At 33.6% G+C, this 144,179-nt stretch overlaps 9 protein-coding genes and 4 long non-coding RNA genes across 22 annotated transcripts in view; 7 read left to right on the forward strand and 6 right to left on the reverse strand.

Moving 5' to 3' along the window:
• LOC148612326 (uncharacterized) overlaps nucleotides 1–4,005 on the reverse strand; it is a 14,822-nt gene extending 10,817 nt beyond the window's left edge. Inside the window, exon 1 of one of the 4 annotated variants that reach the window (XM_088593654.1) lies at nucleotides 3,863–4,005. In XM_088593654.1, the coding sequence (XP_088449780.1) occupies nucleotides 3,863–3,889 (27 nt within the window). In that variant the 5' untranslated portion in view covers nucleotides 3,890–4,005. Of the gene's footprint in view, nucleotides 1–641; nucleotides 783–1,615; nucleotides 1,773–3,862 lie in introns of those variants that run through there. The other 3 variants (XM_088593656.1, XM_088593655.1, XM_088593653.1) reach the window with 3 other exon arrangements.
• Nucleotides 4,006–4,193: 188 nt separating this feature from the next.
• LOC148612327 (uncharacterized) lies at nucleotides 4,194–6,606 on the forward strand. The gene is made up of 2 exons (XR_015924361.1): nucleotides 4,194–5,456; nucleotides 6,104–6,606. It is a non-coding gene; the product is annotated as an uncharacterized LOC148612327 (long non-coding RNA).
• Nucleotides 6,607–8,509: 1,903 nt separating this feature from the next.
• Nucleotides 8,510–10,817, forward strand: LOC148612328 (uncharacterized). The gene has a single exon (XM_088593657.1). It carries the CDS (start codon nucleotides 9,835–9,837, stop codon nucleotides 10,297–10,299), a length of 465 nt encoding a protein of 154 aa, XP_088449783.1. The 5' UTR covers nucleotides 8,510–9,834; the 3' UTR covers nucleotides 10,300–10,817.
• Nucleotides 10,818–14,237: 3,420 nt separating this feature from the next.
• LOC148612329 (melatonin receptor type 1B-A-like) lies at nucleotides 14,238–26,155 on the reverse strand. Its single transcript, XM_088593659.1, has 4 exons — nucleotides 25,870–26,155; nucleotides 19,809–19,926; nucleotides 16,191–16,311; nucleotides 14,238–15,029 (listed from the first exon to the last, which is right to left on the reverse strand). Exons 1-4 carry the CDS (start codon nucleotides 26,044–26,046, stop codon nucleotides 14,369–14,371), a joined length of 1,077 nt encoding a protein of 358 aa, XP_088449785.1. The 5' UTR covers nucleotides 26,047–26,155; the 3' UTR covers nucleotides 14,238–14,368.
• Nucleotides 26,156–28,518: 2,363 nt separating this feature from the next.
• Nucleotides 28,519–38,237, forward strand: LOC148612330 (phosphatidylcholine transfer protein-like). Its single transcript, XM_088593660.1, has 6 exons — nucleotides 28,519–28,813; nucleotides 33,513–33,630; nucleotides 34,791–34,870; nucleotides 36,552–36,723; nucleotides 37,102–37,169; nucleotides 37,943–38,237. Exons 1-6 carry the CDS (start codon nucleotides 28,697–28,699, stop codon nucleotides 38,024–38,026), a joined length of 639 nt encoding a protein of 212 aa, XP_088449786.1. The 5' UTR covers nucleotides 28,519–28,696; the 3' UTR covers nucleotides 38,027–38,237.
• A 3,826-nt stretch (nucleotides 38,238–42,063) lies between these two features.
• Nucleotides 42,064–61,242, forward strand: LOC148612331 (uncharacterized). The gene is made up of 8 exons (XM_088593661.1): nucleotides 42,064–42,348; nucleotides 53,384–53,566; nucleotides 54,102–54,220; nucleotides 55,430–55,559; nucleotides 55,867–55,980; nucleotides 56,634–57,797; nucleotides 58,628–58,709; nucleotides 60,986–61,242. The coding sequence occupies exons 1-8, from the start codon at nucleotides 42,285–42,287 to the stop codon at nucleotides 61,176–61,178; spliced, it is 2,049 nt and encodes a 682-aa protein (XP_088449787.1). The 5' UTR covers nucleotides 42,064–42,284; the 3' UTR covers nucleotides 61,179–61,242.
• A 4,984-nt stretch (nucleotides 61,243–66,226) lies between these two features.
• LOC148612332 (uncharacterized) lies at nucleotides 66,227–84,979 on the reverse strand. 3 transcript variants are annotated; one of them, XM_088593664.1, is made up of 8 exons: nucleotides 84,916–84,979; nucleotides 78,204–78,383; nucleotides 72,899–73,020; nucleotides 71,388–71,523; nucleotides 69,563–69,673; nucleotides 68,690–68,884; nucleotides 68,046–68,163; nucleotides 66,227–67,015 (listed from the first exon to the last, which is right to left on the reverse strand). In XM_088593664.1, exons 2-8 carry the CDS (start codon nucleotides 78,280–78,282, stop codon nucleotides 66,751–66,753), a joined length of 1,026 nt encoding a protein of 341 aa, XP_088449790.1. In that variant the 5' UTR covers nucleotides 78,283–78,383; nucleotides 84,916–84,979; the 3' UTR covers nucleotides 66,227–66,750. The 3 variants fall into 3 exon arrangements, with proteins under 3 accessions (XP_088449790.1, XP_088449789.1, XP_088449788.1); XM_088593663.1 differs by lacking the exon at nucleotides 84,916–84,979 and adding an exon at nucleotides 79,411–79,639; XM_088593662.1 differs by lacking the exon at nucleotides 84,916–84,979 and adding an exon at nucleotides 79,302–79,639.
• Nucleotides 74,180–76,310, forward strand: LOC148612333 (uncharacterized). Its single transcript, XM_088593665.1, has 2 exons — nucleotides 74,180–74,761; nucleotides 75,113–76,310. The coding sequence occupies exons 1-2, from the start codon at nucleotides 74,416–74,418 to the stop codon at nucleotides 75,658–75,660; spliced, it is 894 nt and encodes a 297-aa protein (XP_088449791.1). The 5' UTR covers nucleotides 74,180–74,415; the 3' UTR covers nucleotides 75,661–76,310.
• A 2,561-nt stretch (nucleotides 84,980–87,540) lies between the features above and the next one.
• LOC148612334 (uncharacterized) lies at nucleotides 87,541–98,529 on the reverse strand. 4 transcript variants are annotated; one of them, XM_088593668.1, is made up of 7 exons: nucleotides 98,365–98,528; nucleotides 97,127–97,309; nucleotides 92,586–92,660; nucleotides 91,175–91,282; nucleotides 90,491–90,646; nucleotides 89,302–89,887; nucleotides 87,541–88,370 (listed from the first exon to the last, which is right to left on the reverse strand). In XM_088593668.1, exons 1-7 carry the CDS (start codon nucleotides 98,402–98,404, stop codon nucleotides 88,313–88,315), a joined length of 1,206 nt encoding a protein of 401 aa, XP_088449794.1. In that variant the 5' UTR covers nucleotides 98,405–98,528; the 3' UTR covers nucleotides 87,541–88,312. The 4 variants fall into 4 exon arrangements, with proteins under 4 accessions (XP_088449794.1, XP_088449793.1, XP_088449795.1 ...); XM_088593667.1 differs by having other exon boundaries at nucleotides 91,154–91,282; nucleotides 98,365–98,526; XM_088593669.1 differs by having other exon boundaries at nucleotides 87,541–88,374; nucleotides 91,154–91,282; nucleotides 98,365–98,524.
• Nucleotides 98,530–105,643: 7,114 nt separating this feature from the next.
• On the forward strand, nucleotides 105,644–112,614 carry LOC148612335 (cytochrome P450 2B4-like). Of its 2 annotated transcripts, XM_088593672.1 has the most exons (5): nucleotides 105,644–105,758; nucleotides 105,873–106,151; nucleotides 108,540–109,055; nucleotides 109,670–110,110; nucleotides 111,894–112,614. In XM_088593672.1, exons 2-5 carry the CDS (start codon nucleotides 105,974–105,976, stop codon nucleotides 112,070–112,072), a joined length of 1,314 nt encoding a protein of 437 aa, XP_088449798.1. In that variant the 5' UTR covers nucleotides 105,644–105,758; nucleotides 105,873–105,973; the 3' UTR covers nucleotides 112,073–112,614. The 2 variants fall into 2 exon arrangements, with proteins under 2 accessions (XP_088449798.1, XP_088449797.1); XM_088593671.1 differs by having other exon boundaries at nucleotides 105,673–106,151.
• A 2,789-nt stretch (nucleotides 112,615–115,403) lies between these two features.
• On the reverse strand, nucleotides 115,404–122,270 carry LOC148612336 (uncharacterized). The gene is made up of 3 exons (XR_015924362.1): nucleotides 122,143–122,270; nucleotides 117,365–117,417; nucleotides 115,404–115,760 (listed from the first exon to the last, which is right to left on the reverse strand). It is a non-coding gene; the product is annotated as an uncharacterized LOC148612336 (long non-coding RNA).
• Nucleotides 122,271–128,949: 6,679 nt separating this feature from the next.
• LOC148612337 (uncharacterized) lies at nucleotides 128,950–131,873 on the reverse strand. Its single transcript, XR_015924364.1, has 3 exons — nucleotides 131,746–131,873; nucleotides 130,173–130,233; nucleotides 128,950–129,364 (listed from the first exon to the last, which is right to left on the reverse strand). It is a non-coding gene; the product is annotated as an uncharacterized LOC148612337 (long non-coding RNA).
• LOC148612338 (uncharacterized) lies at nucleotides 131,787–135,336 on the forward strand. Its single transcript, XR_015924363.1, has 3 exons — nucleotides 131,787–132,169; nucleotides 134,073–134,246; nucleotides 135,197–135,336. It is a non-coding gene; the product is annotated as an uncharacterized LOC148612338 (long non-coding RNA).
• The last annotated feature ends 8,843 nt before the right edge of the window (nucleotides 135,337–144,179 follow it).

Here is a 144,179-nt window from a genome sequence, read left to right on the forward strand (position 1 = left end):
TGATTGTTCAAGGAAATTCATGACTTTTGTATTATGTCAGAGCAGGATATGATGACCAAGAAGAAGAAAAATCCCGTTGAAAGTGGGGGGGGGGGGATTGTTAAATCTGAGAAAGGCATGTTGGTATGCAAGAGCGGGTAATGATGACTTAGAACGAAACAAATATCTGTAAACGGGGTTTGTTAGATGCGAGAAAATCATGTTTTATGTCAGAGCAGGCACTGATTACTGAGAAAGAGGAAAATCCCATTAAAAGGGCGGGGCTATCAAACCCGAGAAAGTAATGTTGGTATGTCATAGCAGGCAATAACGACTAACAAGTAGGAAAAGAATTAATAATGACAAAGAAATTAAAATGTCATACAAAGAGGAAGGAAAACATATAACAACCTGCGCTGAAGAAAAAACTTTCTGCATTTCTTTTTTTTTCAAAAGACAATTAATGATAAGCGATAAAACAATAAAACAATAAAACAAAATCTGTCTATGAAAGTTAAGTATAGTATGCGTCCATTTTTAACCAAATATTTGTTCTAATCCTTTAATACGTTTTCATCCTTTTTTTCCTTACATTTGGTCGTTCGCGACAAGATACCGTCGAAAAAAGTCGAAAATATCAGAAAATAAATTTGACGTCTTACCCGTACATATTGCCTATGTCTCTTCTGTCTTTGCATGTTTACAAAGAATGATAAATCATATGGAGAAGAAAATAAATGTGACACCAACTTGCAACACAGGGAGGAAGATTCCCATTGTGTTGAAGTGTGTGCGAGATCAGACAGTGAATTAAGAGGGATTATATTGTCTTAATCTTGTCTTTTAAATTTAAAACCCTCAAATATAGTATTTTCAAGGATAAACCATTCAAATCTTCTTTAGAAACGTAAAAATTGGCCTCTTTGCTCCATATCGTATTGAAATTAAACTTTAAACAATGTTCCCCAGCTTAATTCATTTGACAAGTTCGAACCGCTGTCCTGATTTAATTGAAATATGTATTAAAGTATATTTTAAATATCTTTGATCAGATATAGTACATCATTTTTGGTCTGTCTGTTGCTTATGCAACATTTGTTTTTTCTGTGTCTTTTATTTTTAAAACATTGTGAGTGATTGACGTGTACTCGTGTACGTACCGCTATGATTATATTGTATATTGGAAATCTCCCAATAGACGACTTTACTACATACATCCCAATTAAAACAAATTTCTCATTAATAATAATTAATTTGTAATACTGTGATCTCTCTCCTACCCATTTAATTAGTAATGATACCGACGTTAACGAGGTTATATTATATTTAGCAGAAACAAAAAAAAAAAAAAAAAAAAAAAAAAGAATATGAATTGAGAATTTTGATGAAAATTAGTTTTTATGTTTTTATTAGTATAAAAAGGGTGTTATTGAGTCTCCATTTTCGTGTACTTGAACCAAATGCTGTTCACTCTTCCGTGTCAATAAAGCAAAAATAGGCCTGTTTTATTAAATCAGAAAATGTACCGATTTTGAAAGTTTCTTTCTAATTCAACACGCCAATGGACATGTACATATGTTACTACAGCCATTCGGAAGTAATTCAGAATATGTCGTAATAAAAAAGATACACTTACCTTCATGAATGAATATTATGAATTCCAAAATTTTAAGTTATGTTTGGCAGTGTATTACTTTGTAAACCTTCTTCACGGCACAAACATCATAACTTTATCTCTCCTTACATAGAAAATTTATATATTGGAAGATTGTCACCAAGGAGGGGATAATTGAATATGTATGTATAAACGTTAATTGAGGTTTTGTTTTGTTTTGTTTTTTTTCTAGATCGCTGTCGACGAAAACAAACGTGTGATACACAGACTGAGTATTGATGTCTTTATAATTTTTTTTCAGTTTGTTTTAATTCAAAAAGTAATTGTCAAATTATAACTTTGACAACATGTGACAAATAAATTAATTTCGGTAATTCTTACGTAACTGGGAAACTCAGGTGTGGAAAATATTGAACAGGTGAGAATTCACAATCTTTAGAACTTCGACAAAAGTCATTTGACATTAGATATGAATGGTCAGATACCTTTTTGTGATTATAGAGCATTTGATCTATAGTTCATATAAAATCGTCTATCAAAATTATCGCACCCTATCTGTCATTACCTTGAGGTGTTGTTGATAAATCTCTTTATACATGTATAAATGTACGATATAAGTACATTTACATATAAACTCCAGTGGCGGATACAGGGGAGGGGTCCGGGGATAATATAAACCCTCTTTTTAGAAAATTTGGTTTTAATTTCGTGCAAAAGTTGAGAAAAATGAGTAAATACATGTAATTTTAATAGCATGGAACCTTAGATGTTTTTTCTAGACCCCCTTTACAAAACCGTACTTGAAAACTTCTCTCCTATCCCTGGAATGGATTTTGTTTTCATTTCTGTTAGAACTTTGATTCCATTGTTTATTCTTTCTATTTAGGAAGAGAAAATGTTGAGGACAAAGAAATGGAGGACAATCAGCATTACGTCCTTTATCACCTTATTATGACAAAACCCGGTTCTATACTCGATATCATTATTGTTATATTTTCAACTTTGACCTTTAGTGTGTCATTGAAGGCTTGAAAGAATTAAAAATCGATCAAATACAAAAATATAAGATCGTGTAAGAAAAAATGCATTCTTACAAGTGTTTAAATAACGAGTAAAAGTAGAAAATAAATATCTCGGAATGACAGTTACGATCATTATTACGTGTTTAAATATGAGTTGGATTAATGTTGAAGAACGGCTTTGAAAATTGAAATTTAAAAGTAAATAAAAATTGTAAAATCACATAGCGATTTCTGCAATGCTGCACGATCAAGTTTCAAATTTCTTGATTTATTATATTTAAGTAGCGAAGAAGAATATTCTACTATACTTAAGGAGGTAGACCTAAGGTAAGGGACACAACTCTTAAAAATCACTGCCCAGAACGTTTGTATTCAGGCTCTTTATATCAATCTCATACAAGCATCAAAGTAACATGGATTGATTACATTCTGTTTCAAATGAAAGCTTGAAAGGCTTAGGTGGAATGGAATATGATATAAACATATCACTGATTTCAAGAGTTATTTCCTTACCCTAGGTCTATCTCCTTAGTTTCAAAAACTTTTTTTCTTTAAAATAGATGCGCATAATTGGAATTGTATGACTTTTGTTTTACATTTCTAGACATTAAAAAAATCCGCGGTGGATAAGAGATTGCAAGCAGACCAATATCAAACTGTTGTTTCAAAATTTTTGTCTTATCATTTTTTTATGAACTTCTTTCCTTTTTGGTGTTTTGTGTATCATAACATCAGAAAAGTAAGAATGGAAAACAGCCGAGAGCACTAGGAGTTTAGGTTAGGGCGTAATTAGAATTAATGGCCAAGCGATGTGAGGCTGGACTTTTTTTTTGATGGGGCATATAAATTATACATGAATAATCCCCCAAATTTAGGGGAGGGAGTACACAGAGTGCCACATTGAATTAAGCACTTTTAGAGAAAATGTCACAAAAAATTTGTGGAAGGACGGACGGACACTTTGATGTCAATAATTTTCCAACATGAAAGTCACAGATTTCTTCGTCACTTAATAAGGTCGGAAAACACTTTCTTTCTTAGCTACCACTACAAATCGTTCAAAAGGTATACTGCATGTATTCTCCTCTCGATAGGCGTACATGGATGCCTGGTAATGGTTTTATTATTTTATCTGAAAAACTTTGACAATTTTTGTCCTCAGAAATAATTTATTTGTTGAAGTTAGTACATGTTAATTTCTATAAAGCACAAGTTTTTTTCTGCATTAATATGGTAGCGTACTTACATTATGTAAATGCGACATCGGTTTCATGTTCCAAAAACTGGTACCTTAGTCTAGCTTTTGATGATTTTTTTCCAGTTTTGTAGGCTTATTTGTATTCCTTACAACTATAAACATGTGTATTCTACAAAATGAAAACAGACGAAGACATATTTTTATTATGTATTATGACAATTACTCTCTTTAACATGATTTTTAATGGAAAACTAATAATACACAAAAATATTGAATAAAATCACTCGTTACAGGATTAAATCAAAGTTGTCAACTACCATTCAGTGACAAATCCTTTCAAATAAAAACAGTTAAATGATTAAGAAACTTATTAAAAGTTAAATTTAGACATAATATTTGTATTTCTTCTTTTTCGTGTTAGGTCACTAGGATTTTCTTCATATCGAACAACGGTTTTGCAATGTAAAATGGTATTTCTAGAATTTACCTTACTATTGCTATTTGTACCAATGTTTATTGATGGATCGACAGACATTGTCAGCCAGATCCATCCTTTTTTGCAGGTCTGCGATCGTTTCGACTCAACCCCGAACTTTTGCACAGTGGCAGTTCTTGGGATTGGACTTTGACCCTTTTTTTTAGAAGATTTTGTTATGGAAAGAAATTCATTGAGAAAATGAAAGTCCTTTTATAATTGTTATAGATTGAATTCCCGTTTTATAAAGTTCTGGACTTCACCTGTTGTCATATTTCACTGGTTACAGCTAGGCTCTTTTCTTAATTTGATTACCTCACCATGACCAACACAATGTGCAAGTAAAATATGTGCTGTGACTGGTTATTGTCTTTGTCTTCGCTACTGTTGGTAAGCAACCGCATCATGAAAATTGATTTGTCTTTTTTTCAATGGCACCAAAAAAAAAACAACAAAAAAAAAAAAACACACACACACACTTAAAAGTAAAAATATACCGTCGATAGAGGAAAGGGTACATATTTACAACCCCAACCAGGACCAACACGAGATGTAATATATGTGCTGTAACTGGTTATGATCTACGCTGCTTTAGATATAAAACCCTTTGACTTTTCATGAAAACTAATTTGTCTAATTGACTTTTTTCAATGGCACAAAAAAATACTTGAAAGTGAAAGTGTACGGTCTGGGGAGGAAAAGGTGCACATGTACTGTATGTACTACTGGTTGATTCTTTTAGAAAAATGTCGGTTGGAAATCATTCGTTAAATTATGTACTGAACAGGGTTTTGTCTATCTGTGTTATTCTTATGGCTACAAATTAGTTTCTGCTTCCGACGAAGACTTTTGCAAAAAAAAAAATAGCAATATAGCAACATTATATATGAGGATATCAACATGCATGTTTCTGAAGATGGACCAAAAAACGCTACATAGTGACCCAACCAATTTCTTTAGTCTATTCATTGATTGAATTAATCGAGTAAAATTTCAAATGGATAGACTTGAGATAAGTGACATTCGACACTGGACTGCGAACCAACTTTGTAGTGTACAAGATAAGAATGCCCTACTTTACATTCACAGAGAATGTACATGTAAATATAGATATGAGAAAATGAACTAAGCTAAGTGTATGCATAGAGAGCACCTTATGTCTAGACGGTAAGAAAAATGCATAAGTCAAGGAACAAAGGGCTTTAATGTCAAGAAAGGAAACTATTTCAGAAACAAGAGAAGCTAGAAGAGTTTGCAAGAATGCATTTCGAAATATTTTATTCTAAACCGTTGATATATGTTAATTCAAGACGAGATAATTGTGCATTTGACGTATGTATTCTCCTAAATTTTGAACAAAAACTTGGGTGTACTTTTTTGAAATCAAAGATCTGTAATTCAAATCACTTTCATTGCAATAATTCGGAATAAAGGTCAGTAGCTCCAATCTTTACATATAGAGAACCTTATAACAGTTGGTACGAAAGCCATGAAGTTCCGAAGGCGTACTAATATCACTCCGTCTCAATTCCAAGCTGAGTAATGAAGCTTTTTACTTCGGCAGTGGTTTCTTGATTGATTAGCTTAGTCTGGTCCAAACAAAACACTGCAGCTTTATCGTGAGCGGTGGTTCACAATATGCCGTCATAGATGGGCGGGGATATCGAATACTAGTACATGAGTAAAAATACACTTACTGTAGAATCAAATTTATTTCATTCGACAAATAAAAAACAAACAAACAAACAAAAAACAAAAACAAAATAAAAATACCAAACAGTATCATATGTTTATATCAAATTTGTATGTTTTAGACTATGATTGCAATTCCAGTCGGTCTATGTATTTTCTTTGCGCTGTTACCATTCAGCAGTTGCCAATTTCAGCCGCATGATCCATTCGGCAAACCCGTAGACTACGAAAAGGAACAACGAATCGGAGAATGCCGTACAAAATGTGGCGACGTATATTTCAATTGCAAAATAGAGGTGTGTGAAATAATTGACAATTTGGAAAAATATGATATCTGTCACAATACTTGTACCCTTAACTTTCATAAATGCTTCAAGGAATGCGCAGAAGAAGACGAATCAGACCACACAGGAGGAGGAACAATATCACCCGCTGAACGCCGTGTTTATCATCATACTGTAAACATTAACTCGCTTATTAAATCCTCTGGGCAACAAATCATTATCAAAGCACCACCTCCTCGGACGTTTATTGGCACAAATTAAAAAAAAAGACGTGCCATTCTCCGACCTCTATTTTTTCCATTTTGTTCAGTAAATAACATTAAACAATCACAACTTTTAAAGTCAGTGTTTCATTTGACAAGCCTGTTCTTTATCCGTGGCCATCACTGAAATGGTCAAGACGTCTGTACATAATCAAACAGTTTTACAGATGCTCAAAACACTTAATTAAGGTACACAAATGTTGGATATTAAAGACGTTACATGGTTTATTCACGTTTCTCCAACATTTAATTATTGGACTAAAACAACATCAATTAAGGTTAGGGATTAAGGGGTCCACAAAAGGGTTTGATAGTTTAAATTTACCTGTATTTCAACTTTTTTAATTAAGTAAAATACTTTCTCGATTTTTTGCTTGTTTGATCACAGTAAATGTTGTTATTTTTTTCATTTTTTTTTTTGTTTTGTTCTGACTTTCTATTTTTTTATATTGAAAGAAGACAAATATATTTTATAATTATTGTATTACAAATTACAAATATATCGCAGTTATTGCATATACACATTTAACATAATTATGATAAAAACAATGCAAGATTAACAAAACACGAAGCACATTCAGAGATACATTGAAAGCATAGCACAAAGTCAATTTAAAATAATTAATCACTACCGAAGTTCCATACGTATACAAAAGGATGCCTGGTCTGCATAATCCTGAGCTGTCATCTGTTGGTTGAGGAATCCGTCTTTAAGGACGGCAAGTCTGTTGTCGATGTTTCGGTATTCTATCAATTTGTAAATGTTCAGATGGACGAGTCTAATGAGTTTCTTCAGCTTGCTGTGCCATCCTTCTAAGTGGTTATTGGTGCGTGGTCCTTCGGTTAAGAATTGGTTCTATTGCTTCCTATTTTGTCCTTATATCCAGTATTCGGTTAGATAGTCGGCGAAAGCTGTTGTGTCGTAGTCTATGCCTTCTGCGTTGAACCGGATAAGTGGAAGTACGGCTGTTCGTCGCACCAGAAGTCGTAGATCGTCGTTTTCTTTGTAGGCTGTTGCGAGTCAAAGTGTCTGTGTTCGCCGCCAAATACATTGAGTATAATGGAAGAAACAGTTCTTGAGTGAGGGAAAAGCCCTCTGTGCGGAGTTGCGGGTAGCAGTCTCGAAGTCGGTGCAGGAAGTTGTAGTCCTTGTTGCTGGCCTGCGGTCTTGAGTAGGTTGGAAAGCCGGTCGTATGTTTGTTTGCTCTTTCCAGGAAGAGGGAAGAATACTAGTGGGTACATCATGTCGTCAATATCTTCTGTCCTCTCTAGTTGTATTAACCATAGCCATTAAACTAAAGTCTGACTCTGCCGAACTTATTTGGTACAAAGTTCGCTGCAAGCATTGCATTTGCCATCGCTGTCACTTTTTAATGGACCTAAACTGATGCATTGTCTTACTACAAGGCATCAATGAGTTCTGCTCAATCTTTCATGTGAGCTATGAACAATGCTTTGACTACAGTGTTTGAAAATTGAAAGTTCTTGAAAGTTGACTAATAATTTGTAATTAATGATAATCAGGTATTTATATATTTGATGACTATTGTAATTAATTTTAATAAAATTTTATTACCTAAACAAATTTTAGATTATTTTAATTTCAAGAAGAATTCAAATAATTACCTTAAAAAAGATAGAAATATATTTTTTAAATGTCTTAATATGCAAGAAAACAGAAACAAATTTATGATGAATTATAATATTATTGTGTCTCTAGTCAATGAAGTCATCTAAAAATATCACCCAACATTTTTTATTGGAAAAGGTAAAATACAGGTAAATTTAAACTATCAAACCCTTTTGTGGACCCCATAATCCCTAACCTTAATTGATGTCGTTTTAGTCTAATATTTAACGTGAACACACCCGTTACATGTACTTACTCCTCCGATCGATAGAATGTCGGGATTATATCTCTTTTAGAATTGGCTATATTGGACAATTACCTTTATATGGCGTAACTTGTCAGTGATTTCACTTTTGTGTTGCCCCGTGCAGGTCCGGGTGTTAAAAGAATAGGCCTGCAGCAGCGCTAAGCTTGTCGTAAAAGGCGACTAAATAGTGCTCAGAACCCTAGCCGGGGGCTAGGGCGCTCTGCCCACAGAGCAACTGGGATGTATGCCCCAGGTGGTGGAATGGGGTACCCCTGGCGTGTTACATGCTGGGGTTGTCAGGCTATAATACGGAAAACCTGACCGCAAACCATAGCGGTGCCCCGTGTTGGGAAAGATGCCACGTTCCTCGCACGTTAAAGAACACTACTGTGGTATTCTCCCGGAGTAGGAACCATAGGGCTCCGCCACAGGAGGCTAAATTGCCCGACCCTACCCACCTCTCCCTATTTCCAGTGGCAATCAAAATTTGTCGACCCCATTGTCCTTGTGTCCCATCCCTCTTTCATTTCATCATCATTTCATGTTCATTTATCAATTTCATGTTCATCGTCTGAATATAGCTGAAATATTGCTGCTCGGACGTTAAACCCCAACAAACAAACAAACAAACACTTTTGTGTTAAGGTTAATAATAAGTTTCCCGCATATATATGTGGCAGAACTGCTTGATTTATGTCCCTTGATTAACTTATTTCAGTATAATTAATTTAGTTGTGTTTTGAGATTTAAGTCATTGATAATTTATTTAGATAATCTAAAGATACTGAAAATGAAAATAAACTTTATCCAGATTGATATATTTTATAACAGATTTTCTCAGACATTGAAGTATTATGATTTATTATTCACCTTATCAATGAATATTTATAGATTTGAATATGATAACTTTGCCAACTTTTCATAATTGTCTGAGGACTAATTTCTAGTCCAACATTGCGAATAGCCTAGCTGTTCTAACAAGGTTAGTGCAACTGCCACATACCTGCCCCACTTGAAATGAGATTGCTCGATTTTAATGACTTTTGTATGCAATAAAGTATTTTGTACTTGGGAAATAAAATGTATTGCTAATTGTATTTATTCCTTTACATTCGACCCACACTGCGCTAGAAAGCTTTGCATTCGTCGTCCCTCTTATAGTCAATCTACAGCTGGTATGAATTGTAATTTGAGTCTGCCGAATCTTAAGCAGTAATTGCACCTGCTACATTTTGGCCCCGCGAGGCGGATCAAAAGTTATACATAATTCCTGCTGGTTTAGATTTAAAAATTGGGGAATAGTTTAAGAAATGGGGCAATCTTTTGAGTCAGTATTGGGAGCCACCGGCTATACTAGACCTAATAGAAGTGATGGTAATGATTCTTGTGACTCAGGTAAAAGTAGAGAAGGTCAGCGACTTAGTCAAATATGGCTGACGAATTTATGATTGATGAGGAGCGGGATATGCAGGAGATAGAGGTATTCAATAATACTATGTTGAGGCCAGTGTGGAATCCTTACGGAGACAGGTGGTGTAATGTGCCGCACTGCAATACAAAGTTGAAAACATTTGACCATTATATAAAACACTGGAGTGACGTCCATAAAGAGACAACCAATGTATACTCATGTAAACGTTGTACGATGAGATTTCAGCGTAGAGATCGTGCTTTGAGCCATGCTTTCCGTGCTCACAAGCTTACGGGTCCAGAAAATGTTAAAAGATTGGAAGTTCGCAACTACCGCTTCCGTGATACATATGGTACGCTACCATACAGGAAGGGGTCGGTTGAAGAAAGGGAGAGGATGACGAAGGAAGCGAGGGAGAAGGCGCAAGAAGAAAAGAGGCGACTGAAGTTAATGATTGAAAAAGAACGTGGTTTTTTGGATTGACATTTCGACGAACTGTTAAATTTCAGGAAGTTATTTGGATAATTTATTTACATATTTTGATAAACTTTTAAGCGCGTTAATTGTTGCTTTGTGTTCATTGTTGATATTATATATATTACGGGTGCTAATTGTTTTTTTTATACGTCGTTTATCTAATGGGGGAGGAGTGTGGCAGAACTGCTTGATTTATGTCCCTTGATTAACTTATTTCAGTATAATTAATTTAGTTGTGTTTTGAGATTTAAGTCATTGATAATTTATTTAGATAATCTAAAGATACTGAAAATGAAAATAAACTTTATCCAGATTGATATATTTTATAACAGATTTTCTCAGACATTGAAGTATTATGATTTATTATTCACCTTATCAATGAATATTTATAGATTTGAATATGATAACTTTGCCAACTTTTCATAATTGTCTGAGGACTAATTTCTAGTCCAACATTGCGAATAGCCTAGCTGTTCTAACAAGGTTAGTGCAACTGCCACATACCTACCCCACTTGAAATGAGATTGCTCCATTTTAATGACTTTTGTATGCAATAAAGTATTTTGTACTTGGGAAATAAAATGTATTGCTAATTGTATTTATTCCTTTACATTCGACCCACACTGCGCTACAAAGCTTTGCATTCGTCGCCCCTCTTATAGTCAATCTAAAGCTGGTATGAATTGTAATCTGAGTCTGCCGAATCTTAAGCAGTAATTGCACCTGCTACATATATATAATTATATATGGTTGTAGTAGGGTTGGGGCACTAGGCCAAACAAAAAATCAACTGCTCACTACATGTATAACTACATTTATTGGTTCGAGCACTTTCCGTCAATTTCGGACATACAGGAAAGAAAAACAACCTGTAATATAATAATGACAATAAGCTACATATATGGAAAGTGTACACCATAATAAATAATAACACCATAAAGTACTCACACCTTAAAGCGCATAGCAGAGTTCGCTTAGAACAACCGGGCACTGCATTTAAAAAGAAAATAACTATTTGCGTCTTGTAAGTAGTGCATGTATCTACATTGCAAAATGAATATAGTACGTTTTGCTAACTTTACACTGATTCTCAAAAATACAGATAAACTACTAAATCAATTATGCACTGTTCCAGAATTCATATCATATGAATTGCTTATATAACTATGCAGTTCAAAATATAGAAAATATAAAACACAATTATTCTGTTAAAATAACTTAGCAACTGAAGTATACCTTGTAAGTTTGTACAAAGGCTTTTTGTACGTCTGGAATAAACAAGTATCAAACAGTCATACCTACAGTACAACATACGAATCATAAATACCTTTATCAGAAATAGTGCTGCAGTAAAACAACGCATCATATTTATAAATGAATACAGTTTAGATATTTAGCACTTTACCAATGAAAAATGTACATTCGCACATATTTTAGTGAATCATGATTTAGATATTTTAACTTTTAAACCGCAATTGGTTTTCTTTAAAATAAATTGCGTTAAAAATCTTTTTATCAACTAGCGCTCGTCAGTTACTCACTACAATCGCACATCTGCTCAAAGCCACTCATTCCTATACTTACGAAAAATCGTGAATTTTAGAGCTAGACCACTAGAATAATTAGTAAAGAGAATGAAAAACTAACCTGGGAATAAATGCTGAGTGAGTATGCAAAATTCTACAATTTTCCCTGTAACATTAGCACATCTGATCAGCTCGACTATTGAATTCCCTCTGACAAGATTCCCACCGAATAATTTCAATTTGAACTCAAACCAGTAAAATTCAATACCTAAAACACCTGACCAATTTCACACCTGAGCGAACCTGAAATACCTGAACTACCTGAATCTACTCCCAGTGCAAATATACCTTGAATATGACACTACAATACAAATATAATCTGTACTGAAATGTAAAATAATTAACACAATGAAAATGCACAAGTAAACCTATAAATATACATACATACCAAAAATACTACCTTACCAAATGGTCATCCTGAAAAAGAATATTTATTTTGAAGAATAGATTTCTTTTTATGCAAGTGAGTTTGTTAAGCTGACCATGATAACGCCTTATATTAGAATCCTGGATTCTGATTGGTTGGTAGCCAGTTTATTTAAAACATATTTTTTTTACCGTGTCGGTGAGGGAGTTATAGACGATCTTATACAAGATGTCATCAAATGCATAGAAGTCAACGAAATGTGCCGAAAAAAACGCTATACGATTATTGAAGGATATCAAAAAAAATATCAAAATGTTGAACAGTTTATACATCGGCACGGGCGGATCCAGACACTGTGAAAAGGATGGTGCTAGGACATTATTTGCCATTTTTTGGGTTAATTTTACAAATGAACATGACAATTTTTTTGATAAAAAGGGAGAGGGCAAACCCCTACGGATTGGCCACTGTATCGGGTTTTCAATCGTTTGTTTTATGCTGTTTGTGTGTGTGTGTTGGGGGGGAGGGGATGTTTTCTATGCATCAACTTATTCCTTAGAAGAATAGAGCGATGTCGTTGGTTGTAGTTTATTCGATGTCGTTGCTTTGATTCTGAGCTGGAGTTACCTCTCTTAGTATTACATATACCAGCAACATGAAAATATTGATTATACTGTAATGTTCACATGTAATGAATGCATAATTATGTTTGGAGGTGACAATTCAGTTCTTGTGATTTTTATACCAATAAAATTCTGATTCTGATCACTAAATCCTACGATGAAATTTTCACATGTGATAATGAGATGGTCCTATTTTCTGACATAAAGAAGCTATTCTTATAAATATATTGGATGCACAGACAATGTATATTATATTCTGAAACCCCGTTTTGTCCTAGTGTTATGTACTGCAATATTGTGGCACATATACATAAACAATATTGAGAATATTTTTGGATGCTTCTGTCGAAGTTCTAATCCAGTTCTAATCTCCCTACTATGTTCTATCAGCACTGGTGATTCTAGAATTGTCAGAAATCTTCTCAAATGTGTAAGTTAGGTCTTTCGATAATAATTGGATAATTTTCAAACCAAAGATAGTTCCACTATCAGACAACATTGAGTAAAGTCATGACCTCAATCACCCGATATGGCAAGATTTTCGTTTTTTTTCCTAATATTGTCGACTGCAGCTGAGACCATGTTCAGTATCTTAATCGCACTCTAGGACATGCGGACGTAACCACATGTCTCCGCGATTATCATGCACAATATACGAGTAAATTATCGCTTATAAATTGAATCAAAACTAAGAATTTTTATTTGTATTCAGTGATATTTGTCAGTAACAGAAATATTTTTACATGATATATTTTATTTATTACAAGGTAAAAAAGATATCATCTCCGAACTTTTTCTCATGTACGCTTGTTAATGACTGCTAGCGGCCTTCGGCATATGTCTAAAAATGCCGAACAGATGTACCCGTTTCTGATAACCCGATATATAATACACGTAGTTTATGGAACGAAAATCCTATTCGGACATTTAGGTCACATGTAGTGTGAGTTTTTGGAGGCAAGGCGCTGTAGGGAAGTTGCCATTTCCTATTAAAATGCACAATTTTTCATTTTTTTGTGCAGCTTTTTTCAGTGAATATTCTTTTCGTGCAGTTTGATTTGAATGAATATTTAGCGAAAAAAAATAGAAATCACTGGCGCGATCCTTTAGTCTTGTTGGTGGGTCACTCCTTTTAGATTTTCTGGATTCACCAATGAAGCTGATTGAAAAATGCCCTATAATATTTTAGTTTCGAGATCAAATGACACATTTTATATCATACCAATTCACTGATAACTACTGTAAGCGACCATTCATAATGGTTCAAGAGATGATAGAGTTATCTTTCTTTGTACATGAGATATAATGTTACTTTTGTTTTATTGGGAATGTACTGCAATACAAGTCGATTGAATTGAGATCCACGTATACCATTTATATTTATTCAACATCTCAAGTAAAACGGCGTTTCACATGCATGCATAACCATTTATTCTTTGAACTGATATTGGACAGAGCATGTTTACAGAGTGCACGTGGAAAAAAAAAACACTAAAACATTACAATTTTTCATCATCACTTGAAAGACTTGTCTCTGATGTAATTTGTGATGTTTTCTCGTAAGAAACGACCTTTCTGAAGTAAGGAATGCATGTTCCAAGAAATTCTTTGTAGCCCTCGCGGAAATGTCTATTTGTAAACCCATAAACAATACTGTTCAACGAACTGTTAAAATGTCCGACCTGCATAAACAGAACATATAACCAGCCGGGCCAATAATCTCCCCTGTCAAAGAAAAGAGTTAAGTCATACGGAGTCCAACAAATTAAAAACGACATAAACACAATGAAGAATGTTCTTGCAAGTCGTATTTCGTCATTTCTGCCCTTTTTGTTCCTGTCTTTACTTTTTCCCGTCATTGATTTTGTGATCTGTCGTCTGCTTCGGCGAACGTACAGGTAGATTTTTACGTAGCAAAACAAAATTAAGGTCAGAGGAATGTAAAGTGCCGTAACACTCAAGAATACGGTGTATCCTAATGAGTACAGTCTGTCAAATGAGCACCCCAGGGTTTTGAGGTCAAAAGTGTGACCACCCCATCCAGTCAGGTTCGGTAATTCGATCAGAAATGCAATGAACCACAATCCGCAGCATATCAGTAACGTCTTTCTCTTGGTAAATATCCTTTTGTAGAGTTGAAATTTATTGATCATGATGTATCTGAAAACATACGAAGATGCTTTGATTTAACTTTTTTTATCAATGATATTAATTTTTAACCGTAATAACATTAATCGATTTAAAAAAAAAAAACTCGTTGTCTAGGAAAACTAATATCTGAACTTAACAAATAGAGTATCGGTAAAAGTCTGAGACCTAGCTCAAACCAAAAAACGACCACAGTGGTTCTGTGATAATTTGTTTACTTGAACGTCTGATGCACCGGTTTAAACTACGCCTCCACAAGTCTTCCACGACTCAGCACTTTCGCACTTTGACTTTAAGGTTACTTACTTTTGAATGACGTCAGATTATTATCCTGCCATAGAAACCAGGGTTCATTTTCTGCTGAGTTAATTCACGGTGAATTTTGATTGTGTTATTTTTTCTGCGAGCTCCTTCCAATGTTTACACCTGCTTTAAAGACGGTGTCGTTTTTTCGTTTTTTTTTCATTTTTAAAGTTTTTTTATAAAGAACTTTTTCGGTAGTTTAGTCACTTAACCGCTACCTATCAGCGCCCAATTTAATCGATATACTTTGAAAGAACACTTAACGATGGGAGCAAATTGATGGAAAAATCTCACGATAGCATGGTCTCAACAGTTTTGAATTTTGAAAAAAAAAGTGATACCCAGCTTGCATGTATAGTCTTTATGTCATCTTTTGATAGTCAATACATTCAACTATTCATTTATAATGTTGATCTACTCTTGCCAACATAAACATACCCACATGTTGAAATGTAGCTAAGAAAAAGCAGTTTTGAAATCGAAATATATGTAAATGATTTATCGGAAGCGTTTGATTCGCTTTTAAATTATTACTTTGTTCAGTGCTAAGTCGATTTGCATCTGTGCGTTTCTTCCCAAAGTTTCATAACTGAATTACACACACTACAACATTGGAATTCCGTTACTCCATACTCCAACCTCTTACTTCTCAGCGCCATATTGCATACCGCTCGTTCCGACGTTCTTTGAAACTGGCAGAATTATAGTAAAATATTTACCTTTTAAAACATTGTATACAGTTTCTTTGGGAATGGGAGTTGTGATGTCGATATGGGAGTTGAAATCCGCGATTTTGTTGTCGTAATTTAAAAAAATCGATTCGATGGTTCACGAAAAAGTCCCTTAAAAGGATTGATTTTCGATCCTTACCTATTTACAGCAATTGCAGCTAAGTTCATCATGGAACACACGCATGCCATAACACATATAAAGGCGACAATGTGACATAGCCATACGTTCTCTATATAAACACCTGCGCCTCGAATTATTCCTGTAAAACATAGAAACAGCTGGTCAATCCTTTGGGTTTTGTGATTCAAACTATATTTTCAGACTTAGCATGGACATGACATCAATCATCATTGTCCCTGTTTCTAATACAGAAGACATCCGAATTGCATTAATATTGATCAAGATGGAGATTTTATTAGACTGAACATGCATGCTCTTGCACAGTTTTGCATTTCAGTCATTAAAAAAAATGATCTGAAGAGGGTACTACGAAATAATACTAAACCAAGCCAACTTTACCCTACCGGTGCATCCTGTCCATGCTCCCAGTTTTTAATGGGGTCCGAGTTGCTCATTTGCTTTTCTTACTTTGTATGTATTATTTTGGTTATTGTGTGTGTGTGTTTTCTATGTTTGGTCTTTGTCCCTGGATTACATTCTTTTTATTTCCGCTAGAACCTTGTTTTATTTCCGCTTGAACCTTGGTTTCCTTAATTACTCTAGGAAAAAAAATGACTAAAAATCTAAAATTTCTTCTCCCTCGATTGATTAGTTATTAAAATTCTTCGTCATTAACGGGATGTTCGTTTGAATCTTTGGAGAGGGCTGCCAAATTTTGTTTGGTAAGAGTATCTTTTTTAGAAGTTTTGCGGTAAGAAAATTAATTTTACTTCCGACTAAATCTAATTTAATTTTAATTCTAGGACTTTAAGCTCTAAAGGGCAGTCCAGAATATCTAATTAAATTATTTCTAAAAGGCAAAGGTCTGAATATTTTTTTAAATAGTTCTTATGATGATAGAATGCCATGACAAAGAAACGGCAGTTCCATGAAACCGGAAACCGGTATAAAAATGCTGTTGTTGAACATTATCAGAACAAATTATTTAACCAGTAAAACAATAATGCAATCAATGAACAGGTAGCCCAGTGGAGGATCAAGAAATTCTGGAAGAGGGTAAATGACTTACGAAAGTCCTTCTTACTATACTAACTGTTGCAGACAGGACTTTCGAAACTCTCGGACATTATTCAAATCAATCGGATAACGTCGCATAAAATATTTCAGTTTTTCCTGACTTTTCAAGATTCTTGAAATTTCTTAGACGGTTGACTGCAGCAAACACGCTGTTTCGGCACCGGTTTCGGAGCTCGGGTCCGCTACAGTGTTCAGTAATTTGTTTACATAAACAACAACAGGACGTTTCCCGCAAACATAGTGCCCCTTTTTGATACACCAAAAGTATGCACACGCATTAATAGAATAGTGGACAGAGGATCGTTAACTATTCTATGAATTTTATTTCAAGTCAACCTTATTCATAGCGGTGTCCACGAGATATACGTTATTACTAATGTAATCTTCTGCATGATTGTTTGGGAGGGGTGTGTGATGATAAGAAATGTAGAATCTGCTTGTTTTATTTAAAACAGCAATATGCCTATCCTGACGACCTTTTAAGGAGCATTTTTCGCCCACAAAATGTTTCTACGAGATAAGCTGGTGGAACATCCCTAGTCTCCGTCAATGTCGCTCCTTTTTTATTTTTGTGTATTTCCGTTCTAACTATTTTGCTTTTTTAAAAAATTATAATGCTACTTAAGGCCCTCTTTCTTGTCCACACTGACTTAACATTTCGGGCCCAAATTACTTTAAAAATAATCTCCTTCCCATCATTCAATTTTTATACAAGGATCATCGATCATCTTGTATTTCGTTATGAAACACGTGTAAATATTCGATATTGGCATTTGAAGTTCTTATGTGACACGATGTAATTTCGCATTTCCGTCGGAAGTACAAATAAACTATACTTGTTTACGGATATATAAGTAGGTCAAATGACGTCCTGATTGAGTATTTGTCATCCAAGTTCCAAAAAATTTACTATAGAAACAATTAAAATTTTTATGTTCTGCTTCCCGTTTACAAGTATCGATACCAGTATGTTGAAAAAGGATGCGTTGTCTGGATTACTTAGAGACTGACAACTCTTTATGCAATTTTTATAAAAACATATATTATTTATATGTATAATGTGTAAATATATTATATATAATATGCCTCTATTTGGGGTAATATTATAACGTATATTTTTTGGTTTATCAAAGTTAAAAAAAACTATTAGTAAGCCATTCTTTTAATGAATGAGACCATTTTTTTCCTCCTGTGTTTTGGTCATGACGTGATGCTTGGTTTAATTAATATAGTAATCTAGTCAACTACCTACGCAGTCCTTACCCATCTCAGTGTTCTTTCATACGCCGTTAAATTATTTTACACCCTACCCTTTCAATGTTCTTACCTCGTACGTAATAGAATGATGCGACGCCTTACACATCAAAGGTCTTACCCACGTAGTTGAATGGTTCCATGCCTTACCCATTCGAGTTCTCACTCACGTAGTTGAATGGTTATACGCCTTACTAATCTGAGTTCTTACCTACGAAGTTAAATGGTTCTAAATCTTACCCATCAGAGTTATTACATGTACCTACGTAGTTAAATGGTTCTATAGCATAGTTCTTACCTACATAGTTCTACGCCTTATATATCCATCATTGTTCTTACCTACGTAGTTGAATGGTTCTATACCTTGTAAACTTACCTACCAAACTGAATGGTTCTACGCCTTACCCACCGGAGATCTTACATACGTAGTTGAATGGTTCTTCACTTAACCCACCAGAGTTCTTACCTACATGGTTGGATGGTTCTACACCTACTCAACTCATCTACCAAATTGGGCGGTGCTACTCCTTACCCTTCAGAGTTCTCACCTACGTAGTTGAATTGTTCTATACCTTACCCATCAGAGTTCTTTCATATGTATTTTAATGGTTCTGTGCCTTACCCATCAGAGTTGTTACCTACGTAGTTAAATGGTTCTACGCCTTATCCACCAGAGTTCTTAATAAGGTTCATAAATTGTTCTATCCTTACCCATCAGTTCCTTCATACGTAGTTTAATGGTTCTATGCCTTAACCATCAGCGTTTTTACCTACGTAGTTGAATGGTTCTATATCTTACCCATTAGAGTTCTTAGTAAGGTTGTTGATTGGTTCTTGGTTCTAAGCCAAATCCATCAGCGTTAATACTTTCGTAGTTGAATGGTTCTATACCTTACCCACTAGAGTTCTCAATAAGTTTGTTGAATGGTTCTAATTATTACCATGCAACAGAATTCATACTTACTCATCGTTGAATAGTTCTATACCTTACCCACCAGAGTTTGAATGATTCTACGCCTTATCTATCAGAGTTCTTACTAAGGTTGTTGAATGGTTATTTGTCTTATTCATTTGAGTTCTTACTTACGCAGTTGAATGGTTCTACGCTTTACCCACCAAAGTTCTTACTTGGGTAGTTGTTTTGGTTCTACGCTTTACCCACCAAAGTTCTTACTTAAGTAGTTGCTTTGGTTCTACGCTTTACCCACCAAAGTTCTTACCTAGGCAGTTGAATAGTTCTATACCCACCAAAGGTCTTACTTAGGTAGTTGAATAGTTTTATACCTTACCCAACACAGTTCTTACCTACGTAGTTGAATGGTTCTACAATTAATATGACGATGAAGTCAGCAATGGCCAAGTTTACAATGAACATGTTCCCCGTTGTTTTTAATTTCTTTGAGACTATAACAGCTCCGATCACCTGAAAATGTATTGAGATTTTATGTGTAAAATACTTAGATTGAACTACTGTAAATCAACTGATTTTCGCTAATTTCGCTTGGAAGAAAAAAAATAACAAAATAAATCGCTGCCAATTGACCACTTTACATATGACAGAATACATATTGAAAAGATCATATAAAGATGAAAAATCAACAAATAGGCGCAAAAAAGGCATCCGCGAAAATAAAAGGCTCGACACCGTTATCAGTATCACAAGGAAATCGGAAGTTTTAAATATGATACGTGGGATGAACTGAAAATGTAGTGAGATTTGATCGTATTTGAAATTAAAGATGAACTGCTTTTACTTTGAGGAAACAGATATTATCACCAACAAAGCTCCTGATGTGCTAAGAGGATTGTTTCCTTTCCCTTTTAAAGTAATCATTAAATTTGTCGTAAACAATTTGATCAAAGACACTCGAAGGAAGGCCTTCTTTTTATTTAGCAATTTTTAAACTTGAAACGCCCAAGAAATTGTCAATTTCATTTATCAGTCATTTCAACAATGTTTCCTTGTATGATACATAATATATAAACTAAATATACCGTTTTCTTTCTTCATATAGTGTAAATTACTGGTAACTTTTTTTTGCTGTTTACTTTTATTCAGCACTCTAAATTCAATAAGCTTTTAGTTTCGTTATTCATACTTTAGGGGTCGTATTGTTTTTAACGAAATTTTAGCATTTTATTACTGAAATTTGTTTATTTATAATATGCCAAAAAGAAATTGAAAAACTATTATATTCAATAAATTTCCTTCAGAAACGTAATTTTATCTTTTCATGTGAGAGTAGACTTGCTGCATCTAGAACGGTAGTATTTTCTATTCTTTTGGGCAAATTTGACAGTTCTAACATCGTTGGGAATTTTTCAGACCTTTATATTTATGTGTGCGTTATATAATCATCATAATAACTCTGCCCCTTGTGGAACCTTGTTTGATGGAAATAAATTATTTGTATCTATCTTAAATCTTTTATTAATTCCAGACTTCTACTTGTTAAAAGTTGCATATGTTTTTTTTTAAAACCATTTTGTATAAGTCTTATGATTTTTTTTTAAGTTTGTGTGCCATTAGAAGGAAATCTCCCTGATAACGCCACTGCTAAATTTTATGAGTTAAGTAGAATGATACATCGCTTTTTTTCCATACTTGACTTTTTAATTCTAAAGAGAGGTCACACGTCTATCGTGACCCGCGTTCAGGTTTAGTCTGGTTAATTAGTAATTATATGAGGTATACTTTTCAGTATAAGAGTAACTAGTATTTAGAAATGCAATATTATTTTTTCGGAATTAATAATTGTATTAAACGATATTAGGCGCTGACCCAAAGGGGTTTCGGGCTATTAATGTTTGCCCCCATCAGACGTAAAACTAAAAATTAAAATTTTTAAAATGGACATCTTTTGAAAATAATTTCGATACTGAAATAACTTTCAATTAATGTTGGCTCTCCAGCAGAAGCATGTAAAGGGACTTTTGATTTATAATCCGAAAACGGGTGGCCAACTTTACTATAGTCTGTTTAAAGATAAGAAAAGATGACAGTCATATTTTTGTCAAGGAAGTCTATTTATAGACTGAACTTGATTTAGAGATCGTCGGCAACCAAATTACGTATCCAGGGTAGAAATTTCTACATATAACTACCAAAATAAAACTACGCGGGTTATTCTCCTTGCAAAGTTCATGTAAAAATATCGCTCCGCCTCCGATCATACTCCATGTAAAATATACGATGTTTACTTAACGTGCGATATGGGCGTATAACAATATAAAGGATATTTAATATGGCTGTGTTGAACTACAATATTTATAAATGATTATATGATATTAACTATTTAAATTTTGACGCAGAGAGCTGGACTATTTTGTCAAATTGACCCGAACATTCGCGAGAGGAAAGCTCAATCGATGTTTGCCAATTTATTTCTCTCGTCCTGACCCTGTTAATGAGGATGTCGAGAGCTTCTAGTGACGGATTTTCGGAGATGCAATATACACTTTTTGTGTTGTAAGTATATATTACAGTGGCGCACCCATGGGATGGAGAATGGGGTTGGTACCCCTCCTTTTAACTGGAAATTTCATGTGTGTTTAATTTTATCCCAGGAATTTACCTTCTGTACATAAAATGCACTGTGTACATGTATGTTAATTACTACATGTACATGTCCATAAATAAAATGAAATAGTAAACATACATGTAAACATATATACATGTAGCATGTACACCGCTGAGTATCAAGAAATCATACTAAATAACTAATTTGCTTGATTACTATTGTATCATACTTCTTTTTGAGTGTTTTTCATGATTTAACATGCACAATGTTTCAACAATTTTTAAAAATTGCAATTTTCTAAGCGGGGGCCCGCCCCCTTTTGGATCCGCTACTGATTAACCAGTATTATCCATTGGGAATATTGACCAGGTGGTTTAAAAACCAGTAAAAACCTGGGACTGTTATAACCACCCAACCTTTATTTTTGCAGGCTTTGCACAAAATTATATGTACATGTTACAATATTTCCTAACAAGAAGAGGTTTCTAAATATCATATGGTTAAAATACATGTATATTTTCATGAATTTACATTGTAACATTTTGCGTATATCAGACATTATTGTGATTTTTTCCCTTGATTTCTTTTCACTGGTTATCACTTAAAAGTTTCTCTAGGTGAAGTGAGAAAAAATAATCATCTCTTAATAGAAAAAACTATACAAACATGAAACCTGGTTTCTTAGCACTTATATATTTGGAGTTACTTAGAAGTTACTGGTATTGCAATCTTATACATATTTGTGAAACAATCATGCAGAAAAAAATGAAAGAAATGCACATACATTATTGAAGGTAGACAGGTATTAAACACTCAGCTTTAGCACAACTGTGATTCATCATGAAAAAAGTGGTACTCATAGGGTATGGGTTCACTAGTAACTTTTTTTGTTTTGGAGAGAAAAAAAAGATGGATTTATACTCAAAGTGCATATGTGATTAAGACATCATATTCCCTGTATTCACCACATCTCTATAACATTGACTTTCCAACTTAATTGGAATCTTAAATTGCTCATATCTATGAGCTGCAAAGTCGTTTTTAGTTTAAAGATTTTTAAATTGCATATCAATTTTTAGAGCAAGAGTTTGTGTCCTTGTTTGAATTGAAAAATTCCTAAAGAAAGATAATCATTTTTTGTAAATATGTGCACAGTTTCGATGAGTTAAACACAGGACCTAATCTATATAGCAATGGCAAGAACAATTTTTTAGTTTTAATTTATTACCAAAAAAAAAAAAAAAAAAAATCCACATAAAAGTGAGCACAAATAAGGAGAAGTTTTTTGCTCATTTCTCCCTTAAGATTAGGTCCTTTTTCAATTTCCTCCAGTCTGCGGGATTCATTTCTACTTCATGCATCTCCAAACCTACGGTAAAGTGTGGTTCCATTCGTGCTTTGAAAATTCATCGAATATTAATAATCACTGACTCTCAGTGGAATTCATGTTTTGAAAGAAATGCTAATTTAAGTGTAAAGTGTTAAGAAGAAATTTGAAGACATAAATGTACGTGTATAGCCAGGAATACCAAAAGCAATAGTACAATAGAAGATCCAAACGTACATTGATAAATGGACTGTATAAATATGCACTGCATTAAAACAAATTGTTATTCTTTAAAAGGACTAAGTTTTGATCCGTTTATTTAGCTTACAATTTGGTTACATGAATGTTTTTGATTACTTTGAGGTCTTCCTTGACTCAGTGCATCATCACTTTGATTTATTTTCATTTCACTAGAAATTCCAAAAAAAAACTTCATTTTTTTTTCATACATGTATCAATTAAATATTGTTATAAATGAATAGATGTATATGCTTCAAATTTGGCAGTACTTCGTTAACCTATTTAGATGGCTGAAATGTAAATAAATATTAGTTTTGTATATTAATTTTAATATGTTATTTCAGGTTGCACGCTAACATTCATATCATAGATTTCAATAGCTCATTAATGTTATTTTAAAAAACCTGAAAAATCTTAATTACAATCTGAAAAACTGGTTCCCTGTCGAATAAACTCCATTGCTCCTTACAGAGAAAGATTCCAGCTGAAATATTTTGGGTGAATTCTTATATAACTTGGGTTTCAATAATCACAAAGTTTCATTCTGATTTGAAGACTCCCCCCTTTTGTAGCATATAATGCATGATTCTATTGTAGATTGGGTGTTAACTAGATAAATGTACTTTATATATATCTATTCACTTATGAACCAACTGACAGAAAAATGAGAAATAGAAATTAGTAATTGGTACTTAGCCGTAACTGTTCAACAAACAAAACTCGTTCTCATCAGTGGCCACATTTAAACGTTTCATTAGAGAGTCTGGGATCTCCAGTTACAATTGTACCACTCTTTAGAATTTGACTTTTTTCTATTTTTTCCATTCGTTCGTAATTCGTTCGCTCATTCGTGATATACAGTATACTTACTGGTGGGCATTATAATTAATTGCACTTTTATCAGAAGTTGGCTTTGTGAACGATTAATACTTTACAGTTGTTATTTTTTACCTAAATCTGCCGTCTTACTGATTAAATTTGAGAACAAAAAATATTCTTGACAAAATAAATAGAAAGGAATTACATTGTGTACATGAAGGTAAAGCGTGTCGAATAATATGAAGGTGTGTTGTTATTTGTCTTAGGTGTGTAATACAGGTCAGAACAGATTAACAAAGAAGTACTTATGCGAAGTGGGTATTGTCAAGAATTAAATTGTAAAAGCTAAATTAGAAATTTTATTATCTACTAAAAACAGTTTCAAAATTAATTCTTCCTGGAGAAAAATTGAATACCAAGGCAACATTGAAACTAGCCTGGCAATACAAAGCAAGGAACACCCAATATTTTGCTATGGGTCGAAACAGAATAAATATGAATACTTTTTCTGGTAAATCAATAACAAACAGATCCGTATATGTAATTCAAGCAGAATGAAGAGAATACAGAACAATACATGTTTGTAGTATGGTCCCTTCATTATTAGTTAATGTATGTCTCATTGCTTTAACGTCTTTGTTAAATTATCTGTGTTTTTTTTGTTGTTTTCTTTTTTTTTAATTGTCTTGTTTTTTTTTTTGTAGTTACAATTATATATTTCATTTAAGTGGGGATCAGATAATAGCCTGTCGTTTGGAATCAATATTTTCATACATGTATACTCCTTGATGGTATTTTTGTTTTGCTGTCAAGGCTTGTTGTTTCATATAGATAGATTCAGGAACGGATCTAAAGATTTTGTAAAGGGCGTTCCAGTGTAGCATTGATGAAATTTTGCCTTGAAAAATTAGAACTTAAACATTCTTTAAACATAAGAGGTAGATGCTCCAAGCAGCGAGGACCCCTGGTCCGCAGGTTATTTTCTCCATAACTCGATTAATACAAATGCATTGTGGTGCATGTAAAACTCATTTGATCAAGCGGAGGACCCAAAGGGCTATATCCCTCACCCTTTTTTGGAAAATTTTGTTAACTTCATTCAAAATGTGGGGGATAATAGCCTGGAACAGTATATAGAATGTACTGTAGAATTCAAAATTAAGGGCGATAACTCTGTAAATGTCACTAATATACAATAGAAACTGTTGGATTTTCCAAGTGGATTATCTGATAAGAGCAGACTGACTGGAATGAATAGTTATAAATTTCATCATATAGACCTATAGAGCAACTTAATAACAAAAATAATTACATGTAGCCTTTTTTAAGGTACATGTATATCACATTTTACAGAAATAGCACGATTTTTACAAAGACTGAAAATCATGATATAATTGTAATAGATAGAATCGAACACGGATCTTAGAACATGCCCTCTTATCTCAGCAAGTCTACTTACGAGTGTGTTTCCAATAACTCCAGTGACGCAGGAAAACACCAAAGCAACCAAAAAAGCTATGGATAGAGTCTGCTGGTGTTCCAGAGGACTTTTGTATAAGTCATCTACTGTGAAATTCTGTCCTTTTGCTCTCTCGCGGTGAATAATCCGCTGAAATACTATATTTATGTTTTCCATTATTCCATAAGAATGGTATTCTCTATTAACATCTCAATGTATAAAATTTTAGACTGATTTATTCGAGTAGACCGCTCAATTTGTAAATATAATATATAACATTGACAAAAGGAAATTTAAAGGAAATGATGAACCCGGATGACAGGAAATATGTGGATAGCTTCATTTATCTTTCAAGTACCCTTAGCGTGGAATCATAATAAGCGGTTGAATAATAAAGAAGCATCGCTATTAATTAAAAAAGTAAAACGTAGATTTAATTGCGGGCTAGTCGTATTTAATGAAGACAAAAAAAATGCTATAAATTCATAAAAAATAAATTTGCTTCCTCGTCATAAAATAAACATGACGATGTACTATTGTTACAGTAGACGAATTACGTGTACTGTGATTGTTTTGTAAAATACCACTTAATTATTCAGCTGATCAAAGGCGGACCAAGGCTCGGCGCGACGGGTGCGAGCCCTCCCGTTTTCGTAAACAAAAATTGGTTGAATTGGAAGAAAATCGCTCCAACATTACGATGCATCTTTCATTGGTCAGTCAGTGTGCCCTTAATTAGTTCTTAAACTCCTATATCCGCCCCTGCAGATGGAGCACGGAGCAGGTGGAAACCCTTTTTTTTTGTGACGACTTAAAAGTGAAAGGTCGCAGGTTCGACACCGGAATGAATCAACCAGAATTTGAGTCAGACTATATATCTTAGTAGATAGCTACTTGTTTAATCTTGAGAAAAGAATGTCCTTCTGGCTTAGATATAAATATGCGTCTCAGTGGGATGACACATGACAAGTCCTTAATGACTTAGTCTTTCAAGTTTAATTGCCATTGACCTTTGGATACTAGTAGTTGACTTATAATATTGCGTAAGCTACTGTTAAAAAACGAACGATTTGGTCGCGATTGCTATCCGTGAAAAAGGCCATATCGAAGCCAGTGCGAAAACCGGCACGTGATTTATGATCAATCTATGATTGTTTTATTTCTTGACGGGGTCGTAAGGATTTTTTGTTACGTAAACTGTTACGGACTGAGGTGTTACGTAAACTGTTACGGACTGAGGTGTTACGTAAACTGTTACGGACTGAGGTGTTACGCGCATATTAATTTTCTTATTCAAACTAGATAAGAATTATGGTTCACAACAAATATAGCATCATTTCTAATTATTATCAGGCAGTATGATTCATGTTTGTATTTTGATGTTAGAATTGAATTGTTGTTTATATGTATCGTTAATTTGATCCTCTATTCTATATAATAACACCTAAGATAAGCTATACATCGTGTGCTAAGTTACAATCCTAGATAAAACCTAGTTGGAGGAATGGCCCGGCCAGCGAAAGCTGTATTTTTATATAGCCTAGCTGTCCGAGTAGTCTAGGACACAGGACTTAGTGCAGGTGGTTTTGCCATAGATATCACAGAGGTACGAGTTCGAGTCCCGTGGAGAGAACAACCAAAAATTTGCTTTGCAAATTTGACAGCTCTAACATCATTGGGAATTTTTCAAGCCCTATATATGCTTTGTATATATAGTTGTATTTTGTATATATTTGTTATGATTAGCATGCCTCCCCAAGATACGGTAGTTTTGCAAATAAAGTTTTCATGTATACATGTATTCATACCTTATATTTTTCCTAATTTTTCTCCTAGAATACCTTGAATGAACATAGTATTACTAAAGTTTTATTACCAAAAATTTAAAAAAAAAAAAAAAAAAGTAAATAGAATTTCGTTAGAATTCGTGTAAAGAACATATATTTGAATTCCTTTAATTTCAAAAAGAAAAATGGGTGTCATTCACGTAACTTTTTTGTAATATAAAAAAACCCCTTGAAATTCCAATCACGTTTCAAATTATAACATACATCAATTTTCCCCACCAATTAACCCCCTTGAAAAAGGCTTTTCAAAGAAAATGTTTGTAATTTTACCATACATAGTTATGTATCAAAATTTCTTCTAACATGATTTAAAGATAAATATTTTACACCATTTCAAAACATTTCTTGCCACTCGGTAGCCCAGCAGGGAATCTGACGTACGTGCTCATACAGATATACAGGGTAGGTGTGTATTTTAGTGTAATATAAAAAAAACGGGATAAAGAAACATTATTGGCCCATTCACTGTAAAAAAGTAATCAATGAAACCAAGATTCTAGTGGAAATCAAAAGAATGTAATCCATGGACAAAGACCAGACATGGAAAACAGACACACACAACGAAGAACATTAAATACACACTTCTGTATGATTTAGCAATTGCAAGATGACAGAAAAATGCCCGAGTTCAAAGGGGTTCAATGTATAACATTACATAAAAATAGTTTGGTTTATTCAAGTATTTTAAAAAATGGAAAATTAGATTTCTGCGATTAGAATTCTCGAAAAAATCAGAAAATGTCAAACTAAATTCTTGTCCAAGAGCATATCACGGAAAATATCATGTCACTTCCGATTTGAACAAAAATTACACTTATCTTTGGTTACCGGAAGTAAACATTGGATGTAAACAAGAACATGCGAGTCGCAACAAGAAACGCTCTTAAATTGGTTCACACATACTTATAAATATAATCGGTTGTTTTGGAAACCAAAAATTTATTAACTTCTAGTTGTAGCCACTGTAGGAGACGTAAAAAATGTTCACCGACGCAGAGTTCGCACTTTTGATGAAAGAATTGGAACAGCCTCAGATAGAAGGATGGGAGTTTTTCACTGAAAGTCACGGAGTTACCATATATAGAATGTACAATGAGGTGCGTAAATATTTTTTTTTACTAAGCAAATGCAGTGTTCAACATTTGATTATTTTTTCACATAATCAGTGACACTACACTACACTCAGTGGGCGGCCAAATCAGAAAATGGCTCTGGACAAGTCCCAAAATAGTCTGAATTCCCTCTGACCCTGCAACCCTCCTTTATTTTATTTGGATATTGATATGTCGGTTTGGGGTCAGAATGATGTGCCATACAAAAAGTTGGAGATTTAGCGGTACCGTGGAAAACCACCCTTCAACCGCTTGTAATGACTTTCAAGTTGAAATTGTGCATGTCACACCTACTTACTTAAATTCTGAAATCATTTTCCTGTATGCTTATACCAAATTTGCTACATAAATTATATTTTTTATTGAAGTTTCGATCATTTTCCACGAGAGACCCTGTGTTGTTGATAATTTGAACTGTATGAGAGAGTGGGCGGAACTTGTTACTTTTGGACGGGAACAGAGCAGAAATGATTTTTAAAACTGGAATCTTATATAATATTTCAAAATTCTGCTGAAAAATTATGTGTCCACTACCCTTCCATTCCAATTATCTTAAAAATGAAAAAGTTATGAGGATTTAAACTCAATGGATTTTTGCCAACCAAAGCCAAATCACAGGTACAGTACAGCTCGCCGTATAGTCTGATAAATACCTGGCATACATGTACCTCCAATACCTGGTATGCCAGGTATGAATTCTTTGAAATCAATTCTGTTACTTGTAAAACAAATGTACAACTCACTAACTGATAAATAAATTCTTGTGTCTCAGGTAAAATTTACCGTCCACCAGGACAGGTGAGAGTAGAAAATGTAGTTTACCTGTATGGTAAAACTAACTTTAATTAGTGCTTGAAAACTCGTAAATGTGTGTATAAAAATTAATATATTTTGTTATTGATATGAAATGAGCAATCAGACTGATAAATATTTGAAACACATGTACATGTATTTTCTATTTCTACTTTAAAAGGACTTTTAAATAATATATTTATTCCAAAGTTACAAGAATAATAAAATACAAAGTTTCTGTTGTTCTATCCTAACATGCCAACAGAGGAAAAAATTTATTGATTTTTAAAATAAAAATCAGACTGAAATTTAATTTTAAAAGGGGATTTCAGTTGAGTTATATTGACCCCCAAAAAATCAAAAATAAATATTACTTTTTTCATTAGGATTGCAGGTGTATCAGTAAAAATCATTTGTAGGGAAAAAGTCACAGAAAATATTTCAGCTAATAGATATTTTATGTATTTGTTGCTTTTATGGAAAATATCAACTGTAAAACAAAAAAATGTATTTTATCATCTATTTCATTCTGAAATTAAATAATTTTATATTATATTTGCATACATGTTTGAAAATTTTATAACTAACTAAAATCATACATACAAAGTAACAAAAGCAAATGAGCAAGTTTGATTTTATTTGAAATCAAATCGTAATTACAAGTAGCAACTCAAAGTTTTGTAGAGGCATTTTATCATCAATGATATACATGTATTCAATGTTAAATGTACCTCCAAAAAATTTGTTAGCTTTTAATATGGGAATCTTTTCATGCTGTAATATATGAAGATTTCCACTGTTATAAATCAATTTCAACTTAAATGTTTTGTTGTTGTTAACTTTAATTTGTAAACAAATATCCCTCTCTAAGGGGTCCATAGAAATACCCAAGAATACCCCAAAACATATAGAATAATTATGATAATTATACAAAACATATATTTTCTATTGAGACGTGATATTTTTTAATGGAAATTTAAAAAAAAAATTATATTAACACTGTTAAACTGGTAAGTTCCGACAGACGGATTGTCAATATGACAGACAGGTTAAATGCATCCAGCACAGATTCGCTTGACCGAACATTGTAACGTGACCACGACATTAAAGAATAATGCAGCATGTGGCCAGCGCTAATTTTTTATTTAAATTGCAAACATTTTCTTGAATACTTTGATTTATTGATACATCTCTGTGATCTAATTTAACATACATCAAAGAAAAATTGATTATCATGCATAATTAGCATTGTGTAACTGGCCACATTGATAAATTCCAATGTTTATCTGAAAAAAAATCCAGGAAAAAATGAATTAAAACATTATCTTTCATCACATGAAACATATTTCAATCAAATTGGAGGTTCAAATGTATATTTTTGGGTATTCTGGGGTACATGTGTATTTCTATGGTCCGCTGTCTAAGTAATTAAAGAAATCTAACTACATCTGAAATAAATTCTGATATTAAATCATACAACTGAAAAAAAAAATATATAGTTTCCTAATTATGATTTTTAAAATAATTAAACTGCAAACTAATTTTTCAAAATATTTTAAAATAATAAATAACAAGAGGCTCCCAGGAGCCTGAATCGCTCACCTTGTTAAATTTTTGCCTTTCAAGGGCAATTACTCTAACAAAAATTGTCCGACAATTTTGACTCCATGAAGACTTTGTTAGGACTTATCATGAGGATCATTTCATCAATCAGAAGCTTCATTCAATCTATTATAGATTTCAAGATATTGACTGAAAACTGCAAAAAACGTCATTTTTTTGCCTTTCAAGGGCAATAACTCTTATTTGGAGTCGTCTGACAACTTTGATCTCTGGAGACTTTTGTAGGCCTTATAATAAGAATCATTTCAGCAAATGAAAGTTTTGTTTTGTCTATCATAGTTTTCAAGATATAGGCTGAAAACTGTAAAAAAAAATGTCATTTTTCACCTCTCAAGGGCAATAACCCTTACATGGAGTCGTCTGACAACTTTGATCCCTGAAGACTTTTGTAGACCTTATAATAAGGATAGTTCAGCAATGGAAAGATATCGGCCAAACCTAATGGTTTTGGAAATATATCCAAAAAACTACTGTACGACTCCTATGTTCTATTTTTAGTAAAGGCAGCGATATTTTTTAACCAATCAAAAATCCAAACAGTCATTTTGTTAAGGATACCCTATAAAAACAACTTTCATTGAATTCTGTACAGTAGTTTCTTAGGAGAAGATTTTTGAAAGTAATAACATCAAAAACAGTAAAAGAAGGTCAATAACACCAACATTGGTCAGATTTTCACCAAAATTTGACCACAAATAGATCTCATCATGCTGAATACTTTTATTCATGTCAGAATTTGGCTAAACTTAACGGTTTTTGAGATATAATGCAAAAATCTGCTGTCTGACCCCTTTGTTCTATTTTTAGTAACGGCGTCCATGTATTTTAACCGATCAAAAATCCAAAAGGTCAATTTGTTAAGGATACCCTAAAAAACAAAAAAAAACAACTTTCATTGAATTCTGTATAGTAGTTTTTGAGAAGAAGATTTTTGAAGGGTATAATGTCAAAAACAACAAAAAACATCTAAAAAGGGCAATAACTCCAACATGGGTCAACAGATTTTCACCAAAATTTGACCACAGATAGATCTCATCATGCTGAATACTTTCATCTGTCAGAATTTGGCTAAACCTAATGGTTTCGTAGATATATGCAAAAATCTGTTGTCTGACCCAGGTATGAGGTATGCCAGGTATTTATCAGACTATGCTACGAACTGTACTGTAAGTGATGACATCATGAAGAACTATAGATAATATTTCTCAACGACTGACTGTTTTCATAACAGAAGCAAGTCTGAAACCAATTTCTTTATGAATCAAAATTGATTTCTAAATGATTGTTTTATGAGTACCTGAAAAGGTTGTGCAATGTTTTCTTATACTAAATGTATTTCACTCACCTTGTCAGTTTAATCCAAAAGTTCATGTTAGGTAATTTCATCTCAGTCTTTGCTGTCTAAATTTCAGACAACAAGCCCCTACCCTTAATCTGAACAAAAAATTATAGGATACATTGGCTAGGAAGCAAAATTTCTGCAAACTCACAGCTATTTTTACCATCATTGGCTGGTGGGCTGGTATCAATTTTGAAGACTGTCATCTTAAATTCAGCCTTTAATGCTTATCACAATAATAATTGTCTAAATCAAAATGTCTAAGACCATTTTGTTATTACAAGAAATGAAGCTATTTATAATTAAGATTTTAAGTGGAAACTTTAGAGAAAATAGGAAATTGGGAGATTTTAGGCTTCTGCATTGACATTGGCAGATATATTTGTAAGCAGAGGCTCAGTGAATTTTTGATGAAATATTTTGAAGTTAGATGTACCCCAAAAGCAGGAGACTTAAAATCTATGGGTACATGTACAGTATACATTTACTGGTATACATGTACAATGTTTGTTGTTACATTGTAGTATGTTATGTGAAAGCAATAACATGCATGTACATTGTTCATGTATATTTTTGTGATAAATCAACCCCCTGCTACAATATTTTAACCTCCTTGTTGTGATATCTTAACTCCCTGCTGTGATATTTTAACCCCCTGCCATGATAAATTAACCTCCTCTAGGAAGTTAAAATATTATTAGGAGAGTTAAGAATGTTAAAATAACCCCATGAGTCAATATTTCATATGATATATCTACCTCAGGGTTAGGATATCATATGATATTTTATCCTTGGGGTCAATATTTCATGGGTGTCAAAATATCATATGACGCAATATTTAAATGTAAATGTACATTTGTACTTGTAGATTCCTACATGTCTTTGTGCCTTTGACTAACACTGACTGTACTTTTTGCTTCTTTTTTTCAGGAGTCTGGCTTATATGAGTACAAAATTTATGGAACCTTAGATGATGTGACACCAGAGGTTTCTGCTGATGTTTACATGGACTTAGAGTACAGAAAAGTTTGGGACTCATATGCTCAGGGTATGTGAAATAATTGGATATGTGGAAGTACATATCGCATACAAGTACATGTTTGGGGTTTTTGATTTATCAAAATATAAATGTACCTTATGTCACCAACTGTTTCTGAACACTACACAAAAATATAGTTCAAATGTAATTCATTTTGTATCATCCAATACATCTTTTATAACCTGTTAATATTTTTCTGGCAATCACTCAACTCCGTAATATTGGGCCAATAATATTCTATTATTTCTGAAAATAAATAAAGATCTAGTCTTCTAAATTGAACTGATGATGTGAAGAATTCTTTGTTGGATGTTTAGTAATAAATTAGCATTTAGGGAATGAAGTTCTTGCAGTAATGTGTCAAAAAGCTTTAGATATGCTTAGCTTGTTCCATTTAATACAGTTATCTCCATCCTATTAATAATATTTTATGATTAATAAACAGGAACTGTCTATGCAGTGATTTTAACCAATAAAAATTGGGCAGAAAATTCAAAGTGATAAAAAGTGTCTGGTTTTGAAAGTCTTATACATGTATTGGTCATGCAAATTATTTTCTTAAGCTGAAATTAGATCAGTTTGAGTATAATTACAGTGTAGGATAATACTCTGTTGAAATACTTTTGAATGTGATTGCAAATTAACTTTTGGACAGGTTTTAATAATTGGGAAAAAGGTGAAACAGAACAAAATTTGTAAATGTGTATGTGAAGTTTGATACTGTTTAAATTTCCATTACAGTTTTTATGTCAGAAATCAGCAGTATTGATTGACCTTCAGTTTATACATATTAGGAAAAACAGTTCCAAATAATATGGGAAATACATGTACTTGTATTATACATCATGTAATCTTTTGATTTTTGTTCATGCTACAATTTTCACAAGAATCGAAATACACTCAGTGCTAACAGCACTTTGATTAAACATTGTATGTAATCACTTTGCTATACTTAGGCAGCTCTTGCAAACATACATTTCCACTTGTGCATTTTGTGCAAATGTATTAAGCCTTATACAATGTTTACATGTAATTGATCAAATTTGTCATTAGCATCTGGTGGTATAACAATTTATTAAACTTTTTAAATAAAAATTGCTCAGAATATTAGCTCTGTATTTGTTCAATGAGAAAACAATTGTTCAAGTTAATGTGTTTTTGTTTTTTAGAACTCTATGAGAGAGAAGTTGACGGAAAGAAGGTTATATATTGGAATGTAAATTATCCATGGCCGATGTCCAATAGAGATGTATCCTTTCCATAGTGAAACAGCAGGAGTGTCAAATATGTGTCTGAAAATGTCCTTGAATTCAGACGATGTTCAAGTTTGTTACCAGTAGGGGATCCCCAAAGGGGGAGGGGACATCCTCCAAAAATCCTTGATAAACACATTTTAATGCATGCATTTACACACACAAATACACCATTTTCATTTTTGCAAATTGATAAGGGGACCAGGGCCCCCACCCTCCCCCTTGGATCCGCCTATGGTTACAAAGGTTCTTGTTCTTTTGTTGGACCCATACATGTATCTACATGTACATAATCACAATAAAATAAAGGTTTTTGTTGAGAGGTTCTTTCTGCCGACACAATTTTAGAAGCCAAAGCAGTCCCTGTTACATGTAGCTATAATTTTCCATTTTGTCTGAAGTGCCTGTACCAAGTCAAGACCATTGTAGTACCTGCTGCTCCGGTGGTGTAATATCTATTTTGCCAGATTTATTTTTGACTTGATTTGATTATGAATCAGATTAGTGTTTGGTAATTTTATTGTTACACTTATTTCAGGGCTGTGTCTTGCTATGGTTTTGTTAAAAAAATGTGACCTGTAAGAACATTTAATGGGGAGGATACTGGAAAATGACAGCCCTTAACTACATGTACAGTATAGATATATGTACACATAGTAAATTGGCTTCCTTGTGGTGTGATAATTACATTCATAAAATCAAGCACTTACACATGGTGCCAACAAAAACCAACCAAACACTCCATCTATTTTTCTTCAATGGAATGCTTCAAAATCGACTTACCTATACATGTAGTTACACCATTGGGCTTCCTAACTGATGAGCCCAGTTTTGCATGTTTTTGATTTGAAGCTGTTATGTGTTCAAAGTCATATGAAAATCACTAGACGAAATGAATAAATCTCATAAAATAAAAGGTAGCATATTAGGAAATGTTTCAAGCTACGTTGTAGGTAATCTAGAAATGCAAATGAACCATCACAATTTATTGAAATTAAAGAACTACTTTTTATGGGGTACCAAATTACATGTGTACATGGTTTTCCTGTTTAGGTACATTCTACATTGTAAAACCACAAAATTCAAAATTGAGCCGAAAGTTACTCTCATTTTAGTACTTTTCTGTCTAAGAATGAGGCAAAATGTGTTTAAGGCGTGGCACATGAAGAAAAAAAATGCAGAGATTTTATTGCATTATCCAATTATTTATATCTGATAACATCAGAAAATAACCATTCAAAGGGTTTGTAAAGTTTTCCTTTATATATACAGTGTAGATTAAACTAAATTGAAATGTAATATGGGAAAATGGCTGGAAAATTTTCCTGCTATTTTTCTTTACATACCGGTAAACAGTCAAAAAATATCTTCATCACAGATGCTTCAAGATAAATTTGTATAGCATTTGTATTGTTTTCTAGATGTATTGGTTATATTTGAGGTAAAGAAGACCAAACTGAGAAAAATGATATGGCCCCCATTGCCTGATTCTTACAAAGAATCGTACTTAAAAGAATAGTTTAGGTAAATCAAATCCTTAAGCAAGAAAAAGAAAATATTTCCAAATCATGAAACTTGATACCAGTACCTTCGAATATCAGTATGGTCACAGTAAAAAGGATCCTAATTTGTAACAATGATGTGTAAAATAGTCTGTCTTCTTTAACCATGTACTAGTATGTGTATAATCGTGAGATGAGAGTTATGGAACATAATGGCAATAAGGTATGGATAGTTATGGCACAGAGTGAAGTATGTCCTAATATACCAGAAAATAAAGGCATTATACGGGTAGATGATTATAAACAAAGCTGTGTTCTAACAACTGATGGAAAAGTTGGATCAAAAGGTAAGGCTGCATGATCTACATGTACCTGTACTTTATCGTATTTGGATATACATATGTACATGTACAATTAACAAGAATGAAAATGATGAATTTGTCAAAGAGACTACAACCCACAGATGAAAAAATGTGCATGTACGTATTCTAGTGCGGTTGTAAATATAATTTAGTAAACTCTATACTTGTATCTGTAAATTATAAAGAAAAAGAGTTGTGGAAACATTTTATAAAACTTCTGATTAAATGACTTTTGCCAGTAGATATCTAATTCCAATCCTTAAGGTTTTATACATTAAAAGGTACATGCATAATTAACTATACAATAAAATGCAAATCACTTCTATTTTCAGTATTTATAATAAGTTACTTATACTCTTTCAGCTTTTATGAGATATTATGACAATCCAAAGGGAATGATTCCTACTTGGCTCATTAACTGGGCTGCTAAGGTACGTTCAGTTTTACAATCTTTAGGATACATACCATAAAGGAAAAACAATACATGTGCATGTACACATATGGTAAGCCTAAGATCATTTTGGGTAAATAGGTTCCTATATGGTCATATTTGAAAGATGTTTTGTGATTTTATCACTAAAGGAGGTAGACCTGGGGTAAGGGACACAATTCTTACAAATCAGTGGAACGTTTGTATTCAGCATTTTACATCAATCTCATATAAGCATCAAAGAAATTTATTTCATGCTATTTCAAAGGCTTTGGTGAAATTAAATATGATAGATTTCTACAGTTATGTCCCTTACCCTAGGTCTTTCTACTTAAGCCATGTTTGGTGCCAAAAATGATTATGGTTCTCTATGTGAACTGATTTTTTATTTTTAAGATGTAGACAAATTAATGCCGATCTAGTCAATTGGACAGACTAATTTCCAAATAATTTTTTTTTTTGGCAAACTGCTGCCTAAGTTGTCATTTAAGGCTAAATGATGCATGTACAATGTTTGTAGTATGTAGTCATTTTAGTCAGCATGATTCTACATAACAATAGTGATATTTTGGACATCTGATTTCTACATGCACTTATATTTTTTATCTCTATTTTGTAAATTTAGCCATGACTGAAATAAAATACACCAGGCAAACTGATACATATTGAGTAAATAGTGAATTTTCAAATAAAAAAGAAACAAATGAGCCTCTAGAAAAGAGATCCTTCAAGGTCCAGCTTGTTAATCAAAATAATTTTTTATACTCTTTCCAGACTGGTGTGCCATCCTTTTTAACAATGATGCAGACAGCATGTAGAGGATACCCAAAGTACTTAGAATCTAAGGAAAGTAGTTGATCATTGTTGACTTTAGGAAAACCATTCTATTTTAATGTATTTAAAAGATGTTCTATGTATGAAATGTGCAATACAGATGACTATGAAGTATAGTGATTTGTGAACATTATTAATGGTACACATGCATTTTAAAACCATTGCAAATGGACCATTTTTTTGTTATTGTTTGAGATATTATATATGTGTTTTACTTATAACTTTTTTTCAATTCTATATGTGTTGCTTCATTTTATTGTGCATTTGCCATTGTTCAACTGGATAAAATATCAATTTGTGAAGTGAACATGAAACTACATGTATCATGTAGTTAAATATCTGGGATGGATATAATTCAAGACATTGTAAAGGAATGGTCTGATCCAGACAAATTATTTAATTGGAGGGGAGCACATTTCCTGGGTATTATTTGCTAATTTTTGTTTTGTGGCAGAATCCAGGTCTGATGTATTATTTTTCTGGCATTGATGTTGGCGTGTGTGTCAGCTTCTATGTTAAGATTTTAAAGTTTTTGATTTATACTGGTAGGTCAGTTAAATATGAACCACTTGTGCGAGGTCAATCATATTTGGTATACAGTTGCATTAGCATCACTACATCTTAATTCTGTATCTGTTTTGTGCACATGCCCCTGCAGTCATGTTGCATTGTCTTTGAAATTTCTTGCTAAAATGTTGATGTTTATTTTTCTGATAAAGTCATTTAATCATGAATCACTTGTGATAAGGTCAATTGTATTTGGCATGTAGTTGCATTAGCGTCGCTGTTCCGTATCTCTGTCATGTGCTATTATGCATAGTCACGGTCTATTGACTTCTTACATTACTGTAACAGCACATTGTTATAGTTCCATACATGCAAAAAATAAACTTTACCTGAGGAATTTGTCCACTTCGGTGGTGTAAAATGGTTGTGTTAGATATGATGAATTGTCCGTAATATATAAAAATATTAACAATTTGATTATTTGTAACAGTGATATGTAAAAATACTAACATTTTGATTACTTGTAACAGTATTCATGCGCCATAGGGGAGACATATCTTTGTGATACATGTAAATGTAAAAAGTATTTCCCTAAATGTATGATCAACAGTTTTTTTTGACGTCACTGGTATTCAAGGGAATATACATACAAACAAATGTACATCTTACAAGCGTCACGTGTGACAGAATTGAGTTGCTACATACTCTGATCTTTCTGAAGCTACAAAACACTGACTAAAGCTATAGAAAAAAAAACTAAGTGTATTAAAAATACTTTAATTTATAATAAGTTGGTACTATTGCTTCCCCATTTTTATTTGACTCTGAAGTTCTCGTGTATAACAGAACATACTGTGAAAGTGTTATTGTTCGTGGGGTACCAAATTTCGCGGTTTTTGTGGGTTTAGTAATCTACGAAATTTGGTTCCAAACGGAAAGGACATGTACGTTTGGTTGGAATGAAAGTGTTGGCAGCCCCACAAACTTAAGAATCTGCGAACTGATATTTTTGCCTAATCCACGAAAATTGGTACCCGCGAATAAAAATACTTTCAATGTACCGAATATACGTGTAAATCCTGAAAATACTGAGCCTTTTCTATTCTATTTTTAGACTAGAAGTGGTGCTACTTTTCAAAATTATCGCGATCATAATCATGTTAAGTCCGTTTTTAATATTTCTATGAAACACTTATGAATTTTTCATCAATATAATGCAACATTAAAGGACTTAAACTGACTGTTGATTCATAGACAAGATAAATACTATTAACTGTAAGTGTTAGTAAGAACCAGGCAAAATGGGAAAAAATCAGAAACATGCACGTCAAAAACCCACCAATCTAACAACGTTATATCACTCAAGGATACTTTAATTAATTTATTTCTGCATCACTGGCATTGCTCAGAAATATTTCAATAGAATGGAAAATGTTGTTTTTTCCTTGATTCTGGTGGTGCAAATAATCAAATTACACTATCAAAATGATGGTTTTCTTCATACCATATTTCACAACTGCCCAATTCTTACAGACTGACATTTAAAGGCTCACCTAATTGAATATCTCATTTTGAATATACAAATGTATGTTGTTACGGAGGTTTTCAATGAAGAGAATTGAATATATTACTGAGTGAATTTTATGGTGTTTCGTTTGTTGTTTCAGATCATTTTGATCTAAAGAGGGATGGTGAAGGCCTTATAAGGCCACAGGGACTTAAGGACATGTACTAAAATGCTTTTTAAACTATTTTAGCTCACCTGGCCGAAGATCATGTGAGCTATTGTCATCACTTGGCCTCCGACTTCGTCGTCTTTGTCGTTAACATTTTTTTCAAAACTATTCTCCTCTTGACCAATTGGAACCAAACATTTTGTTAATGTTCCTTGGGATATCTTGCGTAGAACTGATATGGAAATTTTTGATCCGTTGAAAAAAAAACATGGCCGCCATAACTAAAAATAGAACTTAGGAGTCGGACAGTAGTTTTTCGCAAATATCTCCAATAACCGTAAGGTTAAGCCAAATTCTGACAAGATAATTTAGTGTTCTGAACAGTATGATGAGATCTATCTGCCAATAAATTTTCGTATTAAACCGTTAAGCCATGTTGGAGTTATTGCTCTTTTTCAACATTTTTTTGCTATTTTCAGTGTTATTTCTTTCAAAAATATTCTCCTCTGACACTAGTATGAGACCAATTGGAACCAAATTGAATATGAATGTTCCTTCGGGTGCACTTTACAGTTACATTTAGACGCACTGTTTCGCACAACCAGTTAACTCGGTCTAATTTGGTAAAACTTAACATCAAAAGTTGAAATTTGGTGGATATATTGTTTAAATATAGTTAAGCATTTATACATAGACAAATTTAATAAAAGTAATGGTATAAACAGGCGTAATTAAAATGAATAATGATATCCGGAACGTTTCAGTCCCCTGTCGTATTAGGTTCTCTTCTCGGCATCAGCTGGCTGTTTTTCAAAATATATTATTTCGCACGAACTTTAAGAACTGAAATTGTGAGAAATTGAATCGAAAAGGGTGTTTTTATTTTTACCCTTTTCCCACCTTCCCCACGAATGCTTCATCCTTCTGCTAGTGTCTGAGTGCCTGATATTTTATAAAACAGTATTTGGCTGTTAGTTTTGGAAAGGCACCCCTGATTTGTACTAAGTTAACTATGTAATATTTTTTCTGTATGTTACCATGGCTACTGGATTTAATGACAATAATCACTATATTACTGATGAATATTTGAACCTCCACACACCAAGAATTAGAAAAATATGTACTTTTATGAAAAAAAAACACTTGAAATTTATTTGTTGACTACCTTAAAACAGCTTATTTCAATAAAATTATACGAGACCAAATTTTCAGAATTGACCTAATTGTATAGTACTATCTTATGGCAAGCTCTCAGGAACCCTACATCTGACTATAGGATTTTCACCATAGAAATCAGAATTTCTTAAGTTGGTTAAGGTGCACTGAGTAAGAAAATGTAACTTGTGTTAAGAAATTTATTTGTTTAGTGTATATAACCCCTTAGAAACCAAATTTGCTGATTTTTTATCATTTCAGATGCGACGTCATGGGAGATATTCTTGTATCTTCTTACAATATTAGTAAAATACTAATATTACATGTATAATGTAAACCGCATCTTATTACCATAGGAGTCCAAACAAAATAACAAAGTATAGCCAAAAGCTCCGATTAGTTAGTACATGTATTTACAATCAATGTTCTTTGTTTCAACTAAAAATTTGGAATTCCGCTCCTCCATATAGTTGTAGCCTATCAGAAAATAACTTACCAAGTAACACCAGGCATTTTTAATTGCAGTACCATGATCCCTAGAGTACCCCCATGCTTACAATGTACATGTACTTTTAATTTTCATTTTTTTTTAAATTTTTCTATAAAAGTAAAGTTGGTCGATCCATTATAAAGTTGCACCACTGAGTTAATGTTTCAAACGTCATGAAGTTAAGATTTTTTATCATAAAAGCAAATACCTCAGTATTATTTTACGAGGTGTAACTAGGGCGAGGATTATTATCTGATAGTACCAACACGGCATCACTCCATCTGAAATGTAAACTACTTATTTGATGTTAAACACAAATTTATCTACATCTTAAAACATACAGATGGAAAATAAATTTTTATAGTTCATTTTGAAAGACAATTTAGATGAAATAAGATGATACACTCTAAAGAAAATCAGTCTTCAAAACGAGATTTTTTGGTGTATACGCATAATGGCTTGGGAAAACTTTATCGGTTGCTACATTTTCATTCTTGTAATATCTATAAAGATCCAAAGTAAGTCAAACATTTTGAATATTTCGATTGTTATAGTACTTTACTATGCTATGAGTGGCGGTTCGTGTCATAATACTTTTGAAAAGTAAGCCGATAGAAAAAACTTTATGCACAAGGAAAAAGTATCGGCTTACTTTTGAAAAGTAAGCCGATACTTTATTAATTCATGTCATAATTAAACTGACCAATGAAAAAGGTCGTTATAAGTTAATAGGAAAGTGATTGCGCATAAGTCGAAATTCAGTAGTTGGTTCCGCAACCAGGAAACCCTGACCTTATTTTATCGTACCAAACTGACAAATTAAGTATATACATAATATGATAAAAGAGGAAAGTTCTCAGTATTATCAAATTAAAAAGGTTATGAAGAACAAATGGGTAATTGGTTGACACCTGAAATTCAAAAATCTGAATGTATTGCAATGATTTTTAGAGATGGTTTCCCCCGAGAGAGAACCGAAGATCTTTTGATTCATCGCCTATATATTTATTCTTACATAATGATTATCTTGCTGTTTTTTCCCTTTCTATATCTACATCGTTATCTACCAGTTTCGATATCTATATAGTTCTGGGTCTGCAGACTTTCTTAGTTGTTAAGCCTCGAGGAGACTCCTATATTTATAGAATACTTCGAGAAAACATTTTGTTTTGTAAATTCCACAATTAATTATTTTAGTGAATCGGTCACGATATATCTACATGTTAATAAATTAGTATTGTACATTCGGATAAAAATATATATTATGTATGTCTAATTGTATCTATAAATAACTGGGTGTTAATTGACTGAAGGCTGATAAAACCATATAGTGACCATATTTATTGGGTAAGATTTCATTAGTGCTGCATGTGGGGGGGGGGGGGGTGTGAAAATGGAAAACAAAGTAGAATTTGCAAGATTTTCATAATCATATAATAAATGAACGACATATTTCTTGGTAACGTGCCCTTGATCCATAGAAATATTCCTAGCCAACCCTTCATCAACATTTCTGTTAAGTGAATTTGACTTGGATGCAATTCATGTAATACGAAAAAATTGTTATTGAAGTAGATACAATGCATATCAATTGCCAGGTGGAACAACCAAGACCGTTAGGGGGAAGGACCCCTTTCAAAATATACCGTTTTTTTCAAACTTGGTATCAATCGATTGCAAATAAATAGATGTATTTCATATACAGTTGGACGATTCTTGTGAGATTTACAGCACCCTGTCCACTTCGAGAGAGCACTTGTGTTACAAGAACCCTTCCTTAACTCGCGGTGTGCATTTCATCGACTGCAACTGATACTACTCCCTTTCCCACCCAAAATGGTGGTTCTCCATTCTGGATGAATACCGTAATTCCTTATATACGATGAGAAGTGTAATGATTTTTAGTTAATATATTCATTCGAATATTGGATCTCAATCGATATATATAAATAACCAATGAGTACATACTTCGTTGGGAGGGAAAAATCACATCTTAAACAAAACAAAAACAATACAAAACAAAACAAAAATAAAAAAAACAAACAAACTCAAACACAAATAGAAATAAAGGAAAATGAAAATTTGACTGAGAGAAAAAAAGGAACTGTCAATATTTATCGGAAGTGGGGATGGGTCCGATATATACTCTCATTAAAAAGAAAATGTTTTCCTGTCTTAAATTACAAAAACGTTAGTGTCTTTTCTATGTGAAATAAAAAGTGTGTACCGTATCTTATATATTATAAATTACTCTTAGACGTGGTTTAAAACATGAAATCAGTACAGTGTTATTGTTAATTAAATAAGTAAATTTAATTAAAATTTGAGAAAACTTATTTATACAGGTGCTTTTTTTTCATCAATGCACTTGTAATACAACCGTTTATAAATGCCCTACCAGTATTTAGCGTGACAATACACTTGGAATCCTGTCAGAATGTACGGGGTTAATTAAGCATTTTGCATCGGAACCAAAGTTAAGGTTTATGCATAAAACAACCTGTAGGTACATTTCCACTCACTTTGTGATGCGATAAAGTCACCTGAAAAGGAGTGTGGTGACACTGTTTTTTTGGGTTTTTTTTTGGAAATAGGAAAACCGGATCAACATTTATTTGGAAATCAGAAAAGAAAAAAAGAATCCTTTAAAACTTTTGGAAGAGGATATGCTATTTCATTTCTTGTCACTCATTCTTTGTCGCCGTTCGAATCCTGGCTTCCTCGATTTCCCTTTTATTTGTGGTTAACTTTGTTTAAATGTTTATTAGAACTGATGGTCTTGCAGTTCCGTTTTGATGCGAGGATAAAACTCAACTTTCAACCAGTTCTTACTGGGCTGTAATGAGATATTGCTATGCTCACCACCGAGAATCGATATCACCTGTCATATGTTTACTAACTACACACCAACGTAGTTCATAACAAGGTTGTGAAAGCTATAGAATAGATATCGACTAACAGCTTATTATCAGTCACTTCTTTTGTGATGAGACAAATTCCAAAGTCTATTAAACCCTAAGGAAATATATTAACCCTGAAAATTTTGTTGTAAATTTCCATATTTTTCAAGTATTCCACCAAAAAGAACTTTGTGTTCATATTACAGTGTCCACAAACATATTGCGGTAACTAGAAAGCAGGTTTTTGCGTCAAATAACCCAGAGGTTCTGGGTGCATATGGGGCCCCATATCCCCAGTTAATTTATTGTTTCCTGTTTTACGGACATCGAACATGAATCTCAGGCAAATTTGCACACTGCTACCATGCATCATAAATTTGTGTGTGTTTTTTTTTTTTGTAATGTCCTTTGTCATAAAAATGGTATATTCTAAAATAAATCAAAGTTCAATATTAACCATTTAAAACAATTATCTTGTGTTTAGATACGTTTGAATTCGACCCCTGTACTTCTTATTTATCCCATTTTTTTTACAATTTGACGATTATTTGAGGCGTAAATTTTCAAACAATGGATATAAATTGATTCAGTACATGAGTACATTGGTGTGTCCTTTTATTCATATATTTAAAACAGTCTTAAAAAGAAGTGTAGTTCGATAAACATTCGTGCAAGTTTGTTAAGGCGCTTGAATTGGTCAATGAACAGGGAACGAACCGCAATTTTTGTTAAATGCTCGTCTAGCATTCGATTCATTTTGCATTCGTTCTTATTCGCTGTTATTCGTTTGAGAACGTTACAACGAACGCCAAAGAACGTTCAGTGACCGGTTTGCAATTATCAAAACGTTTTTTTTTCAGAGCGCTTCCTGTACGGTTAACATTCGTTTCAATTTTTTTTTTATTTTAGAAATACATGGGTTGCTTTCAGTATCTTTATTTTGATATAAAAATATTTTACAACTGAAAAGGACTTTTTCGATTAAGGTAAGCCTTTTACAAATCTCGATACATGTAGATACGTATTTTGGTATTTATATTTGAATAATCGAAAGCAACCACAGAATTTAAATAAAAGCTGATTTTGACTATAGTTATCTGCAGATCTCTCATGATATTATTAGAGATCATGAATTTTTAATTCAACAGAACGAAAAAAGAAAACAATGAAACTTACCTACCGTTTTACCACTTTGGTGAGACTGAAAGCGGCAATAGACAATCGAACTTCATGATAAATTGACTTCAAATTAAAGTTTGGTTAGTATGGCCAATTCCCTTTGATTTACCATTTCATTTTTCAAATATATGAAGGAAAACAATGCATAAAATTGAAATATATCAACTAAGTAGTATACGCCCATGTTAATGTTGGAGAACCAAGATTTATCGGAACTGGAGAAAGAAAGAGTAATTATATACTACTGAACACTGATGTACATGTATGTAAGTGTCTAATATGGTAGAGTTGTAACGATAATATCATTATAAGAAATCAAAGCTAAAGTATCAATTGACACATCCGCAACCGAGTTCTACATGCAACAAGAAGACTTTAGAGAAAAGCTTACGGAAAAACACAAGCTGTGACGTGTCAATTAATGGGCCGTGTAAAGCCATCAACATGTAGTAGGACTCTTTGTTATCAGACAAGCTCTTACATTTATCAAAAAAATACATCAAATTTAAACGACACGAAACCACACAACAATCCAGTATATTAGTAATAGATAACTATTCATTATTAAGATTTCGTTACATGCATTGAAGGCCCTGCAACTTCCAGTTACATTATTCACATTTCATAAGAAAAAAACTGTGCTGCTGTTTCCTTCCTTTAATATTGCTTCATTTTTATTTTTTATGCATTCTATTCCCAAATTCAATTAAGTCAATTAGATTTGTTTTCCTTCCGCTATGTGTTCATTCCATTCGTTAGCTACCCGTTTTCAATGCGTTTAGATCGTTAATGCGTATACAAATCCATTTTCGCTTTCGTGTTCGTTCTTCGTTCGTTAAAAATCGTTCTGAATGCGCTATACTATTTTTTATAGTTGCATATTCGTATTTAGCACGTTCAAAACAATAACTCTTCATCTGATAGGTGATTGACAGCTGACCTTTCAAATTTTTTTCAATCCGTTAGACGTTCGGTTGCTTAATTTGTTATAGTGTAAGGGGAAGTTTATACGTATTATAAACTCCATTAATACGATGTATGTTTTGGCCGGGTTGCATTCGTACAAATGGCTTATAAAATGGTGAATGGCAATTTTCGGTGAGAATATTTTCGTAACATTTTTCTTAGCAACTATAAATCATAGCCACTAGATATTCGATTCACATATACTTGAATGCGAATTCAGGTCAGTCGCGCTTCTAATTCCTTTTTACTGACTTGATGTATTTTTCAACATTTCCGGCGAACCCGGTCATTTCTGTCATTGACCCATTTTTACATCATTTTGGGACACCCTAGGCTCCCCTTCTGTAAAAATCTGTGTCCGCCACATAGTGTTATATATGTACAATGTATTTATGATAATCCTTGTCTGTCTCTGGTGCAAGAAATACCTAGATGGTTGTATATAGTCCAAAACATCGAAAATCCCATTTTTTTAAAATTCGTGTTCAATTGTGACTTTGAAAATACACAAGTCATCAAAAGAACCCCAGAAGTATTAATTATGATGATTCAAATAGAAAACACTAAATAAGCCATTTTTTACTGAAGCATAAAACTCTAGGGATTTTAACAGTGAAAAAATGTGTCAATTTAAGCAATTTTCGATGGGGTAAGGATACATATTTTTTTACATACTATCTATGACCATGCACTATTAAATATTTATATACATGTAGGTAGCTTTATAGTTTATGTCATTTAAGTCGGGTTGGTCGAACGTACCTCCATCTCGTTTAATATCATAAAAAGATTGATTTCTTACAGGATAGTTCCAATGATAGACTATGGAACGCCATAACTGTCTTATCTGGTCACTTATATTTATACGCGGTGCTGTTTTCTATATATTCGATAAAGTCTTATTTATATGCGGTTGTATTATCTTGATATGTGGTGGTTTTACCTTTGTATCGGTGGGTTTACCATTATCTGCGGTGGTCTAAAGTCTAAAAAGTATATAAAGTCTATAGGAATCTGCCAACCAGCAAAATGGGTATCGGATCGTCCAGTCATGACGATGCAGCACAAACAAAAATAATTATATAAGTCTAAAGGATTGTACAACGATACAATCAGTTGTACAACGTCACACTCAGTTTATTTAAGGCACTGAAGAAGGTCATTTGTTGACTGAAAACACTTTCAGAAACCAAAAGAATCTTACTGATGTCCATTTATATATTCTCTATTCTAAAGGATTGTACAACGATACCGATAAAGGTGTTAACACACTATAATAAAGTATATAATGGGCAAAATTTTCATTATATACTTTATTATAGTGTGTTAACACCTTTATCGGTATCGTTGTACAATCCTTTAGACTAGAGAATATATATATGGACATCAGTAAGATTCTTTTGGTTTCTGAAAGTGTTCTCTATAGAAAAATGAGGATGATTTAAGCAAGCGTGACTTTGATGATGTTAGTTTCAACATATTTATTAAGTTATTTGCATATTTTAACACCACGTCAAAACAATAGAATATATATCAAATTAATTACGGGATTCAGAAACAAGACTTGAAGTCTTATATCAATCCGTCTCCTGAAATCATGAATAATAATTATATCATTGATATATAGCATAGCTCAAGGAAGTAATGCTCTAGATAATGTTCATAACGAGCATTAGGTGAGTTTGATGAGGTTGATATAATTAATGCTCTAAGTATTTACTCAGGTCATAAGCAATTTTCAAAATTATTCAAAAGAAATATAGCTCTATAATTTAGGCTTTTGGTTTGAAGCGTTGGCTCTGTATCAAAAAATGTTTGAACCTTGGTAAACATTTCAACGTTTTACTCATCAGACATCTCATCTGATCCAAATTACATGTAGTCCATGGGCTGTGAGGGTCCACCGTGCACCCCAACCCCCGCCACTAACCAACTTCATCGGGAATTTTAGGTACTTTTATACCACCCATTACCGAATCAATATGTCGCCAAAGAATATTCTCGGATTCTTTTTCAGTATAAGCCTATATTTATACCCCACTGAGTCAAAAACTCTAGATTTTTGTGACCTCAATTGCTTGAGTGTCTAAGCCTTCGTGGGATAGCATGTGTAAACAAACTAAACATATCTAAGTATCATCATATAGCCCGATGTCTTAGCTTTACAATGGTACCAAGACAACTTAGTGTTTTGGGGTTAAATAAAAAAATGTACTCCTACCCTGCCGAAAAATCGCTTAAATTGACATTTTTCAATGTCCAAACCCCTAGAGTATTTATGCGTTAGTAAAAAATTGCTAATTTGGTATTTTCTGTTTAAAATTATCAAAATTTATACTTGTGGGTATCTTTTGATGAATTTTGGCGATTTTCGTTGTCAGAATTTATCCAAAAAATGCACAAAGTGGGATTTTCGAATTTTCCGTAAAAAGTCATATATATTCGATTCTTCAAGTTATTGTTCAACTAAAACGTCTGAAATTTGGTATCATTCGACAGATAATTTAATCTTCTACATAAATAAACCACGAAAAACTAATTTTCATGAAAGAATGTTCAAAAATTGTTAAAAATATTACCCATATCCCTAGAAAACTGCTCTCATTATCAAACAGAATTCTTAATCACAGCATATCGACACTGTAGAACTAATATTTTAGGCATTCATAAATTTAGATAAAGATGTCCCAAACATATCTGATCAATTCAGGCGCTTAGATTTTCCTTTTAGGTTGACAATTACTATAAAATCGATAAAATAGGAATTTTCAATTTTTCATTTCTTTTGAATAATTTTAAAAATTGCTTATGACCTGAGTAAAACCAACCTCTTCACTTTGCATCTAACTCGCAAAATGCACATAATGAACATTAGAGCAGGGGCGTACTTTCGGAAAAAGTAACAAAAATAAACACACACATTTTAAAGATGAAATAAAGGTTATTTATCACATATGCATACCATAAACGTAGTATAGGCTCTGAAAAACTGGCTCCAAAATCGTTAAAATTCAGGAGTTTCCCTCAGGGCTTTGTCTTGCCGGACTCACTGGGGGCCTTGAGCGACCCCCCCCCCAAGACCCCTCGCCATAATCTTGCGTACAACTAAAACAGGCTTAGCTACGCCCCTGTTAGAGCACTACATCCTTGAGCTATGCTATATATCAATGATATAATTATTATTCTTGATTTCAGGAGACGGATTGATATAAGACTTCAAGTCTTGTTTCTGAATCCCGTAATTAATTTGCTATAGTTCATTTCATTCTATTGTTTTAACTTGGTGATGAAATATGCAAATAACTTAATAAATATGTTTAAACTAACATCATCAAATTCACGCTTGCTTCAATCATCCCCAATTTTCTATAAAGAACACTTTCAGAAACCGAAAGAATCTTACTGTACTTGGTCTCGACTTCCATAAGGCAAATATTTCCGATATATCCTTTACCCTGTTCTATTTGAGAAATAGATAGATGCCCATTGATGTCAGGTGTTATTTTTTCCTTTAAAAATGATTATACAAGATTCTCGAAGCCTAATTCTTGCACAATTTCCGCAATTTTTTTCATAATGTGCTGCACAAAATTGATCAAGTTTGAAAGTTCCGAATATTTAAGCCATGCATTGAGATAATCAAAGCTTTTTACAGCATACAATGAAGTTTGAACAGCATATAAAGTCGTATAAACAGCATATAAAGAAGAGTGCTGATGTCGAAAAATACACTGCATATATAAATAAAACAGTGCATTTAAAGATAAATCCACTGCATATAATGGTAAACCCACCGCATATAATGGTAAACCCACCGATATAAAGGTAAAACCACCGCATATCAAGATAAAACCACTACATATAAAGATAATACAACCGCATATAAATAAGAAAGAGTAATCAAGGGAACCAAGGTTATAGCGGTAATCAAAAGAATGTAATTCAGGGACAAAGCCCAGACATGGAAAACAGACACACACAACAAAGAACATAAAGTAACTAAAATCATACATACAAAGTAACAAAAGTAAATGAGCAACTCGGACTCCACTAAAAACTGGGAGCATGGACCAGGTGCACCGGTAGGATAAGCATCCTCTGCTTTTCTAGAAACACCCGCCGAGTTGCTCATAAAAAGTCAAGTCCGGGGTAGACAAGCGAGGAAAGGCAAACTATGACCCGTTGAATAAATCAGTTTTCATGGTGCTGATGAATACATCATAACGATCCACGAGTTCATGATGACGACCATAAAACTTCTGTAGTGATGACTTCAATCTTGTAGCAACATAACCCTGTTCCAGAAGCCTATTTGTTAGACTTCTAGCGCGATACAAAAAGTCTGCGTAGTTTCGGCAAGCTCTGGCATAGCGTATGAGTTGTGATATGAATACTCCATACGCAGGAGCCGAAGGGATGTTGCCACAGATGAAAGGAAAGTTGACAATTCTGAATGAAAAGTCATCACGTTTGTCGTAAAGTTTGGTCAATAGTTTTCCTTTACCATCGATTTCTAAGTGTAGGTCAAGATATGAAGCTGACTTCACAGTATCTGTAGTATCCTTTATCTCAAGTTCTTTTGGGTAGATACGATGTATTAAATCCCCGAAATTAGGATTGTCCAAAGATAATACGTCATCTATATAGCGGAAACTGAGATTGAAGGATCTAGTTTAACCACTAACCACTCTGACAGAGAATCAATGTCTTCTTGTTCTCGTTTTATCCATTTTCTTGCATAGAACTTTAAAGTTATAATTCCAATTTATGGAGCGTGGTTCACGGTACTTGGGACCTTTAGAAAGGATATTACGTAGAGATTCGTTTTCGATAATGGTTAAATCTCCCGTAACGACGTGACCAGAAGGACCATATTTGAATGGAGAGCTTTTGCAAGAACAGTTAGATGGTTTAGCCTTGAAGTCCTCAAGAAAGTATCGAATATAAAGAAAACAGCACCGCTTATAAATATAATTGACCAGAGAAGACAGTTATGGCGTTCCATAATAGACAATATTGAGTGATATCGTCACAATAATTATGTAGCAGTCAAAATAAAAATCAGATGCAGTGATTCATGCATGTTAAAAACCCACCAAATTTACTTTTATTTCTTATTCAGAATCAGATACAGACCACATAACCGGTCTTGGTTTTTCATTTGGGGGTTGCGATTTTGAGATAGAAATTATATAGATTGTACATGCAATTTGCACTTTGCAAGAGTTATCATTCTTGATTTGGCTTCATTTTGGTTGGTTTAAGTGGGAGATAAATGTATGATTTTCTAAAAAGTGCAATTTTGAATGCAGAAAGTATAGCATATGTAGACTAAAAATGCATCATGTGTCCTTGACCATGAATCACTGTTAATATGTCATTAATTAAGGTTCCATTGTCCCGTAACACAATAAGAAATCTAATTTCATTAACTTTTAGTGTGTAAATAAAGTAGAATGTGACTCGTATGTCTGTCTGTCTGCATGTCAATTAAAGAAAATTTTCTGAGCACAAGCCATGAGCTCTTCTGTAGATTTTGATTAAAAAAACTGTAAAATTGTTGAGCATCATGTTAGAATGGAAGCAAAGTGCCACAACTAATTATTTCAAACTTGCAAGGTTATTGCCGCAATGAATCTGGAAAATTATAAAATTGGTCGATTGTAGCAATTCTAGTCTTCTTTTCATTTTGTTGATAACACCCCCTCCCTCATAAATAGTCCCTTTTATAGCTGAATTGGTAAAATTAATTTATGGGGGTATAGAAGCTATGTGCCTACTGGAATCAATCGGAATTACTCGACCATTTCCGCTACACTAAAAGTGTACTAGAGTACTATCTATACGATGTATATTTCTCGTTATACCGGTATTCCCGACTTGCGGACCAACATTTTGTCAACATTTATCTTTTACCCTTTGGAGCAGGTGCCTATTCGGAACACGTAAGGTTTTCCATCCGATATCGACGATACTTTAGAAAATCTCGAAAGTCAAAAGGGAATTTCTCGTTCTACTGACCCTGCCATATATTTTCTTTATCCGGGATACAAATGAAAATCATTTTATGTAATCTACCAACAAAATGAAACACCTTGTAAATTTTAGAAACACCTTTGTGTTTGTCTGCTGGAGATTCCATTTTCATTCGAGTTACCTCTTTTTTCTGCACCCGAATCCGAACATCGATTAGAGAGACTTCGAAATTACACCTGCTTTTACGGGAGGTAACTCTGCAAAAACAGGATTAAATATGGCTGCATCCCGAGCTCCGCAAGTAGGAAATATTGACCTGAAAAAATCATTGTAGCGGAAATGGCCGAGTATTGATTTTAGTTGAAACCAGCTGGTCCTATTTAAAGTTTGCTATACTCTATTGGACGTATGTTACAAATATACACCTCTGTACGTAATCAATGAAAATAGACAGGGTTTATTTATCAAAAGTTTATATACACTAATAATTCTCGTATCGTACATTTTATGATTAGTTGGTCGTTTTAAAAAGGCAATGAGACCAGAATATACTTTTCATCAGCGCAACAACCATTCGCTACAGCCCAGGCACAATGTGGAAGTTTTGGTGGAACTGTCCTGGCATATGGATCGGAGTTTATAGCTGGTCTGCAGCAATGTCTTTCCAGTCCTTCAGCGGTTTACGTCGGTCTCCCCATACTGAGGAAAACGTCAGGTAAATGAATCATTTTCTGCGGGGGGTCGGTGAAAGAACTTACTGTCATGAAATACCAGGAAAAAAAGAACTAAGGAAAGCAACGAATGCATGTTCCAAACACTATTCTGCTATAAACAATAGTACACAACATACATGTAGTTACGAGTTCCATAAAAAAGTTATATAGACAAGCGAGTCATGATAATTAAGTGAACACAGCTTTATTTCCCTTTGAATGAAATGGTTAAGAACATGATTTCTGAAAATGGAAAATTTCAGTCGACCATAACTATATATTACACTTGCATTAATTTTCTAACAGGAACCGATCGCGGATTCGAGAAGTTCCGAACTTGGCGATTCAGTGATTACTACATTTCCTACACGAGCAATCGAAATTTCCGGGCATAAGAGAGGTGGGCTCCTGGATCCGCTTATGAAGACAGAACTTTCTGATTCGAGCATGCTTAAAGTCAGATTATTATAAAAAAATAACATTGAAGTCAAATCAACGGGTGTAAACCTAAAAAAATGCTATGTTTTCCTGTTTTAGAGTGTAAAACAGGTCAGTGGGATATTGAAACCCCTATCAATGAGCGGAGCAGTGACAAACATCTGGCCATATGTTCAACCTTCTGTAGAGATAACCAGTACTCATATATTGGGATCACAGTAAGCGCATATAATTCATTCATATTGGTATGACAGTTGGTTCATGTACACACATATGGCAAGCCAAAGTGGACAAAAATCAATATTTTGTAATATTTGAAAATGAATTTTTAATATTACAATATAATTTTTTTAATATTAGAAAAGATTTTTTAGTATTAGAAATTCAGTTTGTAATATTACAAATTCATTCTCTAATATTACAAATTCCTGATTTAGTAATATTATAAAATATCACATATTTTGTAATATTAAAGAATGAATTTGTGATATTAGAAAATGAATTTGTAATATTAAAAAAATGTTTTTTGTGCATTTGCATCGAAAGGTAATCTAAGTAATTTGAAAGAAATATTTAAACGTTGCTTTTATAACTTTGAATATTTGAACGTATAAAATAAATAAAATAACGTCATATCCATTCAGCCAATCAAGACAGAAAACGTCACTGGTGACCCGGGGTATAATTTGAGGGGCTACCGGGTTAGAATTTTAGCTAGGACACTCTGTACCAACACAAGGTATTAGTTCGGCGCTACGCCTTAAAATCTAAACATGGGCGCATTAAGTAATTTATAAGTAAGAGGTTTTACTATTTGACCGTTCTTGCTACTATTTCACATAAAATTAAGCTTTTCCATAAAAAATGCGGATCCGCTCTACTGAGCGTAAATGTTTGGATGACTGTGTGAGAACTTCGGTATTATAATTCAACCAGAATACGATATACTTTTATCAATATCAATATTAATATAATTGAATACTTTATAACCTTGTTTCGTCTACTATATGAGATGTGAAAATTACTAGTATTTACAAATGAAACGTTCACACGTGTTGTAACAACATGTGACAGTAACAGTAGGTATATATACCGCTATCAGAATATTACATTGCAAGTATAGGTTATATTATATGTCAAATACAATTTAAGAACAAATACAATGTAGGAACCTAGGCCACACGTTTCCCCTTACCTTGATTTTGGATAGGTAGGTAGGTAGGTAGGTAGGGAAATGTTCCCCAAAGTACATGTATATATTTTTGTAAAAACCATGAATTTAAAAAAAAAAAAAAACTTGTCAGAGAATGGCAGTAAAATTATTTGGGAAGGGCCAATATTTATGAGTAGATAGGATAAGGGGAAACAAACTTATTTACTTTGCTTTACATGTATATTATTTTTAACGATTTGTTTATGTCCAACAGTCTACCACATGTTTCTGTAGTGGCCAGGCTTCTTACAAAAGCCTAACAGACAAACCGTGCAATCTTGTAGGATGCCCAGGCAATATTAACGACCGATGTGGCTCTTCTGATCCGTTAGTATATAACAAAGGTATACATCACATATAAAGCCTTAGAGATCGATGATTTGCTTGATTGTAAAGTTAAGGATCGTGAACACAGTTTTCCTACTTTTTTAACGACAACTTAATAAAAATCGAGAGTCAGAATGACTACCATTCACAAAGAATATAGAGCAAATGCGTCTTTTAATTCATTATAAATATTGGCAAAACAAAATACGGAAGCGTCAGCAGTGAAATTTTCAGAGAAGGCAAGACAACATTTCGCCGTGATGACGAGGATGTACGAATTACAGTACGCTATGGTGTTTTATATGTTACAAGTTCTATTTTCAGATCAGAGTGACCCTCACCCCTCTGCTTGTAGGACCAAATTCTGGTTCCCATGGGGTTCAACCACTATGACAATTGATGGACAATGTGATGCAGTACTATCATTTCTTTGCAAAGGTTAAATATTTCTATAGATCATACCTACGTCATAATATAATAATGCATTTATCAACATTTACATGAATAAAAACAATGATACAATGCACTGTGGTGGATTCGGTATACGTCATTTTAAGTACTAATAACCGTAGTATTTTTTAAGCCTTTTTTTGAACTTTTTGATTTCCAAGTTGGTTTTTAATCGAGTGTGCCGCGTAAGGTGTTTTATAGTTGTAGAAATACAAATGTACAATCATGTTAAACCCTGCATCAAATGCACCTGATATATATTTTAATAATCGATGGTTAAAGCAATGAGGGATCCCGAAAAAAGTAAATACGTGCATCCTTTTTTTAGTGTGAAAACTACGGGAGCGTATGAGGGACACCCAAACGTCAAAATTTCGACTTCAAAAATTTGAAAACAAGAAATTTTAAGTTTAAGCTTAAAATTTCGACTTTGAAGAAGTTTGGATGTCCCAGGCACATTATATTGTAATAAACACTCCTTGGATGTCCTTAATACTAATACACTTCCGTAGAAAACCGACACAGAAAACGAAATTAACCACATAATTAACTACAACAGTGATTTTATATTAACGATTAATTACTACTTCATAGTCCTGACAAAAGTAGTGAGCATTTGTTTTTATTTGACTTATTCACAGAAGGAGAATCAGATGAAATAGAATGTTCCTTACCAGATGTATCACAAACAACAACATTTGGCTATACAGAAATGTCAACACTTTCAACGGCATTTGAAAAAAATGACACAATTAACTCTCCTACAACAACTGATGACGTTACAACTAAGGAGAGTACTAGTTTTATAACGTCATTTCAGTCAGCCGAAGATACAACAGAGCTGTCTAGTCCGACAACTGATAAAGGATATATAACTGAAACTACTGTTGTTATGGAAACAGGAATAGAATCTACAACAGATAAATTTACTTATGATGCAACGACGGATATGGACAAATCTTCTAGAAATAGAGATATCACAAGCGTTGTATCTGAAGTATCAACATTAGCTGAGTTTACATCCACTCAATACACTAGCCCTTCTAACGAAGGAGGTGAATCGTCTGCCAATAATGGGCATTTCAGCAGCGATGACTCAGCATCAAATAAATCATTTACAACATCAAGGGTTTCACAGGTAACTCCATCAATTTCAGATTATTCATCATCGGAAATGAATACTCATGTGACACAAATAGTTGAACAAACAAAGCCTTCTACAACGATAACAAAAGATGTAACGTTTACGACATTTGATATTCAAGTCAACAGAAGTGGGTCCAGGGAAAGTACGTATGTCTTTACGTCAGAGCAAACAACATCAGGATCGGTTACATTCGAGAAAAGTAGATTTTCCTCCTGGCCAGTAAATGGGCACACTACAATGCATACTTCACCAGTTCCTTCGAAAGACGGACTTCCGGTTGACTTATTTACAAATGTAGCGTCAACTTTACCAACGAACTTCATGACCAAACAAGTTTCACCCGCGTCGGGCAACATTTCTAGTAATAAAGAGCCTTTCACGAGTGATTCTAGAATGACAAAGGTCAATAAAATTTCTTCTACAGAATATTTTTCTCATAGATTCAGTACTCCAACAACAAAATCGACTGAATCATATACAAATCAAAGACTAGCAAAAACTTCGACCGAAGAGGGGACACGTGATATTTCACCAGAACATACGACAGTAACTGATACTTTTGTCTCGAGTACAAGTGAAGCAGTGCCAGATTCATTAGAATCAATTTTACAGAATTCAAACATTTTTGAAAAAAATATCGAAGACCAAGAAACAACACGTAAGATACATGGTCTAAATTTGGTTTTGATATGCGTCAGTTATCTTTCTTATTAAGTAATGGGAGAAATATAGAATCATTATTTTATTTGTTTTTTTTGTTCAATGGTTGAGTAAAAAAGAATATACTCCCAAATGTGGAACATTTATTTATTTTTCTTAAATCCCAAGACCCCTCGCTAATGGATTGGTTGATGCATAGTTAATTGATGATTATGTGCCTTTGTTTTATAATTTCGAGATATAGGAGTAAGCCAGGGAGTAATTATTTTTAGGTAAAATACACTTAGGCTACATCAGTTATAAAACTTCTATTGTATTTATGATTTACATGAATTTGCACCTGACCTGATTATTCTCTTTGCTGAACATTCATGCTCAGGGGCGAATCTAGAGTAAGTTAATGGGATTTTGAAAAAAGGCAGTGTCCAAAAAGGGGAATCGAGGCTTCTGTTTACTCATGCAAAAATGTACGAAATTACAACATTTTCCAAATAACAGATTCCAATTCCAGGACGCCTCCCCTCCTGCTGGATCTGCCACTGGTTCTGCAAAGGCTTAATATTTTTTTTTGTTTAACTGAAGTCCGAATTGCTCTTCTGTTACATTGTATGTATTATTATTTGGTTATTTTATGTTCTTTATTATGTTTGTCTGCTTTCCATGTCTGGTCTTTGTACCTGCATTACAACCTTTTGATTTCCGCCAGAATCGTCGTTCCCTTGATTACTCTTTCAAGCATTTTTACAAAAAGGCATTATCGGTCTTACACATAGATACACTGACAAGTTAATACCTAACTTAAAGATTCATTTTCATCTTTTATTGTAGAAAGTTTGGTAGGAATTGCTATCGGAGTTGGAGCGTTTCTGCTATTCATTATATTAGTACTAACGCTGATAATCAGAGCATGGTAAGACAAACCTTAAAACAGGTTATCAGAGCTTGGTAAGACAAACCTTAAAACAGGTAATCAGAGCATGGTAAGACAACCAAACCTTAAAACAGGTTATCAGAGCATGGTAAGACAAACCTTAAAACAGGTAATCAGAGCATGGTAAGACAAACCTTAAAACAGGTAATCAGAGCATGGTAAGACAAACCTTAAACAGGTAATCAGAGCATGGTAAGACAAACCTTAAAACAGGTAATCAGAGCATGGTAAGACAAACCTTAAAACAGGTAATCAGAGCATGGTAAGACAAACCTTAAACAGGTAATCAGAGCATGGTAAGACAAACCTTAAAACAGGTAATCATACATTTGCTTTAATTAACAAAATTTTATCTTGTCGCAATTTTTTGTAATATTTGGTCATGATTTTTAAAAATTGTTATTTTGGTCCACATTATGTAAAAAGGTACTGTAACAGTAACTTATAATTGAATACATGTATAGTAAACGCTTTTCCATATGTTGATAGAACAATGCATATGTTATTTGTAACAATTGAATAAAGAAAATAATAACTTAAATTTGAAATAAGGACCAGCTATTACACGAAATAATTCAGGGAGTGTAATAAAAACAGAAAAAAAATATAATAAAAAAAGAAGGAAGTGGGTACTGAATTCTCGCCAGAAGTACCTGTGGTAGATTATACCAGTTTTGTTGCATCTGCATCGTATTTCTATGACTTTGAAGGAGCCGCGGTATTAGATTTAACCAGAAAATATTCGTCATTCCGACATTTGTGATGCAAAAATTACAAACAGTTATTGTAATTTTTCTAAATCTAGTTTTGCAATTTAAGAACTTCGAATCAACAAACACTTGGTTCAGAGTAAGTAGATTATCAGATGACAGAAAGCAAAACTTACTAACTTCATGTACACATGCCATTAATGGTTGACGTTACGCATAACTATATGCGGAGCGTTAGAGTGAAAACATTTTGCAAAATGTATATATATTATAAGAGACCAACAAAGTGAAAAAAGCGAAATGAATGTAAGTATAAAATTTAGTAATTTAATCAAATCATTAATTTCAAATACGTTAACATGACGCACTGCTCATACATTGTTCCGCAAGTCACATGATAAAATTATGCTCATGTCTTTGATCGGATAGGTCAATTAAATCTTGCAAATATGTTCACAGAAACATGCACTTGCTAATTGAACAAAACGTATATCATAGCTAGGCATGCGCAATATACAAGGCACCGGCCATTTTTTTGTTTTGACTTCTCAAAATTTCTTCCTCACTCTTTCTGAACACTACAAAAATATAGTCCAAATGTAATTTCTTCTATATGAATAACATGTAAATATGTTTCTGACAATTATTCCTCTCAATAATATTCTATCATTTCGGCAAATAAAATTCAGATCTAGATATCAAATGAATTGATATTTTGAGGGACCCCTTTTTGGATGTTTAGTAATAAATTAGCATGTAGGGAATAAAGTTCTTGCAGTAACGTGCCAAGAAGCATTAGGTGTACTTAGCATGCTCTATTTAATATCCATCCTATCATCAATATTTTATGATTAATAAACGGGAATAGCAGTGATATTAAGGAAGTAAAATTGGCGGGAAATAACAGTGGATTATACTACACTGTTGAAAACGTTTGAATGTGTTGCGAATTAACTTTCGGACATGTTTAGGAAAAAGGTGATACAGAACAAAAGTTAGATACTGTTTAACTCTCCATTAACAGTTCTTACTCAGAAATCAGTAATTGATTGATATCAAGAAAATCAGTTCTAAATAATGTGGGATATGCAAATGTATGATTGTAGTTTTATTTTACATCATGTAATCTTTTTTCAAATTTTGTTCGTGGTACAATTCTCACAAGAATAAAAAAAACAGTGCTTATAACACTTTGATTATACTGAGGAGCAATTTTGGGGAAGGGGATGCTGGGATTTTTTTGAAAAAAAACATTTATTCCAAATTTGAGCAAAAAATTATTTCTCATGATTACTCAGCCATGGACAAAACAAAATATTTTGGTTCAATATTACCCCCATTACTTAACCATGTTGATTTTCAAATACAAAAATTGTAACTCAAAATAAAATACCAGCCCCGCCCCACTTGAGAAGAAAATGATCAGTGCATTTGACATTTAGAATTACAGAGGGAAAAATACACACACACATACACACAAAATAATTGTCATTCGTCCAGTTGGTCAATGAATGAAGTCAATTACATTCAAGTATTATTTTTCAGTCATGAACGAGTCATAAAGGAGAATCTACAAAGAGCTCTCTACAAAAAGAAACAAAGAGAAACGCCAAGTAGTGACTGTGATTTAAATCCCTTCAGAAACATGTATAATTTTACAGAAGGAACTAACCCATTTAATAAATTGCGTACATATGACACTTATCACGACTGTCTGTTTTACCCAGAGTACATTTGATAAGCACAAACAAAGCTGACTATGAATAGCATGAACCATAACGGCATCCAGTTTTTGTGGAAGCTCTGTTAGGCTAAAAACCACTAATTCCACTTTCCATAGGCTTCTATGCTAATTTCACAATATTCAATGGCTTCTATGGACTTTACCTTAACTTTAACCTGCAGAGGACTATATATCAGCATGATTCTACATATGTCAGCTCACAATCCTCAGAATGGCATGTGGGGTTAGCAGACTTGCAGTGCAGTACTGGTCACCGGAAGTGAAGGGTCTATAAATAGCATGGGAAATCCCAGTGTTTTCACAAGACAGGGGTATATTTAAAAATCATTATGGAGATTAGGCTTCACATCACAAGAAGCAAAATGCACCTATAAAATGTACAGAAATGTTTTTCCTTTCAGAAACTGTTTAAATTTTTTAAATAAGATGAGAACTTTTTTCACAGCACTATGAGGAACAGGGGTAATTTCTGCGTAGGACTATTTTTGCGTACGTTCCAAATGCTCATTGGTTGAATTGGTGGTCTGTAACCTAAAGAGTCACTTTTTGTCTTAGAAAAAATAAATAACTATACAGGTATCTTCCTACACACATACTGAATGCATTTGCAAAGTTTCAGTGAAATGTGACAAGCACTTTTTTAAATATTTGATTTTTAAATATAGGGTAACCAAGTTGTACGAGCAAAAAAGTGGCAATATTCTACCATACTTAAATGCATTAAATATTTGCAAAGAACTTTTTCTGACTTTTCAAATAAAAAATATCGATCACAACTTGTTTTTTAACAATATTAATGAAGAAATAGTTTTAAAAGTAATCATTTTCTGAGAAATTGGTCTATTTTTAAAAATTTAATTCTGACATGCCTCCCCCTTTTTCTTGATCACATGTCAAAAATCCTAAATCTTTAAATTTTCACAAAAGGTGATATATTTGGCTTTAAATTTGTAAATACAGTGTTTTCACATTAAAACATGACCAGTAAAGGGCACCTAAAGCAAAAAAAGTACTCAATAATGGATTTTCCATGTTGCCATAGGGGAATGCTGATATGGCCTTAACCGCAGTAATGAAAGTGAGTTTTTCCTCATTTCTAACCTAATTTTTGCTCAAATCTACACAAAACTTGATTTCAAGTGCTTATTACCACCATATTTAGGTAAATATAGCCCTCAAAGTTTAATATTTGATATTTTTACTAAATTTTCTACACTTTTTACAAGATAGGACATAAAAATCAGCCAAAAAGACCAATTTTCCATAATTTGGACCTATAACTTAAAAAAATGCATATTTTGAAGGATTTTTGTAGTGTATTCCTCTCATGGCAAAGTTAACAAGATCTTCAAGTAGTTTAAAGCTATTTCAAGAAACTTTTCATTTTGCCATGGCTTCAACTTAAGGCTAAAAACCACTAATTCCACTTTCCATAGGCTTCTATGCTAATTTCACAATATTCAATGGCTTCTATGGACTTTACCTTAACTTTAACCTGCAGAGGACTATATATCAGCATGATTCTACATATGTCAGCTCACAATCCTCAGAATGGCATGTGGGGTTAGCAGACTTGCAGTGCAGTACTGGTCACCGGAAGTGAAGGGTCTATAAATAGCATGGGAAATCCCAGTGTTTTCACAAGACAGGGGTATATTTAAAAATCATTATGGAGATTAGGCTTCACATCACAAGAAGCAAAATGCACCTATAAAATGTACAGAAATGTTTTTCCTTTCAGAAACTGTTTAAATTTTTTAAATAAGATGAGAACTTTTTTCACAGCACTATGAGGAACAGGGGTAATTTCTGCGTAGGACTATTTTTGCGTACGTTCCAAATGCTCATTGGTTGAATTGGTGGTCTGTAACCTAAAGAGTCACTTTTTGTCTTAGAAAAAATAAATAACTATACAGGTATCTTCCTACACACATACTGAATGCATTTGCAAAGTTTCAGTGAAATGTGACAAGCACTTTTTTAAATATTTGATTTTTAAATATAGGGTAACCAAGTTGTACGAGCAAAAAAGTGGCAATATTCTACCATACTTAAATGCATTAAATATTTGCAAAGAACTTTTTCTGACTTTTCAAATAAAAAATATCGATCACAACTTGTTTTTTAACAATATTAATGAAGAAATAGTTTTAAAAGTAATCATTTTCTGAGAAATTGGTCTATTTTTAAAAATTTAATTCTGACATGCCTCCCCCTTTTTCTTGATCACATGTCAAAAATCCTAAATCTTTAAATTTTCACAAAAGGTGATATATTTGGCTTTAAATTTGTAAATACAGTGTTTTCACATTAAAACATGACCAGTAAAGGGCACCTAAAGCAAAAAAAGTACTCAATAATGGATTTTCCATGTTGCCATAGGGGAATGCTGATATGGCCTTAACCGCAGTAATGAAAGTGAGTTTTTCCTCATTTCTAACCTAATTTTTGCTCAAATCTACACAAAACTTGATTTCAAGTGCTTATTACCACCATATTTAGGTAAATATAGCCCTCAAAGTTTAATATTTGATATTTTTACTAAATTTTCTACACTTTTTACAAGATAGGACATAAAAATCAGCCAAAAAGACCAATTTTCCATAATTTGGACCTATAACTTAAAAAAATGCATATTTTGAAGGATTTTTGTAGTGTATTCCTCTCATGGCAAAGTTAACAAGATCTTCAAGTAGTTTAAAGCTATTTCAAGAAACTTTTCATTTTGCCATGGCTTCAACTTAAGGCTAAAAACCACTAATTCCACTTTCCATAGGCTTCTATGCTAATTTCACAATATTCAATGGCTTCTATGGACTTTACCTTAACTTTAACCTGCAGAGGACTATATATCAGCATGATTCTACATATGTCAGCTCACAATCCTCAGAATGGCATGTGGGGTTAGCAGACTTGCAGTGCAGTACTGGTCACCGGAAGTGAAGGGTCTATAAATAGCATGGGAAATCCCAGTGTTTTCACAAGACAGGGGTATATTTAAAAATCATTATGGAGATTAGGCTTCACATCACAAGAAGCAAAATGCACCTATAAAATGTACAGAAATGTTTTTCCTTTCAGAAACTGTTTAAATTTTTTAAATAAGATGAGAACTTTTTTCACAGCACTATGAGGAACAGGGGTAATTTCTGCGTAGGACTATTTTTGCGTACGTTCCAAATGCTCATTGGTTGAATTGGTGGTCTGTAACCTGTTATGTGGAAGTAATTTGTATTTTGAAGTTATAATTAATAGAAGATATGTCTTATACTTAAATAAGATATGCTCAAATAAACATCTGTTAAACACATGCCTATTATTTGTGTCTAATTTTGCATAGAACAAGTAGCAATCAATTTGAATTAAATCTTCCGTTTCCAAGTTCTTTATGCAACACACTAATGTCTATTGCATGTACATGCATGTAAACCGGAAGTCCATTTTGAAGCGAGTTTCACAATTACACAAATAATTACCTCACTCAAACCTCTGAGGAGTAAACAAACTTTTCGTTACGATGTATCCATATGTGCCATGAAAACCGATTCGTTCATTGTGTCATAGTTTTCTTTTCCTCTTTCGTCTACCCCGGACTTAACTTTTTTATGAGGAACTCGACGGGTGTTTATAGAAAAACAGAGGACGCTTACTCTACCGGTGCACCTGGTCCATGCTCCCAGTTTTTAGTGGAGTCCGAGTTGCTCATTTGCTTTTGTTACTGTGTATGTATGATTTTAGTTATTTTATGTTCTTTGTTGTGTATGTCTGTTTTCCATCTCTGGACTTTGTCCCGGGATTGCATTCTTTTGATTACCGCCATTAACTTGGTTCCCTTGATTACTCTTTTAAGATTGAAACATACAACAGCAACAACACAAAAAAAAACAAGATGCATTTTGGATTAAGATGATTATTTTCTTTTCCGATTTAGGTAGTAGACCTGGGGTAAGGGAAACAACTCTTAAAAATCATTGGAACGTTTGTATTCATCGTTTTATAACCATCTCATGTAAACATGAAGTAACTTGGTCTGATTTCATTATGTTTTAAAGGGAAGCTTGAAAGGCTTTCGTGAAATTGTATACGATACAAACACATCACTGATTTGAAGAGTTATACCCCTTACCCCATGTCTACTCCTTAAAAGATATCAGACATCCTAGTTTTCTTGGTGCTTAGAAAACACTACTCTGGTACGATTTACAACAAGCGCCATTATGTAAGTGTTGAAAAAGACTACTTTCTACCCTCTTTCGTCTAAGCCGGGCGTGACATTTTACGAGCAGCTTTGCGAATGTTTCTAGAAAAGCTTACCACACCGGTGCACCCTGTCCATGCTTCCAGTTTTTGTGGCGTCTGAGTTGCTCATCTACTTTTGCTTCTTTGTTGAAAAATAATTTCAAGTTCGGTATTTTTTTTTCCGACACAGTCGGTAGTTTTGCTTTTTACCCTTTGACCTTAAGGACGCTCTTCCATGGAAACGCAAGTCACCTGATCGCAATTCTGTTTTCCAATTGGCAAAATACTGCAAAATAAGATTTCATTCGATCGCTGTAGCAGATCATATAACTTGACCTTAATAGACCCTTTTGTGCTAACGTTGGGGTAGTCGATGAGCAAGTGTAGAGCATGCTCAATATACACTTCCGCGAGGAAAATTCTTTTGTTCTACCCAAGCTCTACCTCGCGGAAGTGTATATTGAGCATGCTCACCAACTTACCACAAAAGGGTCTATTCAGGAAATAATGTTTTGTTATGTCATATTGACGTGAAAGTCACCTGGACCGAGAGGGTTGTTACAGTAAATCCTGTAACACCCTCCCCGGAAAATAGTTCTATGTTTGCGTTTTCTTTATATTCGCCCGCCTCTTTGTCAGAGATATGTCCCAAATCTAAGTAAAAGGGCAACAAATCAAATCAAGTGCAAGTATTTTGATAGTATCTTAATACTGGAGAATAATACCTTTGTTTAAAAAAAATTAACACCCCCTCAAAAACAAAACAAAACAAAACAAAACAAAAACAAAACAAAACAAAGCAAAATCGTACAATTATTTTAATACTACAGAAATGTCACGTTTTAAATGGCACTGGGTACTGGCCTCTAGAACTGTTAATGACACCTTATAAATGACAACATATTTAATATCGTTTAACGAATGCACTGGTATTTAAGTACCAATGTAGACATTGCCAATGGTAGAGATGATTGATTGTGCAGACAATGTTTCTTCGGTGTATGCTGTATTTTACGTAACGATAGTCATTTCTGTATTCAAATCCGCATTTGTGACAAACCCATTGATACATAAAATGCATTTCCTACATATTTCATTCAAGTCCAGAACGATAACTCTTGCAAACTGCCAATTTAATACAGTCTATATAAGTGCAACAACTAAGATTATGTAGTCTGTAGCGGTTTCTAAATGAGAAATAAAAGTGAATTTGGTGTTTTTTTTATAAGCACGAATGACATCTAGTCTGACTGTAAAGGCGGCTTCTTTTAAAATTAGCCTCCTTCTAGAGGGTGCAACTATACAGAGGATATATCGAGAATGAAATCTAATTCTCAGAAAACACAGCTGGGTCATAGAACAGAAATTCCTGGTCACACATTTGATTCCATGGCTTGAACTTCTTGACCGCCATGTTTTCTCTATCATCGCGTTCTGGCTCAGTATCCTTAGCCGTTTCCCTAACAGTGGCATTAAACTGCACTGAATTATAGCTAACGTCAGTATCACTAACATCGGGAATAACATCATTTGTAAAATAAATTACAGGTGGTATTTGTTTGTCTTCTTTGTCTTTGAACGCCTTCTTCTTTCTATAAGTAAAACATCAGGTCATGTTACAAAAACAGGTTTAATTAATGAACAAAGTCATGTAAAAATAACCTTTATTAGTTACTACATACCTGCTGTTGACAAATGATTGTCTATCAAAACAAGCGTCAGGTTTCAATGTTTGGGAAGATTTTTTCCTTCTATTTACTTACTACATTCACTTCCGGTATCATATATAATACATTAAACATGAAAACAAGATGTTTACATTGTGTTAGAATTGTAAAATCATATGCGCCATACTACAAAATGTACCTTGCATACATTGAAAGTGGTATATTAAAATATATATCAAAATATAAATTTATTTTCCTTCCTAAAATTAAGCAGTATTTCATATCATGTTAACACGATTTTTCTACACATCATGTTTTTCACCAAACTGACTAAATTCGAATACGTTTAAGGTGTAGATGAGTTCACCTATTTTAAAAAGTGGGAGGTGCTCACAAGTTGTGGTGCAAAAGAATGTTGGAAAGAATATATAAGAAAAATAGTTTAAATTCTTTGTTCATAATATTCGTTTTTATCATTTTGTTTTTGTTAGTCCCAGTCAATAGATCTCTTTCATGTTGACTGCGTGGTAATCCATGACCATGCTTAATGTTCACTTCCGTGAAAACTCCAAGCCCTATATACCGCACGGAATACATTTAGATCTCACGAATGCCCATCAAATATTTCGCAGCGTCTATAAAAATCAGCAATTCAAATCCAATATATATCCGTCCGTTCGAGACCCGAGAGGGTAGCCAAGGACGTTAAAAACCTCCTCACTCACTCCAAAATGTGTTAAAGAGAATACGGGGAAGGCTTACAAGTATCATATAAGAAATAAAGTTACGCAATAACAAAATTCATAATTATGGTGTATTCGGTAGAACGATCATTTCGATGTATTTGAGAGAAAAAAAAATAGACAGTAAGTACTGGTTTAAACCGACGATTAGCAATAATAATTCCATGATTCAACATTTGACCTAGCTTGCCACGTCTAAAAAAAAGATTCACCTGCATTTGAATAGAACAACCAGCACGGCTATAATGATTACCAACAATACACCGGAAATTACTATTCCGGTGATCATTCCATTATTATTTCCGGAGTCTGATATTCCTAGTACCGTTCCTGAAATGAAAAGGTGTCAATTTGATGACAAAACAACAGTATAGGAGGATAGATAATTAACTACCTGTTAAACGTGACTTTTTTGTTTGTTTCCTTCTACTTAGCACATATCGTCGATGAAAGTCACGTAGTCCATTTTAGATTTTTTTTTTGTTTAAAGCATAAACTATAATATTTTCATAGTTCGAATAAACACAGCGAAGGAAATTGATTCAACATACTAGACTAGGATTTAACCTAAAAAGTTAATTTTAACATATTAAAAAAAAACATCCGTTTTCCCATGTGCGATAACTATGAATACGAAAATAACCATTTAAATTCCGTATTTAAAAAAACGTATTTCCCATGAATTTGGAGAATAGAATTATTTCCTGTTCTGTATAATTAAATGCTCATTTGAAATGCATAATATTTTTTCACCCTCGATATCATTTTTTCTTGTTGATTGTTTTTTTTCCCTAAATGGAAGTGATAAAAAAAAAACAATTTTAATGACGGGTATACATGTAATAACTTTTTTAACCTGCATTGTTACTTTGTTCTGATTTGCCATCTGTTATTTCTGATGTGAATGTGCCCCGCTCGGTAGTTTCTCCCATGGTCTGTGTCACCGTGGTTTCGAGGTTCGTATAATCTGTTGTAATAGCCTCTGTATGCTGATATTCGCTTTTTGTTGTCGATTGAGGCAGGGAACAAGAAACCTCGTTAGAATCCCCAACTGAAAATCATGTTACAAGTATGGTAATGTTGGCATGTAGATGGGACGATATAACATTTTTTTCATTTTTTTAGGAAAATCATTTTGCGAATTCAATAAAAGAACAAAATTTAAATGAATATAAATTGTGTCAGATGGAACGGAGGGGAATGAGATATCCTATTAAACATTGAATCGTTAATATACAATGTCATGTGAAGTTAAAAAACGAAAGGTACTGATAGCCAAGAAAGCTATATACATTACGAATATATCAACCTTCTCTTCTAAAAATTTGTGACCAGACTTAAGCTCAGTTTTTTGTAACATATACATAACATAAACGACAAGAACCAATCAAAATGTCCTGTACTTAAAACGAAGAGAGGAAAATATTTACAGCAAAGTGAGACAATTGATATAAATGAAAACAAACTCCGTTAAAAACCATCATCTTACAAAAATGTGGCTTTCAAAAAGGCACATTAATGATACAAAAATGGGTTCTGTAACCCATATGGAGCGAAAGCAAACTAACAAGCACTTTAAAACTTTCATGTTTATTGATAGATAGCAACAATAAAATACTCGCATTAAGCAGTAACTATTTAACATAAAACAATGTATTTATATATTTGTAAATATCTAGGTCTTTAAAGGCCAATAAAAAAAGAAAAAAATCATACAATTTATAGATACCTTTGCACAAGAACGGGGCATGATCAAAACAATACCCAGTGTACCTGTGGCTTTTCCCGTCAGCATAAACACTCCTCGCGTGACAGGAACCAAAACCTTCTACTTCTGGTACTGTAAAATAACATTACATTCTTAAATATTCATGAATTGTTTAAATATGTGTTGTCTTCTTGTGGCGGATCCAAGAGATAGCAAAAAATAATACTTAAGCAATATTGGAAAAATAAATATCGTGTATAATAACTTTGTTAATGATGTAATATGCTCGAAAAGGCATCATTTGACTGGGAAAAAAACAGATGTCTCTCTGCATGTCCCATTGAGTGTACAGTACATATCAATATACCTGATGTGTCTGATGTTTTATCAGAATATACGTAAACTATAGGATCTTTCATGTGCGTACACATTGCATTTTATGCACGCGGATCCTCATTTTATCATGAGACACCCTTTTAAGGGGGTGTTCTTCCCCATAGTCGGAGGTGCCGAGTCTTATTTTGTTTTAATATTTCAATATCATAAGATGGGTAGAACCTCCACCCCTTTTGTATGCTTCCTTGACTTCCATGTTTGTTGATAGTTAGTGGTCCTCCAAAATGTATGCAACTAGAAAACTGTCAATAGAAATGCCTTATGTTTATATGAGAATATTGGCGGATTCAGGGGCTTACGGGGTCGGACCCCTCTTTGTTGGAAAATTTTGTTAACTTCGTGCAAATTTGGACAAAAATGAACAAATGAGTCTTGACCCCCTCTATTTTCTGCACCCCCTTTCAAAATTTCTGGATATACCCCTGTATGGCAATAATGTAATTTTCGTGGTTAAAAACACAAGAGAGGCAAAATACGATTTATTTCCGGCAACTTGTGGTGTCCTAATTTTCAGGATCATGCAAACTCATTAGTGCATCGGACAAAATTGAAATATGATAAAATCCTGCTTCTTAGGACGTATGTTTATGTTGTTCTCTGGGGCGGATCCAGGATTTAAGTTAAGTGGGGGGCGTTAATTGAATCAAATGCCGTGCAAGGCAAGGCAAAAAATATTATGGGTTGAAATTTGTGGTGAAAATTTTTTTCTTACAAATCTAGAGGGGGCGTACGCCCGACACGCCAGTCCTTGGATCCGCGCGTGGTTCTAACACTGCATGTAGGTTACACACCACCAACTCAAGCAACATTCATATGCAAAAATTACCTCCTGTTCCTCATAGCGCTGTGAAAAAAGTTCGCATTTTATTTCAAAAATTGAAACTGTTTCTGAGAAGAAAATCATTTCTGCACTTTTATAATTGCGTTTTTCTTCTACTGTTGTAAAGCCTTATCCCCATGATGATTTTTATATAAACCTATCTCGTGAAAAACACTGGGATTTCCCATAGTATTTATGGACCATTCACATCCGGTGACCAGTGCAACATTGCAAGTCTTTAAACCTCCATATGCAATTCTGAGGATCGCGAGCTGACACATGTAGAATCATGCTGATATATAGTCCCTGTAAGTTAAAGTATAGCCCAAAGAAGCCATTGCATATTGTGAAATTAGCATTGGAGCTTGTGAGAAGTGAAATTAGTGGTTTCTAGCCTCGTATGTACATACTCAAGGACAATCCTTGGTGTCTGACTTATGTTTATTCAGGGGCGGATCCAGACAGTTTGAAAAGGAGGGGTGTCAGTCGGGGTTCCTCAGAAAAAGGGGGTGCTTGGCCATTCTTTGGCATTTTTTTGTCAAATTTACACATGGAAATGACAAATTTGTTAATAAAAAGGAGGGGTGCCAACCTTGCACCCTTCCCCCTTGATCCGCCACTGTTACTTACCTTTTCTGAAAACGATTGCCTGTGGGAACATTCCACAGATATCAAATATATTGCCTGGGCATAATGGTATTTGACACGAATCTGAGAACTCTAATTTGCCGAAGTCTTCTTGTGCGTAGCAGTGACATTCTGTTGTCTGAAATAGACACGGAAGCTGCATTTTGACAAGAAATTGATTTTCATTTATATCAGTGGACAAAAATAACGCATTAAATTAATTAGCAGGCACGCTTTCATAGTGGTGGACCCTGCGTACGCCCTACCCTTAAAATTTGGATTTTTTGGAGGTATGAATCTTGATTTTTCACAAATTCTACCCCAAATTATCCCATGCCTCGCTTCGTTAGTCTTTTACTTCCTCTTACATACCATAACCAAAAGTTCTGAAATAACTCTTGATAAACAAAAACTCAATGGTATAATTATACAAGTATAAATATAATAAGGGGTTTCTAAGAACAACAATTGGGATCCGAGTTTTTGATCACAAATATGACCTAAAAATCAACCCCTACCACCCCCACAAACAACAAAAACAAACCGTGATGTGATGTCAAAATTGACAAACAGTTAAGTGTAAGTTTTCGTAAGAATCAGGCAAAATAGGAAAAATAAGAAAAATGCATGTCAAAAACTCCATCGATCTGACAATGTAATTTATCACAATGATGTTCTCTTTGTTTAAGTGATCTCTGCCTCACTGAATTTGCTCAGAAATTTTTAAATAGAATATTAGAAAAATGAGGTTTTATACAGATTTATCTGCCCTTGAAATTTTCAAATTCAGTACGTATACATTTCAATGAAATTATAACTCAATTAACCAAAGTGATATAGAAAATCTTGTTTTTTTCCCTTGATTCTGATTTAATTTGCAAATAGTCAAATTAAACTTTCAAAATTGTTGGTTTTATCATACCATGTTTAACTAACTGCCATATTCTTACAGAGACTGACACTTAGGGTCGTAAAATATATTTCTACTTACTCCTCTGCTGTATGATTCTACAGTTTGGAAGGGTTTTCGATTTTAAATATGTCGTAAACAAGTTTTCAAAAATAACCTAGCAAATAGTACCAGAAATGATATTGACAATGAGTTTGTAAATAGACGAACATAATGAGAGGCAAATAAACCAAGACAAAAAACGTGCATGTACATGTATATAAAAGAAAGGTTTTGCATGCCAATATTTTTTTTTAGTTATTTAACACAATAACACGTACATATAACACGTCCAAAAATCGACCTTATTGGTATTTAGTACAAACCAATACACAGAATATGTATTGTTAATGATCTAATTCTGTTCAAATTTCCTGTTTGAAATTATAGAATTATATTTTCAAGGCCAGTGAACCATCCGTTCAAGTGTTGAAAATTTATGACGAATGATGTCATATGTGCACTTGTAGCATTCAGGCTGAAATGAGGATTTTAGCAGATCTAAAACTTCTGGAAGACTTGTTTCATTAAGTTTTCTCATATCTTTGCCACAACGTTTATTTACCATAACCCCGAAATGAGTAAAATTTGCATCGGAACAAAAATCGGCACAAATTGCTACTCTTTTGTTCTCCTGTCTCTGGTCCGGAGAAGTTGTCATGGTAGCGCTTCCTCTGTAACAACCAGCTGAAATTAACAAAAAGAAAGAATTTAAAATGTTATGCTTAACCAGTATTATCATGGTATTTATATTGAAGTTTTTTCTTTAGCCCCTGAAATTAGAATTTTATTTTTCATAAAATGCATGTCTTAAAGGTAGTGGGTTGTAGAACACGACCTTCATTAGGTTCTGCAAAAATATGCCAGATTAATGGCATTCGCGGAAAGGAATTCGGTGTCATTAGAACTAGGATCCTTGAATCCAAAGTAACTAACAGTGGATATCATTTTGAGTTTAGACTAGCCTAATAAATGTCGCTTTAAATTCGGTAATCATGTAGCGCGTGAAACCTGACTTAAAAGAGCCTCTTTTAGAGTGAACTTTCGTTTGGTTAAGGCAGATGTTTGGATTGTACAGGTTCTAATTGAACAAGCATTGACATCAAGGAGCTGCGCTGCTAATGTTTTGATTTGACAGGCTTATGATTTATTCAGCCAGAGGAATCGGTTTAGGCAGGTTTCACTGAATTTATAACGAGAATAGGTATGGTGTATATGTCTAAAAGACAACAACCCCACCGAAATGAAAATGTCAGCCAAAGGCCAATTAGTCTATAGTGCATATACTTGTAATAATGTAATATGCCTCAAATTCGCATGTTTCCAAATTCTTTCTGACGTGTACAAGTGTACAATATTCGAAATAAGATTCGGTATGAGGTGCTCCCTTTCCTTCATGATCACCTAAACTCTATTAAGAATTAAAGGACTTAAATCATCGAAAGAATATTAACTTTGACTGAAGTACGAACTCTAAAGGTTCAAGATACATTTGTACCTCTCGTGTTCTGTAGAAGAATATAAAGCATAAATGTAGGCCCACGTAACAAATTATTAAAGTATTTTATATATTAAGTACAAAGATTATCGATTTTAACCACTTATTATTTAAAGGGATTGGAGCACTTACAGATGCATTTGTTTTTATCAAGTATTTAAATGTATTATATCCGGAGTTATTTGAAACCAAATTGTTTAAACTTTTAAAAATTATTTAGAAATACGAAGCAGAAGAAAAGATAAAACGATCAACGTTCCATATCAAAATTTACTTTGAGGCACTGGCAAAAATAGAGACTTACACCACAAAACGTGACACATGCTCCTTTCTTTTAAACGTGAACACATAGCTAATCATGCATTTTGATAAGAATCAGATGAGACTCATTAATTAACATTTTAACATTTTCTGTATTTTTTTGTAAAAAAATATATCGGTCAGTTATGCAGTCTTTTAACATAGTCTTGATTCTTTCTTTGAGCTATTTTGACTGCCCTTCAGTGTGCCTCGAGCCTTTCCGCCACACAAGTAGCATACGATTCCATAGCGATCACTTCCATTATTAGTTAAAGAAAACAACCATGGCAGGAATTTTACCGCTCACAAGTGACTCTCGAGAATCCAGTCGAACCAGATCTACTACATCATCACATCCGAGTGAAACAAAAGAACCACAAACTTTCCCTTTTCTGAAAGAGGACGTATTTACGGATACTATTTTAGTAATAGAGGGTCGAAAAATTTACACGCACAGATCCCTGCTAGGATATGCGTCTCCTTATTTTACAAAGTTATTAAACCAGGCTCATAGTGCAGCGTTAGCAGAGAAGAAAAGTAAAGCTGAGCTTAAAATCTCCGATAAGAATTATGCTGACTTTGTTGATATGTTTGCCTTTTTCCATCCCGGAGTATGTCGCGAATTAAACGGTAAGTTCAAAATTTTGACACCTATGCAATATTTAGTATTAATGAAGGATTTCGTGCAAATCAGATCGGTATAATCGAAAAAAAAAATCAACGACTCAATATTTATGAAGCGGTTATACATGTAATAACAAAAAAAACAAGGTTAGACACAACAGGGAAATAAAAGACTATAATTGTGAAGTTATAGAACTTATGAATACATGTACATTAGACAAATAAAGGTTGAAGAACATTAATTTAAGCACACACATGTAAAACAACTATGATACATATTTATATATATACAGGTAAAAATGCTTAGAAGTCGAGTTCTTTTATATACATGTAGTACAACTGCAATTAATTCTTCAGAAAAAATGGCTTTGAGACTGCTCCCCTTAGCCGACGAGTACCAAATGGCTGCACTCAAAGAACGGTGTGAGAGGCTTTTAGTAAACATGCTCAAGAAAACACCACTGTCTAAACTACCAAAGGGACCACCTACCATGAAAAACAGGAGGGACAACACTCCAGAAATTCTGTTGAAATGTACCAAAGCTGCAGACCAAGGCAACTCAAAACCTCTTAGTGAACAGTGCATTAAGATGTTTTCAAGCCCCGAGATTCCACTTCGGGACTTAAAAATGAGTACCGAGATTTCAGACTCAATAAAATCGAAGATATACGCGATAAGGATGGACACTGCGTCCACAAAGCTCTCTAAAATGGCTAACGAACTTGACAAGGAAAAACACGAGAAAGAGATGTTAAAGAAACAACTTTCAGACAGGTTTACGCAGAAACGTGGAATGGCTATGTCAAACTATGGACCAGACCCCAATATTGATGACGGACCCACAATAACAGGGGGTAAACCACCGAGCAAACTTCAGCATAGTTACCTTAGTCACCAACGGTAGGACCCATGTGTCACGAACGTTATTTAAAGTGCGCTATAACTGGTAAAACATTTGATCAATAACAATTTATGTACCATTCCGTGTAAGGATCAGGCAATTGGTGGCACATCATTTCTCTCAATTTAAACTTGTTTGCCTCAAATGTCACTACGTCTAGAAAACAACCAAAAGGCAATTTACATCTATGACAAAGACATGTTTTTACTGCAGTATGGAAGGAAAAAGTGTGGGAATATTATCCCGCCGTTTCTCCATAATGCATTTCAACAAAACTTTACCTAACAATATATTATAAGGGCGAACTTTACAGACACTTTGATGGTTGTGTGGTATGAATGCCTAGATAATGCAATAAAATCTCAGTTTGCGTTTTTTTCTTCATGCGCCACACACTATACACTGACAGTTGCCTAATACTTACACAGACAGGTACCCAATAAAAGAATTATTTTGATAATACATTTTGTAATAGTTAAAACAGCTAGATAAAATATGTAATGCCGTGCTTAAAATATTTTTTTTTTGTCAGTAAGGCTTTCATTTAATGGTCAATACGAGATTCTTCTATGAAGATGAGGTTATGACATTATAATTTTTGGCACATTTGTGCATCAAAATGAATGAATAATAAAAATATATTTATAGACTCAGTTCTGACTCCTTGTCACAAGAAGTTATACCGTATTTCATTTCTTCTGTGGATAGTTGTGCATTTTGTTTTTGCATTTCGCTGACGATGCGTCTTGAAAAAAACTTGTTTTGAACAAAATAAAACTCCGATTATTTCTATACCGTTCTCTGGAAGCTATACAAAATGACACATTCTAATTCTACATGAAAGTTGCGAATAAATCTGTGTTTCTTAAATCGTTCATAAACATAAAAAAAGTAAAAGAGGTCCTATTATAGATCCTTGTGGTATGTTAACATCTACATCATATCTAACAATTTTTTTTGTGATTTGACATTTGAAAAAAATGCACTTCTGGAGTTCTGTTGCTGACATGTAAATATGAGTTTATACAGTTTGTAACATTACTCTCAATACAATAGCATTTCAGCTAAGCTAAAAGTAAACATTGATTTATGAGATCAAAAACCTCTCTGAAATTAAAGAATACAGATTCTTCAAGAATTAGCTTTGTTGGTGTAGTTAGACACTTGTGGTACTGTGTTAAGCCAGATTGTTTTTTTTTTATGACCGTTTAATTTTTAGATGTAAAGTTTTGCAACAAATTGAATTTTGGATTGCCTTCCTGGTATGCAACATATAACAATAACATGTATAGTGTAGCAGTATCTTCAATTCCGAACAGATAAGTAAAAAAAATTATGAAAGCAAGTATTACTTAGAAGAAAGAGCATAACCTTTAAAATGAAATTCCAATTTAACCGATAAACAATACCACTTCATCCAAAAAAGTCTAATTCTTTTGACGATTATTACTAAATTATGCGTTTTTATTTAATATCAGGTTAGGTGCACTGGCCTCGTGAAAGACTATAAGAAAAAGCAAATATTTAATCTAAAATAAGCAAATTTACTTGCAATGTCCTAACAGTTTATTCAATAGGCGTCTTAAAAACTTACAGCATACTATTGGGAAGAGAACATTTTGCATTTCAAATGACAGATGATGCAGTCTAATACTTTATTTTGTAATAATTTAGCCGAATATGACCATATTGTTTACAGGTCTTAGTTTTATTTTTAAGCCATTAATATTGTTAACGACTTCTTGTACTCGTAGTTTCGGTACCGTACATTCGTATATTAGTATGATTTGCATAATTATATATTACTACACCACCTTATGTTGTAGACCGGTGCCGTAGAACTGCCAATTCTAACTTCATACGAGATTAAAATGTACCTCTTAAATACCATACGTATATTTATGTACATGTGTTCTACGTGTGCCTTTTACTTGTATGAGAGCGGGAAGTTTACATTTAATTAAACGATAAAATGATCGTTAGCATTGAACTTTCTGTTATACGTATATAGATGAGAAACGCTTTGTCTCCGAGTTGTTTTGTTTGCGAAACATTCGGGTCACGACGGTTACGAAGTCACCCGATTTTAAATAGAGCTTACCGCTGCCGATTAGCCGATTGACGAATTGTTGCATTCGAAGTTCAAAAGTAAAGTCGATAGTCTAAGATATAAAACATTACGACACAAGCTCTAACGAGCTTTTAAAACCGACATAAGCTTTTAAAACATTCTTCAAGTTACAGCTCACTAAAATTTGTGATTTTTTAAATATTGAACGAAGTCCATACATATATTTACGCCAGGGTCTATGGTGAAGAAAATCACTGACTGATTGGGAGTTCTGTTTAATAGAGCATTAAATTCGCTGGATGTTGAAAGCAAACCAAAATCAGTGGCATAGAATATTTGACGATTAATGACTTCAGTCATAGATTTTACTTATTTTCCAAGCGAAGGGTTCACCCGGTTGATAATAATTAGGTACATGGTCTAATTAGCCAAGATAAACTTCGGTGATCCAGATAAAGGGAGACGTCAAACTTACGCAATTGTTCATAAAACGGCAACCCAGTCCAAGCGTATATATACTGATGACATTTGACTAACGCATCTATAAACACCATTCCATAACGTAAAACTTGCCCACCAAGGTCATGACAAGTGGCATTAGCATCGTAGAAGGTAGAACGTTGGGTGCCAGCATAGTATATTTCTCCAATGGTTGCTGAAAAAGGAAATTTGGGAGATAAAAGCGAGGGAGGATACATTGATTACACATACAATGTAGTATCCATAACCTGGGTACGAAGACTAGATCAAGAAAACAGACAAAGCACTAATTAACTAAATGCGGTACGTGGAAATAATAAAAATCAATGCACCCCGGATTTCACTTAAAACTAAAGGTATGCTACGGAAGGGAAAGAGTCTTCACCAATACTTTCAGTTGTTCATATGATGGTGAAATCGGGGTAGAATGAAAGTACAGAACTATGACAATGTAAATGAATCTATTCTCGAGGTGGGGACCGTAAAACATTTAAGTCGTTTCTTATGTTAACTTAGTTCCAATATTTTAAGAAGCCTTAGTAATGAATCAATGTCGTCACTTGGTCTGGAATAACCGTACGGGCTGTGATATACATGTAAACAAATTGAATTTTGAGGGTGTGGGGAGGGGATAATTATCATCATAAAGAATAAATAATAAAAGATATATAATGTAATAAACATACAGATGTTTTAAATAAAGCTAGTAAGTTGAAGTTTCGGTAATTTAAAAAGTGTAATGTTGGCAAATAAAAAATGTAAGTCGGGACCGAAACTGCAACGAAGTGTTTCTAGCCCTCTCCACAATAAAAGCCACATGTTTGATCTTTTAACAAATTAATAGAAGGAAACAAAAACACAATTTCCAATTCCATTCGAGAAAATACTTGTCAATTGTCTGTTTATTAGTACCTGTATCTTTGAACCTTCGGAAATGTCTGCAAATTAATTACAGTTTGAATTTACAAAGTACATGCTTTGGAATAAAAAAAAATAAATAAATTTGAAACATTTCTAATAAAAGAGTGCTACAATTTCCTTTCATACCGAACTTAAACAAAGTCGTTCAGCAGACAGTCATACAGAAACTTACCATTGAACATTAAAACACAGACGAATAAAGAAACATATCTAACTTTTGAATTTACCTCCATCCGAAAAAAATAATATACCTATTTCATAAGAAAAAAATAAATACACACATTGGTTTCTGTAACAAATTTGTCCAAGAAAACAGTAAGAAAATCGTTCTGTAAAAAAAAACACCAGAAAGATTAATACAGTAAAACCCGTGTCAGCGATACAAAGTTTGTATTTTCGGAATAATGTCACTGTGACAGCGGACACTCTTAAAGAAAAACTCCGAGAAACTCGACTAACGGCTCATCAGATAGATTGTATAAAAGAAAGGTTGACTAGTTGTCTGAACAGAGTTCCATTTATGTATATAGGTTTTAATATACTCATTTCATCATTTAGTAATAATTATTTATTATTATTATTTTTACAATGTCACCCGATCGTACGTGATAAAACGACACAGTTATAATGTATAAACAACTCGAGTCTTCCATTTGTGAAATTAAATTTATGGTTTAAAATGTATCAACCAGTGTATGATACAAAAATTTAAAATTTCAATTTGAAATACGTTTGCGTGAAAACTACTCTTGTCTAATTTGTTCAGTATATTATATGTTTTTCTTCGAAGATTTGTTCTTGATAGTACCTAAAGCGGCCTAAAAGTAAGAGGCAATCACATCTAATGATGTTTATTTATTCTATTAAAATTTTCTCTTACATATTAATGGAGTTCTCCTCCAGTTATTTAATCATGTTTTACTGAATTAGTAAACACGTGTAGAATAGTGAGTAGCTTTTAAAACGATGATATTGTGTTTATTGAGGTGCTGTTAAAGTGCACAGCTGTGCATGTTTAAACTATGAATATAGTTATCAATAAAAGCCCGCATCAAATTGTTACTTAGTTTGGTCGACGCCTTTGGTTTAAAAAGGGATGCAAAACATGCAATTTCACGTTTTCTCAAAGTAACTGTTTAACTGTACTGTGTTTGAAGACCGTTTTATTAGCCAGGGGTGAGGGGGTGGGAGGCAGGGATCTTTTTGAAAAAAAAAATAATGTACCGAATTTTGGAGAAAATACATTTTTTCCTCATCCATTGAACATACCAAAAAAATGAAAATACAATTGTAATGATTCTATTATTATATTGCTTCCATTACTTAACAAGGTAGATTTTCAAACAATATTATTTATTTGGGTTGTTGCTGGAATAAACATGGTTGATGCCTAAATTACAACCATGTACATTGTTACAGTACATGTATATCAATCTTCTCCACTCACCCATAACCTCCAGTTCCCGACTAACGACGTACATTTTTTGTGTCAATCCGCTAGCTTACAGGAATGTGAAAATTTTCACAAGGCAAGAACACTATGTTTTCATTTAGGTGGGCGGGGGACGAATGACATGTAGTAAGTCGTAGTCATGAATTAATAACTAGTACTTAAATCGTGACTCGTGACCACTAATTAGTGAATGTTGGTCACAAATAATTATATGACCACGTTCTCAATTTCAATACTAATTTGTGACGCGACTTACTAATTGGTGGTCACGAATTATAACGAGAATGCATATGGTAAATATGTCAAAAAGACAACAACCCCACCGGAATGTGAAAATGTCAGCTCAATGCCACATATGGGTTTTCAGTGAACGACAAGGAAACACTCACACCGTGACAACGAAAAAGTTGCCCCTATATAAATCCCCCGCCACACTTGGCCACCATCGCACAAGGCATTGGGTTCTATAATTAATATCGATCGTGGTGATATCGTGGTTTGAGCGGCTAGAAAATGTAGATTTTCTGACAGTGTGTTTTCACGATGGTACCATGTCCTTGCTACGTTTCTGGTAGTACGGTCTCGCTACGATCACGTTTACACCACAATCATAATACGTTCATCGCGTTCTTAATGCGTAATTATCACGATTGAACCTATTGTCACACCGATCTTTCTACGCTTCCACCACGACCATACCACGCTCTTACTATGCTCACTGCGATTCTTCGAAAACCTGTACCGTATAAATACCGTTGTACATATATTCCTTTCTTCTACCATTTGATGCATCGATTTCCTTGCAAAAAAACAGACATGCCCCCAAATCTCCCAGAGGTGTTGGACGTGGTGACAGATATACAGGTCGAGACAGAGGGGCACCATTTGATACATCTCCAGACATAGTAGAGGCTTCGGACCTACCCCAGCCGGGGACGATCGCTGTTACATTTGTACGTCAAAATCTAATGCAATAGTAGTCGTATGGGTCAGTGACAGTAGAGAATACACAGATGTCTCCAGTGAGCTCGAGCCCATAGACAAGAAGGACAAAAAGTATAAATTTGTTAAAGATATGACACCATATAGAGGAGGAGCAAAGTAAGGTATCATAACAGCCGATTTAAATCAGATTGGTTGATAACCAAAAGCCGAACCCAACAGGACCTAGATCGTCTTAAATGTCTCCCTTTTCTTCTTCTTCTCCGGTTTCATAGAAAAATCAGCAGCCTGCTCGTTTAGATTTTGTAATTGTATTAAATAATTCAGAAGGACAACTAAATGGTCTTGTGTGTTCAAGGTTCAAAGGGAATGGGTGTATCTGAACAAACTGTAGAATTTTTATACTAGTATTTCAAGTGACAATGACATGTACATGTCATTGAAAAGAGGTCGAAATGGTCGTAGTATAATCGTAATCGGGTCGTAATAAGTACGTGGCAAGGATTGCACGAGCGTGATGAAATCGTGATTTTGTCCTGTACAGCGTCGTATAAACTTGTCATGATCGTAGTAGAAGCGTGGATAGGTCACAGTAGGAATAGGATGGTCGTGGTGTTAATGTACTGACATCGCAGTATGATCGTAGTGCAATCATTCCGGCCAACATCGTGTCGATCTTATCCTGAATTTACTACGCTCTTGCTTTGCTCTTACTACTACCAGATTTTGACACGACCGCATTATGCTTGTTTTGAACATGTTCAAAGTTTGTCCCAAGCTCCTCATAATGACCGTAATGACCGTACTTCGGTTATAGCGTCGTAAAAATTTGTCAATTTGTCGGAGAGCAGAATGTGATCGTGGCCTAGTGTGACGGAATATGTAGTAGCTTTCATAGTGTTGGATATAGGTATTTAAGTGTAATATTTGCCGTTATAACACATATTTTATTTCTTTATAACAAAAAAAACAACAACAACAAAACAAAACAAACAAACGAACAAACAAACAAACAAACAAACAAACAAACAAAAACAAAAACAAAAACAAAAACAAAAACAAAAACAAAAACAAAAACAAAAACAAAAGCAAAAGTAAAACCCAAAAAAATCACGACCCCCAAGTACATGCCTTGTGAATTTTTTGAACATTCTGTATAGCCAAGTCTACTTGATAATCCATTGATATAGAAATCAAATAGATTTGTTTGTCGGAAATATTAATGACGTAAGTCGCGGGGCTGTTGTATTAAGTGTCAAAAAGAAGATTTGCATATAATCAGTAAGCTTCAGCCACTGAAAGATAACTCACAGCTTGGCTTCTTTGTCATGTTCTAGACATTATATTAAATTAATTTATACATATCAGTTTCAATTATGGAATGACTGACGGAAGTCTCCGGGGTCTCACTGATTTCTACATAAAGGTATTATGTGGCTTCTAATTATTTTATACAAGAAACTACACCTTGGAGCTTTCGTTTCATATGTTATACTTGTCAGTAAACATAAGAAGTTATATACTTAATTTATTTTACCGATAGGCTTACACGTGATCTAAGGAGAACAAATTCAGGAAACATTTTGCAAAACCATGAAATTTATCTTATCGTTTATTTTTCTGGTGTTTGTTGGGTCCTTTCAAAGAACCATCGCAGAACCTGGAAGTCAAGCCATGAAGCGATCTTGGGGCCAGCCACCTGAGATGCATTGTTTTTATAAAGGGAATGTATACAGATCAACACCGACTCTCCTTGCATTCTGCAAAAGAACAAACCGATGCAGCTGCAAGTATGTAGTGGCTAAGTGGTAACCTTCGACCATTTCGCAAGAACATCAATCGAACACCCGTGTACAACGTATAATATTTGAATAGTGACTTTTCTGGAATATTACTGGACTATTTTTTAATTATGGATTCTCTGCAGCTTACAAAAATACGAATAAAATAACTTTAAATGAGAAATCAATCTCGTGAATTCACTGCCACGAATTTTGATTTTGAAGATAGCTATTGTTGGATGAGACTTTTATTCACCTGAGGTTCATCGTCTTAAAGAGTGACAGTAACTTCTTGTTTTGGTTGTGTTCTAGGAATTTTTATATGGAAAAAGATATTTTTTTGTGAGTCTGATATCAATCTAATCTTGAAAAAAATCGTATTTCTTGCATTATTGGTTGTTTTTCACTTTTTAGTTACTCCTCCACATAACCATAGGCAGTAAACTAATCACGTAATTCTCGCAAAGCCATGTTTCTTTTTTTATCTTGATTTATTCACACACAAATGCATTTGTCGATCACCAAACATAATATTTCTGAAAGACTTGTCCATTTGTAAAATCTCTACGAGTCCCCAACAAGTTTCTCAAACATTGATATCTGCTTTGCACTACTTTTAGAATAAGCACATTTTAAAGTGAAACATCGTGGAGGGCAGTGAAATACTTGTACATGCAATATCTAATAATCGAAACTCATATGCATCATGCAAGTATAGGTCAAATAAAATATCAAACTTATACAAAACTTTCCTCGAGAAGTAAAAAGACTCACTGATTTTTTTAATAACAATAATGGGTGAATTCTTAAGATAAAGATACGTTTATCCCCCTTTATTTATATATTAACACAATTTTCAACGTGTAAATGATTATTTTCACGGGTATACAATTTGTTTACTGTCATGCAGAATATGATAATATGATACCATGTAAACAACTTATTATTTTTTTTTAGGGGGGGAGTGGGGTGGGGTGGGGTGGGTGGTTAGAACATGACTTCCCTTCTGCGACTTAAGTTGCATTTCTGCCAAATCAGAAACAATTCAGATTTACATAAAAGCCACAACACTAATAGTGATATTAAAAGCACGTAGAACTATGGTAGAGGGAACACGAGAGATACAGTAAAATAACAAATGGTTCCCGATACATGTACATGATTTATCGCTATTTTGTTTGAATTTTACTATATAACAGGGGTCGCGCTGGGCTTCGCCAATATCGCAATTTGCGATTTTTTATTTTATCTGGCGACAAAAATAGCCAGTTGGCGATTTTCTTGGCGCCTAGGTTTTGTATATTAAAACTGACAGGAAGTTTATCAGCAACGGATATTCTCTCTAAATTTGTGTTGACACCTGGTCAGAGTTAATTGACTATGACCAATTTACGACAAAAGGCAATTAAAGGTAATTACTAATTAGACCAGGCGACCGTGACTGGCAATATCCTTATAGGAGGTGTCAATCAAATGTAAATATATTATTGAGCCAATCAAAACTCTCATCATCTGGTCAAAGGTAAACACAATTAAGGCCATGTGCACGTGGCCACACACAAGTTTCACAGCCCTGTTTAACCATGTAATACATTCAGAAACAGATTTACCTAATAGCAGAATAAATTAAATCCAATTTACAATGATTATCCCACCAGGAAGTGTCTAAATACTTCAAAATGAAAGAATTGATAAAAGAAAATGGATGACATTTGTTTACAATTTTGCCATGTGACTTTTTTGGCGGGAAAATTGGTAAACAAATAGAATGGGGATTCCCATAATCTAATTAAAGAAATGCTATTCAGATATCAAGATAATTAAACTGGGACACAGTTAATAGTCAATGGTACAAAATGTAGTTTGATAGAAATTTTATCACTTGAGAAAAAGAATCAAGTTTGTTTAAAATAAAAAAATAAATTATATTGTATTAGATAAATTAGCCCATAAAGGATGAAGGTGAACTTGTTTTAAAATCATTGACTATATGAGAATAGTAATATAAAGTCTTTTATAGAATTTAAATACCTGTTTCTGGAGTAGTACTTTTTATTTTATGCATATGAAAGCGACAGACTAGAGCAAAAAAACCTGCTTTATACATGCATAAATTTTAAAATTTTGTGATCGGCGGATTGAAATTCGTGTTTTGACGTTTTGGCAGGAGAAAAAACGGAAGTGAAATTACAGGATTTATTTCACAGTTTGAGTTATACACTTTTTTACACGTGGAACATTCGATAAATCTCTGCTATCTATAATAACATTAAACATGATCAGTCAAAAGTAACAAATATAATGAAAATGGAAAAGGTAAAAAGAATTTTAAACAATATCCAAAACGTGGACACTATAATTCCGCAAACAGACAAAAGCTGGTGGATAGAAATTCTTCTAAATTTATATAAAGAACACTTAACTGACATTTTTTTATTGGTTGACCAAATAAAATTCCGCTGCCTCATTTGGCCGTAATTATAAGGGCAATAGCTTGCACGTTCTTTAAAGCTTAATGCAAAAATCATGAAATATTTGTTTTACATAATAAATTCCTTGATTCACGATGAGTTGAATACACGAATTAATGAGAATGGAAATGGTGAATATGTAAAAGAGACAAAAACTCAACCGAGGTGAAAAAATATCAGGCCAAGGCGATCCATGGGTCCTCTCTTACTTTAATGCTTAATGTGAAAATCGCGAAATAAAAATTTTACAAAATAAATTCCTTTATGTCCGAGGACGTACATACACGTGTAAACGAGAATAGGAAAAAAAAACCAAAAACAAAAACCCAATCGGGGTGAAATAATATCAGCCCAAGGCGACCCTCGCGTCTCTAATGAATGGGAATTTCTTCCTTTGTAAGCCCCTCCTTGAAATATTAAATGATAAGCCTATCAAGTCTCATACTCGAAGGAAGGCAATGGTATTATTTACTTATAAAATCATATAAAATCGTGGTGATACAATTATACTCATTTGTGGCCACGCGTGACATTTTCATGGCAACGGTTTATTTTTTTTGTTCCCTGCCTTTCGCAAAAGAAGGGGAGTAGAGAATTCGGTTTTCCGTCCGTCCTTCGGCCGTTCGAAATTGGTTTCCGGAAATTAACTTTTGAACGCCTTGATAGAACTTCACCAAACTTTGACAATCAAAGTCTTATGGGGTAAGAAAGTCACATATTAATTGTGAGATCAGTAGGTCAAAGGTCAAGGTCACGGTTTTAATGAAATAAAATTCAAGGTCATGGGCTCAACATCATCGAAATCTACTTCGATTACTCTTTCCACAATAATATTCATTGACATTTTACTTTTATTGCGAGGCGGGGACCTGGAGCACTGCTCTTGTAATTCTTTTCTCGTGTTATTTGACCATAAAACGCCTTCATAGTTTGGATTATTTCTCCATTCGAGATAGTATGAATTTCAACATACGCTCATCAGCGAGCATGTTAAAATCTTAATTTTACCATAAAGAGAGAAGAATATACTGAATAAGAAGCCCATGAAATCTGTATAAAACTTGTAAAATGTGAAATCGCGGGAAAATTCTTGCAAACATTAAATCGCGTGTATTTGAATGTTTTAAAACACCTTAGCTGTTGATGATACACATTTATTTATGTGTTGTCCGTTTTATATTAATTGCTGTGGTTTAATCTTTACTTGAGATCATTTTGTATTTACGCCATTTAGTAACATCTACGTTATGTAGTTTTCTGATTAATTTAACAACTCGGCGGGTGTTTCTAGAAAAGCAGAGGACGCTTACCCTAACCGTGCACCTGACCCGTGCTCTCAGTTTTTAGTAAAGTTCGGATTGCTTATTTACTTTTGTTACTTTGTATGTATTGTTTTGGTTATTTTATGTTCTTCTGCTTCCCATGCCTGGTCTTTGTCCCAGGATTACATTCTATTGATTTCCGCTAGAATCTTGGTTCCCTTGATTACTCTCTCTGATTAATTCATTTGAAGACATTTTATATTTTGTATTTACATGCAATGGGTATTTTATTTCGTTCTGTTTGATGTCAGTCTCTCATTTCTATATGTGTAATCTTTCTTTTCTGTGCCTTCAGTTTTTTTACGAGATGCGGAACCTTAAACAAGAAATGACTCTAACATAAAGACAACATGTCATGACGTAAAGACGAAAATACATGGCGTAAATACAAAATGACCTTCATCATTCCATAGCAACAATGTGAAAACAACTCTTGAACTAGTTAATTTTTTTAGGTTTTATTTTCAAAGTTAAAGATCAAGGCATATACAGTTGCCAACGTGCATATAGTACATGTAACAAAGTATCAAAATGTTGACACCCACAAAAAATAGTAATAATTAAAAAAAAAAAATAAAAATAACGTCATCTACCATCTACATATGTACAACTTCTGCGAACTATCTGTAATAAAACATCATCTTATCAATTTAGTAGTATGATAAACGTTGAATCCTAATAACTTTTAAGGTTAGTAGGAAAGGTCATAGGGTTACATTTTCACAAAGCGAGTAGATGCAGTCCATAGAGTTAATTGTTCTAATAATAAAGCACCACATTTGATAATGATTGTCAAGAAAATCAATATGTATACACAATGGATTTATATTTTGAACTGTTACTGTTAACTATATCAATTACAAATGTAAAGATCTGTCGTCGATTTCACAAAAATGTCGTAACTAGAAAGTTGATCGTAAGTAATGATGTCACAACCTTAAATAACATTGTGACGTCATAATTTACGATCAATTCCACACTCACGACTTTTTGTGAAATCGACTCATTAAAAAGAGAAAGGTAATTTATAAACTAACTAATAAAAGAAACAAATAAAAAATATAACTGAAAAGCACATATAAAAACGGAATGAATGAATGGATGAAATAAAAGAAATATCTGACAAGGTGCGTCCATCATGCATATATACAGTTAGTAACACTGATGCAAGTAGCTTTCATACGAGAAACAAAAATAGCAGCACTGCCTGTCTGTCACACAATGTCTGTTTTTCGGTTATTCAGTGGAGGGGCAATAAAACAGGTGCAAGGCCTAGCTGCAAAAAAAAAAAAAAAAAAAAAAAAAAAAAAAAAAAAACAGAAATAAATAAATAAATAATGCATCAGGGGACCGCATATCAGCTGCTGTAGCTTTGGCTTTAAAAACAAGTGCTGAACAGCCAATGAATGGTATATACAAAACGAAAATAAATGCACTGTACAGTTGTTTTAAAATGTACTTGAAATAAATGAGGTGTTTTATCCATTTGCGCCAAAAAAACTGATTCGTTCAACGCGTCATAATTTTCCTTCCCTCTTTCGTCTACCCCGGACTTGACTTTTTATGAGCAACTCGGCGGGTGTTTCTAGAAAAGCAGAGGACGCTTACCATACCGGTGCATCAGGTCCATGCTCCCAGTTTTCAGTGGAGTCCGAGTCACTCATTCATGTTTTTGTTACTTTTTATGTATGATTTTAGTTACTTTATGTTCTCAGTTGTGTATGTCTCTTTTCCATGTCTGGTCTTTGTCCCTGGATTACATTCTTTTGATTACCGCTATAACATTGGTTCCCTTGATTATTCTTACATTTCTGTAAAATGTACACTTGAGGAACCATTACATACAAGTACAAAAATATTATCTAATATAATTCCAAACCCTATTAAAAAGTTTTTTTTGTATCTGATAAAAATTCCTTTAAAATTTCGTTATACATGTATGTTAATTGAAAGATCAGCGTAACTGACATCACAAGATTAAGAGAACCAGTTATTTATATAAGCAGTGAAACTTGTCTTTTAAATAGGACCCTGAATAATCCGAAAACCTGTCGAAACCAGACACTTTTTGAAATCCTTCTATAACATTTTATAAATGTATTTTGAACCATGGTAAACCGAACACCTGTTTAAACCGTGCAAAGTCAACATGTTTAAACTTGTTGAACTATAAAATGCTTTATATATACATGTAACTCCCTACTTTAACAATCGCCTCTCTTCGTCTTCCCACTGTTTGTAAATAGTATCATACGGTGTCGTGAATCGTGGATCTGGTCGGTTTGTGCTCTCGTACCCGACGTTATTCGATTCTTTGATATCAGACTCCGTTGAGTTCTCGTTCTTTGCAGTTTCTGAATACTGATGCTCAAAGAAGGCGATGTTATTCGTTGTCTCATTGTGCGGAGATGGCACACTGAGCGAGCGCTTGTAGTTGTTTCGTTTGCCTGCTTGTTCATATGTCGGTGGCAAGTCGGAATTAGCCGCATCCAAGTAAGGTAGAGTGTAGGCTGATTCATTTGCATGAGTATGGACAATATCCCTGATCTGTACCGGCATGGTCTGTGATTTCAGTTTAAGCTTATCTGCTCTCTCATAGATATGAGGTGGTTCATCTGGCAGCTGTATGTCTGATGTAAGTTTCACACAAGTTTCATCGTAAATGGAAGCCTTATTTGGGGGTATTGGTGGTTTTTCTTTGGGAGGTCCATTGCCGAACTGCTGTGCTCCTTTTTGCATCGCCTTAGTCTCTTCGTACCACTTGCTGTCAATAGCACTAAGTCTGTGTCCTAAAATGCAAAATACATCTGAACAGTATATGTACGCGTAAACGATTTTCAAAATGAAAAATGAGCATGTTTATTATCAGCCATTTAAACATTTGTGTTGCAATTTTTAGTTGAAAACGTATTTTGAAGGTAAAGTTATTTAATCTTTTCCTGTATTCATGTAACACCAACCAGCCGCAAATCATATTTTATATTAGTCTTCTGCAAGATGGTATATTAAAAACAATTGCTTCTCCAAAACTAAAACACCTCTGCCATAGTTAATGATCAAAACTTTTCCAGGTTACTGCAAGTGAATAACGTTTCAGAAAACAGAATTTTCCGGGAATATCCTAAAACCTCTGAACAAAAATTCCGGAAAGCACGAACAATTTGATGCAGCAATTACATAAAAGGAAAGCTTTCAAGACATCTACCCAGGGGCAAACAATCCCAGGGTTCGAGAAGGCTCAGCGAAGTGATGCATAAATAATTTGTGAGCACCAAGGTAGAATTTGTGAGAATCAAGATTTTATGCCCCCTAAATTTTAGAAGGGGGAGGAGGGGGCGTACACCGGGTTTCCATTATAAATCCGCGTCTGCTATCACAAATTATTTACCTACCGGCACGTGTAGGCTCCATTGACATATACTGTTGTTCTAAAGCCATTTTCTTCCTAAATTGTCTCTTCAAAAGAGCAAATGTAATCGCAAAAGTGAGTAAAGCACAAATTAGTCCAGTACCTCCAACGACCATCCATTCATACATATTAAGTGCGACTGAAATAGAATCACAAACCCATGAAATTGAAAACAAAAAAAACTAAACCTGGGCGCACTTATTTTATAAGATACGGAAACGATGATCTAACAAACTAATTTTAATACATAAAATGATCGTCATTATAAGAATCAGAAAATATATCTTCTTGAATTGGCTACAACAGTCAATATATATGTATCTAACAATGCCGAAATTCGAAAATTTTATAACTAAAAGTTTTAAAAGATTAAATATTGGCTATGTGACCTATTTTCGGGTTGTTCTCAAAGAATTTACAATTCAAAGGCAAAATCTGGATCGAATCTAGTGGTAGAGCGTGATGTTGAAAATTTCATATTATTGTCTCAACCACTGCATGATTTTACTGACTGAGAGGCTGGCACTTAGGTTATTGACAAGAAAGAAATGCATTCATTTTCATACTGATGTTCTCAATTGTAAACCTACTAAATATTTAAATCACATATTTTGTTCATTACTTATTTGAGTTTCTTATCCCTTACTTGTTGGTTTGCCTTGGTTACCTATGCTCTTTTCAGAGACTGGCTTGGTGTAGTAATCATCATCCTTTAAGCCACCTGTAGGGATGCCGTTCGGTTCACAGTCGATTTCTTGCGTATTATTGCCGCCATCTAGTAGATATTGAGGAACTTATTGTTTTATCATATTCTTCCATGCACTTAATTACAAATGTAATGAGGTTATAGATCTAACAGAGAGAGCCAGGCCTAACGTGCCAGGTTTTGAAATAATCAAAACATTGATATTTATCATGCTCTGGAATTATTGTAATCACTTCCTGAATGAAAATCAAGCAACCAAAATAATAATAATAATAAATAAATAAGTTAAAAATAACTGGAGAAAAAAAACAAACAAAACGAAACACACAAAATAAAAAAATGTCAGTTTTATATATTGTAAATTTCGATATGCTGTACTCGTGTTTCAAGGAGTAACCTCTCATCAGCAGCATTAGATTCAAATATGTAGGAAGATCATAATCAAAATATCAGTTGTATACAAGAAGTACTCAAAACCAAAAATATCGAAAGAGGAAGTCCGAGAGGTTCTACCACATTCAATGCCTGGAATGAAGCCTCTGTGTTTAACGTATTTTTAAATTTGGAATACTGCAAGGTTTCATAAATAGGGTAGATAAAATATGATATAATGCATAACACAAATGCGGAATGAAAAACAAAACCAAAAAAAAAAAATAAACAAACAAAAACAAACAAAAATACCCAACAAATTTTAAAACGAAAAAAAGAAAAACAACAATCAAGACTAAATAAAAAAAGAAATATCAATCAAACAAACAAATAATCGTACTGTATGACCCAAATGACAGGTTTCTACACTAAGGATGTTATTTTAGCTGGTAATCAGGAGTTCTAGAAACGAAACCCAAATGCGTCAAGTTTAGTTTCGTAATCAGAAAGGAAGCAGTAAAGCAAATGCTGTTTTTTTATTTTATTTTACAGTTACAGAAGACATCTTTACTCAATTCAAGGAACGAACTAAGTTTATATCAATGATTATTTTACGGCAATACCTGTATTGTTAATTTTGTGGTAAAACTCCCAATTTACTGTTAATATCTAAAGGTATTAGTTCAATCCACCAGTCAAGAATTGCTTTAAGTCCCTCCTTACATGTAGGTTATCATTTTGAATGCAGAGGTTCTACTGAGATTCATTTAGCATGCAGAAATCTTACTGATATTCATTTTGAATGTACATGTAAAAGTTCTACTTATATTTATTTTGAATGCAGAGGTTCTACTCATAACTCTTCTACGAGTCAACCTCTCAATGTTTGTTATAGTTTATATTTCCTTCATAGCAATGTTTCCCAAGGGACTTTAAGTACTAGAAAGTAAATAAACAAAAATCTGAAAGGTATTTGTAGCAAGTCTGAGGTTAAACTTACCATCGCAGAAAAACCAAGCCTTTTCCTTACAGGGTATCCAGTAACTGCCATGTACGTAGCAATATCCTTCCTTTTCTGTAAGTCAGAATAAATTGAGTTTTCGTTTTTTATTTAAAAAGAAGTAAATACGTAAATGAAAAAAATAGAAATATCTTTTTAAAGAATAGGGAAAATTAGAGTTTTTTTCTAAGAGGGACAATTAATTACATATGTACCAGTCTTTATAAATATCAGACAGGAGGTAATGCATGTCAAAAACCCACACAACTCAGTTACGAACCATATTAACAGTCTTCGTATGTAATTCAATTGTTGCATGTTTGAGATAAAAGGTTAAGATTGTGTAAGATATTGGCACTTTGCAAGAGTTATCAAAGTCATCACTTATGGAGGTAGACCTAGTGTAAGGGACATAACTCTTAAAACTCATTCAAACGTTTATATTCAGCATTTTACATCGATCCTATGTAAGCATCTAATTAACTTGGATTCATTTTATTCTGTTTCAAAGAAAAGCTTGAGAGGATTTGGTGAAATTGTGTATAATACAAACATATCACTGATTTCATGGTTTCAAGTGTCATTTTGGCTGATTGTGCGTGGTGTTGTGGTCTGTTCGAGTGCGCTATATCGCCCAAAGATAAACTTCTTTGGAGTAAGTGGTAGAATGTACAAATGGACCAACTCATATCTGTACAATAGAAGGGCAAGAGTACTCGTAGATGGGAAGCATGGCCGAAAAATACTTCTAAAACCGGGTGTACCACAAGGAGGAGTACTGCCGCCTATTCTCTTCATACTCGATATGAATGACCTAGTTCCAGAGCTACCAAATGGTGTACAATCAGCACTCTACGCAGATGAACTTGTCCTCTCGTGCTCTGAAGAGTATGCAACTACTGCAAGGTACAAGATACAAACAGTATTAAATATGGTAGTCAAATGGGTCAATGAGTGGTGTGTTACCATCAATAGAGAGAAAACAACAGCAACCCTCTTTACACTCTCGCCTAAAACCCAATCTGTCAAACTGACCATGGATGACATCCATATCACAATGGCAGATCAGCAAACATACCTTGGTGTAACCTTCGATAAAAGACTTACATGGAAACAAAATATAATAACAGCAGAAGCCAAAGCCAGACGAAAACTGAACATCAAGAGAAAACTTGCTGGCACAAACTGGGGTGCTAATGAGAAAGTTTTGAAATCTGTCTACAAAAGAAATGTACGCCCACATCTAGAATATGGCTCCAGTGGTTGGATGACAGCAGCTAAGTCTCACCATCAGACTATAGATAAAGTCCAGAATCAGGCGCTCCGCATCATCACAGGAGCCATGAAATCAATACCTATTGTAAAGCTACGATACAGGCCACCAAATATCAATGCTTACCAAACCACCCAATGAATGAGAGACTGAAACAACTATCCTCAGGCAGACTAAAAAGATCCAGCTTCACTCTAGAAACAAGAGCATTGCAAAGAAAACACCAAGAACATCTACCTAAGCATGTCAAACCTATAGATTTTAAAATGAATGACAATCTATGTGCAGAGAAGAACAATGTAACCATTCAGACAACAGTTCCGTTACTCAGTGCCAAAGATGAACAATCAAACATCGTCAGAAAAACCGTAACAATGAGCATGCTGGAAGAAAAGTATCCATCAGAATTGTGGGCAAGAGTTTACACAGACGGTTCAGCCACAAATGCGACAACAAAAGGAGGGGTCGGTATCTACATAGAATACCCAAATGGAGTACAACAGTCAATGACAATACCAACAGAATTACATTGCTCCAACTACAAGGCTGAAGAAGAAGCACTCATCCATGTGGCAAATTACATCAAGGAAACCGCAGAAATATGCAAGTAGTATTCCTAACAGATGCCCTCTCCGTAATACAAGCACTGACCAACAACAAACTACCACAAGTTGAAACAGCTATTTATTCCATCAAGAGCCTTAAAATTGCCATACAGTGGATACCTTCACATTGTGGAATAAATGGAAATGAAAAAGCAGATAAGCTAGCAAAGGAAGGCGCTCAACAACAGCAAGTTGAAAATCCTGTCTGCTACACAGAGATGAAGACCATCATCAAGTCTCTGCACAATACCCCTCAGAAGCAAGATAGCTACCATCAACTAAAAAGATTTGAGCTAACTACTATCTTCAGGCTCAGGACAGGACACAACAGACTCAACCAACATCTGTACAGAATTTTGAAGGTCATACCATCACCTATGTCCCTGTGGAGAAGCAGAGCAGAATACAGAACACTTTCTGCAGATGTGCAAGTTACACCAGGCACAGAGAGAGAGAAGATATGGGATAAACCAACCCCCATTACAGAGAAACTGTATGGACCTCTGGAAGACCTACAGAAGACGGCCAGATTTGTTGAAGAGACTGGCATTCAAGGGTAATGGCGAACGACAAGAAGAAGACTGATTTCATGAGTTATGTCCCTTACCCTAGGTCTACCTCCTTAAATCAACCAAATCAACTTAATTCATATGGGAGATGAAATCAAGAATACAGATTTGTACACAGTTTAGTGCGCTATAATACCTGGTTTAACGCACCATTTTCATAGGAATAGACTCATTTGTGGTCAGTTTATGAGCATGCACAATGAACATTTCCGCGAGGAAGGGCTTGGGTATAACAAACGAATTTTACTCGCGGAAGTGTATATTGAGCGACACGCATGCTCATCGACTATCCCACAGTTCAATCGGAACCTCTCAGCCTTTCTAGTTACACAAAAGAAAAACATCGGAGTTTAAGTTACATACCACTTATTTAACCAATGTGCAAACATAGTCCTAGTACACTGGTTTTAGTGCACTTGTGTCATGCAAAAACAGCCCTACACTGGTTTTGTGCAAATAGTCCTACACTGGTTTTAGTGCACTTGTGTCATGCAAAAATAGCCCTACACTGGTTTTTGCGCAAAATAGTCCTACACTGGTTTTAGTGCAATTGTGTTATGCAAAAATGGTCCTACACTGGTTTTAGCGCACTTGTGTTATGCAAAAATAGACCCACACTGGTTTTTGTGCTAAATAGTCCTACACTGGTTTTAGTGCAACTGTGTTATTCAAAAATAGTTCTACACCGGTTTTAGTGCAAAATTGTTCTACGTTGGTTTTAGTGCACTTGTGTTATTCAAAAATAGCCCTACACTGTTTTAGTACACTTTGTGAAATGTAAGGGAACTTCCATTCTATTTTCAGCTCATTGTTTTCTAGAAGCCGGTGTCGCACTGCAAGGTAGTAAACCCCACATAATATTTTCAGGGCTATTAGTGTAAACATGCAGCTTTTAGGTGATGTATTGTCTTATTCAGGTTAAACTTAAGTTAGCAGCTCCATAACACATTGAACTTAGTTAAATTAGCATTGACGTCTATGGGAAGTGACATTAGTGGTTTGTAGCCACAATCTGTCCGGATTTGACCTATCCGATTCTAAAATTACAGTTTTATCAATTGAAATTTTTACCATTACTTTTTTCCTAGCCCCTCGCGCCCCGTGCAGGTCCGGGTGTTAATAGAATAGGCCTGCAGCAGCGCTAATCTTGTCATAAAAGGCGACTAAATAGTGCTCAGAACCCTAGCCGGCGGCTAGGGCGCTCTGCCCACAGAATAACTGGGTTGTGTGCCCCAGGTGGTGGAATGGAGTACCCCTGGCGTGTTACATGCTGGGGTTGTCAGGTTATAATACGGAAAACCTGACCGCAAACCATAGTGGTGCACCGTGTTGGGAAAGATGCCACAATCCTCGCACGTTAAAGAACCCTACTGTGGTGTTCCCCCGGAGTAGGAACCATAGGGCTCCGCCACAGGAGGCTAAATTGCCCGACCCTACCTACCTCTCCCTATTTCCAGTGGCAATCAAAATATGTCGACCCCGTTATCCTTGTGTCCCATCCCTTTTTCATTTCATCATCATTTCATGTTCATTTTATCATCCTTTTCATATTGATCGTCTGAATACAGCTGAAATATTGCTTCTCGGACGTTAAACCCCAACAATCAATCAATCAAACAATCAATCAATCATTCCTAGCTCCTCGCTCTGCAACAAAATTCCTGACAAATTTATTGTTTCTTTTTTAATATCTAACCAAATTGTTTAGTGCCACCTTGTGGGTAGAACTACTTTAAATCGCGTATGACTACAATTCCGGAAAATTTTGCAAGAAAACATTCTCCTTTCTGTATCCGAGGTTATTTTTTTTAGTGTAGTGGACTTTGTCGAGTAGTTCCGATTGTCATACAGTTAGCACAAAAGGGTATTTTGCTTGAGAACGTCAGGAACATTGCAGTTGATCCAACTTTCCAGTTTCTGCACTGATATTGCCATTTGTTAAACGGACTTCCCTTTTGATCTACTTCTTTTGACTTTTGCCTAAAGTTTTTCATTTCGATAATTTTGCTATACAAAAAAAATGTAACTCTTCATTCTATATTTATGGTTAACTATAAAATAGATGGAGAATAAATTATTTTAATAGTAACGTACTATCATGTTTTGGATATCCATCAGGACGAACATACCACACATCAGTATAATATAACATGCATTTATTTCGGGCAGTAACAGCCTCGTCGAACTTGGTAACCATACTGTTCATTTTGTCGCAGTAATTGACTGCGCTGACGTAGTCTAACTTTCCGGGCGCCTTGAAAACCAAACATAACAGCCCTGAAATGCAACAGCTATAAATGAGTGTTAAATTATAGACAAACCTTTCTCTTTCCCGCCTTTATAAATAAATGTTTCTTGTGAGCTCCACGAAGAAATGCTATCAGTAGAAATCAGACCACCGCTGATTGATTAAATCTAAAATCTTAGAGAGGAAAGTGTAGAACGTCTAATTATACTACATGAATAGAAATATTTTCTGCGCCTCGATTTCAGGTTAACTTTTATGTAGCATTCAAATAAGAATCATGCAAAATGTGATTCATGGTTGGAAAGCCTACAAAGTTTTATTTTTTATAATTTGTTAAAATTTTGTTGTAAACATAAATTAACATGTGGCTTCTTAGGAGATACAAATTATATAGCATGCACTGTAGAATTCAAAATTAAAGGCGATAGCTCTGTAAATGACACTAAATACAATAGAAACTGTTGGATTTTCAATGTGGACTATTTCATAAGAGCCGACATATTAGAATGAATAATTACACATTTCATCATATAAACATATAAAGTAACTTAATAACAAAAAATATATAATGTGTAGCCCTTTTTTTTTTTGGGGGGGGGAGGGGGTGAATCATATATAACAGAATTTCAAGTTGTATGCTTCTTACAAAGACTAGTCCTACTACTTAATGAACTAAAATTAAATGCTTCAATACTTTTTGACCCCCTCCCCATATTCATTGTTCATCAGAAAAATACCGATAAGAGCTCAAAGCAATCAAGTTGTACTTCTGAATAGTTTACAATGCTTTTTCTTTTCTAATTTTTTTCAATGATAATATTATATTTTCGGTTTTCTATATAAGTACTGAAATGCCAATATCTTTCATAAAAGTTTTTGATCTGTTTGCCCAAGATGTATAATTGCTCTTTTAATTAAGGATACAAGTATATATGTACGTGTCTTTCTACAATTACAAATAATTAACGCTGTTTTTGTAATTATAAAATAATCACGATTTTATTCCAATTTTACAAGCTTTACTTATCGTCGATCGAGACGACCTCTTTATGATTTTCAATAAAAAAATATTGCTCAGTCTTACCGTGAATGAAACAGCTGAATAGCAAACAATACTTCAACATTGTATCTGAGAATACGCTTTTTTCCTGTGGTATATCAATAATTTTTTCAACTACATAGTTTATCAATTCAGAATTGGACTTATTTCCTCAACATAATTTGACCTACCCATTACAAACAGGAACTATCTAGTTCAATATATCATGATATTTTTTGAAACAAGGAAACAATTCCTCGTGTTTCCGAAAAACTCATATAAGCGTGCAAACATTAAGGAAATTTATAAATCGTTGCATCCGATAATAATTAAGAGCATCTGGCCAATGAGAAGACAGTGCTAATTTAGTTGACAACACCAAAGTTTCAGAAATATATGTACAAAACTGAAGAGAAACATAAAGTGGACGGGTGGATGCGCTGTTCTTGTGTGACACTGGTTTTACCTCCATAGTAATATTAGATCAGAAATCTTTTTGACCTTTTAATAAATATGAAGACACTATCAAAAATAAGTATATTTTCTTCGTTCGTTAGATCAATGCTGCCCCTGGTAACCAGTGAAACACCCATTCTTAAAGGAATTAAGCGTAAACTCTCGAATAGTGTAATACGGTTTCTGTATATTTTTTGCATTCGGAAAAAAATGGTAGACACTTTCAATGGGAGCACCGCAACTACACGCAGGATCAGCTACAATATGGACTCTGTGTAAATCGTAGTTAAGGAAAGATGCAGAACATCGTAGCTGGGTCAAACAGATATTTAATTTACTAATATCTAATTAAATATTTAATTAAATAATTAAAATATTGGGGAAAATCTAGTCTATGCAAGGTGTTTTTGCTTCCGATTGCACATTTGAATCTTGATATTGAATTCACATTTCGCACGTCGTCACTTAAACGGTTCCACTCTCTTATAGCAGATGGTATGAATGACTCACTAGTTAATGGTAATCTACAGAAGGGTAATATAATATCAGATCCATTTCCTAGCGGATAGACTGTTGTACTCTGAACAAGCGGGGGATAAGTTCACGGAGATAGTCTGGAGCATTGCCATTTTGTATACTGTAAAACATTTGCAATTTTCTCTTTTTTCGCCTTTCAGACAATTTTCCCCAACCTGTTTCTCCGTATAAATGGCCACATTTCGTAAGTACTGGAAGTCCTGTTACTATCCTCGTGGCTTCTTATTTTTTCAGTTTGTTAGAGTACGTGATACCACAATTATCCCAGACCTCACTGGCATATTCTAAGATGGGGCGTATAAAGACAAGACATAACTTATCGATATTTTTTCTACTTATCAAAATTTTAATTTTCGTAGTACACACAAGTGTGTGGATACACGTAGAATAAGGTTATCGAACGGTCGACATGATTATCTTAACTATTGCGAAAAATTATCGTGACTTTTTGAGATAAAATTGTCATTTATGCCGACAAAATACACCAATTGTCATGACTTTCCGAGATAATTTTTCGCGACTTTTATTTATCTCGATGACAGAAATAGACTTCCATACTTTTGATTTCCGGATCGTGTGATAAAACATTCCTATGGCTGCACTGTATGCCTCTAAACTATTATCCATTGGGACTGAGCAATATGAATATATACTTGCAACCAAAGGAATGTTTCCAATGAAAAACAGAGTTAAGAAAATACAATAAAATACAAATGGAATGAGTACGTGTAGTAAAATTATGTACAAGGTTGGTTTGAGTTTCATTTTGGGAAACAAATGTTAAACATGGGAAATTGATTAATAATATTTCATATCAATATCTGGTTTAAAAGTAAATAGAATTTGGTTATAAATTAATATTGAAGGACAAGAAAGTCTCTTGTGACCGGCAACTTTGATTTTTAAAATCTGAAATGAAAAAAAATATATAAAAAAATATATATAAAAATAAAATAAAATAAAGTAATCAAACTAATGAATGTGAATAAGCCAATACTTTAATACTAGTTAATGAGTCCTATCTCAGGAAGAGAAAGTCATTCAGTTGGTCACTGGACACAAGAGATGATTTTTAGGAAAAAAGTTATTAAAACAGTTATTAAAAATTGACAGTGCTAATGTACAGGTTCTACCTATAACAACAATGCAGAAAACACACCCCATTTGGTATTTGACTCAATCGAAGCTTACGGTGTAAACTTACAACATGAAAAAGATAATGCAACTTTTAGCCAACAACTGTTGTGACAGTCGTTAAATCTTTCGTATGAGGTCAAGTTTCCGATCAATATAGAAGTATATTAAGTGTAAACTTAAACTGGAAAATCGTAAGATTAATCCACTGTCAATAATCGCACATTCATAAACTACGATTTAATTAAAACTTTGTTCTAAAATAAAATTAAACACAATCTCATCTGCAGACCTATAACTGCTTTCTGGTTTACTGCATTACATTTTGCTAGCACACGGGTTCTGCTCACTCGGCCGATTCCATAACTCCTATCTTGATGTAGGTTACCGAAATCATCCGAGGTCGGCCGATTGGGGTTCTGCTCTGTTCTCTTTTTTTTCGGATATGAACCACCGTTCTATTTCGGCGCACTCCAACTGCTCGAGGTAAGATGATTGTGCGAAAAAAACGATACGTGCAACCGCCCCCGATGTGATATATTTGCAATGATCTCGGTGAATATGTTTGTACAGTGGTATTGTTCAAGGAAAGTTACAGTAGTGTTATTTACCTTATAATGTCCTCCCACAAATATATCCCGGAAAATCTTATAGCGACTGGTGTCCGAAGCTGTAACACTCCGTGATAAACCCCACATCTTTATGCAAATTAGTACATGTACAGTTTACCAGAAACAGCTTCGCGGATTTGTTTTGAGTGTTGCTTATGCCCTGTGATTTTTTCACATCCTGTATAGTAAAGGTGTAATTTTTTTTATAAAAAAACAGATATATCCCATGCACAGGAGACTGAATTTAACATACCTGTACTACACGTATATAATAATTAATTGGAAAGAGTGAATAACCAAAATATGATCACGAGTGCCGAAGAAGCCAAGATTTAACGAGTGTGCAGAACTTGTTCCGCGCACGAGTTAAATTTTAATGCGTTTTTGGAACGAGACATCATATTTTGGTTATTTACAATAACCAATTGATTATGCTATTTATTATATAGATTTTCTTCATTATTCTTTGCCATTTTCAACACAGATTTAAAATTTTGTGAACGGTGGATTGATATTCGTAGTGTGACGTTTTAGGGGATAGTGAAATTATCGAATTTATTTCAGTGCGAATTGTCGAAAATTTTTACAGTGGGAATATTCGGTAAATCACTGCTATCGAAATAATAAATAAATTTATATTCAACATAACCATAACACATGCGGATTTCGAAATTTTGGATAATTAATTAGCTAGCCCTTGGTGTTTTGAAATAAATCTAATAAATTGTGAGCGGGAAAAATCATTAACTGAGTGAGCTACTGGAGAGTTTTCCCAGGTGCAAGGAATACTGCATTGCTGTTTTTCTTTGAAAGTAGACTTTTAACAAGTCAGTGGCTTGCCACAATGTAAAATTTTTCAATATTAAGTGAGTGGGCAAAAAACCCAAAAACACGCGAGCTGCAGGAGAGTCTTTCCTGGGTATAACGTGTTCATGTTGTTTGACTGGCTCTTTAATTATATTTGAAAGTAATTCTTATGGTATTGCTAGTTTTAGTCAGCCACAACATTTTTTCGACGACTGATAGATATGGTTTCAATTGATTTCGTGGAATCAGATCTGTAACATTATTTGGCTTCACGAAATAGGGCTGTAAAACATTTAGTAGATGTGTATTTGGTTTAGAATATTAAACAACGAAGCCTTAACGTTGTAAAGTAAATTGTCGCATGCTATTATTATACCGGACATGAATTATGCACATGGTTAAATCTGTTACTAAAGATGCGGTGGTTATCGCAGACTCGGTTGATATTCGAGTTTTGGAAAATGATCAAGGAGGGTCAGGAAAATGAATCAGATGGGAAAGTGGAAAAGTCGGTCAAAACATATTTTTATTAGAAAATCCAATTTTTGAAATAATTTTGTAGATGTATTACATTTTTTTAACTGAACTCTTCACAAATTAACGTCATTTACGTCACAAAACTTACCCGAAAAAGGTTTGTATTTTCTTTGTAAAATAAATCACAGCAGTGTATCTGAATACCGAACCTGAAATGATCACTTGGTATCTTAAAATAAATATTGACAGTATCTAAGCCGAAACAGCGTATAACCTTTAGTCCAAAGAAGGACGTCCGTCATATTAGAATATATCTGACATATATACTTTAATAGGTATTACTTATATTTGTACTTTTGGAGTTCAGCGCATTAACCATATGATATGCCCTTCAAGTAATCGGAAACCTGCGAGACTCGTGGTTACCATATCCAATGAGAGGCCTTATTGCAAAATCGTGATGAGAGAATTTGTGTTAAAATTTCACTTCTGTTATTTTTTAAAAAAATCAATTTAAATTATAAAATCACAGGATGCTAACTAATTTAACATTTTGCATTCCATTTCTATTTTGTCTCACAAAATTGACTTTTGTTATTTAATTTCCATATCAGGTAACAAAAGTCAATTTTCTGTATAACATAGTTTTGTACGACAAATATGATTTTGTTATGACATAATTCAATTTTGTGTACACAAAATTAATTTTGATTACAAAAAGATCAGGTTCCATTCGGCGCCCCGTAGTTTTTGCCGTTATTTGCTGTTTTTTTTGTTTTTTTTTACATAAAGCTTACAAAGATTACATTAACTGCATAATCATAAAACAATGGAAAGACATTTCATCAGTAAAAAGATTCAAAGAAAACTCTGATAGCCTTTTAATCCTGGCAAGAACTGATGTTAATTTTCATCAGTTAAAACACGGCCGCTGTTACTAAAAAAACATTACCACTATGAGGTATAAATATGAATTTCACTTGTTTGCAGGATTATTCAGGTAGTTTGAAATATATTTCTAGTGCATGTTTTTGTTTTCAGCTGACCTGAAAAAAAAAATGCATCGCATTAGTGCTGTAGCCATCACTTTGCGTCCATTGTCATCTGTCGTCGTCGTTTATCTCAGAAAAAAATACAACTACATGTATGTCGGTTGTAGCCAAACTTGGTTACAGGCATTTTTGAGATATTTTTTACGAATGTGTTCATTATGCTCATCGTTCAAAAACATGCCCAACAATGTATTCATACATTTAGCTACACGTTTTAACTTAAATTTACAGTTTGAATTGAGTACCCATGATTCTAGGGGAAAAAAGCATTAAAAAAGAAAAATGTCATTATGTAATTAGCTGTTATAGGTTTGAGAACAACAAAAAATTAAAAAAAACCACATTCAAATGAACACAATGCAGCACTTGCTTTCATCGAATATTGTACAGCAACATGTTATACAGATGTCAGAAAATAAACACTACGTCAACAATCTGAGGTGGTGAAATCTTTATCTGTTTCGTTGTAGAAGAAAACGACCAATGTATTATTATTTCGAATATAAGATTATGTACAAGGACACAAATTCTCAGACGGTATACCCGCTATTTCAAAGCTTATACTTTTACACCTTTGCCACACACAAAACACGTAAACCACGCCTCATTATACAAATTAGTACAATACATCGGAAAAAAGCTCAGTGGATTTGTGATGAATATTAAACGCTCATGCCCTGTGCAAAGCAATGACAAATTTGAGTTATTTCTCTTATATAATAGTAATGATGTCTCCAACAATGATTCAGATGTGATATTTAACTTAGTCCTTATATATTTTCTATTATATATTATACAGGTTGAGTTTGTATTAAAAGCAATATAAGCAAAGACACTGGAACTAAGAAAGGCTTTTAGATAAACCATCCAAAACATGGAACACTGTTGCTAGACAGTTCATCTTTTTAAAAAATAACCATATGACAAAATAATAAATGTGCTGTATAGTTCAGGGTACTGACATTTTTTTTGTGAAAAATAACAAGTGAAAACCTAGAGGAAGCAAAAGTTTTAAGCAAAAGTGTTTTTGCTCATTTAGCTCAGCAACAAATAGAAAAATAAAAGAGCTTCTAATAAAAAAAAAAACCACGCAAATCAAAAGTCATCATAAATGAAGTACGATTTAAATGACTCAAACATGCTGGTGGATTATCATATTGTCATCGAATCAACTGGTAATCCAAGTCTGCGCTTGGCAATGCTTTTATCATCAGGTAAAAAAAACATAAGGTGGCCAAAAATATGAAGAAAACGTATAATGGGCTTGCAGAGTCATGTACAGCATACAAATGAAGCAGGATAAGGCGGCGACAGTGGCCTTATGTGAGATAAATGTGATGGTACATGTACATGTAGGTATGTGAATTATAGAGGATAACCTCCGAAGTTAACCACATGCATACACTTATTTTGTTATTAGTCTTAATTTTTTGCCTTTAGGTAATGGTAAATTTTATTTAACATAGGCGATTACACATGCGTGTACAGGTCAAACAATTTACACACATGTAAGCTGTGTAGAGCTTTTTAACCTACCGCGAGATTCACGACCCTTTGGATAATGTGAGCTCCTCGCAAGGTCGCCATGCTTGAGTGGGGGAGCACGATATTCCAGGCTGGAAAATCGTTGAAACTCCCGGGCTAGTGTAGGTTCCTGGAAACCTGGGCACTAATTGCATTGCGACCGATATCTTCAGAATAAACCATTCAATTCTACATAGTGATTATCACATTGATTGCTATGAACAAAAGCAGAAAATATTTTGTGCAGTTTTGAATGTTTTTGAACAAAACATTGTGAAATGAACACACACCGAAGAGTAAAAATATAAGATGAAATGCATATCACATAAAAAAAATCAATGAAATAAAACCCGCCTTTAATAAAGCAACAAATTTTGTTGTCCTACGTCTAACAATGAACACAAATTTTATTTGAATTTGTTTCTTATGAAGGCTTTTTATTGTCATTAGTTTCTTTACTGCTTATATTTATAATGTGTAACTGCCAATCTGTATTATGGAACACCGTCCGCACGAGCACTCATCCAACCTCAGTCCAAGCTATGCAATTAAAGTTTTCAACAGTGGACGTAGTTGAATGGAATGTTTTTATCCTAAAAACTTATTTGACCATTATATTTTCCTAAGAAACTGTTTCAGTTTTTCTAGGTGAAGGAAGGCTGGTTCGTTATAAGTCGTTTCAAGGACATACTTGTCATGAACCGCTTACGTATAACCAGTGACCTTGTATGGTTTACCATTGATAAAATGTTAATGTTGGTTTAAATACACTACAAGTACATGTAGCATACGAAGTGTAACAAACAATTTCAGATATATTTATAGTTGAGTCCTTTAAAATGTGAGGAAAATACAAAATAAACTGAAATTTAAGCTGATAACCGAAACAAAATGTTTGAAGTACATGGAATAGGATCTTTGGATTTAACATTATTTATCATTTCCATTATTGCAGTTCTGGTATGGGTAAGATGGAGAAGACCGGCAAAGTACCCACCGGGTCCCGTATCTTTACCATTGATTGGTAACTTACTTTCACTCTTTGGTGACAATTTGATGGAAACATTCAGCAATCTTCGGAAACAATATGGCGACATCTATAGTTTAGCATTAGGGAACTACTGGGTGGTCTTCGTTTATGGCAGTGAAAACATTAGAGAACTTCTAGTGAAACAGGGAGAGAAAACAATTGGGAGGCCAGATTCTTTTCAATTTCAAGTTCTTGATCATCCAGGTATGTATAACTAAATACATGTAAATGAATGATATAAACATTTAAGAAATAGTGGAATGAAGTGGCCTTTTGACACAAACATATATAAACATTCAATTTGAATCACGTCTTTATATTAATTTTGTGAGAAAAAAATATCGAATAAGAAGTTTGATTTCTAATTACTCAAGTAGCAGTCAGACAGGAAGTGATTCAAGCATGTCAAAATCAAATTCACTTTTTCTTCAAATTCTGTAACGGTTACATACCTCAAAACCGGTCTTTATTGTTTCATTTGGCTCATTGCAGTTTTTGAGATTAAAATTATTGGCGTGCACTTTGCAACAGTTAACATTCGTGGACTGGTACTTAAAAAGTTATAATTACACATTTTATCATGACGCGAGCTGAAATATTGCTGCTCGGACGTTAAATCCAACAATCAATCAATCAATCATGACGCGAGCGCCGAAAGAAAGTCACGCCAATGTTTCAAAGCTTAAAATATGATGCAGAGAATCTACCAATGAAAACCGATTTAAAATAAAATGTTTGTGGAAAGGTAAACAATAATACGAGGTAATGGACGAGATCCAGTATAGTAACTGAAAGTTGTATGATGTCACAAATGATGCAATATGAGCAAAAATGATAACTGTAAATTCTGTTTAGTCTTTACTGAAAAAAAATGACGTTATGTGTAGCAATTTTGTAAGTTACATCGAAGAGTTTCTATTACGAGTGATTTGATTGGATTTTGGATCCGGATTAAATTTAAGTAACTCACTAGATGGCGCTGGACGATACACACAGAACAGTCATGACGTGATATTTAAATGGCCTTGAAGTACTCTCTGTAACAGAAACTACTAAAATTAGTCGCAAAGGTTATTAAAGTCATTTTTGTTTATTTGCGCACACATCATGATCATCACGAACTATTCGATGATTATATTATTTTTCAAATGTAGTGTACTCTTTGTGTTTTGTTATTTTTGAAATAGATTTCTATATAACCGCAATATAATGGTACATATCACCCAGTTATCGTCGTCGTCGTTGGCGTCCCTAAACTTATGTTTATTTACGACATCTCATCGCAACTTTTTGAAATTTGAACACATTGTTCCTAGGGAGATGGCAGAGGGTACTATAGTTATGGCAGATTTGTGCCTCCTTCCCCTTACAAATAAGGGGCTAAAAAGGGGAAGACGTTGTAATTAGAACTGATAGAAATGGTTAAACAAAAATTAATGTATCTGTTATAAAAATCCATGTACATATTAACTTATAAGACAAGCTATACTTTTTAAAACTGGTTAAAAATGAATATATATGTTAGAAGATGTTTTTTCTTTATAAAAGACCAGTTACATGCATTAATATAAATCTGTCGGTGAATTTGACAATGAGTCATACCAGGCGTTTGTGCATAAGATTGACTGACCCAGTCTGTGATACCCAGGCATAATTCAAAGTTATATTGTCTTTGCAGAAAAAAATACATGTAATCGAATTGTTTTAAACATATTTTATTCATAAATTATGAATAGGATTGGATAGTAGGCTAGGCCTATATATATCCTCTCCATAGGATTGGATAGTAGGCTAGGCCTATATATATATCCTCTCCATAGGATTGGATAGTAGGCTAGGCCTATATATATATCCTCTCCATACAAGGCATTTACACGATGACATAATGTAGCACATATTAAACATTTAGAAAAGAATACATAGAAAGAAAGATAACTCTGTTTCTCTTGGAAGTTGGCTAATAATTTTATCATCTGTTATGGTAAGGACTATTAGTATTTTTCTAAAATAAATAATTTATTACTTTAAGTTACAATTTAAAATTGTTTATCGCATAAATTAAAAGAATAAGAATTTAGTGAAAATATGTATGCCAAATTGATTTATCTTCGAAACTTTAAATTTTACACTTTGTCATCTAAATACATGTAAAAAGAAGGCAGGAAATAATTTGGAAAAAGTGTATCAAAATTTCTTCTTGTTATTATGAAACAAAAACAAATAATTTTAATTAAACATAATACAAAATGCAATATATACATCAGTCTATTAACAAAATTACCAACTGCACAGCACTATAAGCATTATACATTTATTACAATTGTGTACTACTGAAATCTTCTAGTATTCTTAATAAAATTGACCTTGGACATTTAACTGACCCGTTATTGAAAAACACATTTTTGATACTGAAATACTAACAGACAGATACATATCAGAAAGAAAATAAATACATATCTTATAGGTTAAAGTAGAGAATATATTTAATATACAAAATATCAATTTTCGCATCGCGAAAAAAAAAAAACGATTGCGTTTCTGTTTTATAGGAAGATAAATAAAATCTAACGTTACTTTCCGTGTCATTTATAGGAGTCATTACAGCCAATGGCAGCTCTTGGAAGCACAACAGAACGTTTTTGTTAACCAAACTGAGAGATTTTGGTTTAGGAAAACGGTGCTTTGAATCTAGCATTAAGGAAGAAATGGCGGTTTTCATTCAGACGGTAGGCCGCCATGACGGTACAGCTTTTGACATGGACCAAGATTTAAATATTAGCATGTCCAACATTGTGATGTCAATTTCTCTTGGAAGACGTTTTGACTATGATGATCCACAATTTCTAACATTTTGTCAAGATTTAGAAAAAAATATTAAAGACCCAACGTTAACAGGGCCCGTCAATTTCATCCCGATTTTGGCGAAATTACCGGGTGATTTTTTTGGTGCAAAAAAAGTAAAACAGACTCTAAACGAAACTCTTAAATTCTTTGAGAACGAAATACATGATCACGAAAACACAGTGGATGAAAATAACATTAGAGATTTTATCGACGCTTACCTAGTCGAAATGAGAAGGGACAAGAGCGAGGAACCGAAGTTTTCAGGTAATATGATTTTTTTTCACTTTTCAACACAAATTATACGTACAAAAGGTTGACTGACATTCCACGATGCGTTAGAGATGTTGTAATCACTTTCAATTGAATATTTACAACCCGGGTAAACGTTCATATTGTAGAAACCCGTCACTTCTGTTTAGTGAGTCAAACACTGGAAAGAAACAGAACACACGCATCATTTTCCTTGCCTTAAATGGGTCGATTCAAACAGTTATATTCTAGTTTTTTCTATAAATATCAGTCAACAAAACAACAGGACGGCATTTTTTTTTTATCAAAATCAATATTTTACCGTCTTGATAAAACAATATTAAATAGATTAAAAAAAGATTTCAGTAACGTTCGACGTGACTTAGTATATAAGAAATAAAGATTCTCCTTCAGTCTCGAGGGGATCACAAGATTTTTCCACTTAGATACTAAAGTAGTTAAATCTAAATCTTCATGCACATTTACATGATAATTTATGATGGCCGACTTTCCTTTGAGCGACTTAGGAGAATTGCACTTATGAAATTTTAAAATGTAGAACACTATAATTTGTTTGTTTATCTCCCTTTGTAGCCCCGCTTACAATAATTATACATATGTTTAAATAGGTACTTGTTTACTGGGCATCATTAATGACTTGTTCATAGCAGGCACTGAAACAACAGCAACTACCCTTAAATGGGCTCTGCTATACTTCATGCATAATGATGACATTCAGCAGAAAATGTGGGATGAAATTGATCGCGTAGTCGGCAGTGGGCGTTACCCAAGCGTGGCAGATAAACCAAATCTTCCATATTGCGAGGCAGTTATGTTTGAATCGCTCCGGTTGGGCAACGTCTTGCCATTTTCCGTGCCACATAAAGCTACAGATGACATTTCATACAAGGGAATGGTAATACCAAAAGACTCCATTGTAATGCCCTGTCTTTATTCTGTTGCTCTTGATGAAACTCTTTTCCCCGATAGCCATACATTCAGACCAGAGAGATTCCTTGATGCCAACAATAAAGTATGTGGACAAGAGAAGATTTTAACCTTTTCTGTCGGTACGTAACCTAAGGACGAAAAAAGTAGAAATATTTAAAATATGAAATTGATAGAAAAGGAACAGATTAGGCAAAACGCAAAAAATGTGCTATCGTATAACCTTTATAAAACTAGAAAATACTTACAGAGATCACCAAACACTTCATCTAAATAAATTAAAAGTCAAACACATCAATGACCATCATTGTCAAACGCTATTGACATATTAGGGTGAATCATCATTTCTAACCAAGTATCATGCCTAAAGTGCAGGAAACAAATTGGAAATAGTGGGCAAACATCCGAAATCGATAAAATTAGAGGCAACGAAAAGTCACATTAAAACATACGCCATTTATCAATTATTTTTCGAAAATTTTTAATTTGATCTTGAACTTGATATCACAAAGCAGTAATGCGTGCGATAAAAAAAAACAACACAGGGCCAAAAAAAATACTTGAAGGTTTCAAAAGAAATAAAATGTGTATCTTGGTACACGTGTTTACACGATACCACGCCTTTTCCAAATTATAGAACTAATGAGTTCAGAGGAAAATATTAACACTTGTTATTGCCGGACCTGCGTAAGGATATTCGTATACCTCGGTTATAGAATATGTTTTAAGAGCAATCAAGGGAACCAAGGTTATAGCGGTAATCCAAAGAATGTAATCCAGGGACAAAGACCAGACATGGAAAACAGACATGCACAACAAAGAACATAAAGTAACTCAAATCATACATACAAAGTAACAAAAGCAAATGAGCAACCCGGACTCCACCAAAAACCGGGAGCATGGACCAGGTGCAACGGTAGGGTAAGCGTCCTCTGCTTTTTTAGAAACACCCGCCGAGTTGCTCATAAAAAGTCAAGTCCGGGGTAGACAAACGAGGAAAGGTAAGCTATGACCCGTTGAATAAATCAGTTTTCTTGGTGCAGATGGATACACCATAACGATCCACGAGTTCATGATGACGACCATAAAACTTCTGTAGTGATGACTTCAATCTTGTAGCAACATAACCCTGTTCCAGAAGCCTATTTGTTAGAGTTCTAGCGCGATACAAAACGTCTGCGTAGTTTCGGCAAGCTCTGGCATAACAAATGAGTTGTGATATGAACACTCCATACGCAGGTGCCGAAGGGATGTTGCCACAGATGAAAGGAAAGTTGACAATTCTGAGTGAAAAGTCATCACGTTTGTCGTAAAGTTTGGACAAAAGTTTTCCTTTACCATCGATTTCTATGTGTAGGTCAAGATATGAGGCTGACTTCACAATATCTGTAGTATCCTTTATCTCAAGTTCAAGAGCATTTCATTTAATTAAGTATAGTCTAAAACTCAAAATGAAAAAAAAAAGTGTTTAATAAGAAGCATTGCAGAATTAAACTAGTAATCTTTTAGTTTTAATTGTTATTAGGGCTTTGATCTTTCGAGTGAATTTCTAAAGTCTTCGAAACATGATAGGTTCGTAAATTATCATTCGTATTGATACTGTTTTATGATATTGGCTAACAGTGCATCCAACTCTATTCATCTTTAATACATTTTCTTATTCAGAAGCATTGATTGATTTCACTCTGTAACAAGATAGCTTTGCATTCAAACACTGACAAACCATAAGTGTCCATATTTAACAGGCGTAAGTAAAATGATAAATAATCAAAAGCAACGATACTTACACGAACGTCACGCGCTTTTCAGGGGTTAGTACATTTGCATGTATAACATACTTAAATCGAAGCAGTTGATTAATTTTGATATCAATTCAAAATAATTATATCATTTCATTGGTTTCAGGCAGAAGAGTATGCCTCAGGGAATCATTCGCCCGCCTTGAGTTGTTTCTATATCTGACATCCCTCGTCCAGAGATTTAAGTTTCTGCCACCAGAGGGAGAAGATCCAGCTCCTATAAAAGGAATATTAGGTGCTACTTACTCCCCTGTGCCGTACAGAATCAGAGCTGTTCACAGATAAATCATGGAGTCTAGGGATGAATTCTTGATCTTTGCAGAATATTTAACTAAAATATGTCATTGTGTGCTTGCCTAGCACCAAATAGTAGATTTCTTTATCCTAGTTTCATTCCGTGCTAAATGGTCATGATATGCATTTTTTTAAAGGAGAGAATTTTTAATTATGACTATCTATATCTCTAAAAGCCTGCCTGCTGTTAAAAAAGCCGACAATGGTTGTATCTTCCTTCTCCTTTAACATTCATTAGATATGAATAAAAACTTTGCAAACATTAATGGAATCTAGAGTTTTCAGGTTGTCAACATCTTAACACCGGAAAACCTATAAAGTGCGCCACTTTCATGCGTCTGATATCTTAAAGGAAGGACACTTACAGTAACGAGATACTTACATCAAGTCGTAGTCTATGTTATATAATAAATTTTATTTTTAAATGAAATAACATAAGTGTATCACTTTTATCGAGTAGACCTTAGAGATCTTTGTCGTAAGAAGAAGGATTGGAAGGGGTATACTTTACCTTCAGATAAAGTTGTAGTAACAACATGATCTTCATTCATTCAATCAATCAATCAATCAATCAAATTTTTCGTTTATTTGATATACTTCCTGTGCAGACGCCTGATGCGACCCACAATTTTTAGTTATAAGTTATAAATCGTATGAAATGTTAAAAAAAAAATCACAAGTCCACCTTATGAACTAAATCCGTCTTCAGTGCAAGAATTATATGTCGATATGCACATACGTTGTACATTTGAAATTCCTTTATCCGATTATACGACTACGGTTTTGTATTTCAAGAGGGAGTCAAGTTTGTAATTGTCAATTTCTTTGTTTACACAGTCTTTTGGGTTACGTCATGTTTTCCTTACATTGTACATCTTGAGTTTTCATATGTAATTTATTTTGTTCGGTTCGTTACATTGTGTTTCCTGTTTTAACGCGTTCATGTCATGTTTTGGGATTTTGACGCATTTTAATTATCCCACTTCTGACGCTTCGGTATTTTTTTCGTCGATATTCAGATTAGGTGGAAATTACAGCGATTGATGTTTGATATATTCAACGAGCTCAATTTAATTTTACATGCACTTTCGAAGTCACAGACAATCGGATGGTAAATATTATAGCAAATGCTGTTTGCAGAGATCGAAATTTTATATTTAGGTCTTTTATTATCCCATGTAGTTGGAAATGACGCAAAAATCTAATATGCATAATCTTCTAACTTCTAAAAGAATAAAAAATCCATTACTACAATGATGCAAGCTCCACGCTACGGCAGACGTTCGTTTTGTCTCTCACTAACCGCTGCAGACAGGCCTTTCGAAATGCTCGGACATCGACGTTTGACATTTGGATAACGTCGCGCAAAATCATTCACTTTTTCCCAACCTTAATTGCAAGATTTTTTTCAATTTTTGAGAGGTCTGGTTGCTGAGTGGATTCGAAGGTAAGACGCTGCTCGGAGCTTGTCAGTGTTGAAGGTGTTGGTTGTTGGCGTCAAATTGCTCTGAAATGAAAACCTTTCACGAAAGAATTCCAGTCACGTTTACAATCGTATACATCTTAACAGTGGTTTTCTGTTCTGAAACAAAATTGCTTCTCGAGATGTAAAACAGAATTGAAATTTCGTAAACGCGGTACCGACGATATTGTCGTTAGAATCAAGAACATAGTAGACTGTTTTTCAACATGCCTTAAGGACTGATTGTGGTTACATGCCATAGAACTCGATTGGAAAAAGACGTAACCATTATGATTCATTACGGAAATCAGAGCAGCTCTTTATTCAAACCAAGAATGGATGGTGTTTATATTACAAAAAAATCAAGTAAAGAAGAGTAGAGCGGCGCGCATTTTTACTTTTTTATGTTTTGCTGTTTAATTTCAAGTAATTGTTGAGTGAAAATTATTGTAATATAATAATCTTGCATAGTTTGGTAACACATGATTTTAATGTACATAAAATATCTTATGTAAAAAAATGAAACCTATTTACAATACATGAACCCTAAAAATTTCATAAATATTTATATGTTGATATTAAATGTTTATTTTTATATTCATATCAAAATATTGTTGTTATATAGCCAGCTTCATTAGAACAAAGTAATTAATCACACTTATTTGCAAAAAGGCTTCAGTTCGCAAAACGTAAATGACACGTAGAAGCCTAACAAAAATATTAAATTAATGTGCTTTGAAATAACGGGCAAAAAAAATCGAGTTAAGAATTCTAAGAATCTAAGAAAATAAAAGTTTACAACTGTTAATCTTAATGTCCCATTAGAAGTGATCATTTTTCCGAAGGTAAAATCTCCTATAGGAACTCGCCTTGTGACATTATATACCTTTGGATAATTGTTTCAGCTTTCTACACGGCAACTTTGTGTAACCTAATTACCTGGAAATGATTAGGAAAAAAAGAAATCTGACACTACCAGACCATAATTTCCACATATTATATGATAATTAAATGATGGTATATGATAAGATGGTTACTACAAGTATATAGAAGCATATGATTATCATACAATTTTAGTTTGTGATAAACATATGGTTTTCATGCGTGGCACCTTTGGCTGGGTACTTCAGTACTTATTAAACTGTTGAAGAACTTTTCACACTGGATATGAGTTAACCATTTCATAAACTAGTTTAATATTTTGAACCTTGAAATTGGTTGTTAAAGAGTATAAACATTATTTCTTTTAAAACAAGTGTGGACACAGACTGGCACTGCCCGAGGGGAAAGTATGGACAAAGACTGGTTTTGCCCGAAGAGCAAATTTGAACATGCATACGATTTGTCTTGAACGTGTTTGCATTGTCAAGAATGGATGGCCTTTATTTTAAATAGTAGGAGCCATAAACTCAAATCAAATAAGAGCATTTCTTTAGTAGTTCGTAAAATCATATCAAAATTTCATAACTATTAAGTCATCGCACGAAAACCAAGTGAATATGAACGACGACACGGACGCCGCCGACGGTAACCACTGTCAACACCGTATCAATATACAATGTTTTGCGGTGACACTATTATATTCAATATATACGTATATACAGGTCAATTCGGGGTTTGGGAATGCATTTACATCTATAAGGTCTATGTTTCACATTAGTCCATGTTAAACAGTTCTCTAGCAAAAGAGAATAAAACTGCATAATGGAAAAAAAATCCCGCTTACAGTCATGAACTCAACAGATAACATTCGAAATATTTATGACACAAAGTTACAACACCGGTATATGGAGAACTTTAAGACTAAATCCATCGTTACTGAATCACAGTGAACACTTTAAAATAAATATTTCAACTAAATCTGGTATCAAACAATTTTAATCAACTTCTAAATAGTTCTATACATTTGTAGCATGAAAAATGTTTCCTTGGACAAAAACTGTATACTATAGTACTTGTTTTGCAGCTGTATAAACTATATCCAGAGGCACTGCCAGTATCATTTGGTTTCAGAACCAACGTAAAGTATATGTACATTCAGCATTTCAGAACACTGTCATTGGCTTTTCTTTATAGAATCTCTATTTCATTAAATCATGTAAATCTTCGCAATTTAATAAAAACTTAGCTATTTTTACGTGTGTAGTATTAATGCCTTGATACTAAACAAAACCTTCATCCTTTTAACACAAAAGCGATTCATCCATATTTGTCTATCTGCAAATATAAATAATGAAAAACAGTAGACATTTATTTTTAATACTTTACGAAAATAATCAAAAATGTTTTTTTTAACAATTTTTTTTTATCAATGCCTGTATTTGTTGATTGAGTGTATGGTGTTACTCTACATCTATAATCATATACAGTAAATCTAACTGTGTAATTCAAAATCAATGTCTATTGAATATTCTAAGGAAAACATCATCTGACATCACTGTGGCTGTAAAACATTTTAAAACTACATCGCATGTCACTTGTGCAATTATTTCATCTTGCATGCCCATATGTGTACAATATCATAGTAAAATGAGCTCAGACCACCGCCATCAAAACAAAAAAATATCTCAAGCGGCGAATCCCAAAAGAGATTTGGCCGTGAACTAAGTCTTAAATTATTACAATGTAGTTGTTCAGTCTTTGCATATTTGGTTTTCATTGTATTCTGAGTTTGGTGTCACTATAATGACTTATTTCATTTCAAAAGTTTTAAATACAAATAAATCCCTACCTACCGACCCTACAAAATTTCAGAATGGTGATCGGAAACATAACTTTATTTTTTTAAGTCCTTGGAGATTTCTCATCAATTGACTGGCATGCATCAATAAATTGACTCACCTATCTGTCTTACAAGCACTTGAAACTGTAAATTTTACCCCGAAAAGTATTTTGCTGGGTCAGATTCAGCAAATGATGTAGGCTGTACTATATAAGCGTGCAGAACACAAATTGGACCACTAGGTCACGGATCAACAGGCAATGCATTTAATGAATTGAATGAATGAACGTATGCACCATGACCCACATCCACTACGCTCGGGGACTGTGTAAACGCTTCGATGCTTTACACCGTCCGTGAGAGACCCCAAATGATAGCCAAAGGCGTTAAAAAAACCCTCAGTCCGTCATGAATTACAAATATCACACATGAGTGCAAACCGGGTCTTCGAGTATTGAGTGTATTAGTAAGCACGAAAACAAAATCTAAACCAAGTATTAATTAGTCGTCTGTCATATCGTGCAAATGATTGGCTAAAACTGTGTAACGAAATATTTTTTTGGGGGGATTTTAGTGGTTTATATCCACAAAGACAGTCGAATTATCAACTCAATTATCTGCTAGAAGCAACGATGTCCTAGCTTAATAATGCACGAAATGAAGGGTGTAACGGGTATACGGAAAGTGCTATCGTTTTCAACTTTGCTGTTATAGTGTTATTGAAGCAGCAGTAACTACTTCATCTAACCAAACTGTCTAAACCGAGTTCCCTTTGGACTTTGAATTTGGTTCGGATTAGGCAGGTTTACCATGATTCTAATTTTGGTTATTTTATATTCTTTGTTGTGTATTTCTGTTGGCAGAGGTAACACTTAGTTTAACTTGCACTTAAAATAGAGATTTTGTATATGCTAACCTTTAGAAAGTTACAAAATACTGTAAGTTCATTACACTTCGTCTCATTTGTAAATAGTTTTATCGGTCTGTAGACACTTAACCTTAAATTATATCGCCTTTTGTGTCAAAAATAAACAAAATATTCAAGAACTATAACCGATTTCAGCAAGTTGTGCCTAATCATGTCGTTTCTTTAAAATACCTTAGAAGTCTTTTGTCCCAATATAAATCTTGGCTTGAAATGTTAAACAGCAACTAAAGAAAACAAAGACAATTAATGTATGTTCATCGACTTTAATTTATCACTATAATTACTTTGTAATACATATCAATGCATTGAATATTTATATGATTGCAATACTTTAAAGTTTTTATGTAGCATTCCACATAAGAATCATGCAAAATGTGATTGATGGTTGGAACACCTACATAGTTTTATTTTTATTTTGTTTAAATGTTACAGTTAACAGAAAGTAACACGTGGCACTTCATATAATCCTTGTTATAAGGAGAGAAAAAAATATATATAATGCACTGTAGAGTTCAAAATTAAGGGATATAACTCTGTAAATGACACTAAAATACAATAGAAACTGTTCGATTTTCAGTGTGGATTATCTCCTGAGAGCAGACAGATTGGAATGAAAAAATATACATTTCATCATATAGACCTGTGAAGCAACTTAATCACAAAAATAAAAAATGTGTAGCCTGTTTTGGAGTATATCACACTTTACAACATTTCGCATGATTACAACAAAGACTACTACTTATTAACTTATCATCCGAATGTGTAGAACTTGGATTTATTCCGTCATGGTCTTAAATATCATTATAAAAATCATTCATGTCAAAAACGTACTAAACTTACTTGTATTTCTTGTCCAGAAACAGTTACAATTACATAACCAGTCTTAGGTTTTTATTTGGTTGTTGCGCTTAGGAGGTGAAATGTAAATATATATATAGATTGTGCATTTCCAAGAGTTGTTTTTGATTGTAAAAATATATGTAAAGTGTAGCATAATTATGTTGATCAAAAAGCATCGTTTCCTCGATGGATTTAACATTGTTGTTAAGTTGCTTTATGGATCTATATGATTGAAATTCAATGTATAATTATTCATTCTTATCGAAAATCCTATAGTTTCTATTCTATTTTCAGCGTCAGTGTTATATCCATCCTCCATCAAGTGCAATTGTAACTTTAAAATTCCAATCGATGCCCTGGAGGACTATGTAAGAAAATGGATAAAACGAGAACAAGAAGACATTGATTCACTGTCAGAGTGAATTACAATTACATTGTCTACTATAAATGACAAATATGTTGTCGTATAAGCAGACAAAGCCGAAAACAACATTTTTTTGGTCTGCAAAACACATTACATCTAATGTTTATTATCAGAGGTAGACGTAGAAAATAATAGCAGTAATAAGACCTATATTACCACCACACTCTCCAAAGAAGAGATAGTAGATAACCATAAATCTGTACTATCCTCTTTTGGTCTCTACGATAGTTACAGGTTGTCTGAAACACCTATGGTTACCTCTTCTGGAAGGTGTGACCATAGGTGTTTCAGACAACCTGTATCTATCGTATCACTTCATCCTTTCAATTGTGCCATTCATATTAGAAAATAGACACTGCTCCTGTTTCAACATAGAGAGGCGAAAAAAAATGCCATCTTTGTTGTTGAATGGAATGGTCCAATGGATTATACCATGTGAAATATAAAGGATGTCGAGGTGGCTTTATTATAAACAAACCACCCACCACCGAACAATTGCTGTAAACGTATAAGTTTCGCGGTTGCTAACTTTCGCGGATTCTGTCAAGTGAACATATTCACGGGGTTTCATTTTTTTTTTGCGGTTTCAAAAAATGAAAATTAGTACACCTCGAAAATTAATACTTTTACAGTAACTCCCATTTCAAGACACCGTGCGACTCTATATATTACACAAAGTACATTACAAAATATGAACTCTTGAGAATGCCACGGTCAACTCAGATTAAATTATGAGTGTAGGCCGACGAGAACTGTATTAAAATTAATCTAACGTTTTTGTCCGCAATACACAATAATGCTACCCATCTGAAATAATGCAATCGTTTGAAAGTATTCATGAATCAGAGAACTTAGAGATCCAAAGAACGAATGGGAGTTTGAATATATGTTAATAGGACAAAAAATAATAAGTCGACTTAAATATCAAATCGTATTGAAACATGCTTTTCTAGGAATTATTTGTATTCAAAGACGATGATCAACTTCTTACAATATGACTTGTATACACTTATCCAGAATCAAAGTTCCAATCCGGCAATAACTAGTGCATTCTATATCCGATACCCGGGATAGATTAGCATTTCTTTGTTATTTTCTATTTGACTATGGTAATCTGTTTGGTTTAGCTCAGAAACAAATGTTACCAACAAATGTAAAAAATTTTTATAAAAAAGAGAGATTTTAATTTTTTAAAGGTCTCTTTTATGGTTCCAGAATACCGGAGGTCGTTGCATAATAATGGAATCAATCACAGGCTACCATTGTGACCCAACGTGATTAATTTTTCTTATAGTACAAACTAAAGTATCGATGGGGAATATACATTATATAGTTTTGATAATATTTTTGTGTAAAAACGTTAAAATATTTGAAACGGGGAGGTCTAACTTTGGCATGGTAAAGAGGGACATAACTTTAACTAACAAATTTCCAACGTACTTACCGATAGAAACCATTGCAATAAATATAAAGCTTAAATGTATAGTAAAGTGTATTATTCAGGAGTCGTGCAGGATTGTTTTCTTTAATCATATTGACCGCATGTGTAGTTTGTACAGCATATCAAGAATGGCCGCCAGAACCAGCAATATAAACAAAATTGGCTGGGAAGGTTATCATAAAAAATTGCGTAAGTATTAGTTTGATATTTAAAAAGTGGTTTTAGTGGTGTTTATGCATTTTACATGGTTAAAATGTATTTGATATATTTATGATTTCTGTTTATCGAATATTCAGATCAATATTTTGTGATTATTTTCTTTGTGATGTTGTCAGAATCTTGAACAAAGGTATACATCTACGCAATAAATAACGACCTGTACAAAGTACGCAGGGAATAAAATTTAAGGTAAACTCAAGCAGTCGTTAAATGCCTGCATAAAAAAATATACAAAAAAACCCGAGATTCGAACTGGAACAAAAGGAATATATTCCAAGGATAAAAAATAGACAGGGAAAATAGACATATAAATTAAAGAATATTAAATAATCAAAATAACACTTGCAAAAACAAAAGTAAATGAGCAACCTAGACCACTAAAACTTGGAGCATGGACCAAGGGCATCGGTAGGGTAAGTGTCATCTGCTTTTGTAGACACACCCGCCAAGTTGCTCATAAAAAGTCTTGTCTGGGGTAGACGAACGAGAAGAAATCGATGACACGGTGAAAAAACAAAACAATGGTTCTCACGGTGCAGATGGATACACAATAACGATCCACGAATTCATGAGCCCCGTGCAGGTCCGGGTGTTAAAAGAATAGACCTGCAGCAGCGCTAAGCTTGTCGTAAAATGCGACTAAATAGTGCTCAGAAATCTAGCCGGGGGCTAGGCGCTCTGCCCAAAGAGCAACTGGGATGTGTGCCCCAGGTGGTGGAATGGGGTATCCCTGGCGTGTTACATGCCAGGGTTGTCAGACTATAATACGGAAAACCTGACCGCAAACCATAGTGGTGCACCGTGTTGGGAAAGATGTCAGGTTCCTCGCACGTTAAAGAACCCTGCTGTGGTATTTGATAGGAGTAGGAACCTTTGTGCTCCACCACAGGAGGCTAAATTGCCCGACCTTACCCATCCCCATTTTTCTAGTGGCAATCACAATTTGTCGACCCTATTATCCTTGTGTCCCATCCTTTTTTTTTTATTTCATCATCATTTCATGTTCATTTTATCATCCATTTCATGTTCATCGTCTGAATATAGCTGAAATATTGCTGCTTGGACGTGAAACCCCAACAAACAAACGAATTCATGATGATGACAATAAAACCTCTGTTGTGATTACTTGTAGCAACATGACCTTGTTCTTGAAGTCTTATGAAAACTCCATACGCAGGTGCTGAAGGGATGCTGATGAAAAGTCATCACTTTTGTCGGAAAGTTTGGTCATGATTTTTCATTTTCAATCGATTTCTAAGTGTAGGTCAAGATAGGAGACTGGCTTTATAGTTTCTATAGTGCCTTTTGTCTCAAGTTCTTTGGGGTATAAAATCCCCGAAACTAGAATAGTTTAAAGACAATGCGTTATCTATATAGCAAAAACTGAGAACAAAGGACATGGCTAACGATATGTTCATTCTCTTGTTTCATGAAAGGAATTTGTCAGTAAGTAGCGGAGCAAAATATGTTCCCATAGGAACGTCAAATATCTTCAAAAACAAACCAAATTTCCCCAAAAAGATAAGTTATTTTTGATCCAGTACATTTTATGTTAACGACCTTTAACTGAGACTACTCTCAAATCGACCATTTGCAATTCCAATGCAATCAAAACCTCTGGAAATCGATTCGATTATATATATCATTATGCGACTTCCACGTGATCTTTCCTCGACTTGAAAGTCCAAATCGACATAAACTTTGTATAAATCTGTACTGTAGCACACCAAACTGAACAGGTCGCAAAGGGGTCAGCAATAATTTGCATATGTATAAAGTATCAAAGTATCCGAGTTCTATTGTAGAATTTAGTAGATCACAAAAGCGACAGGTTCAAACTCCTATATAATGAATATCTATATTGAGAAAGGGTTATTGTAATTACATTTTATCGAACCATGATAATTTTAACCGATGTGCTGTGGTGAATTGACGATGGATAAATCTTCCTGCCTGTGGATTGAAAAATGTTTAGAAACAGATACACAAGACGGATGCACACTTGAATTAACTTACAGCACTTACCGTGTTATTTCGGTAAGTCCTCATATTATCAATGTTAAGAAAGATGTGTGATCACGATCACATACGTCTTAACATTGTCATTGCATGGGCAAAACATCGTTTATATACCTATTCGTGTTAACTCTCGAGGTAAACGATGAGCATGCGTGACATATACTTCTGTGAGGTTGGACTCTGGGAAGAAAAAAGAATTTTCCCAACAAAAGATTATATACAACATATCAAACGATCCGAAAAAAATATTTAATAATATGCCTAATTTACATGCAGTGAAACCTGTCAGAATCGAACCCCTGTTTGACTGTAGAATTAGTTCGCTTGATCTATATTGCCGGTTCAAAGTACATTTAAACCGATATGCGCATGGTCTTAAAAACTGTCCTGTTTAAAAAGGTTTTTGGATTGTTCGGGATTTCTCTTCAGACAGGTTATACTGTATATCCAATTCTTATGGTTAGACTGATACTTATACTCTTACTTTTATTTATATTTAGAATTGTGTCCAACTGCATATTCCTACGCTTCTAAAATTGACAGATGTATTAAAGCAGATGGCACTAAAAGGAATCACAGGAACGCTTGCTTGGAATGCCGAAAAGAAGGGGCAAACTTGGCAAGAGTAGATAGCTATGACATGTGGCTGTTTGTTAGAGCCGTTATTGGTTTGTTATGCAATATCACACGTTTACAACCCTAAAACAATAGTCATTCAAATTGAAAGATGCGCCTTTACTCGCTATATCTTTTCCTTAGTCAAGAGAGAGGTCTATTTGGCTAAAACTAAAGTGTACTACAAACGCGTTGTTCAGTACGTACTTTCGATTTTTAAATTAGTCTACATATTCTTGCAAAGTGAGGTTTCTTGTTATATAAGCGTTTATAGAAATCTTCAGGAAATGCGGTTAGTTAATAATGGGACGAAATGTCAAAAAGTTTAAAACCTTACACGTGTTTTTGTTTCTAAAAATTGTAGCTATTAATACGGATAAATAATGGTTGCTTCGATGAGTTTATCGACTGATATTGCTTGCTCAATATCGAACTCGTTATTACAACCAATCGTATTTCTTTTCTGGATTTTTATTTCTGACATAACGAAATTGGCTCTTTGCATTAATTTGTTCAACGTCGTATTCCTTTTTTGCTGAGATTAACTCTTTAAAAAGACAAATTGTCTAATTCTCGTTAAAAATCTTTTCATTTAAAAGACAACTAGTATCTAATCAACTTATGATTAATCCATCCCTAAACTGAAACGTGGACCAATCAGATCATATGACGAAGAAATCAGGGGTTGAGAAATTCGAAACTTGGGATTAAACAAACATGCCAAATTCCTAAACTTATACCATTAAGTACCATATCATTATTTTAAGAGTATTTAAAATTGTATATAACCGTTGAGATAACGTATTGTAAGAGAATTTTTGTTAATTTCTTTCTCACTTCTTTATTTTCAGCATCTTCTAATATTATAGATACATATATTCAAGGCGAAAAAGACGTAAACGGCGTATGGAAATACGACGACAAATCACCCGTCAATTTTTTTTTGTGGGGAAATCGCCAGCCTGATACAACTCTGGCCGACAAGTACCTCGACATGTGGAAAAATGGTGGCTATAAGTATTGGGATGTAGTAGGGAATGCTAGCTATGGATATGTTTGTGAAATAAATCTGAAATGAAAACATTTCAGACGAATACATTGTAAGAAGAATACAAGTGACTATTGTTTTTTAATTTTAAACAAAAAATATGTATTTACAGTAAAGATCAATTGCATTTCATGAATAAAATAAACAAAAAACAAACTCTCCATTCAAAATAAACAGGATAAAGTACAAATTTTACTACATATTCATAAATAAAATTGTGAAAATAAACAAAAAAAACCCCAAAAAACAAACAAACTCAGCATTCAAAATATAAATCCCCATGTACATGTACAAACTCGTACATATGGTTGTAAAATTGCACATGTACAAATATGTACAAATATACACATGTGTAAAAGCTAAATTGCTAATATGTTATATGAGTTTCTGAAGGGTGTGTATTTAAAAAAATAATCATGCAGTCAGTCAATATGTCTTCTGTTGACACATCCTCGAAATGGAAGAAAATCTCGCCTTTCAATGACGACAAAGATGATTCATCTCCTATTATGTAGTTCATTGGATTCATCCTAGGTAAAGTCAGAAGAGTTTTGACAGTTAATCTGTTCGGTGTAAGAAACATTAATGAACAACAATGACTTTAGTTCCAATTTCCTCTGGCTCTGCAAACCTCCTCTTTTTATATTTGTATAGATAGGAAACGGTTTGCAGGGTCAGAGAAAATTCAAACTAATTGAACTGTTGATGGAGAAATGACTAGACGTGCATTTGAGTTTGCATGTGTGGTGATTGCGCTCGTGTTATATTGCAGAACACAGGAAGGATATACAATAAACAGTGTAATATTGAATTTAGTGAGAATAAAATTGCGTTGCACGAAGGAAATGATGTTGTGATGGACAAAACCTTACGGGATAATTTTGCGTAAACTTGTGTTACTTTTTTCATTTTTTTTTGTAATCGTATTGACTAGATGTTTTGTCTTCGAATGTCTTACCTGCTGACTATGTGTACTTCTTATTTTGCTTTCCTGATGCTTAAGGTATATCTGAACTGATATGTTTGTCATTTCTAGAGTCGAAGACAGACTCCCGGAGTGGAAAACATTTGTGAACATATGAACCTTAATGTTAGTTCTCGATGTCCTTTGCTTCACGGATCACTTTTTTTGTAATCATTAATTAGTCCAGTAAATGTATCTCTTAATGTTACTTAACAGTCGTCACTCTTATGTTAAGCCACCTGCTTTCAAGTCGGCCAATGCATAATTACAATAAAATTGGAAATGGGGAACATGTCAAAAGGTAAAACAATAAAATAAATTTTGAATCTTTTAAAGGCATAGACATGTAGGTTTGTTCAAATGACTTTTTTTGGACGGACTCATTTCACCAATAGCACTAAGATATTTGTCTCAGTGTACGATGAAATTAAATCAAACCATAGGTATTTATAATTTTTTTAATTTACATACACAAAATTGATTTTATAACTTTGTGCATATTTACATTTATTCATTTACATCTGGTCTTGAGGTGATGTTAATTTACACATGGATTAAGTTTTCAAACGTATATATTTGCATGAAGTTTTTGCACACCCATGTATATCAACACATGTGTATAAATACATACATATGTATAACTGTACATGTAAATCGGACTTTACAAATTCAAAATACACATGACGAAATACTTTTTTTATGTTTTTACTGGCATAAGTTCGTAATGAATTCTTTCATCATATTTGTACATTGACATTATTGAACACTGATTTAACAGCTGCAATACCATGACCATACATGTATCCTTTATTTGAATGTTACTAAATTATAATAAATGGACATGAATACAAGCTTATATGAAAGGGGTATGTTCGGTGTATATCGAATTCGACCCAGAAAAATAACCCGTTTGGACACATTGACTATATAGAAGAATGTGTGCTTACTTTATCTTACACACCGAAAAGACTTATTTGCATATTTTGGTGTCTAAACCCTGACAAAGAAGATAAGATCTGTGTGAGGGTGTTAAGTTGAGTTTTCTTCGAGGTCTCAATTATTGACAATAGATATGGTTCATGGTGATTCTGAGTGACTGAAAAATTATATTACTGTTGGTTTCACTTGAATATATTACAGAAAAATCAAAGGAACAAAGATCTGGGTGGTACTTTAAAGAATATATTTTAATGATAAAGACTAGACACGGAAATAGACCCCATCGACAAAGAACATTAAATAATCAAAATCACACATACACAGAAACAAACGTAATTGAGTAACCCAGACTCTACTAAAAACTAGGAGGATGGACCAGTGCATCGGCTGGGTTACCATCCTTTGCTTTTCAGGAAGCACCCACCAAGTTTCCTCATAAAATGTCACGTCCGGGTTGACGAAGGAAGAAAAGAAAACTGTGAGACATTCCAATTAAAAATGTTATGATTAATGTAATGTTTTATAAAGTAAAATAACATGTGATCCACTGATTTGAAATGAAGTTACGTAATGTTGTTTCGAAAGGGTTCCGTTCGAAAAAAATTAACAAGTTTAAAAAACTTGTAAATTAAGAGAATGCCAGGAAACTTAATCATCCTCAGGTTTATATAACAAAACAAATATAAGACACGATTTCATTCGACGGATATATTAAATGCCTTAAAAAAAAATAAAAAGCATATTTTTTGTTCAAGTAAAAAAGGATTCGTAGGATAATGAATCGTCATGTAATATAACATTTTTTAAAAATATATTTTTTTTACGTATAAAATGTATACAAGGAAAACGGTATGAACGAAAGGAAGCATATGTCACGTTCAAGTCATTAATTCTATCTAACTATAAATTATAAGATTTGCATCGGCTGGACATGATCATTAATAGTCCTGATAGGACAAGCGTTTGCACGAGTCTATAGCGATGCCATTGCATTACAAATAATCATATCCGGTTGATATTCATGCATCTTAAAATATATTTTTGCGATATTTTGATATCATTTTAAAATACTGAAAATAAATGAATTTTCATCAGAACCGTTACTTACCATGTTTATGATTGATGCATATTTGACTAATCGATTTTCAACTCGTGAATGAAGTATTGAATGTGTTTGTTATCTACTTATATGAAATACTACGACACACTAACAACCAAAGCATACCTCGAAACGTTTGTCACAATCATTTGTTTTCACGGTAGTTACCTGTACGTAATCAAAAGAATGTGAACCAGGGACAAAGACCAGACACTGAAAACAGACATACACAACAAAGAACATAAAATAACTAAAATCATACATACAAAGTAACAAAAGCAAATGAGGAACTCCGACTCCAGTAAAAACTGGGAGCATGGACCAGGTGCACCGGTAGGGTAAACGTCCTCTTGACCTGTTGAATAAATCAGTTTTCATGGTGCAGATGGATACACCATAACGATCCACGATGACGACCATAAAACTTCTGTAGTGATGACTTCAATCTTGTAGTAACATAACTCTGTCCCAGAAGCCTATTTTGAACTATAGAACTAGATATATCTATATCGTCCTTAAATATAATATACTTGTACAAAACATATCTACTCTTGTTTTTGTTTGCTTCAATCCAACATAAATCTAGTTTCAGTGGTAACTTGAAAGTCCTGCATTATCAGGCAATCACCTATTAGACATTGTTTTCAGTTAAAATTTTTGTCAATATAGGCATTTCTTCTATTTTTTTCCAACTTTTTATATGCAACTTTAGTCAAATAAGACAAGTGTTTATTGCAGTCAATATCAATGATTATAATTTTCAAGTACGATGTTTCCCCTCATCATCTTGTATAAGATATCTTTTTTAGATTATGCTAAAATAATTGATTTGTTTGTTTGTTTGTTGGGGTTTTATGTCCGAGCAGCAATATTTCAGCTATATTCAGACGATGAACATGAAATTGATAATAAAATGAACATGAAAAAGGGGTGGGACACAAAGACAATGGTGTCGACAAATTTTGATTGCCACTGGAAATGGGGAGAGGTGGGTAGGGTCGGGCAATTTAGCCTCCTGTGGCGGAGCCCTGTGGTTTCTACTCCGGGAGAATACCACAGTAGTGTTCTTTAACGTGCGAGGAACGTGGCATCTTTCCCAACGCGGTGCACCACTATGGTTTGCGGTCAGATTTTCTGTATTATAGCCTCACAACCCCAGCATGTAACACGCCAGGGGTACCCCATTCCACCACCTGGGGCACACATCCCAGTTGCTCTGTGGGCAGAGCGCCCTAGCCCCCGGATAAGGTTCTGAGCACTATTTAGTCGCCTTTTATGACAAGCTTAGCGCTGCTTCAGGCCTATTGTTTTAACACCCGGACCTGTACGGGGCTAAAACAATTGAGAGAGATAAATCAAAATTAATGAAATGTCTTTATTTCACAAGAGTATAATTATGTCGATGTAAATTATGACAGTTTGATTTTTCTCCTGGAGGATTTTGCAACGCAAGCATGTTTTATGCATGTTGTGTAATAAATTTAACGTCTGGTTTGATAATATTCTTACAAAGATAACTGCTTTGTATAAAAGCGAATGCATACATAAGATCAGCCTCACTCGTACAATAAAGAATGCTTCTTAATGTGGGATTTTGATTTCAATAATCGGTAAAAATCTTAGATTCTGACAAAAATGTTGTGTAGGAGTTATTGCATCTAGTGACAACGCATGCAAGTACAACAAAACTTTTGCATAGTAGAAACTAAGTGATTAATGCATAGAAAAATGTGGTTCTGAGTCAAGAGCAAAAATATTGCGGTTTTCCTAGGGACGATAGACTGCCATGATGACGCAGCATTACATTTGTAACATAAGATAGGATCTTAAAATGAGCATATACAACAGCATCATGTCTGTTTTCGTTTTTAAACATTTTGATAGTGATTATCCCCATTGTTTTACAATTTTTGTCAAAATGTAGAAAGAAATCTAACAGAGTAAGTTTTTCCTTAATCAGGTGATTTCATTGTAATTTTTTTTTCTACCTTTCGTTCCAAAACTAACATTCTGCACATTACGAGATAAAATACGCTATATATTTAAATGCAGTTGATGATTCGTGTTTATTGTATAAAAATGCATGCCAGTGACGGTAAAAACGATTTTCAGGTATCGCAAATTTAGATTTTGTATAAACAGTACTTCAAAGATGTGTTTTACTGACCCGAACCCGGACAGTTTAAGAGTTTGAAAATATTGAAACCTTGTTATCATGTAGATAGTAGTGAATTATCAAATGTACCCTCTGTAATAAATTGTGATCAATCATATGTAAAATAAAATCAGTAATTCAACTCGCTGATTTTCTATTGCAAAAACATCAAACAGTCTACACTTGCGACTTTTTCTTTATTTGGCGTCACCGAGAAGCACAAAATTTAAAACTGATTTAAAAACTGCAATGAATTGATACAAATCTATAAAATAAATTAGAAAATGAATTGCCTGTATCATAAAATCGATTTTAATCACTTACTGTTGGGGTAACCTTTAGGTAGAAGAGGATGTCAGTCTAGATATCGTTCTCGATATCAGCCCTAGACTCCCATATCAATAATTCCTAAATTGAAAAAAAAAAACCAAAAAACAAATAACAAAACGAAAAAAAAACAAAAAACAAAACAAAACAAAAAAAAAAGTGTGAAAAAATATTTATCACATATTCATGAATTTGAGTACACATGAATAGTAATTAAAAAGTTTAATAAACAAAATCTGTAAATATCGACTAAAAAGAAAGAAGTAGCTTTGCTCAAGTTGATATAAAAATTAGTCCTATATTTTACCACGAAAGTTTTGTCACATATGGTCACTTTCATATGCATCGCTATAAGAAATAGAAGCACCTGGTATAAACGATTTCAAAACACTTTGAAACATTTATATTTGTGTCAATATTTGTAGTTATTTTTAATTGTATCACTGTAAACGTATTAATTTTCGCAAATATGCTTTTGCGGATTCTGTCAAATGAATATATTTGTGGATATCAATGTTTGCGGTTTCAAAAAAAAAAAAAAAAATGATTTGCATAATATAGTGTTAAAAATCAATTTCGAAGGTACCATTTTTCGCGGTATCTGTCATTGCGAAAATCAGTACGTTAACAGTACTTGTGCTTGTCACTGTTGCAAGTTCGATACATGTCAATATATTTTCACCTATCTTGCCAGCAACAAGCACATTTTTTAACGTTGTATCATTGCGCATGCTTATTTGACCACCGGAATTAGTTAAATGGTTTTCATCCCCGGGACGGTAACTAATTACAGCCCTGGACTGATAACTTACTTTTACATCTGGTATAAACAAATATGCAAAAATACGCATAACAAAATTAAAATTGTGACATATGTGTTATAACATACCTTATTTGACGTATCAACAAGAAAACAGTGTTTGTCTTCGCCATTCCTCATTTAGCTCATGCTGAAGATATATTGTAAACTCTTAAAAACTTTTTCCCTGAACAGAATAAATGTTATTATCATTTTGTATGGAGCGTTAGAGGTCAAAATCAAACAAACATGCAAAACAAATTTATCGACATTGGCATGTCAATAACCTTCAAAACACACTACATTATAAACCGAAATTTCCTATTTGGATTTTTGAAATGTCAATAAATTAATTTGAGATAAATACTGTAATCTGATTGTTTAAAATAATTTTGTTATATCTCAATGGATAAAACATATTAACACGCCCCTATTCAGTTAAATTCAGAGCTACTTTGTTCATGTTTAAAGATAACAATATGTTTTTAAATTAATTTATAAGAATTGGCTATGATAAATCTGTTTAAATTGTATATTTATTTGCACTTTGCGCAATAAACAATATGCACATGGAAAATTTATGTTATCTTTCAATAGACAAAATTTTCATCATAGCCAATTCTTAAATAAATATACAATTTAAACAGATATATTCATTTGTATTTAAGGGTTTCGCCTGTATCGATGTAAACATACTCATGGTTAATTTCAATTTTGTATTGCCAGATTCTTTCAAATTTAAAAACGGAAAACTCGGTTTTTGACGTCTTATAAAACCACTTTTACGGAAGTAAAGTACATCAATTTTTGTTAGCATGTGGTTCATTCTATGTTCTGTTAAAGTTAAAATGCTGCAGAATATCTGGTACGAACATAACAATGTCAAACTAGAAAGGGTTCATTGACATGGAACGAATTCGTGCTAAGTGCATGCATTCTTAGTAGAAAAGCTCTAGATGAAAATTTAAGTAGTACTCCAGATAAGAACCACGCGAAATGTGATTCATGGGTTAAAAGCCTACATATTTTTATTTTTGATATTTTGTTTGGACTGCCATAGTAAACAGAAATTAACATTCAATTTTTCATATGACCTGTGCTCTAAGGAGATAGAAAATATATAGAATGCACTGTAAATTTCAAAAATAAGGGCGCTATCTCTGTAAATAACACTCAAATAGAATATAATATATTAGATTTTCAATGTTTATTATCTCCTAAGAGCAGGCAGATTTGAATAAAAAGTTATACATTTCATGGTATAGACGAATAAAACAACTTAATTACAAATATAAAAATATGTAGCCTTTTTTGGGTGTATCACAATTTTCAGATTTTGCATGATTCTTACAAAGACAGCAACTGAAATTCCATTAAGGTTTTACAGTCCGTTAGAGTCAAATGAGTAGTTGTACATAGCTATGTAGAGGATTTTGTATATGGTTTAAACAATTAAAGATTGAAAGTTTCCTTTTATTTCATTCCTTTTGGTATTCATGGACTGCGAAATTGATATTTACGGTGCACTCGAATTTCAAAGACGGGCGGATTGAAAAACCATGTTATGTATAATTACTGCTTGTTTTGTCTCATCCTTAATCATATGTTTTATAATGACACCATGTCCACAGGAAAGTAATTAATATGGTTGCATAATACTCACATTTGCAAGTCAGAATACACATTTTCTTCCTTGTTTTACTACTTGACAGGTTATATGATTAGTCTCAAAGTTAGAATACACAAAGATATGAAAGAAATAACGATTTCGGATATAGGAAAAACACTAAAAGTCGTATTGTTACACTGCTTAATAAAATATCTCTCGGCGGAGAAACGAATAATTTCTCAGCGTGTGAAACAGGATTTAAATTTCATTAACGTTGAACCGACAATATCGTTACTGGAATCGCCAACAGTCAGAAGCAAAGTAGAATGTATTTCAAAATGCCTAACAAGAAAAGAATGTGGTTACATGTTTTATAATACTCCAACGAATTTATGTAATTTTTATGATTCATCTAGAGAATCCAACCAGTTTTCTTTCCAAAACAGGATCGGATGGCAGGTTTACTACAATAAATCAAGTAAGCAAGTTTCACAACTTTATATATCATTCCAAAATAGTGGATGTCAATTTTTGTAGAAATTCGCTTAAAGAGGTAGACCTAGGGTAAGGGACACAACTCTAACAAACGTTTGTATTCAGCATTTCAAATCAGTCTCATGTAAGCATTAAAGCCAGCACTCCACAGTTTAGTTTAGTTTCGCACTTTTGGCTAGGGATGAAAAATGGCATTAATGGAAACTGGTGGTTGCTATAGTGATTAAAATGAAGAATCTATTGCTGATAAAATATTTTCTGGACAAAGGGGACTTATAAAAGTATTTTGCATTGTTTCATATATTTTCAACGTTAAAGAGTTATTTTTCAGTGACAATTTGACTTCATTGTGAAAGTGAAATAAGTCATTTTTTTTTACCATGCTAAATTTGATAAGTCGATTACAAAGTGAAGTAGGTAAAAATATAGCCGGCGATGTACTTATGAGGAAGGGGTTTTCCAATGAGAAAGTTTCGACAGTTTCAGGGCATGAAATAAATTTTTTGCATATTTTTGCATGGTTTCTATCGTAACCCTTTCTGTTGTGGGTAAATTTTTTCCAGAAATGTTTTACTGCATTCTGAAGGCCTTGGCTTGAGCTATTTCTAGATATATAGATTTAAAGATCCTTGACAATTTTTTAAAGTGATAAATGTACAAAGCATCAGATTACAAGACTAAAATTAGGCAGTTCTACAATACTCTGGAGTGTTGGCACAGTAATTCGGACGGTTTGACGGATTTCATTCTGTTTCAAGCCCCGTGCAGGTCCGGGTGTCAAATGAATAGGCCTGAAGCAGCGCTAAGCTTATCGTCAAAGGCGACTAAATAGTGCCCAGAAACCTAGCCGGGGGCTAGGCGCTCTGCCCAAAGAGCAACTGGGATGTTTTCCCAAGGTGGTGGAATGGGGTACCACTGGCGTGTTTCATGCTGGGATTGTCAGGCTATAATACGGAAAACCTGACCGTAAACCATAGTGGTACACCGTGTTGGGAAAGATGTCACGTTCCTCGCACTTTACAGAACCCTGCTGTGGTATTCGATAGAAGTATGAACCTTTGCGCTCCGCCACTGGAGGCTAAATTGCCCGACCCTACCCATCCTCCTTTCATCTTGTGGCAATCGAAATTTGTCGATCCTATTGTCCTTGTGTCCCATCCCTTTTTGCATTTGATCGTCATCATTTCACATTCATTTTATCATCCATTTCATGTTCATCGCCTGAATAAAGATGAAATATTGCTGCTCGGGCGTTAAACCCCAACAATCAATCAATCAATCAATGTTTCGAAAGAAAGCTTGACAGACTTTGGGGAAATTGAATATGATATAAACATATCACTGATTTCAAGAGTTATTTCCTACTCCTAGATCTACCTCCTTAAATAGTTCGGTCAGATCGTAATTTCTGATTACAAAAACATTATTTAATGTTAATAAGACATTTATATGGCTTTTGTCAAAATTTATAAGTGAACAATTGACGAACAAACAAGGAAGTGTAAACAAGACAAAACTTACGTTAAAAATTCACTTTGTTATGTTTGATAACAAAATCTAAGTGGTCCTATCAATTTTCTTTTTCTTTGTAAAATATGTATGTTAATGTTCCAATTCGATCTAATTATGTTTTGAAAGATAACAAGGTATGTTATATCGATAACAACAACAACAACAACAACAACAACAATAATAATAATAATAATAATAATAATAATAATAATAATAATAATAATACTTGCATCACCAGTACGATATTTACAGAAAACCGTAGTTGTTTTCATAAGTCGCAGATAATGACGTCATATCTTTTGATTTTGATTCTACACTTTTCTAATGATTTTTGTTTTTTTTTTCAAATCGACTACATATCTAGCATATTTCAGGGCTATGTCCAGTGCATCATGGGTACTTGTTCAACTCCAACATCAACAGATGCGTGAAACCATTTGGAATTATAAAGAATCATGTTGATGCGCGCTCATCTTGCTTGAACGATTTTGGTAATTTGGCAAGAATAGATAATTTTTTGATGTGGCAATTTGTCAGGAACATGCTGAGTAAGTGATTTACCTGTGAATTTAGTGAATTGTGTTAGAAAACGGTATTGTGATGATAAAGAAAACGGGGATGATGGATAGATCTAAAAACTATTTCTTTAATCGAGGAAATTAAATTAAAGTTATCAACATGCAACCTTCAATTTCACCATAGAGACTGAGAAAAAGCATTACAAATCAAGGTTAGACAGGAGAAGAAACGATCCGTGGAAAATTGGGAACAATGTAAAATGGCAGGAAATATCTCAACATAAATAAATAAAATAAATAATAAAAAAAAATTAAATGATCACTGTATAGTTGAAAAAAGCACGTGTGTTTATAATGATCGGTTTGGAATGAGAAAAAGTTGTTGAACTACGGTTAAAAATTTCTTCTTAAGCAACATATACAATAACAGTTTATTAAGAATACACGGGTATCATTTGAACACAAATTAGCTGAGATTTTTTTTCGTCAATGCTATTGTTTGACAGAGATGGTGATATATATCTATGGCTTACAGTTAGTAAAAATATTAATATTAATGACTATTAATTACTCGTCAAACAGATACTGTATTTTTACTTTTATCGTACATCAAGGGGTCTCAGGGGTTAACTTGGGGTCAATTGAATACATTTTAGCTTTTGTGACGTTATAATTGAAAAATATGATTCTCATTATATATACATAAATGAATTTTAATGAATATCGGCAAGAAAATACCGAAGCGTCATCATTGGGATGATTCAAATACGTCAGAATTCCAAAATATGGTTTAAGCGTGAACACATGAATCAGAGATAATCTACATACGCTATGTAGCGAACCGAATAAAAATGAGCACATATAAAAACTTGAGATAAGGAAAATATATGATATCAACGCAGAGATGAAACAAATAAAACAAATAAAATCTATTTTAAAAAAAAACAGGAATTATGTTCATTTCAAATATTTTTTTTCAGTACACCATAGCCAATACATCGAAAATGTGTACGTACAAGGGAAAATGGATAGTTTCGGTGTTTGGAAATTTGAAGATGGAACTCATATTTCCTACTTTAACTGGGGAAATTCACAACCCGCTGGAAGCGAATACCTTGTTCTATTTGCCGCGGACAATTATCTCTTTCATGACGTAAAAGGCACTTTTCAATATGGATTTGTTTGTGAAATATACTTACATTTATAACACGTATACAGGATATATTCTCAGTCGATTATCTAGAACATTGTACGATACTTGCATTTCAATTAATTTTAGCAGCTGTTGTAGTTTAAATAGTATGAAAATCGAAAGTTATTATGCTACTTCATTTCTTATGAATCAAAATTATGCCACGTCTGGTTTAATCAAGTGTAATTCCTGTTCCCAGTTTTATACAAAGTTATTAACAACACAATTTTAGAAATCCTACGACGTCAATAATTATAACAAAAAATGTCACTTGTGTATTCAATGGATATGTTAAGAACAGGAAAAATAAATAAGTGAAAGAAAGTACATTTTTTAAAATTCTAATAAAATACGATAAAACGAAGATCGGGCCACACCTTTCGACATTTCAGCCTTCGTGTGAGACAAAAACACTTGCCGAGAGTTAAAGACACTTAATTCCAACCAAAAATAAAGAAAATCAAATGATCTTCAAAATATAGAATTTTTCAACATTCTAAAATCTTTTTAAGGCCACTTACCTGTTTTAAATCTTGAATGTACAGAATTTACCTAAACATTAAACAAAATACAAAAGGATCATTTCCAATTTATCTAATAATTTCCTTATGTAGATGGTTTTAATATCTTTGAGAAAAATTGTAAAATTTAATGGATAGGACATACAGCAGACTCTTATCATGACAATTTTGACGTCAAAACATATAAGCTAATTTTCCCGAAATTAATATTAAACAATGCATTATTTAAATGTTGATTTACTGAGTTTTTACCAATTTCATGAAGTAATCTTGATCTAGGACCATTTGAATGTTAATATCATCATGATTTTTTTTCCAGAGAGTTGAAATTCATGTAAAATAGATATGTAATATAGAGTTTCATTTCTTGATAGTATGCACGACGTTGATAGATGACATTGCAATGAAAACATATGGTACTTTTACGTGATGATTTTTGTAATTGTCAAGGTTTTAGTCTGAAACCTGCTGTGTTGAAATAAAATGCCATATAACTAAGGTCTAATGAGGTACTTTTGTCTTCAGTAATTAAGGACAATTTTAATATATGTGATATATGATATACATGAATGATATCGTTACCAATTAACATTAATCAAGCCGATTAAATGAGGAAATAAAATTAAAATGCTTTGATTGGGGGTTTCGTCGGATACGAAATCAAACGATCATAGATTAAAGCAAACGTAATTATAAACATAATCCAGAGATTGAAAAATGAATCTGTGCCATGAAAACTGAAAAACTCATGTCATAGTTTACCTTTCCTCGTTTGTCTACTCCGGACTTGACTTTTTATGAGCAACTCGGTGGGTGTTTCTTGAAAAGCAGAAGACTCTTACCCTACCGGTACACCTGGTCCATTCTCCCAGTTTTTAGTGGACTCCGAGTTGCTCGTTAGCTTCTGTTACTTTATATGAATGATTTTGGTTACTTTGTGTTCTTTGTTGTATATGCCTGTATACCGTGTCTGGTTTTTGTCCCTGGATTACATTCTTTTGATTACCGCTGCAACCTTGGTTCCCTTAAATTATTCTTTGCGAAGAAATGAGTATATCGTCTCCACATTCATTGTTATCCTTCTTTCTAGTCCCTTTGGAAGAAACAGAGATAACTTCTATATAATCAGGGCATTTCAGAACGATTCCTACTTGTAGACTTGAAATCACAATTTTGACATCATAAAATTTGTCTATAATCTGTAATTTTATTTCAGTTTTCTGGGATGAGGCGAACGTTTCAGCTACGGAAACTTTGTCCCGTCTGTTGAAACATTAACACTTAAATTTCCGCCTGTTATGTCCATATCTTAACAAGTTACCTTGTGCTTCAGCCGTTCATAATGAAGGAACGAATCATTTCTCTAGATACCTGTAATAGTGTAGTGTATAGTCTCCACTTCAATCTATGAGGATCTTGACAAAAAATATCTCTCACATGTTTGTTGTTTTCGATTTTTTTAATTGTTTACTTCATTCACGACTACCATACAAATTGTAAATAAGCTCTTAACTTATCAAAACCAGACCATTATTGATATTAGACCAGTTATTCTAAATTCTCCTGGTTCGACAATCTGCATCGAATGGACATAATGATTGTTATCTAAGGAACTATTGTATCAATTTTGTAATTGTTTAGAGTTCCAGTTATAAAAGACTAGTCCGGGAATGTGCACACACAGCGAGGAACACGAAACAACCTTAATAACACATACAAAGAAATGAATGTAAATTCGCAATACGGACTCCGAAAAAGCCTCGGAGCATGGACCAGTAGCTCTGGTCTCATAGATCACCTCGAGTTGCTCATGAAATGTCACGTCCGGGATAAACAAAAGGCAAAAGAAAAACGGTGAACAAATCGGTTGTCATGGAACAGATGAATACACCAAAACGATCCAAAGTTAATGATGACGACCATTACAGTTTTAAAATGATGACTGTAATCTTGTAGCAACTTTAATCTGTTCTAGAAGCCTTATTATAATCATTTTAGCATGGTTCAAAAAGTCAGTGTAGTCATCGCGCATGTCGTATAATTCGGTCATAAATTTTTGTCCATCGATTTCTAAAATCAGGTCAAAATAAGGCTGACTTCATACTACCTGCAGGTGTCCTTTATCTTTTGGTATTGATGCCATGTATAAAAAAAACCTCGAAACTAGACTTGATTTTAAACCAAGTATAGAAAATTTTTCCCAAGTACTGAGTATTTGTATCTAAGTATTCCATCTTCTTTTTAAGAGTAACAACGATGTATAATGCTTTAGATATAACGAGAATAGGAATAGTGTATACGTAAAATAGTCAACAACACCACCAAGATGAAATTGTCATCCCAAGGCCACCAATTTGTCATCAATGAACGACGAGAATATTCTCAGGCCACAGGGTAGGCGGACACTGGCCCAAAACATCATTATACACAGGAACACCGAAAGCGTTGCACCTATATACTGAAGTAACACAAAAAATAAACTTAAGAGTCGGGATTTCGACATAGTAGGGGGAATTGAAGAATAAGAATTTGAAAACCCATATTGATGTTATGTTATTACATTCTGTTAATTATCTAGCATTATCTAGGGATTTCAGAAGATCTTTCAAATTTTTCGGGATCAAGATTGGAATGACACAAGTGTGGTTTGGAAGTGCATTTTGAAGATTAATGAACCATTGTTAGTATGAATTCTTGTGGAGCTTTTGGAATCAAAAACATAGACGGAATATCACAATCATCGTTTTTACTATGGATATCAAAAGAGGAAGTAACAGATTTATAGTTTTCTACTATCTAGATACGTTTCAAGATTAAAGACTTCACAGCTTACCCCAAATTTAACAGCAGTTCGAGGTCGTGTTTTAGTTTTATATAGTCCACAGCCTGAATAAAAATTTACAGCTATATTAATAGTTATCTATTTGATGAAGCATGGTTCACAGTATTTGGGATCTTAATCAAAGATTAAAATATTAATTTTGGATGCAATAGGTGAAGTATAAGAATATGAAAGAGCAATCAAAGGAACAAATGTTATAGCGGTAATCAAAAGAATGTAATCCAGGGACAAAGACCAGACATGGAAAACAGACATACACAACAAAGAAACTAAATAAAGTAACTAAAATCATACATACAAAGTAACAAAAGCAAATTTGTCTCAGAAATATGGCGGAAATTTGATCGTGACGATTTTTATGATGAAATAGCCAAATTGATTGCATTTATACCTTTGTTGAAACAAGGAGTAGAATAAATGAACATTTTTCTTCATCCTTACCCTTAACAAAATAAATTGAAAGGATCTGTGATACCCAACATTAAGAATGATGGTCATCAGTCTATATAATGATTAGTTAGGCTAAGAAGCTGGAGTTTCAAGACTTGCTTTGTAAAGATAGTGCAGTAAACTGAGATAAAGAATAGAGCTAAGTGCTAATGTGAGGTCTTCGTATGAAAGGAAGACGACCATCTTTCGAATATCATGCATCTAAGAAAAAGTATAATGGCGATGAATTCTTAGACATATTGGATTGATGTCGAGAAAATTCATCACAATTACGTTTAAAAAGATTCTTATCATTGCAGTACCTAGTCTGAGTACCCAGTATTCGTCTCTTTCCCCAAGGTAGTTTTTACTTAGGATAGGACTGTTCATCCTGTGATGTATTTTTCAATGATTCGAACTTTCATAACGAAGATTGATGATATTGCACTGTCAATATTGATATTATACTGTCGAATTTTTGTTGTATTAAATTCCTGAACGATGATTGTTCATTCGTTTGAGTAACTTGTCATGTGTTTCACTGGCATACACTAAACTATATAGTTGCAGTCTTTCTAAAGATTTAATTGGTCATCATGATTTCTTGTGTGAAAAGTTGTGTTCACAGGAATACTAGTAAAGAAAGAGTGGGTTATTAGAATGTTGTTTAATTTGGAAATTTAAGTTCCAGATTTTGATACTGTACAGTGTGGTTCGATTTCTTTGAAGTCAAATCTGTATCATTCAAAATAATATAACATGGTTTTCTTAGATTGTGACTGTCGGAATTGTTGAACTAGAAAAAGATAGAAGACTAAACGCATTACTTTGTTGGTATTGTCACGGCACTATCCATACTACATGCGAGTGTGATAAGATTCTGATCTGGATTAATTGATGCATAATAAGAAATTTTATCGTAAATAAGTGACAAAAGATACATTTTGAAATTCGGTCATGTTTTGTAATCATAAACTTTTGATGTAAATTTTTATAAATATATTTGGCGAGAAAGTTTATACGTTTAATACGTTTCATCGTTTAGTTTTTATTGCTGACTGTTATGAAAAACATTTATTGTGTTTTTGTACTCTCCTCTAGGATTGGTCACAAGTCCTCTTCCCCTAAATTACTATAAGGTATACACCCCGTGATATAGACGCTTCCTTACCGGTGCACCTGGTCCATTCTCCCAGTTTTTAGTGAAGTCCAAGTTGCTCATTTACGTTTGTTTTTGTATGTATTATTTTGGTTATTATATTGTTTGTGTCTGTTTTCGATGTCTGGTCTTTAGTCTCTGGATTACATTCTTTTGATTTCCGCTAAAATCTTGGTTCTCTTGATTACTCGTAGACTCTCAGACCTTCATCTTTCATGACTTTTATTTTCCGTTTTATTAACCATTCTTAATTGACACTACAATAAGTTCATCGGATATTGAAATTTTATAGAAAAATTCTTCCATGCAAAATCCTTTAAAACCAAGATAATGACGAAAGTTATTATGAATATTTGCATAATGATTTTCTTATTGAATTCTTCATCGGTTCGTCTTGAAATATTATAAGTTTATCCAAAAAATTAGCTCAAACAACTATGTTTGCGGTACGAAAAATAATTCGGTTACATTTTGTTCTACTGCAGATAACATCTGTGGTATTAAACGTTGAAAGAACTGGACTATTTATAGTAAAAGAGGATCTTAGTTTACTTGACACACTTCCGTTAACTGTACCTCAGTTGTCATTTAAGGTGAAAAGCAACCTTCAATGCACTTCGCACTGCATTTGGAAGGCCAGCTGCAGAATGCTTTTTTATAATACAATTACTAGTACGTGTTTACTTTTTAACTTGTCGTTTAGGAAAGCCAATCAGTTGAAGGTTCAGAATGGAAGTGGGTGGCATGCCTTTCATAGAAATTTAGGTAAGTACGCATTCCATATCATTCAAAACACTATCTTCATAGAAAACCCTAAACCGCGTACGGTAGTTGCAATAACAATAAATAACTTTGATTGAATTTATCTGTGGTCAAATTTTCGTATAAATTTGTGAAGGCGTGTTAGAATTATTGTAATTTTTTGACGTTTTTTTTGCTATTTTTGTTATTTCTTTCCAAAATCTTCTTTGACATAACTTAAACAATTTGAACCAAACTTGGTATGAATGTTTCTTGGGTTATTCTGCATATAACTGATGTAGGGATTTTTGATTCGTCCAAAAACATGGCTGCCGTTACTAAAATTAGAACATAGAAATCAGAGAGTAATTTTTCGCATATATTTCCAAAAAAAATAGGTGTAGTCAAATTCTGACAGGGTAAAAGTGTACAACTAAATAAGATCTATCTGTGGTCAAATTTTCAATTTAATCTGTTAAACCATGTTGGAGTAATTGTCCTTTTTCGAAGTTTTTTTTGTAATTTTTGATGTTATTTCTTTCAAGAATCTTCTCTTCTGCCATTACTAGACCAATTGAAACCAAACCTGGTTTAAATTTTCCTTGGAGGTATCCTGCATAGAACTGATGTGGGGATTTTTGATCCGTCGAAAATATGGTTGCTGTTACGAAAAATCGAACATAGGGGTCGGACAGTAGTTTTTCACATATATCTCCAAAATTGTTAAGTTTAGCAAAATTATTTCTATAGCTGAAATGACCCTTATTATGAGGCCTTCAAAAGTCTTCAGGGATCAAATTTGTCAGGCGATTCCTTAAAAGACGTATTACTACTGAAAGATGAAAAATGACAGTTTTTTTTTTACAGTATTCAGCCAATATCTTGATAACTACAATAGATAGAAAGAAACTTTCTATCGCTGAAATGTTCCTTATGATAGTCCTATCAAAGTCTTCTTGAGTCAAAATTGTTTGACAACTTTAACCAGGTGAGCGATTCAGGCTCCTGGGAGCTTCTTGTTTTCAATAGGTGTCCAATTATAAAAAAAGTCCTAAAAGGCTTATTTTTGTACGCAAAATGAAAAGCCCTTAATTTCATTGTTTTTAATAATATTATATTTATTAACTATTGACCCACAGATAAAAAGGGCAAGTATCGATTTACAAAACACAAATTGAAAAATACTTCAAATGTGTATAATTAGATTAATGTTTTAACGATGGGGTTCGAATTATTTCAGAGCTCTGTCCAACAGATGAGGGATACACATATAACTCTACACTCAAAAGATGTATAAAAGGCTTCAATTCTTACAACAATTATACGGGTGCATTGAAAGCCTGCTCTGACAACGATGCAACCCTTGCTAAAGTGGATACTTTTGACATGTGGAAGTTTATAAGAAGCGTTTTGAGTAAGCTTTTATCATTGTATCATCATTAATGTTAAATATATTTATTTTTAGTTTATTTATTATTGTATCTCGATACTCAAGAAAAAATTCATCTTTTGGCATCGTCTCTGTAGTTTTACAGCCCAAAATGCTATTTCTCTGGTATTTTAAAAAATATCTGGTTTCAAATATTTGTCTGATATATTTTCCGTACATTCAATTTTTATATGTAATTGCATTTAATTCTGTTGTTTACTGTTGGTGTCAAATATTTCTTTATCACTTGGCAACAGAATAAATTAATAAAGAAATTAAGATAACAAACTTAAGTTTAGGCTGTCAGACTGTTTAGTATTAAGACATATGGTTATGATAGTGCTAAACTTTTTTTCTTAAATTGTGTGCCTTCATATAATTAATTGCATAAATATTTCGTATTTGACATTCATTACAGCATCAAAATATATTGGAAATGTCTACATTCAAGGTGTACTTGACATAGAAGGAAATTGGAAATATGAAGACGGAACTGAAGTTCCCTTTTTTAAATGGGCTGAAAACCAACCAGGCACAATTAGGAAAAAGTATCTTAACCTTTGGCATAAGGACCAGTATTTTTACCATGACGTTAGCGAAACTGATTTTTCTGGTTACTTATGCGAAATCCATATTCTTTGACTTTGGTTCTTTACTTGTACCGTTGTTCGTATATAATCAGTAGGAAGGCAGAGTGTATACCACATTTTACTCTTTAATTTCTTGATTATATCAAACAATTTTCTTTTATTCAGTTACGTATTAAGTGACGTGTACTGAGTTCTACACCGATATTGGTAAAAGTATAAAATTATTTCTGTTCTTCGGGTATTTATGAGCATCAAGATTGTTAGTTGTAGACAATTTATTGGGATGAATTGTTTTTTACATCTAATAAATTTCTGTTTTTTATTGGTCTTGTTTTTGTAATCAAATAAAATATGCGCCCGTCCCAAGTCAAGTATATCTGGCCTCTGTATGTCTTGTTTCGTTTTTACCTTTAGTTTATTTTTATGTTACTTGAGTATATAGGGGCAACTCTTTCGCTTAACCTGTGTATCAGGACAAATGGGTGGCCTTGGGCTGACATTATCATCCCTTTGGGGTTGTTGACATTTCGACATATATACCATACCTACTATTTTCATATTAACATAGCTTTCTTATGTTCCAAGCGCTTTTATCGTGTTTTGTTGTTCTATTGTCTTTCCGATTAATGCAATCACTGTAAACATGTTAATTTTTGCAACGTAGTTATTTTCACTATTTTGCGATGAACAGAAATGCGCAAAAAATGGTACCAGCAAAATTGATTTTTAATACCATAAAATTGGTACCCGTGAATATATTATCATTTCAATGAATCCGCGAAAATAAGCAACCGCGAATACTAATACATGTACGTTTACAGTATCTTTAAGCAGGAAGAAACTGTTTTATCTTGTGTTGTTATATGTAACACGATGACTTTCATTTTAAAATTGCATAGAACTATGCAAAGAAAACAGATAATTTGATATATAAATAGCTGTGAAAGTATGTGTTGCCGATCTGTTTCGAAATTGTTTTTTCTACTGCCTTTTTTGTCGTATCTTTTCTGCTACCTCAAATTAGTGTATATGAGATAGACTTCATCTTAGGAACCATCAA

The sequence above is a fragment of the Perna viridis genome, chromosome 7 (genome assembly GCF_037379345.1).
Source record: "Perna viridis isolate PV_CMFRI_1.1 ecotype Kerala chromosome 7, ASM3737934v1, whole genome shotgun sequence".
NCBI lineage: Eukaryota > Metazoa > Mollusca > Bivalvia > Mytilida > Mytilidae > Perna > Perna viridis.

Excerpts from the sequence above, each read along its gene's own strand:
- LOC148612328 (XM_088593657.1), top strand. The coding sequence starts at position 9,835 with ATGGCTGACGAATTTATGATTGATGAGGAGCGGGATATGCAGGAGATA.
- LOC148612329 (XM_088593659.1), bottom strand. The coding sequence starts at position 26,046 with ATGGAAAACATAAATATAGTATTTCAGCGGATTATTCACCGCGAGAGA. Across the intron at positions 16,312-19,808 it reads AGAACCATTCAACTACGTAG|GAATAATTCGAGGCGCAGGT; the intron begins GTAAGAACTGTG and ends TATGTTTTACAG. Across the intron at positions 15,030-16,190 it reads GCTGCAATTGCTGTAAATAG|ATACATCATGATCAATAAAT; the intron begins GTAAGGATCGAA and ends GTATGTTTTCAG.
- LOC148612330 (XM_088593660.1), top strand. The coding sequence starts at position 28,697 with ATGTTCACCGACGCAGAGTTCGCACTTTTGATGAAAGAATTGGAACAG. Across the intron at positions 28,814-33,512 it reads TATATAGAATGTACAATGAG|GAGTCTGGCTTATATGAGTA; the intron begins GTGCGTAAATAT and ends TCTTTTTTTCAG. Across the intron at positions 33,631-34,790 it reads TTGGGACTCATATGCTCAGG|AACTCTATGAGAGAGAAGTT; the intron begins GTATGTGAAATA and ends TTTGTTTTTTAG.
- LOC148612331 (XM_088593661.1), top strand. The coding sequence starts at position 42,285 with ATGGCTTGGGAAAACTTTATCGGTTGCTACATTTTCATTCTTGTAATA. Across the intron at positions 42,349-53,383 it reads AATATCTATAAAGATCCAAA|GCAATGAGACCAGAATATAC; the intron begins GTAAGTCAAACA and ends CGTTTTAAAAAG. Across the intron at positions 55,560-55,866 it reads TCCGTTAGTATATAACAAAG|ATCAGAGTGACCCTCACCCC; the intron begins GTATACATCACA and ends TTCTATTTTCAG.
- LOC148612333 (XM_088593665.1), top strand. The coding sequence starts at position 74,416 with ATGGCAGGAATTTTACCGCTCACAAGTGACTCTCGAGAATCCAGTCGA. Across the intron at positions 74,762-75,112 it reads AGTATGTCGCGAATTAAACG|AAAAAATGGCTTTGAGACTG; the intron begins GTAAGTTCAAAA and ends TTAATTCTTCAG.
- LOC148612332 (XM_088593662.1), bottom strand. The coding sequence starts at position 79,362 with ATGGAGGTAAATTCAAAAGTTAGATATGTTTCTTTATTCGTCTGTGTT. Across the intron at positions 78,384-79,301 it reads CTGTGTTTTAATGTTCAATG|CAACCATTGGAGAAATATAC; the intron begins GTAAGTTTCTGT and ends TTCCTTTTTCAG. Across the intron at positions 71,524-72,898 it reads TTACTCATTTCGGGGTTATG|ACAACAGAATGTCACTGCTA; the intron begins GTAAATAAACGT and ends TGTCTATTTCAG.
- LOC148612334 (XM_088593667.1), bottom strand. The coding sequence starts at position 98,404 with ATGTTGAAGTATTGTTTGCTATTCAGCTGTTTCATTCACG. Across the intron at positions 97,310-98,364 it reads ATTCAGCTGTTTCATTCACG|GGCTGTTATGTTTGGTTTTC; the intron begins GTAAGACTGAGC and ends GTTGCATTTCAG. Across the intron at positions 89,888-90,490 it reads AATGGAGCCTACACGTGCCG|GACACAGACTTAGTGCTATT; the intron begins GTAGGTAAATAA and ends TTTGCATTTTAG.
- LOC148612335 (XM_088593671.1), top strand. The coding sequence starts at position 105,809 with ATGTTTGAAGTACATGGAATAGGATCTTTGGATTTAACATTATTTATC. Across the intron at positions 106,152-108,539 it reads TCAAGTTCTTGATCATCCAG|GAGTCATTACAGCCAATGGC; the intron begins GTATGTATAACT and ends TGTCATTTATAG. Across the intron at positions 110,111-111,893 it reads GATTTTAACCTTTTCTGTCG|GCAGAAGAGTATGCCTCAGG; the intron begins GTACGTAACCTA and ends CATTGGTTTCAG.